A 144179-nucleotide genomic window follows, 5' to 3' on the forward strand; every position below is an offset into this window, starting at 1 on the left:
AGAACCTCTGTTTTCTTGATGTTAATTGTCAGGACAAAATTAGCATACGTGACAGAAAATAAACTCATATTCTGTTGTATCTCAGACTTAGAAATTGTATTAAGTGCATGATCATCTTTGAACAGAAATTTAAGCACCAATTCTCTCTGCACTGTAGTCTTAGCTAGAAGTAGTGGTAGTAGTAGTTGGAGGAGGAGCAGCAGTAGCAGCAGCAGTGGTAATAGAAAAAGTAGTAGTATTAATAGTAGTAGCAAAAGTAGAGGGAGTGGTGGTTAGTGATAGTAAAAGCAGTAGAATAAATTGGCATCTTATATGGACTTTAAAGCAAAGTACTCCAAATATTATCTTAAATTGTCATTTAAAAAAAAGATGTTGAATAAAGGAAAAAATAGCTCCCTCCCACTATAACTCTGATCAGGCTCTAACTTCCTACCCATCGAATATCCCATCCCCTAGTGGTAGAGATAAAAGTTGAACTTTTGATCCCAGAGAACAAGAACAGAGAAGTGAAGACTTCTAAGGGTAAAGGATGGTAGATGTTCGGGAATGCTTTGCATCCAATCTAGTGGATGAAGTAAAAAGCACCAAGAAGAGATCCCAGACCATCTGTTTCTTCTTCTGATTATGAGGATCCCCCCATACATATCTCCAGTGTCAATATGTATAACACAGTAAAAACTGAGTTGTGTGTGTGTGTGTGTGTGTGTGTGGAGAGAGAAAGAGAAAGAGAAGAGAGAACTGAAGGCATGGGACTCACGGGAACCTGAAGTAAATGATGTAAAAAGTTTATATATAATTGGTATACTTATTTATAATGTATTCGTTCAAGTCAGAAGTCATCTGTTGTGTCTACTGCATGAAGACAACTGTAAGGAATGCAAATATATATTGTTTTTTCACATTTTAATATGAGTGTTCCCCGGGCATTCATTTCAAATTTAACAAGCCCAAAACAGAATTCATTTTCTTTACCCTTAAACCTATCCTATCCCACAACTTTCCACTATCTAGGTTTGCCCTATTGGTTTCCCACTTTGATGTTTTGCCTTACTTTCTGTGCTGCCCCCCCCCCATAACCAATTGATTGCAAGTCTTTTTAATACTAACTTTCAAATGTCTTTGAGGTCTCTTCACACTCATGTGGCCACCATTCTAGTTTAGGTCCTTATTACCCAGACTCTTGCAACAATCTCTTAATTTCTTAATTGGACTCCTGGTTTCCATTCTCTCCCCTTGCTGATTTACCATCATTACAAATGCTAAAATAATCATCCTGAATCATGGTGATGATCAAATAACTTGGCTGCTCCAGAAGCCTAGTGACCCCTTTTAATTCTAGGATAAAATACAAACTTCTTATCTTGTCATTTTAAGCCCTTTATAATCTAGTCTTCATTAACTAGAATGGAGGAAAGCCTCAGTTCCGTGCTATATGAGATCAGTTGAAGGACCCAGGGATGTCATTTTGTAGAAAAGAGTACTCAGAAATGACAAGAGAACTGTGTGAGAATATTTGAAATGTCATTATAAGGAAAATAACTAGACTTGTTCTGTTTAAGCATGAGAGTACAAACAAGAGCAAGGTGTAGCAAGCACACAAACAAAAAATTAAACTTTGTGTGAAGCAGATTCTTAATCTGGAAGGGGTTAAGCCATGGGCAGTTTTGAGGAGGTCCCTGTGCTTAAATGAGGAAAAAATACATCTTTATTTCAATGTAATTGGTTTCCTTTGAAATCCTATGAATTTTATTTTATCCCTTTAAAATCATTATTCTAAGAAAGAGTTCCTAGCCTTTAACAGGCTGCCAAAGGATCCACAACACACACACAAAAAGATTACAATCCTGAAAAACAATTTTTGAACAATTTGAGCTTTCTAAAATTTAAGTAGGCTGCCTCAGAAGGTAGTAGAAGGCTTCAGACAGAGGCTAGAATATCTTCATCAATACATTATAGTTCAGATCCTCTAGCAATTCGTAAATCTGTGAAATCATTCTAGATTTTTTTTTCATAATATTCCTTTTCAGAGACTTTATGTTCTAGGCAAAAAATGTCATTTACAATTAATATGCCATCTCTTCCTTTGCAGAGATAATTCTGAAATCAACCCAATGATTAATAAACATTTATTTAACATCTCATCTATGTCAGACCTATATACCTAGAATGAACTTTCTCTCCCATAGAATATCTCAATACTTGGGATACATAGGGAGAGAGAGAGAGAGAGAGAGAGAGAGAGAGAGAGAGAGAGAGAGAGAGAGATGCGTATAAACATATATATATATATATATATATACATACACAACAGCTACATGCTTTATATAGAACATTATATATACATATATGTGTATAGGCTTTAAATGTGGAAAGGATTGTCTTTGTGTGTATCAAAGGGAGTCAGAATAGACATCTCTAGCCTCTTCTTCCTGCCACCCTTGTAGACTTTAATTCCTGATAGGAAAGGAAACAGGAAGTTGGGGCTAGAGACCACTCTTGTCTCCTCAGAGAGAGGAGGTACCAGGCTTGAATTTTATCTATCTTTCCCTCTAAATATTATTTACCTAAAGGATAATCAGATTCAATCTTACTTCTGATTTCTTTATTATTATTTACATTTGCTATTATTATTGGAGGAAAAGAGAAACCCAAGTTCTATAGCCCAAAACTGACCCCTTTTGAAGTCAATACCATTTCCACAATGAACACACATAGCAAATAGTAAAGAAATATATTTATTCAAACTGTAGAAAAATTTAGAAATCAGAAAAGGTATATATTGGAGAAAATATACTGGACAAAACATAATGAAGGAATTCTCCACTTAACCACTCAAGAGGAAACTCCCCAAAACCTGGGAATAGGAGCTCCTCTCATATCGTCTAATAATCTTTTCCTTCAGCAACCTTAAGTAAATTGGACATTTTTACCTCTTTTTTCTTGAAGACAGAAGTTAAAATATCTGACATAACTTAAAACTTGAAGAATCTAAAACTGGAGAAGACTGGAACTCTTCCATCTTTACTAACTCAGCCAAGGCAAGACTTTTACCTACACCAATAAGAAGAGAATCCCATATTCATGAATGTTTGATGTTTTGCTCATCAAGAAATGTATAAACATATGTGATTAGATATACATATGTATCCATACACATATGTGTATATGGCTGAATATATGTATACACACATCTCTTTATGTATGTGTTTAGGTATATAGATGTGCATGTATTTAGTTGCTTTGGTGATCAAGGAAGACAGAGATTTCAGTTATCCCTGAATGCAAATTCAAAAGAATCAGAAATGAATTCCCTTCATCCTAACAGAGCTTTCCTCTCTACCAGCTCATTTCCCTCATTTTCAGATTTACCATGAGCTATGCTGTTGGTTTCCAAGAAACACAGGAAAAGACTGCTTCTGCTTGGCTTCTGTGGCTTAATGGTGCAAGTTTCATGAGATTATTCTATCCCTAGAAATAAACAAACAAAAAAGCAAAAGGGCAGATCTTGTCCTTATTAAATTAGAGAGCTTTGCTGGTAAATCAGGTATAGAAGAAAAGGAACAGATTTCATAGATGTGTAAAAGAGAAAACATTTTTCTCTCTTTCCTGTTAGTTGTTGTTGGACACATTTGGTTGATGAAAGAGAGGTTGAAACTCCTTTTTTACTGCTCCTTTTTTTTTTTACTACTTTTTACTTACTTTTTTACTACTGGAGAAGAGGATAGATTTCAATATCATCTTCTGATGAGGAGGAGGAAGGGAAAAGAAGAAGAAGAAGAAGAAGAAGAAGAAGAAGAAGAAGAAGAAGAAGAAGAAGAAGAAGAAGAAGAAGAAGAAGAAGAAGAAGAAGAAGAAGAAGAAGAAGAAGAAGAAGAAGAAGAAGAAGAAGAAGAAGAAGAAGAAGAAGAAGAAGAAGAAGAAGAAGAGAGAGAGAGAGAGAGAGAGAGAGAGAGAGAGAGAGAGAGAGAGAGAGAGAGAGAGAGAGAGAAGAAAAAGAATGAGAAGGACAAGGAGAGAGAGAAGACAAGAGGAAACAAGACAAGACCAAAGACATTTCTCTCCCTTGCTACTTGTTGCTACAGTAGACAGATAGATAGATATAGTGTATTATATATCTCTCCCTTGCTACTTATTACTAATATATATATATATATGGAATTGATGGAAGAGTGTGATTGAGGTACAGGGATGCAATGACATATAAACACTGTTTGCTTTGCATTTTCAATTAATCTATTATTAAGACTAATTAGGTATATTACTTAATTTTTTCATAGTAGAATAGTAGAGAGACCAATAAACCAGTGGGGACTCATGAACTGTATATATATATATATATATATATATATATATATGAAGTAACTACCAAAAGAGTAAAATTCTAGAGGTTATTGACAAATTTACCCTTAAGGACTTGCTGAGAGAACATAACAGTCCTTAACTTGAAGATATCAGCTTAGCTGAACACTGAGAGTGGCAGACACTGTTGAAGACTGTAAGTCCAACTGAGAAGAGGATTGACATATAAAGTGGAGCATCCTCAAAACAGTCCAGCAGATCAACCCACTGAGAGGTCCTACATAGTGAAGTATTAATACTATATAAAATGGACCAGTCAAACTTCATCATGGTGGAATCTGTTCATCAGAGAAGTTACAAAATTCTGTTTAATGAATAGATCCTGAAATGGGTAAAGGACACGGAAGTCTGAAGTTCTCAAGTTTTAGTAGCTATCCCTGGTCATATGCATTCCTTATTGAACAGGGACATTAAGTATGTGCTTAGTCTCCCAATAAGTACATTGATGGAAGAGCATGACAGAGGTATAAGGTGAAATGATATGTAAATACTATGTTTGCATTGCATTTTTAGTTAATGTTTTATTAAGGCTAATTGAATATTCACTGTTTTATTCATAGGAGATAGACCAGTGAGGTGTCAGGAACTAAAGTGTTTAAATAGTTGCCCACATGAATTAGCCCTGTGGAATGATTTGTAACTGCCACTATCATGCTGAGAAAACCACAAGCTATCAGTGTGGAGACAGGTTGTTGTGAAGCAAGTCAGAAGGAAAGAGCCAATATCCCTGAGTTGGAAAGGCCATGAGATGTAGGTGCTACATAATGAAAAATCATAAGAGGTTAAGTGGCTTGTCCAAGGTCACATAAGCATATTCTCTTATCTGTATCTCTGCTAGTTAGATCTCTAGGGAAGAGAAACAAAGGTAGGATTAGAACTTCTTGGGGAAGACCTGAATTATACAGATAAGCCTTTCCCAAACCCTACAGCTTCTCCTGTGTCTTATTCTCATTGCGCCCTATTCAGACTATGTGAAAGGACAATTCAGTTAGCCTGTTACTGACAGCAGTCATTCTCCTTTTTAAAAATATCTTGGCTAATACTAACCCCACAAAGTTTTGTGAAGATATCCCAAGACAGTCCTGGTGCTCAAATTCTGTTGCATTCCCAAATCTTGATGATGTTAGAGCCAGTTGTTCTAACTAGCCATGGTGCTGCACATATATCTGATAACAACACCATGGAACATCAAGGAAAGTTGAGGAAGATGTTCTGCTTTAGCTGGCCTTTAAAGGAGAATTTCAACTGGTAGAAATGTAGCCATTCAGGTAGAAAGGATAGCTTGGAGGCTAGCCAAAGAAATGGGAAAGAATAGGGGTGAGTTCTGATAACACTGAGTCATAGTAGGGTTGAGGCAAAAAGAATCTGAAAAGAAATTATTAGATGAGGCTAGAAATCTGGGTTAGAACCATGTTGTGAAGGGCTGCAAACACTCAACTACAGTTTATGGACTTTTTTCACAGATAATGGAAAATTGCTTAAATTTTTTGAATAATTGTGGTTAGAGGTATATAGCCGAAAGCAAAATTAATATGACTAAGGAGTGTTTTATTTATGAAAAAAACCAGAATGATAAGAAATATAGTGGTAGAGACAGCTAGGTGGATCAGTGGATTGAGTGCCAGACCCAGAGATGGGAGGTCCTTGGTTCAAATCTGTCTTTAGATACTTCCTAAATGTAGGACCTTGGGCAAGTCACTTGAACCCCATTGCCTAGCCACTACAATCCTTTCTACCTTGAACCAATAAACATTATTGACTCTAAAATGAAAGATAAGGATTTTTTTTTAATAAGAAGTGCAATGATATCCATAAAATTGAGTAAGGAGCAGGAGCAATTGTTGCTCACATACTTCAGTACCTGTAGGGTCAAAATGAACAAATATACTTTAAGAGAGGACCAGAAATTCAAAGCTTCTAATCTTTTCCTCAAACTAGTTTCATAATTCTTTTGACACAAAATGATCTAGTCATTAGGGAGAAAAAAAAAGAATAATTTTCAGGGTGAGACAGTATGGCCATGATAATTCGGAGCTCACAAGTAATCTATCTTCTGTGTGTATATTTTCTTTTTCTATACTTTCCATGCAGGGAAAGAAACCAAGAGAATGTATCTCATGGGTGTTCTGACAAAAAGAACAGGGAATCCATCAAAGACGATATGAATACAAAAGTTTCTGTGATTGCTGTTTCTCTTAAGTGATTCTCCAAAACCAATCCCCTTCCTTTGGGGCATGTCTTCAAATCAGATCAGATACCTTATCATTGAGACAGATTAGAGGAGAAAGAAAGTGGAGGTGAGGACACTGGTGATAAAGCTATTGGAACAGTCAAGAAGATTCAGCTCTTCTTGCCACCCAAAAAAATTTTTGTCCATTCCCAACTCCAGGATGTTGCTCACGCCTTTACACAACCAGGCTTTCCTTTGCAGAAATCCAGTGTCTACCAGATGGAATTCAGTCTCCACACACGTTAGCCTAATTTTCTCATTTCCTTCTGGAGACTTCTCTATCACTTATTATCTTCACCATTTTATATATCATCCTCAGGAAACATTTAGTGAGCACTTGGAAAGAGCACTGATTCTAGTGTCAAAAGACAAGTTCAAATCCTGTCTCTGATGTTTACTCTCTGTATGATCTTGGGAAAGTCATCACCTAGATGGATTGAATTTCCTTATTTGTAAAATTGGAGAATAAACTAGGTGGCTTCTCAGGTCGGTGCCAGATTGAGCTATGATCCCTTGATACATCTATTAAATATAGAACATTATATACTTGGTGTTGAGCATAGAGAGAGCTGTAAAGCATGGTACCTGCTCTCAAACTAGACCTTCTCCTGCTATCATCTGTTTCACATGCATATGCTATGCACATATAATATAAAAGGCAACCTGGTGAAATGAGGAAGATGTGAGTTCAAATTTTACCTTTGATATTTACCTTCTATGTGACCATAGCTAAGATACCTCACATTCTGTGACACAAAATTATCATCTGTAAAATGAGGATAATAATTGTAGTAGCTATCTCAGAAAGATTTCTGAGGCTCCAATAAGATAATATATGCAAAGTACTTGGCAAATGCTTTTTTTATTCATTCATTCATTCGTTACCTAAATAAATTTCCATTATAAAATAAAAATTCTCCAGGCCAAAAATTTAAAAACCTAAAATTTACCTCTTCAATTAATTCTTGTAATTTTGTTGGCCCATGAGCATGTTCATGTGCACTTGATGAATAATCTGGGGTAGGCAGATGACCTTAAAGAAATTTAATAAATTCCATACTTCATTCCTATTTTTCAGCTGCTAAACTTTCAAGGAAATTTGCATTTTGAGAATTCAGTTTATTTGACATTTATTAAACATCTATTATGATTCAGTGGAAAGTGGGACAGAGTTGGAATTAGAAGACTTGGTTTCATATTTTGGCTGTGACCTTCATTACCTTTGGCAAGTTATTTAACCTCTCTTGGCCTCCATTTCCTCATGAGTAAAATGAAAGGTTTGAACTAAATGACCTCAAAGGCCTCCTCTCTGCTCTAATATCTAAATCTATGATTTTCTGATCTTTATTCAGCACTATGGGAAGATAGAAATAAAATTTAGATAAAACAGAATGCCTGTCCTCATGAAGCATTTCAATCCAGGTTAGGGCTATGACACATGAGATCCAAGTGCTTTTTCCATTATGGTTTAGGGTCATACTGATAAATGATTCTATCATCTGCTTGACTGATGAATGTATAATTTGGAAAGTCATTTTGTTAGACTTTTAGGACTGTGCCTGGCTTTTACAACTTATTGAATCTAAAAACGGAGGCAGTGGGGTGGCACAAAGTGTTGGATTTGGAGGCAGGAAAACCTGAGGTTGAATATTGCTGGAGGTACTTTTGTAGCTTGGTGATTCTGAGCAAGTCACTTAACTCGTGTTATCCACAGTATCCTCATCTGTAAAAGGGGTATTACCAAATGGAAAGCCCTTGTCAAACATTTAAGCTGACGGTTTTCAAAGAGCGTGTTGTCGCCACAAAATCCTTAGTCTATTACCAAACATAAAAGGCAAAAATAACATTCTCATATAAAGGTCAGGAAAGGAAAATAGGAATAAAGAAATCATTTCCAACAATGAGAGGCAGTTGGTCTAGGAGTAGTGATAAAGGTTCTGGCCCAAAGTTTATAAGAACTGGAATTTTAAAAACTAATTCATTAATTTAGAATATTTTTCCATGGTTACACAATTCATATTCTTTCCATCCTCTCTTCCCTTCCCCTTCCCTGAGATGATGAACAATTCCACTAGTTTATACATGTGTCATTGTTCGAAACCTATGTCCCTGTTATTCATATTTGTGGTAGAATGATCATTTAAAGACAAAATCTCCAATCATATCCCCATCAAACAGTGTGATCAATCATGTTTTGTTTTGTTTTGTTTTGCTGTAAAGAACTGGATTTTTTAATATTAGCACCACCATTTTATAGCCACATGACCAAGGGAAAGTCATTTAGTCTCTAAGAAAGGCTTTAGGGAGCCTCAGTTTCCTCATCTGTAAAAAAAAAATAGTACGTGTACTATCTACCACACGTGGTTATTACAAAGGAAAATCTTTGTAAGTTGTGAAATGCTTTTAAATCTAAATTCACATTAACACTTGGGAGGCAAAGTGATGTAATAGGTAAAAATCTGGCCACAGCCAGGAAGACCTGGGTTCAGGTTCTGCCTCTGGTCCATATTGGCTATCTGCTTCTAGACAAGTCACTTATAATCTCTGTGTCTCCGGTCTCAATTACTTATTTGCACTGATGGAGGGAATAATGTATACTTAAGAAATCATATGTCTAGACCAAAAAAAAATCCCAAATAAAATATTTTTCCAAATCTCAAACTGCAACAAATTACATATCATGTAGCAATTTGATTTTTAAAATATTGCTGATTTGACATTAGAAGTAAAACATAGGTCTGGGTCAGTGGATAGAATGCCAGACCTGGAAATAAGAGTCCTGGGTTCAAAATGATCCTCAGACACTTTCTAGCTGTGTGACCCTGGGCAAGTCAATTAACCCCAAATGCCTAGCCCTTGCCCCTCTTCTGCCTTAAGAGCAATAGTATTGATTCTAAGAGAGAAGATAAAGGTTGTTTGTTTGTTTTTTAAAGGAAGTAAATCTTAAATCTTTTCATGAATTTTCTCTTCCATTAGACTGTAGTTTTCATCAGAAAAGGTGCCCTAGTGACCAAAGCCCAGAATTCCTTTGAAATAAAGCTGCCTTTTGCATGGAAGCCCCTGAATGCAACATATATGTAAGGAAGTGGGAATCTTGGGGGAAAAGTGATGTCAAATGGAGATGAATCACCATCTGTTTGGAGAAAACAACTTCATATTATAATCAAGAGCAAAATGAGAGATTTCTTACAAATTCAGCGTATGGACAAAAAAAAAAAGGACGGCTGTCCAGAGGGAAAAATGGGGTCCTGATAAAAAGCCTTCGCAAGAAGAGTGTTTTGCTCTTTAAAATAAGGTAAAATGAACAAGGAATTTTACAATGTGGTGGTCCTAACTAATTAACAGGGTAATTCACAATGTGAGGGGAAAGGAGGTGACTAAGGAGAAAAAAAAATAAAAGCTAGTTTCCTAGCAACCATAGTTCCTATGGAGTTAACCAGATTTTGAATACTGATGATAAACTTTATGCATTGAGCTGGGAGAGCTTATGAAGCCAGCACACAGACATTCTGCCTTCTTGAACAGGTTTGCCTTTCTTTAAAAAAATTAAAAACAAAAACCACCTTTACATTCTGTCTCCATTTGGTTTCTAAGATAGAGTTTCAAGTGCTACACAGCTGGAGTTAAGTGATTTCCCAGAATCATACAACCAAGAAGTGTTCCAGGTCAAATTTGAACCCACGTCTCCAGACTTCAGGCCAGGCACTTTAACCTCTGTGTTACCTAGCTGCGCTGAGGGAGGACTTCTTTTCTAAAGGGATAGACTATAATTTGAGGGTTTTCAATCTATCCAAAGATTTTTAACCATGATTGCTCCCTTGGGGTATCCTCTTTTCTCTACTGGCCTTAGATATAATTGCCAAATCCTATCCTTCATTCTTCCCAATTTTAATTTTTACTGTTGTTATTGTCTTATTTTTTTTTAATTAAAAATTTTGTAGTTCAAACCCAATGCAAAGATGGCCATTTTTCCTATAACTCCCTGTTTTTTGCAGTCTCTTGTAGTTTGCTTCAAATATGCACTCCTTCTGCCAGGCCTCCTTTTTCTTATCCACTTACTTTTATTCTTTGTGTTTATCATCTCATATTCTCATGAGAAAAATTCAGACTCATGCCCAACTTAAAAAGAATCCCTATGGAATACATTTGAGGAAAAAGCAAACCACTCAGTGCTGGACTATCATGATCTCAAACTATGTACATTTATTTCAAAAGAAATCTATCCTCCAAACTTCAAGCTAGAAAACTACAATGTATATAAAATGAGCATGAGTGAATTTAGGTAACTTCTGGCTGCTTTATTTATTTTTAATGAGGGTCTCTCAAGGTCATGTGGTCTACTGGCTGTTCTAATTATGCCTTTACATAACCAAATAAATGGTAGAGTGGATTCAACACAGGGGTCCAGAGTTGGGAAGATCCAAGTTCAAATCTAGCCTGGGACATTTAATAGCGATGTGACCTTTGAAAAATCAATTAACCTTTGCCTCAGTTTCCTCATCTAATAATAATGGCACCTATAGAGATTACTATAAAGATTAAATGAGATAATAGTAATAATGCACTTTACAAATTTTAAAAGTGCTATATAAATGCTTGGTATTATTATTATAGAAAGTCACTTTTTATTATTATACCAAAATAATACTACTTGTTCATTATATATGGAATAATTTTCCTTCTCACTTTTGTCTCTTGACTCAATTCCCCCGAAGTATGAGTACATCTCTTTTATTACATGATCTCAAAGTGATGTCCTAACATTTAGGAGTCTGATCTCCCTCAAATGTATTCCTAGGAAGCCTTTTTAAATTGGACATGACTGATTTTATTCTCATTGGGATATGAGATGGTAAGCAGAAAGAATAAAAGTAAACGCATAGGGAAATGGGACACGGGCTCCTCAGAAGGGTTTAAATAGTAGTTAACAAAGATTTTGTGATTGTAAATCAGATTTATCTAGGAATAAGGATATATAGACTGTTGAAAGGAGAAGAAGAATTTAGAAGACTGAGAAAATGCATGTGGGCTTATTGTTCGGTGTTCTGAAAGTCATTTATCTCATGAAACAATGGAAAGAAATTATTTTTCATATTCTAATCTTTGTCTCTTTATTACTTATTCTTTCTGCCCTGCCTTCTAAAAGAGTTGATGTTTCTTTGCTGTTGTTAAATTTTATTATGGTTGGATCAAATATTTAATTTGTGTTTGGACTGAATAATTAATTGGTGGTCGCCAGGGATTTAATTTCTAAATCCCAAAATGAATTACTAAAATAGAATGGAATTTATGGTAGTTTATTTACGATGGATGGAAGATATTAAGGAAGAGAGAAAAGTGTGGGGGGGGGAGAGAGAAAGCTCTGGCTTCCTCTGATCCAGGTAGAATTCTCAGGCCCCACCCTGGGGAAAGGAATCTCATGACTCCTATGTTCATACCTCCAAAAAGGCAAGGAAACTAAGTCAGCCTTTCACTCAACACAGTGATATGATCATCTAAAAGGAAAGCAGTCTGAGATCTCCTGCATGAGCTCCTCCAGGGGTCCAGTTCCATAGCCAAGTGTCTTCACTCCAAGTCTGAGTGTCTTCCAGTCCAACTCAAGTGTCTCTCTTCACTCCAACTCCCAGTGATCTGTCTCCCATTCAACCCTGAATGACTAAATATCTTCTCTTTTCTCTCTTATGTCTTTGTTTCCTCTATTTAAAGATCTTTTTCGCTTGTGTCACCTCCCCTAAATTTTACATATACCAATCACAGCAGACACTCCTCTCCAGGACTGCCCACTCAATGTATGAAATGGGTATTCACACCTTTTGTAATTAGTTAACACCTTTTTTGGTTACTTAACACCTTTTTGTAGTTAAAATGGGTAGATCTACTTTAAATACTGAGTTAACACTTTGGGGATTAAAATCTAAAAATAGTCAGGGGATTACAATTTAATCTTCACAATAAAGGAACAGCTAAGTACCTTCATTGTTACAATCAGGGGAGAGCCAAATCCAATCTTCACACTGGCAATGTGTGAAAGTGTTAAGATGTATACAGTTGTAGTCTCAAGTCCTTCTCTCTACCCACCAGGAATAAATCTGGGGAGAAGAAACAGTACAAATGTAAAAGTGGGGATCTTTTTCCAAGAGCTATGATCATTAAATTTACTGATTGTCATTCTTGTTCGTACAGTAAAAATTGAAGAAGAAAAATGGAGTCAAGCAGAAGTTAGAGAAAAGATTATATTAATAGAAAAAACAGATATTTCTTTATCATTTAAAATTTTCAAAAATGGTTTCCTGCAATAATACTGTAAAGTACAGGTATTTTTCAAAAGAAAATTTATAAGGAAACTGAAGGACCTAGAAACAAAGTGACCTTCCTGAGAATACTCATTTATTAAAAGACACTATTCACTTAATCACTCTGTCTTATTTTTCTTAGAGTTAAAGCAAGAGGGCTGGTTCTGATGGTCTTTGAAAGTCTCTTCAAACTCCTAATTCTATGCGATGTCCCACAGTTCTATCACTTTAAAGGAAATGATTTGAATTCTCCAGAAGTCAGCTTTTTTTTTTTTAATGACTCAATCTCAAGCCCATTCCATTTTGGTCACATAAAACGTCCTATTCTTATTCTGGACAACTGAAACAAGTAACTACTTTGGAATTTTTACCTCTAAGTATCCTTATTTTTCTTCAAAGATCAGTTCAATCATTATTTTCTACATGAAGCCTTTTTTTTTTGATCCACACAGCTGCTAGTCTCTTCCCCTTCAAATAAAATCCCTTATCTATAGATATATATCTAGATATCATTATGTGTGTATATACATTTATATATCATATGTGATGTATACACATTATTCTATGTATGCATATTATTCACCCATTTATAATTTCCTTCTCTAATAGGATCATAGTTCTGGGTTAGAAAGGACATCTGAGGCTACTACTAAGAGTAACTCTCTGATTTTACAATGAAAGAAATTGAGATCTAAAAAGAGTAATTAAGATTACATAGCTCAGAGTAGCTAGGTAGTTGAATGGATAGAGTACTGTGCCTGGAGTCAGAAGATTCATCTTCCTAAATTCAAATCGGGTCTCAGACACTTACTAGCTGTATGTCTCTGGGCAAGTCACTGAATCCTGTTTGCCTCAGTTTCCAAATCTATAAAATGAGCTGGAGAAGGAAGTGGCCAACCACTCCAATATCTTTGCCAAGAAAACCCCAAATAGTGTCATGGAGAGTCAGATATGACTGAAACAACTGAACAATATCAGAGCTATAAAAAGTCTCAAACACAATTTATACTCAAATCTCCCTGATTCTAAATCCAGAAACTTCTCCAACTAACTTCCTAGAATATGAGCTCCTTGAGGACTCATGTCTGTCTTTATTTTCCAATGTATCTCTCAATCATTAGCACAGTGATTGGCACTTGGTAGGGACATAATAAATACGCTTTGAATGTTCCTGACAGGACTTTATAAAATTGGACCTTGTCAGTTAATATCTTCAGACATTTTCTCTCCTTGAAACCCATTGTTAGTCTGAGCACTTAGCACTTACCAATTTCTGACTATAATAAAAATATTAATTTGGCTCACTTGAAGATTTTTCCAAGTTTGGAAAATATCATGCCTAGTAGAGTAAGCTTGGTAAATCTGCCTCAATAGCTTTATATCATGGAAAGAGTAGATGACCTGGGTCCTAAATGTTGGTTCTGCCACTTTCTAATATGAATTTGCATTTTCTTATCCCATCTCTAAACCCCACTTCATCAATTTCTAAATTAAAGGGTCAGGATAGATCATCTCTAATCTGTTCATGATCTAAGATTCACTGACATAAAAGATGGAAAAAAATAGTCCGCAACACTGAAAACATCTGAAATCTGGCATTGCCAGTAAAAAAAAATGATCAAACATCAGCAGATATTTGCTATGATCCTGCCATGGTAAAATATATCAAATATGCTAAAAGTTTACTTCCCAGTTTTTGTGTTTCTATAGGATTTCATAATCTTATAGGCATACTCTCCTCCCAAAAGTGAAGCAGTGGCAATATAAAAGTAACTTATCATCTTAATATAGTAATAAAGAAGAGGAAACGAGCAGAACCTAAAGGGGGAGATAGGAGATTGTTAAAAGGGTACAGAATAAACATTTTTGAGGAGGACTTGCTAAGAGCTTTTGAAAGCCATAGGCAAACTAAACTATGAGTTACTGAGAAGAAAATGAGTAAAGGAAGAATTCAGCAAAAAATCTTATAATTTACCAAGTCAGGTGAACTTGTAAAGGTCACCGCATTCAAAATATCAGAAATAAGACAAACAAGATAAAATAAGTCATTGCAAAGATTAAGGAGTCAATTTCTGAATGCTGGGAAAATAGAAATGGCCACTAGAATTCTCCCAGCAATTATACCATACAAGATGTCCAATAGTGCATCAAATATATATCCGTTTATGATTCAGAATTTTAAGGAACATTAACTTAACATGCCTAAGTACAAGTCATAAAAAATAATTGGTTATTTCCTGTATCCCAACTCAAGGTTGTATTCTGGTTTCTTTCTCTTTGGAAGGAGGAAGTAATGGAAAGCACAACTTTCAAGATGATATACTTTGCTACATGTCAGAAATCCATAAATCCTTTAATAAATGAGGCATTTATAAAAAGCAGAATAGTCATTTAGATAATCGGCTTGATTAAAACTTGGTTTGTTTACAATTAGTATGCATCAGGACAGAAAATCAATTATTTAGTCAGTATGTCCTTTGATTTGTACTTCAACACAGCATCATTCCTTTTTCATCAATTTGCTTTGTACCGTAAGGATGTCTCTTTCAAAGGAATGGGGAAAAAATCATTTGTGGATCTGCTGTGTAATAAGCATAGCTTCTGAGTGCAGGGATGGCAATCTATGCCTGCACCAAAGCTAGTTTTTTAAAAGTGTGCCATCCTTTACTTCTTTACTTTGCTCCCTATGTGAATTATGAGGCAACATTCAAAGCCAACAGGACAACAAAGTCGCAAAATTATATGGAAGGAGGAAATTTCAACTGTATCTCTGAATTCATGAAATTGCATAGTTTTGTAGGTCTCTTTTGAAAATGTCAGGGAGTGCCAACAAGAAGCTTTCCCCTGGTCTATGAATGCAACAGATTAACCCCTTTATTCATAAAATGACAGGCATCCTGATGGTTAATTAGAAGCTTTGCCATTTTTAAGGTAAGTCACTATTTCTTCGGTATTTATCAAACTTATCTCTCACAACACAGGGGGGAAGACGGAAGAAAGGATTTTAGAAATTTCATTTAAAACACTTTAAAGTTTGAAATCTTTTCTATTATAAACTCTCTTTTTAGAATTTCATTATTTTTGTTCAGTCACCTTGGTCTTTGTGTCCCCATTTGAGGTTTTCTTGGCAAAAATATAGGAGTGATTTGTCATTTCCCTCTCCAGCTCATTTTCACAGAAGAGAAAACTGAGACAAACAGGTTAAGTGACTTGCCCATGGTCACACAGCTAGTAAGTATCTAATTTCAGGTTTTTCCTCACTCCAGGTCTGGCACTCTATCCGCTATACTTCTTAGCCAATAATATAGCATTATATAAAGTGGTCATTGTATAAAAGGAAAAAGGAATTTAAAGAGAGAGATTGGCTAATCCCTAGGAAAGTAAATATTCTTAAATGATCAAATTTGCAACTGTTTGCTAGGCTAGAACTTTTATGTAGAGCCAATGTGATACACTAGAAAGGATTGATCAATAATTCACCAAGAGAATTTATAAAGTTCTTACTATGTGCCGGGTACTACACTAGCTAATAGGCACCAAAAGACAAAAAATTAAACAGTCCTTTCTCTTAGAGACTTTATAATGGTTATGTATATAATATACAAAGTACACAAATACAACATATATGGAATGCTGGATCTTAAATAATTCAAAATGAAGTATATTATTATTTTATTTTATTATGCCCAGAATATGGCAATCAAAGGCAACTGGGTGGTCCAGTGGATAGTGTATCAGACTTGAAGTCAGGAAGACTCATCTTCCTGGGCTGAAATTCAAGCTCAGATGTTTACTAATTGTGTGACCCTGGGCAAGTCACTTAACATCATTTTCTTCAATTTCATCATTTGTAAAATGAGCTGGAGAAGGAAACTGCAAATTATTCCAGTATCTTTGCCAAGAAAAGTCCAGATGTGGTCATGAAGAGTCAGGCATGATTGAAACAAGTAAACAATCACAAATATCAATCACTCTATTGGGTCTGAGACAAAATGAAGTATTACCTTCCCTCAAGACAAGGGAAACAACTTGCACATATTTGCAAAATAGTAGGAGTCACCAGCAGCAGGTGAATCAAGAAAATCTTTAATTAGATGAAAGCTTGAACTAAGTTTGGAGGAAACAAGGAATTTTAAGAGGTAGATGTGAGAAAAAGAGTCCATTTTCCAAACATGAAGTATTGCCAGACAGGAAAAGTGGGGCTTGAATATGAAGAACAGCAAGGTGGCCAGCTCTATTAGACTGCAGAGTTCAAGAAGAGCAATAATATATAACAAGGCTGAAAATGTAAGAAAGTAAAAATGCAATCAGAGAATCTGGGTTTGAATTTCTATTCTACTATGCATTCTCTGTGACCTAGGGCAAATCACATCATCTCTTTGAGATTCAATTTTTTCATCTATTAAAGGAGAAGACTTGATGAGATGATTCACATGGTCCCATTGATCTGGAAGATTTTAATATTTCTATAGTTTCACTCCCCTAAATTCTGTGATGAACTTTGCCATGGAAATAACTGGGCAAGATAATGTAAAATACTTATTATAAATAAAATTGCTTTAAGACAAAATTTTCTTTTTTCAAATACTTAAGGAGTTATTTTTAAAGGACCTAAAAGATTATTTTCCTCAATTTTCCAACCAAATGTGTGCATACAGATAATTTATGATCATTCTATCTGCTTAGCTTTTTCTTTCATTTCCTGACTATTCCTTCTTTGTGTTTGTGGCTAGGGAAGAGGGGTTGATTCAATTTCAATTTTTCTATATAAAGAATATTGGATAGCCCCCGTATACTCAAGTAATATTTTCCTTCCATGGAAGTTTTAAGAAGTGACTTCATGATTCTGAAGAAGAATTTGAAAATTAAGTATTCAGGATTTACAGTGATCCTAACATGTCTCAAAATTGGGGATTTTCCTTTTTTGAGACCTTCCCTTTTTAATAAATGCTGGTAAAATCAGAACAAACATAGGAAGACTCAAGAATTATTCATCAAAACTGGAGAGCACAATTGACTTTCTCCTAGCTATTTTCTCACCCTTCTAAGTATGTATAGACATTGTACAATTTTCTAAAACTCCCGGTCCCACCATTTCATCCTATACATCCAGTCAAGAATTTATTGCCTGATCTCATCTCAAAAATGCTATCAAGTGAATAGCTCTGCTCCCCCAAAAAATTCTTTATAGCAATGCAGTGCTGACTTTAATATATAAACTTTTTATAGTTGTCTCTGATGCTTCACAAGTAGGAAGGATAGATATCTATGGAACAAACATACATTGGTAACAAGAAGAAACATCTAAAAACTATCCAAAATGATATTAAGAACAGACAAATATCCATTGATGTTATCAGTCCCTTCTTAGATACACAAAGCAATACATTCATCATTCTATACATTAAAAAATATTAACTTCTTATTCATTCAAAAAATTATCCTTCAAGACTATTTCATTATCCTTGCCTAAATGTCAGGGTCCTTGTTTTTTTGCCCTGAGATTCCAATCAGGAGCATTTTTTTATTTGTCCATTCATTCAGTTGTTTGGTTGTGTGGGTGTGTGCCCACAATTCTGCCTTGTATAGATAGATCTATACAAGGTACTAGCGGTTGCAGTAGGAATAGTCAATCAACAACAATCTACGTGGTTTCTACATACCAAATATACTTGACATTGTATAATACAGAGCTACAACTAGAACTTCTGATATTGGAGAAAGTGGCATGAAAGACACCTAAATTACCTTTAAATTAAAAAATAATCAAATCGGTTGGGTGGGTAGGAATAAGCTTTCATGGTGAATACTTAGACCTTGAGACACAAAGCATGCTTTGAGTAGAGATCCAAAAGACATTATTTCCCTGTTCAAAGGTAATAGGAACCCTGGGGCACCACTTTTTTGGGAGAAGAGAGGAAGGAAGTGGAAGAGTGGTCGTTTTCAGTCTGACTAGGGATTCTACTGCTACATGATGGAAGAGAATAGTATCAGATTTGGGACCTGATATCTTTTAGTTTACTATCTCAATTAATTATTCTTGCTAACTAGATATTACGATGGAAGGAATATGTGCCCTTTAAATGTTGATGCCATGGGCCCCATTGGATCCAAAGTCCCATTTGTCCTACCCTAGTTAAGTCTCTGGTATTAGGTACAATGGGAGAAATAAAGAAGTATAAAAGAAAACTATAACCACTGCCCTCAGAAAGTTTAAAACAAGGAAGCAAGATATATTTTTTTTCCATTTTTGTAGTTTTGAACTGGATCTATAATAAAACTATGGCTATTTTTTTTTTTTATCAAGGGAAGAGACACTAAAGAAGATATGTTTTGCTTTGAGGACTACAGGGCCTTTCAAGCTTAATCTATTTTCCAGCTATAAATTTTCCTTATTAAAATTTAAACTTCTTGAAAGGAGGGACTGAGTTACTTTTCTATATGTTTTCTTATCGTTTAGAACAGTGCCTAGTAGTTAATAAAAATTCTTGATTGATTGATCAGTCTGGGTAAATAATTTTCTTGAACTTCATTCAGAAAAAAAAAAAAAACTATAGTGACATCAGGTGAAAGGTATGATAGGGACACTCTTTTTTTATTCACCTCATAATTAGAACCATCATTAAGACCTGGTGACCCATGCAAGCCATAAGACCAGGATTGAGGGAGAAAATCCCAGGGGGAGAAAACAAAAACTGGTAACTTTGCCATACTTCCCACTAGCAATTTAAATCCCTGTTTTCCCACATGCTTTTCCTCTACAAATTAATTTAATAAAGTTGAATTAATGCAAAATAATTCAGCGGGGTAGAGGGCAGCAAGCATTACCAATTTCTCCAACTGCAATTTGATTAGGAAATAGCCTCCTTATATTTTCCAGGGCTTCAGTGTAAAGAATCAAATAACTTCTCTCTAATTAGCTGTTCGCTAACTGGAGAAAAAATTAATGAAGAAAATTCTGCCCAAGCACATTCTTGTTAAATATTAAAGAACATTATTTGGTTTAATTCAAGTTAAAGATAACATTTATTCCTCAGATACAATGAAAAGCTGTTTTTCAAAATGTGTACTAAGGAGACTGAAATAGTCACTCCTATCTGTTGTATATTTATACATAAAGAGAAAAGAATGTGGCCATCAATCTATCAGTGAGATTCCATACAAAACTAAAATCTCAATGTTCAATATAAGAAATCTCACGTCATACCTGAAAAGAAATACAATCTATAAGTGTGTCATATGGCTTCCACTTGAAGATCCAACAGGGAGAATCCACTTTTTCCAAAGACAGCACATTCTATTTTTGACTGTACCTATTAGAAATATTGCCTTATACTAAATTGATATTTGTCTCTCTGAAATTTCTTCCCTTGTCTCTCCTAGTTTTACTCTTTTTACCCTAATTGCTTTTTACCTGAAGTCAATCAAACCTTCCTCCTCCCTTCACAATCTTGGGAAAGGAAGGGAAGGGAAGGGAAGGGAAGGGAAAGGAAAGGAAGGGAAGGGAAGATAGTCAGTGTCACTGGATGGCAGGAAATAAAGTATAAGAAGATTAGAAACTTAAAAAAGGTCCGGGTTAAGAAAGGCTTTAAAAGCTCAAGAGTGGATTTTGTATTTGATCTAGAAGTAATTGGAAGCCAATGGAATAAAGGGAATAATGATCAGTTCTGGGCTTTAGGAAAACCATTGTCAACTGAGTTTGAGAATGGATTGGAATGGGGAAAGATGGAGGCAGAAAGAAAGAAAAAGGAGAGAAAGGCAGAGGAGGGAAGAATTCATAAATGAAGGGCTTTAGACCTGAAAAGACCACCTCACTTAGCATTGAAATGCGATTACTAAAGTGAAAACACAGGGCTTAGAATCAATTTGAGTTTGAGATGCACTTAAAGGATCTGACACTAGCTGAATGACCTTGGGCAAATAACCCCAGGAGCCTCAATTTCCTCATTTTTAAAATATAAGTAACATTACTAAAATTACTTCCTTCCTAGTTTAGTTGTAAAGAAATTGCTTTGTAGGTCTTAAAGTTTTATGAAAGCCTTGTGAAGTTGGAATGCAGCCCTTTCTGGAAAGTCACGTTCCCAGGGCAAGACTACTGGGCTACAGGGGCAGCAAGGTGACTCAGTGGATAGAAAGCCTGATATAGAGATGGGAAGTCCTAGGTTCAAATCTGGCCTCAGATACATCCTAGTTGTATTACTGGGGACAAATAACTTAATCCCAATTGCTCAGTCCTTACTATGCTTTTACATTGGAACCAATACAAGTATTGTTTCTAAAATGGAAGATAAGAGGTTAAAAAAAATGAAAGACTTCTGGGTTACATCTATCCACTCTGGTTCTAAGGATAACCCTGGGAGAATTGGGGAGTTTTTCTAAAGCTATCAGTTTGAGTACCTATCCCAATATGTTCTCCCTGATATTAATTAATGCTCCAGTTATTTAACTAATGGACATTAATTAGTTTTTCCAAAGGAATGTTTACTGAGAACACATTAACATGAAAAGGAAGTATGAGCATTCCACCCCTTATGCCCTGGGGTATACTCTTCTTGTACTATCTCAGTCCCTAGGAAAAATGAGCTCAAATTTAAATCAAGTATTATAAAATATTTGTCATACTAAATTCATTTGTGAATCTGAAATAGCAAAAAACGAAGTAACTCCCTCTTGTAGGATCCAGGGTCAATCCACTGGCTAGGTTGGGTACCTGTTGCTCCTTGGGGCTTCTAGTAGAGTTGGCTAAGCTATATGAAAACTGTAATGTGGTATAGCTCTGGTGGACTCACTCAACTTTTTGAAGCTACCAAAGTCACAGTCTAGTCCATTCCATCTCCAACACTCCTTTATTTAATGCAGGAATAATACACACAATTGGGGCAGAAGCAACAAGCAGAGTTTGGGGCTTTTTGAGGAAGTCAGGAAAATGTTGCTGATGCGACCTCCATTTGTAACCATGAGGCCATGCTCAAGTGGTTTTATTCCTAAGATCCATTCCTGAACCCATAGGCAACTTGTACTTTTGGGGGACACCAGGAAAGGCAGGAGAACTGAATTGCCTCTTCAGGAGTCTTTTGTATGCCTTCCCATTTGTGATTCAGCAGACAGTCAAAGAACTGTTTCTTTATCACTTAGAAGACAGTCATGCCTAAGCATACCCTGCATGGAGAAAAGGGTCCTTCAATAAATTTCATCACAGGCATCCAGAAACATGCTTATTGAGTCTTCCCACATGAATGGGAGCAGGCAGAACAGTTCCAATATGCTACAAAGATTGTTATGTTAATTCCATTAGACAATCCCCAATTTGTTGTATTTTTTTTCTTTTTTTTAATTTGGTTTTAATTTTTCCTCAATTACATGTAAAAAATAATTTCCAACATTTTTCAAAGAATGGTGAGTCTTAAATTCTCTCCAATCCCCAACCCCAAGTGAAATGGTAAGCAATCTCATATAGATTTTACATGCACAATCATGTAAAACTTTTTTGATATTAATCCTTTTGTAGATGGAAACTGAAATAAAAAATAAAATAAGAAAGAAAAAGAAAAATGTTTTGGACTGGACTCAGATTCAGTTCTTTTTTTTTCTGGAAGTAGATGGCATTTCTTCCATCATGGGACTTTGACTCATATCGCTAAGAATAGCTGTTATTCAGTTATTCATTATAAAATATTCATGTTACTATACAATTTTCTTCTATCCTTCCTGTTTCTTTCTGCTTCAGTTTGTGTAAGTCTTTCTAGGTTTTTCAGAGCTCCTCCATCTCATCATTTTTTATAGCATAATAGTATTCCATTATGATCATATCCTAAAACTTAGCCATTCTCCAAATGATGGATATCCCCTCACTTTTCGAGTCTTTGCTCCCCATAAAAAAGAGTTGCTTTAAATATTTTTGAACATATAGGTCCTCCCTCCTGTGTTAAATGGATACCTGCCCTGCCTTTTTTAAAATCTCTTTCATTTACAAATCTACTAATGGTATTGCTGGGTCAAAGGGTGTATAGTGCTTTATATTATGTTCTTTTGGACAAAGATCCAAATTGCTCTCCTGAATGACTAAATCACTTCATAACTTCCCCAACAATGCATTCATGTCATTTTCCTTTTCTGTCATGATAGGCATTCTGGTAGGTGTGGAGTGGTATCTCAGAGATGTTTTAACTTGAATTTCTTTAAATAATAATGATTTTGAGCATTTTTACATTAGTATAGACAGCTTTAATTACTCTGTCACAGAACTCCCTGTTCATATCTTGTGGCCATTTATCAATTGGAGAATGACTTTTATTTTTGTCTATTCAACTCATCTCTCTATGTATTTGAGAAAGAAGACCTTTATTAGAGATGCTTGAAATTTTTTTATATTATTATGATTACTGCATATTACTCTTCATCCCATTATCCTCTGTAGTTTCTAGCCTGTACCTCCCCCAATTTGACTTCTTTTCTATCAATCCTACCCTGCTTCTCTTATACCTCTCACCTCCAATTTTCCTATAGGGCAAGAAAGCTTTCTGTACCCATTTGATTGTGTATGTTCTTCCCTTATTAAGCCAATACTGATGAGAATTAAAGTTCACATGCAATCTCCCCACCTCCTCCATCTTCCCCTCCACTGTGAATACTATTGCATGTCTTTTTTACATGCAATAATTTGCCCCATAATGTTTTTTCTTTTATCTTCTTCCAATGCATTTCTCTTTCTCTTAATATAATTTTTTACGTCATCCCATCATATTCAACTCAAATATAAAGTTCTTTGGCATTACACGAATCATTTCCCCATTTATGGATTTATGCAGTTTAACTTCATTGAATGTATTTTGATTTCTCATTACTGTTTACCTATTTATGAATCTCTTTAGTATTACTTTCGAGAGTAAAATTTTCCATTCAGCTCTTATCTATTCATTAGGAATCTGAAAGTCCTCTATTTCAATTTTGTTCTCTGGTCATATATCTGAGCAGTTTTCCTTGAGGATTTCTTAAAAGATTATGTCTAAGCTCTTTTTTTAATCATGTCTTTCAGATAATAAAATAATTCTTAAATTGTCTCTCAGATATTTCATATTTTCTTTTATTTTTTATACTTATAAATTTTTATTTATTTTTCATTTGGATTTTTTATTTTAATAGAAAATTTCCACAAAAATTTTTGAAGTTTTATGACCCATATTATCTCCTTTCCTTATTTCATCTCACCTCCCAGAGATGGCAAGCAATTCAATCTTAGTTATACATATATTATCACAGAAAACATTTTTCCATAGTATTCATTTTTGTAAGTGAATACTCTTACAAAACCAACCCCCCAAAACATATGCCCAAATAACCAAGAGATAAATCATATGTTTTCATCTGCATTTATATCTCAACAGTTCTTTCTCTAGAAAGGGATAGAATTTTTTTCATAAGTCCCTCAAAATTATACTGGATCATTGAATATAGCAAAGTCTATCACATTTAATCATTCCACAATATTACAGTTACTTTGTACAATGTTCTCCTGGTCCTGCTATTTCACTCTGCACCAGTTTATGAAGGTCTTTCCAGCTTTTTCTAACCATTCCTTATAGCACAATAGTATTCCATCACCATCATATACCACAATTTATTCAACCATTCCCCAATTGAGGGGCATCCTTTTGTTTCCAATTTTTTGTCACTACCAAGAGAGCGCCTATAAATATTTTCGTACAAAAATGTCCTTTCCCATTTTTTTCTCTTTGGAGCTAAATTTGGTAGTGGTATTATTGGATCAAAAAGTATGCATTTTTTTATAGTTCTTTGGGTATAATTCCAAATTGCCTTCCAGAATGGTTGGAGAAGTTCACAACTCCACCAACAATGCATTAGTGTCCCAGTTTTGCTACATTCTCTCCAACATTTACCATTTTATTTACTATCATATTAGTCAATCTGATAAGAGTGATATGGTACCTCAGAGCTATTTTAATTTTATTTCTCTAATGAAAAGGGATTTAGAATATTTTATATGATTATTGATAGCTTTGATTTCTTTATTCATATTCTTTGACCATTTATCAATTAGGGAATGACTTGGATTCTTATAAATTTGACTTAGTTCTGTATACTTTGAGAAATGAGACCTTTATCACATAAATTTGTTATAAAACTTTTTTCTAAGTTGACTGTTTCCCTTCTAATCTTGGTTGCTTTAGTTTTGTTTCTACAAGATCTTTTTAATTTAATATAATCAAAATTATTTATATTATATCTCATAATGTTCTCTATTTCTTGTTTGATCATAAATTCTTCCTTCTCCATAGGTCTGACAGGTAAACTATTCTATGTTTCCATTTGGCAAATTCTTCTTTTTAGAAGGTTTTTCTCTGCTTTGGATCTCATTGCCTCTTTTGCCAAATGGCCTATTCTGTTTTTGTTTGTTTGTTTGTTTGTTTTAGAGTTTTTTGAATTAATTTAGTCAATTTAGAATGTTATTCCTTGGTTACAAGAATTAATATATATATATATATTAATATAATATATATATATATATATATAATATATATCCCTCCCCTCCACCCACCCTTCCCTTGTCCTTAATCAGAACCTATTTCCATGTTGTTGGTGTTTGCATTAGGATGTTCATTTAAAGTCTACATCCTCACTCATATTCCCTCGACCCATGTATTCAAGCTGTTGTTTTTCTTCTATGTTTCTACTCCCACAGTTTTTCCTCTGAATGTGGATAGTGTTCTTTCTCGTAGATTCCTACAAGTTGTTCAGGATCACTGCATTGCCACTAATGGAGAATCCATTACATTCGATTGTACCACAGTGTATCAGTCTCTGTGTACAATGTTCTCCTGGTTTTGCTCCTCTCACTCTGCATCAATTCCTGGAGGTTGTTCCAGACTCCATGGAATTCCTCCACTTTATTATTCCTTTTTGCACAATAGTATTCTGTCACCAACATATACCACAATTTGTTCAGCCATTCCCCAATTGAAGGGCATCCTCTCATTTTCCAAATTTTTGCCACCACAAAAAGTGCAGCTATGAATATTTTTGTAACTATTCTATTTTTTAAGAAATTAATTTCTTCAATATCTTTTTGTACTTCCTTTACCAAGCTGCTGTTGGCTCTTTTTTTTTTCATGATTTTACTGTATCACTCTCGTTTCTTTTTCCAATCTTTTTTCTACATCTCTTATTTGATTTTTTAAATTCTTTTTGAGATCCTCCATTAGTTCTTTTTTGGGCTTGAGAGCAATTTATATTTTTCTTTGAAGATTTGGATGTGGCAGTATCAACTTTGTTGTCTTCTGAGTTTGAGTTTGTCCTGTTGCAAACAGAACTTTCCATGCTGAGCTTTTTTTCTGTTGTTGTTTGCTTATTTGACTGTCTTTTTTCTTTTCTTTTAGTTTAAAAAACAGTTAAAATTGGGCTCTTAAACTGTGGTGACAGGAAAACCATTCCAAGTTTTAGGTTCTTTGTGCAGCTGCCTTGAGAGTAGGCAATGGGGATCTATCTACTATTAGTTTTTATGTGGTTGAACCTGAATATTAAATTTTTGGTTGACAGGGATTTAATTTCCAAATCCCAATATATATATATATATTGATACTGAATTTTTAATTTTTTTTCTCTCAAAGTTTAATTATTTCTTCCATTTATTTTTTCTTCAATCTTGTTATTGGGTTTTCATTTGATAATTGACTCATATGCCCATAACTCAACCACTTTGAATTGATCTGGGTGTTGATAAACACCCTCTTCAGGGGGATTATATTGTATTTTTATAATTTTAAAAATCCAAGATTTAAAATTTTGTTTAAGAATTTCAGGAAAAGAAGTTTGCTAACTCTTTGAATCTAAAGAATGAACTCTTCGAAGAAAGATGCTTGCAGAAACCTACGATGCAGCAAGAAGTTCCAGAATGAACTTTTAGGTGCAATCAATTGAACAAAATTGAAATAGAAAAGAGAGAAAGCAAAACCAATGTTTTGCTAGGCACATTGACAAAAAGCCAAATTAGGGGGAAATTCCCTTTGGCACAAAAGTGTACATTTAAAATAAATATTCAATCCCCTTTTCTGAATTAAAAATATAAATTCATAACAGGTCCTTGTATTAGAGTCTAATTAAAGTAATTTTTATCCCACAAGTCTGTGGGGGGAGGGAATCCAGTAATATTTTATTTACCCATAATAAGTTAGGAACAGGAAGTTGGCATATCTTAAGAGAGAAAAAAGGACTAGATTTTTATGTAAAAGGGAAGTTTCATTTCTGGTCTGATATTTCATCAATTCTTAGGGACAGGGGAGCCAGACTAGCAAGTTGTTAGGTACTTTAATAGAAAGTATTTTACAAGGAATGTGGTTCAAGGAGTCCTGTGTCTTAACATATGTCAAAGGCCACAACCTTGAGTCTTACACTAGGTTCAGGTCCTTTCATATTGGCATATAAGTTCATCAATCCCACATGGATTGGTTTCTTTTTTGACCTGTGTGCTCTTTTGGAACTTTTTCAGGTTAAATCTGTGCTTGTATGGAATTATGTAGATAAAATCTGTGCTCCTTTTTTTTACCTCCTTTCCTAGAATCAGACACAATCATTAATAATAGTCCTATAACATTTATCAATAAATGGAAGGTTTCCATAGTCTAAAGCTTTGGGGTATGCATTTATATGCTAGTCAAATGGATATGTTAGCTTATTACAAAAATCAAAAATAGTTAAAAGGAAATCTTTTCAATACAATTACATGTGTTTCAAATGCAAAAAAAAATGAGAGAAAGAAAAAAATACTGTATGGCACAAATAAAGTGCAATAAAATAGTACAGATCCATCAATAGGGAAGTCTTATCATAATTAATAGTTAAATACTATCAATATAGTCAATTATTCATTATCAACAGAGGGTGCTCATTTTACATGGCTACAATGAATCCATAAGTCCCTCTCTCCAATTTTAATAGCTGTCAGTGTAGTTAATAGGACTTGGAATGGTCCATCATAAGCAGGTTCAGTCAACCCAGTACATTTGAAATTCTTTATATACACACTATCCCTGGGGTTTAAATCATGTAGCGAGAAATTTGTAGAGCCTTCTTCTTCCATAGTCATGGAGTTCTCGCAATTTTGTTTGTAATTGTCTGAGATATGTAGTAATGGTTGTATCCCCTCCTAACAATCAGGTATACATGGGGGCAAATGGTTGTGCCTGAATAGGTGCATGTCTAAGTAGCATCTCAAATGAGGAGATGTGTAAATCAACTCTGGGTCTGCTTCTGAGATAAAATAGGGCTGGAGGTAGAATTTCAGGCCATTTCAAATGAGTCTCCATGCATAATTTTCCAATTATAGTTTTAAGTTCTTTATTAATTTGTTCACCTTGGCTGGAGCTCTGGGGATGATATGGTGTATGAATTTTAGGAATTATCCCAAACATGAATAAATATATGATAAGACTGAATCAGTAAAATGAATTCCTCTGTCTGAGTCAATACATGCTGGTAGGCCAAAGTGGGGAAGAATTTCTTTTAAAAGGACTTTGGCAACAAAAGCAGATGTGGCCCGAGCAGTAGGGAATGCTTCAGTCCACCTGGTCAGCTGATCAACTATGACTAGACAAAATTTATACTGTCCAGCTTTTGGCATAGAGATAAAATCAATTTATAAATGTTCAAATGTTATGTAAGAGAGAGGACGTCCACCAAAGGCTTTCCTTTTTGTGGTTAGTTCACACCTTTTTGTAGTTAGTTCATGCCATTTTGTTGTTAAAAATGGATAGATCTACTTTAAATACTGGGTTTACACTTTGGGGATTAAATCTAAAAATAGACATGGGATTAAAATTTAATCTTCATAATAAAGGAAGAGCTAAGTACCTTCATTGTTACAATCAGGGGAGAGCTAAATTCAATCTTCACACTACTTTCAGTTCTTTCAAGGTGGTATGATATAAGAAAAGGTGTGTAATACTCTTTTAGCCTAAACTCTAGTCTATGGGAAACCCCAAGTATTCTTTTACCCCTTGCAACTGTGAGTAGGATCCCTTGCTCCCCTGTGGCTGCAACTGCCCCAGAGCCCATTGTAACTGCCCATTGTATGGGCAATGCAACTACAATCTTGCATCTAGAACTAGCAAAAGGACCTCTATAATCTCCTTCTGAACAGTGGTCTGACCTCCCCTTTCCATCTGTGACTGAGAGTTCCAGAAGACTTGGCTGCTGCTTTCGCTATACCCATAGCCTGTTGCCTTGGTGGAGCCTGCCCTGGAGGTTCCACCTCAACCCTGGTATACTAGATCTCTCATGCCAGGCTTCTACTTTGTTTTGGGCTGAAAATTTACTTCACCTTGTCTTTTTGTAGGTTATGCTACTCCAGGATTCATTTTGAGACATTATATCATTGCTTTTTGGAAAGCAATTTAGAAAAAATCAGATGAGTCCATGTATTTTCACTGCCATCTTGACTCTGCTCCTTGTTATGAAAAATTATATTTGTTTATTACATTAAAGTACCCAGGCATTCCCTACCCTCCTTACCCTCCCCACACTAGAGAATGTTGAGTCATTTTTCAGTTGTGTCTCATTCTTCATGATCTCCTTTGGGGTTTTCTTAGTAAATGTATTAGAGTGATTTGCCATTTCCTTCTCCAGCTCATTTTATGGATGAAGACCTCAGGGAAACAGGGCTAAGTTATATGCCTAGGGTCACACAGCTAGCAAGGGTCTGAGGTCAGATTTTGGAACCCAGAAAAAGGAGTCTTCCTGACTCCAGGTCTGGCATTATCCACTGTACCATCTAATTGCTCTGCTCAGTGCCCATTACATCTATATAAATAAATGTGGGAGGAAAAACAGAACAATTCAAGTAATGTAAGTCTCCATATTCTCTTGCTTCAGTAGATATTCTTTGACTAGATTTACAGATTGAAAGGCAAATTTGCTTTAAGGGTAAATTATCACTGTAGAATCAAACATCTATTGAACTAAAAGCTTTCTGCATTTGGTATGGTTAATCAGAAGGTTAAGGAATGGTTGTTCATAGTTTTGTTTAAATGACCTCCTGTATATTGGAAGAGCCTCATCTCTTTCATCCTCTTATTTTGATATGTCATCAAAGGGAACATCTCAATGCAGGGAATAGATCTTAAGGATCTGACTCAATTCCATCAGGGAAATGAAAATCAGAGTGAATGTCATCTATCAGAGTAAAAGATAATTTATTCTTTCCTCATATGCTAATGCTTCTTCTTGTTCATATTCCTCGAGTTGGAGGGTAGCATTCAAGCTTATGTAACGTGGGCTAGGGCTGTAACCAGAAGCAACATGAGTTAGAGATGAAGTGACAAGCCCTAAAATGGATCTGGCTTTTCTGAGTTGAAAAGAGAACTGTCAGATTGGTAGAAAGTCAAAAGAGAGAACATTTATACAAAAAGCAATTTCCTTCAATAATCATCTTCTATATTGCCTTTACTATTATCCTAAATTCCTTGGATTTAAATCAGAGTATATTCCCTCATAACCTGGATTTTTCTTCTACTGGATAGCAAAGTCATCATGAAATAAGTATTTTGAGAGCCAATGAAACTCATTCAGGAATTACTAATTTTTCTATCCAGGGCAAATGCCAAAAATTTAGGACATGCTTAGGACAAAGCAATTCTCTAGTTAGAGTTGGGCAGGGTGAGGGAAGGTCATAGAGGATGAGTTCAACCTAACCTAGCAACCCATAATTTCGTATATTAACTAATTATCATGGCAATTAGATCCTTAATTGTTGTTTCTATGGTGCGAAATGACTGTAAGTGATTTCAGGACTATTTAATTGTGTTGAGTTATGACTCTGATTCCTATTCATTAATGAACATGGATTACATTCTGTGCTTTGAGAGGAAAGTTCCTGGTAGCTTTCCTTCATTATTAGGATGCTTAATCTGAGATTCATAGCTGCCTTCATCACACTTTTTCTGCTGTTGTTGTTGAATTCCTCCTCTTCATTTTGAGGAGGAGCCTAGACCAGTCAATTTTGTATTCTTAGGACTTCAACACCACATCCCTATATTGTTATCTTTCTACCAGATACCCATATTTGTCCTCTCCTCTTTCCAGCTTCCTTTTATGTTTCGTATCTTTCCCTAGTAGAATGTAATCTCTTTGAGGAGATTTTGCTTGTATTCCAGGCACTTAGAATAATGATTTGCACATAATAAATGCTTGTTTATTTAATGATGTTTCAGTATTATTGGCTCCCTTTTTAATCATTTGTATTTTGCTTTATGCATTTAAAGACCTATTCTGAAAAGCTGTCTTCAAGTTTCAGCACCATGTCAAAAGTGCTCATAACAAAAACAAGAACAAAAAATTTAAAGTCTTTCATTAGAATGTATAGAAAAATGGACATGCTATTCTATTACGGGAGAGCGCTGTCAGAGAGAGGAAGGGAGTTTTATTACCTATTACCAAAAAATAAATAAATAAACAAAAACAAGAACAAACTCAACAACAACAACAAAAAAAAAACACTAACTGGCTTTCTTTTAAAAATAATCAGCCCTTAAGTTCCCCTACAATCACCATGGCAAAGCAAGTCAGATTCTCCATCTTGCTTCTCCATTCTTCACACAACTTTTATATTGTATATGACTGATTTATAAATTGTCCACTACTACAAAGTAGCCCTTGATGTCCGTTTTAACCTGTCATCTGCATATAAATTTCATTTGAAGGGTATAAAAGGAAAGGATTGATCATAATGAATTCCAAAGTCTGTGAATACTCTTCAGGGATTCTTAAGCTTTTTTTGTGCCATGAACACTTTTGCAGTATAACAGATGAAAGTTCCTAGAGCCAAAGTTCCAAACATAAAAATCAATTTATTAATTAACCATCAAATAATAAAATTAAGGATCTAAGCTTTCTCTTGGCCATCAGATCCATCCAAGGTTTTGAATCATTTAAATATAATTCTGAAAGTTCATTATTTGGTCCTTCCCTAGACAGCTCAGGACATCTCCAATTAGTGGTTACCTAATGAAGAGGCAGTCTAATATTTTGCAGGCTCTCCCTGATCCCCTCATGAAGGTAAGTGGGAATAACACAACTGACCACAGGATTCCATTGTCCTCTCTGACAAGATGGAGAAATGAAGTTAGGTCTGTTTAGGATTGACTTCCATCCTTCATCTTAATCAGGGGAAGCAAGGATACAACCATGCCTCCCATTCCCCTATGTAAATTTAAAAATTAATATATAAGAACTCCAAGTATTATATATTATAAACTTTATTATCTAACAAAATGGAACAATGTGACAAAGTTTTTCTACCTGCTCAAAAAGACTGTGTCCACAGGAAGAGCACCACAGGAAGAGAAGAGAGCTAGACCAGGAACCCCACTCAATTTATCTCCTGTCTATGTCAGCATGTAAAAACAGGAAGTCAGTGGGCTCCTGGGAATCATAGTTTTTAGGGTAACAGATTTCTAATTACACACCTACCACGACTATTGGACATGTTTTACCGAAACCAGTTTTGATTACTACAGTTTTGTTTACTAAAAATTTTGTTAAATTATGGATGTAGCTTAAATTCTCAGTCTCAATTATCCCACTTTTAGAAGCAGCTTTGGAGCAAGAAATGCAAAGTATATGCATTCCTAGGTCCACATCTATCAGGTCAAAGGAATGAGGAAAAGGCTTGATCTTAAATGCAATATTACAGAACAATATTCGAAACAAAAATGATATAAGCATTGAGAATAAATCTCAATATTCTGGTAAAACCTATGGACTTCTCAGAATAATGTTTTCTAAATGCATTGAATACACAGGATTACAAAAGAAACACTTCATACTGAAAAAGAGTTAACAAACAAAAATAAAAGTTTAGGGTTTCTGACTAACAAACCCTTTATAATGAAGACTTTTATGATTCAGATTGCCATTCCTCCAGATATATGGCTTCATTGGGATTACTCAAGCTACTTTTCAGTATCTTACTGTAGTCACTTCAATTTTGATGTTTTGTAGTTTTGTGGTTCTCTCTTGGAAATTTGAAGAAAACCATCTTGAAAGTATATAAAACAGTTCATAAGAAGAAATGGCTTAAATTTTGTTATGTTCGATAAAATGCAAAAGTAAATTTCTATATTTGTGGATTTTTTGAACATTAAAATTATTAATGTCAGTTAATAGGCACTGTGCTAAGCACAGAGAATACAACGATAAAAGTAGCTGATTCTCTGGAGTAATTTACAATCTAATGTGGAGAGAATGAAAGAATGAAAAATCCGCCCCCCCCCCAAAGTTCCTAATCTATACTTCTATGATGTAAAGGTAGGGTTTCATGGGATTCTGAACTCTCCCCCATGCTTTGATGAGTTTTGTCCTCTTCTTGCCTCCTGTGGATAGTTCTTCTTCAGTATAATTAGATCAAAGATTTTTAATAATCTGAAAGATTATCTAATACCTTATTTTGGAGATGAGGTAACTAAGTCTTAGAGAGGTCAACTGACTTAATTGTTGTCACTGTTGTCTCTTAGATAATAAATGGGGAGTAAAGATTCAAACCCAGGACTTTTGATTCTGGGTCCACTGTAGTCCCTCTCCTTTCCCCACCTTCATTTGATTCTATGATCTGTGTCTCCAATTAGGCAAATGTAACTATTAAGGCCTTTCTCTTCACAGATTTGTAGAAGACTGAAATATAAAATGCTTTGCCAAAGCATTAGAAACAAAACTTTTTCTCAAATGTCCATTTCCTTAGGTATTTAACAGCTTTTTAATGAAGAGGTAGAGTTCTAAGTTATGAGTATGCAGCAGTCAATACTGATAACTAGATGGACATTTGTAGGTATTGCAGACTCATTGAATTTCAGAAGTAGGATCTCGGAAGTCATCTAATCAAGTCAGTTTTTAATGAGGCAGAGATGGATAGTGAAGAGTCAAGAATGATGCTGAGGTTGTAAAGATGGTTACTGAAAGATTGGTGATTAAACAGAATTAGAAACATTTAGAGGGGGGCATTTGGGGGAAAATGATCCCTCTTTTCATTGGATATGTTGAATTTTAGCTGTCTATGGGACTTAAATGTGGAGATATCCCATTGTTGAAAAAGTGAGTCTGGGTCTCACTTTTCTGTATCCTATAGGAGAGGGGTTCTAACCAATCACTCATTCAATACAATGCAATATGATACAATAGCACCTACAAAGTGCCAAGCACTAAGTTCTTGAGATATAAATAAGAAAAGGAAAGATAGTGCCTGAGCAGAAGGAATTTGCAATCTAACAGAGAGAGGCAACACACAAAAGAAAGATGAAAGGATGGCAGTACCAAAGGCTAACCATAGAAGACTTCCTTGGAATTGAAACCAAAAGAAATACAGAAAGAAAATGGAAAGTTATTTGAATCTGATATGCCACCCTAACAACTACAGATTATAAGGAGTATAAAATAATCCACAGGGTCACTCTTGGGGATTGTTTAGGCTAATTAAAGAAGCCCATACCCCTAACTAACTGATATCTATCGCTTGGGAAAAGGTAGTTAGAAAGGTTCTTCTGATTTATCTCTCACTTCTATTCACTTATAATTATCTTTCTTTTTCAAAAATGTATTACATACTTTGCTTTTTAAATTTTAAGTTCCAAATTCTCTCTCCTTCCACTCTTATCTCACCCACTGAGATAAGCAAGATATCAATTATATATGTTAAATTAGGTAAAAACACATTTTCTTATTAGTTACATCACCAAAAAAGTGTGAAAAAATATATACTTCAATTTGTATTCAGCATTCAACAATTCTCTCTTTGTAGGTGCAGAGCATTTTTTTTTCATTATGAGTTCTTTGGAATTATCTTGGATCATTGTATTTATCAGAGTAGCCAAGTCTTTCACAATCATCATCCATACAACGTTATTGTTACTGTACACAGTGATCTCCTAGTTCTCACTTAACTTTGAAAATTTTCATTTTGTCTTGCCATGTTTTTTTCCCCATGGAATCAACATCCCATTGTCATTTCTTATATCACAATAGTATTATATCACAACAGCACGGCACAACGTTTTCAGGCATTTTCCATTTGATGAGCATGTCCTAAATTTCCAATTCTTTACCAGTATAAAAAGGACAGCTATAAATATTTTTGTACATAGAGGTACTATTCTTTTTCCTTTGATCTCTTTGGGGTACAGACTTAGTAGTACTATTGCTTATTTAAAAGTATTCATAGCTTTATAGCCTTTTTGGCATGGTTTCAAATTATTTTCCAGACCACTTCACAACTACACCAACTATTTATTATTTTATCTATTTTCCTCTCACCCTCCATTTTGTCATTTCTGATAGATATGAGTTGGTAATTCAGCATTATTTTAATTTGCATTTCTCTAAAAAATAATGATTTAAACCATTTTTTCTAGACTATAGATGGCATTCATTTTTTTCTTCTGAAAACTACCTGTTTATATTCTTTTGCCATTTATCAATAAGGAAATAGCACTTATATGACTCAGTTCCCTATATATTTGAGAAATGAAGACTTTACTGGAAAAAATAAAATTTTCGAATATTTCTTCATTGTCTATGGTATTTCTTAGAAAAATGAATTTTCCCTGATTATCTCTTTTATCCTGATCTATTTTGCTTTTGCTTTGCCTGAAAACATGATTGTTATTACCTCTCCTTATTTTACTTCAATTTATACATAAAAGATCCTGCTTTAGCCTTAAATTTAATTAGGAGTTTAACTTTCTGTTTCAAGAATATCGCTTTATTCAAAATGTTTATGGAGCTATCTATCAATCTGTCTATTTATATATCTTCCTATTTATCTTTTTCCTTTTTTAAATTGATTCTGATGAAAGTAAGGTTCAAGCATTACTTGCCAACCTTCATTGATTTCCCATCCACTATAAAAGCTCTTCCTTTTGGACCTTCTTTGTGTGAGAAAATTTGCCCCATTTTACCTGTCCTCCATCTTCTTACAGTGAATAACTCTTTCTCAAACCTTAATTTTACTTTTGTGGTTATTATTCCAACATAATCAATTCACACTCATGTCTTTTGCCTATTTAGACTCTTTCTCATTGCCCTTATAATGAGAAAGTTTATATGATTTACATATATAATCTTCCCATATAAGAATATAAATAACTTAAATCCATTGAATCCTGTAAGGAGGAGAAGAGTGTCTTTTTTTTTTATAAAAGGTTGGACTGGATTATTTAAGAGTAGGGTTGCCATGAATTTAATTAATTCCAAGAGATTTATTTATAAAATTTATTTACAATTTATAGTAAGAGTGAAGTAGGAAATCAGAGAGAGGATAGGGTAAGATATCTAGCCTAAGCTCTAAGTATTTTGCTCCAACCCCTTACTCAACCCAGGCAGAGTAGAGTTAGTCCTTAGCAGGAGGGGCCTTAGCCCTTGTAGCTGAAGACATGGGGATACAGGTAGCCTCTCTCAAGAGAATAGGTCTCTCCTGAGGTTAGTCTCTTCAGAAAATCCAGGAAAGGAGTCAGTCTTTTTCACTCACTACGTGTCAGTAAAAAGGGAGAGATTTAAGAACAGTCACACCAAGTTCAAGATCTCAGGTCCAGTAAGCAGATTCTTCATCAGTCTCCAACATGAACTCAGAACTCCAGAAGAATGTGAGCAGTCAGAAGTCCCAAACAGGAAGAACTCAGGAACTCTCCGAAGAAACAGTCTCTCTGAAGATCACAGATGAATCCCAGACAAATCTCCCATGAATCTCAGATGATTCTCTCTCCATAGGAAGTTGTAACTCCCTTTTAAAGACACTTTCTTTTGCATCACTTCCTATTCCTTCCTCCAATTTTTTACATCTACCAATTACTGTTGAAACTTTGCTTTATGACTGCCCAGGGCACATTCAGTTTGATTCTGATTTGTCACCCACTATTGCACACGTGGGTCACAGACCTTCCCACTCAACTGTAAGTAGGGTGTTTACACTTTTGATGATTAAATCTAAAATTGGGCAGGGGAGTGAATTTAATCTTCACAATCAGGGGAGAGATTTAATTTAATCTTCACAATCAGGGAAGAGTTAAATATAATCTTTATAATCCTTCATGATTAGTTTTTTTAACCCTTACCTTCTGTCTTAGAATCAATACTATGCATTGGTTCCAAGACAGAAGAGTGATAAGGGCTAGGTAATGGGGCTTAAGTGATCTGCCCATGGTCACACAGATAGAAAGTGTCCGAGGCCAGATTTGAACCTAGAACCTCCCATCTCTAGGTCCGACTCTCAATGTTAACTTTTTTTAGGAGGTAATTGGTGTATTTTTTATCTTCTGGATCTAAATTATCAGGGCAGTTTTCCTCAATAATTTCTTAAAAAATAATGTCTAGGTTCTTAAATTCTCTCCTCAATCTATTTTTCAGGTTAGTTGTTTTTCTGAGATATTTCACATTTTCCTCCATGTTTTCATTCTTTTTACTTTTATTGTTTCTTGATGTCAAATGGTATCATTAGCTTCCATTGACCAAATTCTAATTTTTCAGTTCTTTTCTTCAGTAATTTTTGAGCCTTTTTTTTTTTGCCACCAGGCCAATTCTGTTTTGTTTGTTTGCTTGTTTTTCAGATATTATTTTCTGCACCATTTTTGTGCCTCTTTTACCAAGTGTTTCCTTTTTCCACAACGTTCTTGCATCACTCTCATTTGTTTTCCCATTTTTTTTATCTCTATCACTCATCTCTTTCTTTAATTCTTCCATGAATTCTTCTTTGGCTTAGGTCCAATTTGCATTTTTCTTTGAGGTTTTGGCTACAGTTATTTTTACAGTGTTGTCTTCCTCTAAGTTTGTGTCTTAGTCTTCACTTTCACTGTATTAACTTTTTGTGATCAAGTTATTATGTAGTTGTTTGCTCATTTTCCCAGACTATTTATTGACCTTGAATTTTATGTTAATGTTGAACTCTACTCACCAGGGGAGGAGAAAGCACTGTTCTAAGCTTCAGGATTTTTGGTGCTTCTTTTTTCCAGAGCCAGTTCTGTTGGGGTTCTGCAATTTTTTGGTGTTTCCAAGATACTGTGCCTCAGGGAGAGTTGTGGTCACTGCTCACCTGTTCTGAGCTCTAGTTTTTAGCTAGGAAGCACACCTGATCCTCTGTAGCCACAAACACTATATCTTTTGACTCTGAACTCTGACAAATTCTCTCAGTTGTTTTTTTTTTTTAACTTTGATAAGGATCCCAGCTTTCTTATGGCTGTCCTTAAGGGTTACTCTCAACCCTGTAACTATGCCCCAAAACTACATGTGAGCAATAGAATTGACAATCCATGCTAACAAACAGTCTTGTAATGTCTAACTAATTGTACAAAACCTTTAACACCTCTCTTAGCTGAAAGCTCTTGGAACTATTGCTCCTGATGCACTCAGGACCAGGTCCCAACTTAGTTTCATAGACTACTCTTGCCAACCTTCAAACTTGCCTTTATCTGGGAAAAACTGTCTCATTCTGACCTTTTGCTGCCTTTGTCACTCAAAAATTGATCTAATTAGCTATTTTAAAGTTATTTGGAAGAGAATGTTTGCATAGTTCAGTTAGGCTGCTTACTATTCTCTACCATCTTCCTAGGGCTACTGATTTTTGATAATAACTTTTTATAATGATACTGGATATAAGTGGCAACATTCTATAATTCAAACTTCCTATCAGTTATATTAGCTTTAATGATAGATATTTGGTTATGTATAAAAGGAAATGTTATATTTCTACCCTCTCTATTGTAAGGATAATTTAGGGTTGTGACCTAATCTAAGTTTGATTTTTGGTCGCCAGCAGATATCCCAAATAAAATACCCAAGTCAGTTTGGAAATCTATGGTGGTTTAATCAATATGTAGGAAAGAAATCAAGGAGAAGAGAGAGGGAAAGGTATAGGATTTCTTCCGCTCGGCCTGAGCCAGGCGAGTTCAAAGTCCTCTGTCACGAGATCTTTGAAGATTAGAGGCTTTCTCTAAGAGGATAGTGTTTGGAAGGTAAAAGAGGAAAATTGGCTTAAAACATGAGAGAGCTCAGAGAAGAGCCTCACCTGAACTAGGTTACTAGGCTTCCTCCAGTATGGTATCAAGGAAAAATCACCGCTAAACCCAGACAATAGCAGCTGCCACACCAAGATGCCGACACACTCAGCAAGCTGCTGCCAGCCACCTCTCTGCCATCAAAGAGCCCAGAGAGAGGAAGAGATGTGAAATATATAGATAGCTTTATATCACTTTCCTGCATCTCACATGTACCAATGATATCTTAGGCTTGAATTAGGACAGCCCAGGGGTCTGTCAGCTGTTTCTGATTTGTCATTTGCTAGCACATGTCTGTCATAGGCCATCCTCCTAAATACTTAATCCTTAAGTATGGGTGTAGACATTCCTGATTTTGTTAGACTAAATAGGGTGGAGTAATGTAAAGTTCACAATTTTCTGATTTTTGTTAGACTAAGTAGGGTGGAGAAATCTAAAGTTCATACTATCCATATCCACTGGTACTATTTCTTACTGTGAAGAAAAATAATAGTACTTTATATTTATACAACATAGGCAGTAATGACATAGTATAGAGAACCTCTCTCAGGGGTAGGGGGAAATCTGGGTTCAAATTCTATTTTCCTATGACTATGGGTAACTCATTTAAACTCTCTGATCCATACAACTTCCAGAGATTAAGTTGTTGGGAAGGAACTAATTTGGCAGAAGAAATTTCTCATTGTTTGTATCTTCTTGAATTGATGAAATCATGAGATCAGTTACATAAATGAATGAATCAAGGAAAGGAAGAAGAATATGTATATGTATGTGTATATACATATGTACATAAATGTTAAAATTTATTAAATATTTTCATATAGATTATCTCTCTTCAATGTATCATAACAATTCAATGACTAAGAAGGGCAGGAATTATTACACTCTTACCTTGTGCCTTAATGATGAGGAAACTGAGGCATATCTGGTGTCATGATGAGGTTATAGGAGAGGATTTGAATCTTCTGACCCCAAAAAGACCTCATTAGATACTACCTGAATATCCCTACACAATAAAGAAGATCACATGCAGTTGTTATTAGGAGATATATGATATCAGCAAGTGATCTTTCTCAACTTCTTCCAGGAAAATGATAAAAATAAGGACATGTACTTTGTGGTGTTTATAGCTCATTTGGAAAAAAGAAGGAAAGTTATCTTATGATGAGACATTATTCTGTCAGTATTTTTCTTTCTTCCTCTATTCTCTGAAACTTCATGTTTGAAAAGTCCCAATTATCTAATGAAATCATTTGGAAGTTATCATTTGAAATTAGTTGGTTTGCCCAAATGTTCTAGTTATTCCTCTCATATAATCTATTCAACATCCAGATTTAATGTGCATTCGATGAAAACCTCTAGAGAGAATTCTTTTCCCTTTGGGCAATCTTTTATAGTGGAGGGCAGTGTTGTTGGAATGTAAATGATGGTCCACTTGAGACTGAGGGTAATAAGCAAGCTGTACAAGACATGCATTACTTTCATTTTTTTTTTCTTGAGCATAATAAAGGCTTTTTTCTTCTTATTTTATGGTATTACTCTCATAGTCTAAGTCTGAATTATGAATGTTATATTTATTTCACTGTCAGAAAAGCAAGGTCTTGATTGGGAAGGAAGAAGAATTGAAAATATAATAAAATGAGATCCATGTGTAAAAGTTGTTCACCTTCCAGAGAAACCAAACAAATTTGCTTGACAACACATTATTCATTTTAAAAAATGCTTCCACTGTCTATACCTCTGGATGCCTCCTTTGGATTCTGAATTAACCTATTAACCCTACTGTCAAAATAAAGCTTCCAAGTGAATGCCCAATTACCCAGTCAAGGGACCTTCTCAAATCATTCAGGCAAAGGTCTGTGTAAACAGCCCAGCATGAAGGGTAATTGTGGAGCTGGACTGACCCAAGAAAGGCAACTGAATTCAAAGCACTCTGGTTCCAATTTCCCCAGCCTTCCAACCACAGGACTTATAAGTGGCAGTTAGTAGCTAGCTCATTTTAACTGCAAGAATAAAATACAGAGAATGAAAAAATCATCAGGCTTCACCATTTCCAGGATTTGAATAGACAAAAACCAAATCATTGACAGATTCGAAAAGCAAGGAAATTATCTGCTTAAAGATGGTCTAATGCAGACTCCTATAGAATCTGGCCCATTCATTGCCAGTTAAATTTCTTGGTAGTTGGGTGTGAGTGGAGTAAAGTGAGAGAAAAAAGCCTGTAGTATCACTGACAATATTTAGAACTGAGACAAGTCTCTATATCTGTATATGTGCATGTACGTGTGTGTGTGTGTGTGTGTGTTAATGACATTTAGTGGAATACATTTAAGGATTTTCTACTTTAAAGATCATCAAACTGGAGACTACTCATACAGAGACTGGCAAGAAAAGGGAGCTATCATAGCCTCCCATTTCTATAAAAATAAAGAGAGAGATTTCTTGGCTCAACCATCTTCTAAGTCCTATGAAGACCCTTAGACCAATTAAAATTTTAATGAGGTGAACAGAAATCATCCCCTTGGTTTCCCTGATTCACTTCCATTCTATTTTGGATTGAACCTCAACATGATTGCTGCCATCTGTATTTCATACTCACTAAGTAACTGAGTAAAAATATGATGACTGTACTAAGGATCAATTGAACACAAGATATCCCTCACTCACAGTTTTTATTATGGACCTCTAAAGTTAGCTCAAGTTCTCCTTAAGTTAGCAATTCATATTTCCTCTGATAAATCATTAAAACAGCAATTTAACTTAGCAGCATTCACTTAATCCACATGATGTGCAAGACAATATTATATTTATTAGATAGATACAAAGAAAAAAATGAAACAATCTCTATGTTCAAGAAACTTTCATTCTATTAGGTAAGAGAAGGGAGACATGACATCACATTTATACAAACATAAATATGATAATTTTTAGAATGAAACATGCTTCCTCATACACAGACCACTGAATGATGTCACTAACATTGCAACTAAAGAGAGTTAAGATATTCCTTTCTCACAATGCTTCTAGAGCAAATCTCTATTGACACATACCCTGAAGTAGAGGAAACCAATCAACTCCCACCTACCTGACTCATTGAGCCAGCTCCTTCCAATTTTCTTATCATTTTATTGTGACCAAAATATTTTAATGCTGCAGGTAGATTTTAGTATTAAGAAATGTCAACTTATAGCATCCTACTGAGCACTTTGATTCTATCTTCATTCTTAGTAAGCATGGATACAAAAACTCCTGTTTGAAGATTTTAAAAATGCTTTCAAAAATCCTTATCTATTTAGTATTCCGTTCCTTTAAAAATGATATCATATCTATGAGTTTTTTGGCATAGTAACTCTTTAATCCCTACATTTAAAAAATAAGGGAGTCTGAATTTGTAACTTAAATCGAATAGTGAACTCCTACATAAGGAAATTCCCTTTAGCAATGCTGGTTAGTAACCATTTTTCAATTTGTGAGCCTTAAACATATGTCTGGGGCATTGAGAGATTTAGTGAGTCCCCTAAATTCACACCGACAATACGCATCAGAAATAAGACTTAAAATCACATTATTTCCACTTTAAAACTTGCTCCGTAGTCACTAAGCTAAACTGCCTCATTTTAAAATATTTGAAATACAATTAAAATGTTTTATTAAATGTTGTGTTGGTGTCTTCAGTGCATCATGGCTTGCATAATTGAACATGGGTCAAGTGAGATAGGGAGACTTTATTAGAGTGATGGATCACTCAGTCAATCATCTAATCATCTTTATATATATAGTCAATCATCTTTAATCATCTTAATGATTAAATTAATGACCAACTTGATAAGTTTCAGATATCTCAGTCATTGGGAGTGAAAAAAAGTGAGGAATTGATCAGAAGATTCTGGGGACATAAATTAGATTTTGTCAAGGCAACAATATACCCCAAATTCTGAGGATGTTGCTTTGGGGAATCTGGAATGATTGAGGTAGAATGAGGAAGCTGATCAGTAGCATCTTCTTCTGTCTTTCACAGGAAGATGCCGTTCAGACAACAGGGTCACAGAAAGTAGTGGCAATAATAATAATGATAATAATTCTTCACAAGGTTGTCATGAAAACAACTAATAGTGATTATAATAATTATTATTACACATTTTTTATCTTCACAACAACACTGTGAAGTAGATTATTATCAACCCTTTTGATTCTTGAGTTATTTTAATTTTAATTTTACATAGTATAATACATTAAATAGCAATGTAAGACTTATGATTTGTTATAAATGTTATAAATTATAATAAATATGCTTATCCAAGAGAGAAACAAATTCTCAGATTTTCCATTTCCAAAAAACTTTATCTCATTTTTCCTCTTTCCTTTCAGCACTCCCCTCTCCCCAAGAAAGATAAGCTGTACATATATTATCATATAACATACATTTTCCTGTTTATGTTCATGCCCCACCCCATGTTCATCATATTGTGAAATGAGATACATCAGCTTTTTATGAGATAAGAAAGCTGAGGATGAAAGAAGTTAAGTGAAATGCCTAGAGTTATACAGATATTAAGCATCTGAGTCAGGACTTGAACTCAGTTCTTCCTGACTCCAAATCCAGCACTTAATCTACTATACCATCTAGCTATTCATCTAATTTAATACCCCTCATTTTGCATGTGAAGTAGGTGAAGCTCAGAGAGGTCAAGTAAATTGGTCAAAATTAGACAGGTCGAAAGTTATAAAGCTGGATTTGAACTTAGCTCCTTTGTCTTCAAAAACAGGGTTTTTGCTAATATACTATACCATACCATTGCCACCAAAAGCAAAATCTTGAATCTATTTATAGATACCAGAGTTAATCAAAAGGGGTGAGAATGTTAAATGAAAGAGTTAGGACAGATAAAGGTAGGTTACCCTTACAGCAATTATGTTGCTCAAATAGAATTAATAAGGTCTGGGTATTAATACTGTTACTGTTCTTTTGATTTGAAGAGGATCAATAATATCATAGAGTGATTTTTTTCTTTTTTTATTTTATTTAAAATTTTTTTTTTAATTTAGAATATTTTCCATGGTTACATGATTTATGATTTTTCCCACCCTTCTACTCTCCCCCATCCAGAGCTGACAAGCAGTTCCATTGGGGTATGCATGTGCCACTGTTCAAAATTTATTTCCATGTTATTCATATTTGTAGCAAAGTAATCTTTAACATTTAAACCCCAATCATATCCCCCATTGAACTATGTGATTGATTACATATTTTTCTTCTGCATTTCTGCTCCCACAGTTCTTGTTATGGATGTGGATAGCTTTCTTTCTTATAAGTTCAGCCATTCCCCAATAGATGGACACCCCCTCATTTTCCAATTTTTTTGCCACCACAAAGCTATGCTATTAATATTTTTGCACAAGTTTTTTTTTCCTTATCTTTTTGGGATACAAACCCAGCAGTGCTATGGCTAGATCAAAGAGTAGGAATTCTTTTGATGCCCTTTGGGCATAATTCCAAATTGCCCTCCAGAATGGTTGGATTAATTCATAACTCCACCTGCAGTGTCACAGAGTGATTTCTTAACTGGAACGTGAATTGGATTTGAGTGAGGTAGAATTGCATAGTCATCAGCCTCACTGTCTCTTCCAGTCATCAAAGCCCAGTGGCAAAAGTGAGGAAGACTGGCAATGGCTCAGGATGCAGTGGATGACTTTGGCATCTTCCAAGTCTGTCCAGACTCTAGGCACTCCATAGCTCCTGCTTCAACAACCTTCATAGCCTTTGGAGCATTGTTCGCAAATGCCCATTCCATCAGGGGAAGATTTCCCATGCTTGGGAGACATCCCCCTAATGCACCTTTGAGAACTGTCAGTTATCCTCAACCTGATTTGACCTGACAGCTGAGATGATTTTAAATACTAGCTGAAAAGATAGTCTAACATATACTATTTTAACATGATCCTGAAACTCTCCCGCTGGTAAATGGCTTGCTTGAGGGGAAATAAAAATACATTTGTTTAAACAAATTTTCTGATTTCCCCTGCAATTGCTAGCGTGTTCCTTCCTAAATTATCTTATATTGAAGTACTTTGTACATATTTCTATTTGTTTGTTTTATATTTGTGCCATATGTGTTTTTATGTTTCGCCCATTAAAATGTAAACTCATTATGAGTAGAGATTCTATCATTCTCTCAGTTGCTTCATCTGTCCAATGAAGATAATAATAGCACCTCTCTCCTAGTATTGTGAGAATCAAATGAGATGAGATTTGCAAAGGGCTGAGCATGGTGCCAGACACAGAAGGCACTATGTAAATACTAGCTTTCATCATCATCATTCTTTGTACTTGTATCTTTAGCACCTACTAGAGTGCCTCACACATAGTAGGTATTATAGAAATATTATCAGCAGCAGTGATAGATAGCATTTTTTTTACCTGTATCTTTGGTGCCTAAGGCAGTACCTGGGGCTGCTAGATGGCACAGTGGATAAAGCAATGAATGGGATTGGCTTCAGGAAGATTCACTTCTCTGAGTTCAAATCCAGCCTCAGACACTTATTAGCTCTGTGACCCTGGGCAAGTCACTTAACTGTTTGCCTCAGTTTCCTTGTCTTTTAGATGACCTGGGGAAGAAAATGGCAAACCTCTCCAGGATCTTTGCCAAGAGAATCTCAAAAAGAATTGGAAAAAGTCAGACATGACTGAAAATGGCTAAACAAATAAACAAAAAATTATCTAGAGCCTACTAAGAACTCTATAAATGGATGGTTATTTTTATTTTAGTCTTAAATTTTTTTATTTAATTAATTTAGAACATTTTTCCATGGTTACTAAATGGATGGTTATTGACAGATAATTGAATGCATTCATTTAGATGTGTAGAGTGGGATACAGGAAGGTGGTGAGAATAGTTTTGTTTTGTTTTTTCTTTCCAAATGAGTCTTTTCAATGTGGATATTTACACAGGACCATTTTCATGGACTACAACTCAACCAGTCAGCATGTGGAATACATTTGGGGAGGTCAGACACAAGGTTGAAGTGCTTATGACAATAAGATGTTTTGATCATTTATAAACGAATTTCTCTTCAGACCTTGGATGAAGGTGCTCTTTAAATTAGAAGCAAGGATTGAGTAGGGGGCGGGGAAGGAAAGCAGTTGAGGAATACACAGCAACTAGTACATTGTTACCATTCAGTAACTATTTAAAATACTGTAAGACTTGCAATAATAACATTTTTTTTGGGGGGGGATCCGTTTATAATTTTTTAGCTTAATCAGCCTGAAGAGCTGTATTTTTTCACTTCCTTCTCTCAATCAACTCTAAAGACAGCATTTGGCATCTCATCAGCACATGCACATATTTAGAAGAGAAAAGAGAAAAATGTAATTTTCCTTTTTTTAAAAAAGCTGCTGTAAATGTAGCTGAATTTAATAGATATTTTATATTTAGTATTTCATTATTAAGCCTAGTGCAGTAAAGATGCCCATTTTCAATTATATGAATACATGAAGTGAATGGTACGACATGTCATTTGCATTTATATAGCACCTTTTAAAGGCTCAGGATCTCCAAGCAAAGCATAAGCACTTATGTAACTTTACAATTAAGGATTCACTTCTAATCACTCCTACTTAAATGTGCCTTCTCTTTTCAATCATAACATTTTTACACCTGCAGATAATTGCTCTGACTCTCCGTTAGCCTCATCTTTCAGCATACATATTTCATAACTGGAGATGGGAATGAAGGCGAAATTTGGCAGGAACACTTTGTCATTGCCTCGCATAAAATGGTTAACAGCCTTGATCACATGACTGCCATCATGCTCACCTGACTGACATCTGCCCACATGTACATCAAAGGAAAAATATGTCTACATATGAAACACACTCAAAGTCCAGACTCAAAAACACTCTCGGTGTCTTTCTCTAAAGAAAGGAGCCGCACAAATCCTGAAGACCGTATTGGAAGCTTGGGCTTCTCGGAGGTTTAACATATTTTTGTTGCTACTAGGATGCCATTGCTAACACGTGTGAGATTTAGTTTTCTGGTATAATCAGGGGACTAATAAATAAGAAGGTATTAGAGAATTTTATTTCCTGCTCTTGATGGGAAGAAAGAATTCTGTTGTAACATATGGTTCTCAAAAGTGGCCCTGCTCTTGAATAGAGCTGGGGAATGAATGGCAAGCAGACAAAGATTGGATAGCTAAAGAGGAGAGTGCTGGTGACAGCCATCTGCATAACTGACTGCTATAAAGCAGGAGGCTCCATTTTCCAAAGCTGATTAGAAGGAAGATTTATTAAGACCCCATGGTGAGCTTCAGGCTGTAAAGGAAATAGAAAAGATGCAGTTCTTGTTCTTTGAAAGATTATCTGAGACAAGGAGGATCTGGTAGTCCCAAAAGAAAAGAGTTTGCAAAAAAAATGCAGACAATATGGTGAACAAGGAAAGACAGTTATAAGCTGTTTGAACAGTTTTTCTATGAAAAAATTAAGAAATATAAGCAAAATAAATTTTATAAAGCATTTTATTCTTTTGTCATTTTTCATTTGTGTTGGACCTTTGTGATTCCATTTGGAATTTTCTTGGCAAAGATCCTGGAGAGGTTTGCCATTTCCTTCTCCAGCTCATTTTACAGATGGGAAAACTGAGTCAAACAGTGTTGTTACTTGCCTAGGGTTGTACAACTAGTAAATATCTTAAGCCAGATTTGAACTCAGTAAGGTGAGATTCCTTGATTCCAACATTCTATCTGCTGTGGCCACCTAGTTGCTTATAAACTCAGCATCTGAGAATATCCAAGGCACCTAACCTATGAAAACTAAAGTATAGTGTGACCCCGGAGATTTATTGTAACCTGTGATTATATATCAATCAATATTTTAAAGAATTTGTTATGCCCCAGGAATTCTAAGTGCTAGGAATACAAAAGGAAGCAAAAAAGGAGTCCCTGCCCTCAAATTGCTTGCAATTTAATGTTAGAAAATCTAATTGTATAAAGATAGACTGTTAATCATCATAGTAATCCCTGCGTAAATCCTTACACCTTGGCCAGTACAAAGCAGGTGTCTCGTGATGTCTTGAGTTAAATTTAATCCTTGAAGAAAGGCTTAAAAAACATTTTATCCCTTAAAATAATTTGGACTCTGAATTTGGCATTCTGGTTGTGGCAAATCTTAACATGGCAATTCCTGTGCTTCATTACTCTCCTTCCTTCCTATAGGTATTTAATATTTTAATTCAATGGTAAAGCTTCCATTGTACAGCAGATAGAAGGTTTGAGCTCTACACACACACACACACACACACACACACACACACACTATGTCCAATTTTAATTTGTGTGTCCTTAATCCTTTTTATCCTCTTCTCCATTCCCCTTCATTCCATAAAGTTACAAGTTACATACACACACAAAGAAGACAGAGGGATACAGAGACATTGTGTGTGTATATGTGCATGTGCATGCACACGTATGTGCATGGGTACATGAGGGCATGGGGTTAGAGGACAAGAGAACCAGATACCCCCTACCCCTCCAGTAGGGAGGGGGCACAGCCTCAAACATGGGACTTCCAGGTAGAGGTGAGAAAGGATCCAGTGATCACTTTGGGGAAAAGGCAGGCACCTATCCCTAGAACTTATGCTAAGGCACCCTGTACATACTAGGGGTTAGAGGGGAGAAAAAAAATCAAGATAATAGGGACAAACAGAAAGAAAAGTCAGTAAATTTACTATGGGAGAGGGAGATTGAAGAGGTGAGGGGAGAAGTAAAAGCAGTAAAGAGGGCAGTGAAATCTCTCCCTAAGGCTCCCTAAGCTTGATGGGGCCAACTCAACCTCTATTTAATATTAAATTGAGAGGAAGGGAGTTATTCCATGGGGGGATTCCTCTGCCCCTCACAGCCTGTACGTAGAGGGTGGAAGGAGAAAGTTTGTCCTTAATCCTAATTTTAACCTGATTTTATCTGTATAAAATTTTTTGATGTTGAAATGGCTGCTTGAAGGCATTCTTTTTGAATGGGACAGCTCTGGGCTTACCTCCCTTGATAAAGTGTCACTGTTTGAAGCCTAAATGTAATTGAAAAGTAATATAGAACCAGAAAGAACATTTATCCTTAATGCATTTGACTCTGGAAGAAAGAAAGATTTAAGTGGTTATAAAGATAGCCAACTGAAGCATTGCACTTCCTCTGTGATAATGAGTGTGGGTGGATGGGGGAAGGAATCTTATTCTCCAACTTTCTCCATATTTGTAACCAAAAGGAAACCTTAGAAGTAGATAGTTAGAAAAGAGAGAAGTGACTAGCAAGAGGGTCAATGATTTCATTTCTCCAAACCATTTCAATGGTCATACCCTCTCGAGAAAAAAAATGGTGTGCCAGACATTATAGATATCATGTCTAGGGGCAGCTAGGTGGCTCCATTAATTGGGAGCTAGGTCTGAAGCCAGGAGGTTCTTGGTTCAAATCTGACCTCAGACACTCCCTACCTGTGTGCCCCTGGGCAAGCCACTTAATTCCCATTGCCTAGCCGGTAGAGTGCTTCTGCCTTAGAACCAATACACAGTACTCATCCTAAGATGGAAGGTAAGAGCTTTAAAAAATCATATCTGAATACACAGGAGAAAGAAGATAATGCCCAAACGAGAATAAAACCCTTAAGAATTAGCAGTGGATACCACTAACCTTGAAAATGTTCACTTAGTCCCTATCATCCCTATCATCTTTCACATGTGTATTACAGGAGCACAAACTACCTTTCAGATTTGTGTGTGACCCTATTTGGGGATTTCTCCCATTATTGGAGAATTTCTACCAGTATGTTCTCTATTTTTCTTCTGCTCTTCAAAGAGACATAGATATTGAGTCTGCCCAGGGCTTGATAGCTGAAGTGGAAGAAGAAAATAGAAGGGGAAGCTAAAACTGTGCTGCCTTTTACTTTGGCTTAGCTCTAGGTTATAGATCCTTAAATTGAAGAAATTTTCCCAAGACCCTCCCTATATGGCCTCCATTCAGTGGCAGGTGCTGATCTATCCCAGATGTTTGTTAGGAAGAGATGATGAGAATAAAAGGAAGCTATGAAGCAGTGCTAATAAATGTTACTCACTGTTCCTAAAGGAAAAGGAATGGATGCCACACTGGAGCCAATCCTGTCTGGCCAGGAGTATCTTCAGTTCCATGAAATATATTCTTTTAATACATGAAGGCTGTGGCAGCATGGTAGCCCAGTTTGGGGATGTATCCACCAACAAAAAGAGAGGTGCTAGAATACAAATAATTTTTGACATTTGGTCATTCAGTTCCAACTGATTCTTTATGACACTGTGGACCAGACTGTCCATGGATTTTTCTGGGCAAAGATGCTGGAGTGATTTTTTTTTTAATTTTCTCATTCAGCGAATTAAAGCAAACAGATTAAGTGACTTTCCCAAGGTCACATGGCTACTAAGTGTCTGTGTATTTGAATTCAGATTTTCCTAACTACCCCCAGTGCTCTACCCACTGAGACATCTAGCTGCCCATAAGTGAGGAATTGGGGAAGGAGAGTTTAATAAAAAGACTGAAATACCAAAATCTTCAAGAAAAAAATTCTTCATATAAGTATGAACATAAAGTGAAATCAAAGAAAGGGTTCTAAAACCAAAAAGACAGATGAATAGCAAACTGTAATAGAATAGGTAAGCTGACTAGAAACTACTACTGATTGAAATAGTGAGGTAAACTGTGGGGAACCTGTTTCTTCAGCAATGACTGTTGTTCTTTGGCTGGCTGTGACTTGAGAGAGCTGCTATAGGGACCTGAGGCTGCTTATTGGTAATGGAGGTAAAACAAAGAAATGCTGGGGGATGCCACTACACAGGGATGCTGGTACATAGGGGACTACTTATAAAGGAATACCCTGGGGTTTACTCTGGGGTTTGTCCTAGGGTTTGCCTGCTGATTTCTACTGATGGCTGATTCTTCAATCTATTTTCTAAACTCCTTCTTCCCTCACTCCCTCCCTTAACCAACCTCTCCCTTTTACCTCCCTCACCTCCCAAATCTTCTTGAAGCCTTTGCTTCTTCCCTCCCTCTTGAGTAAACTATAAAGATACTCCAGTTGCTTTCTCAGTCAAGGAGTTTATTGGGTTAACAGGATGGGAAACTGAGGTAAAAGGGGTGAGGGTAATTTTAGAAAGGTTTGAGGAAGTATTCCAGTTACAAACTGACTCTGAGATAGTTAGGGAGATGGAGGACAACTGTTTGAATCTTTTTTTTCTTCTTCACCAAGAAAATCTCTTCTTCAGTGTCAACTTCAACTGCTCAGAACCAGAGAAACCAAAAAAACCACCAACAAAAAAAAAAAAAGCCAGGTTCAAACCTCCAGGGAGAGAGAGTGTGACTTCCAGTCAGAGACAAAGTCCAAAAACCCTCTTTCTCTTCTCAGAGTGTGGCCAGCAAACCCCCCCAACTGCCCTTCCTGGGAACATTCCATTGGAATCTTCTCTTGACTGACATCTAGAGCTAGATCTCCAGCCCTGTATCTTGGTCCACAAGTCCTGCAAATCCTCTCTCTCTTCATGTCTCTATCACAAAACTTTAATGTAAATACAAAATTCTTTTAATAAATATAACAATGTGAGAGAGAAATTGATGAATATTTGATGAAATATAACAATTTCTTTAAGAAATTACACTTTTTAAGCAGTAAGGAGAAAAACCTTCAACTATAAATGTAAAGAAACTTTTATTGCACAGAAATTTGTAATCTACTAGAAATCATAGAAAATTCACAAAAGCAAGACTCAAAATACAACCCTAAAAACAAAAGACTAATTATCATTTAAAAAAGGATAAATATAATCATAAAGAGAGGCACTATAGGTATTCTTGAAAACATTTTAAAAGGCATGATCAGAATATCCAACTTCAAAACAGCACAGACAATAGAAAAACATAAAAGAAAGAACATGTAATAGATAAGTCAACAAAATTCCACAATGTTTCAATAAGAAGCAAATAGAAAAAAAAAATTTAAAAATAGATTCAAAATGAGAAGCTATGACAAAATTTGCAATATATTAAGTAAATATTAAAAAGCAGGAGTTAAAATCATTTTATCAGAAGATATTATAAATAAAAATTTATAATGCCAATAGAGATAAATACTTAAAGCAATATAGACAATGAATCAATATTAATACTAAACATTTTCTTGATGTCATTACATCTGAATTTAACAATAAAAATTAATTAAAATAGAAAAAAGATATAGATTGTAACCTAATAATAATAGAGATTTTAATATTTTTCCCTGAGAAGTTAGAAAAAAATTAAGAGAAAGACTAGAATATAGAACTGAAAGCTTTAGGAGTCCTCTGAATAGAAATATTAAAGAATATATACATTTCTCATCATCACATGAGACATTTATACAATTAGACTACATGCCAGATAAAAAAGAAATGACAAATTAGGATGCAGAGTCAAGATGGCGGCGTAGAGGCAGCAAAAGTTCAGACCTCTGAAAACCCTTCCTTACTGATTACAAACTAAATGCTCTTAGGGGACTGAAAATCAAACCTAACAAGACAGAGCCAAGGAACCCTCCTGCTGGACTCAACTTAAAAGCTATTCCCCCAAAAGCCAGGATTCGAGAACACTCTGGTTTAAGGAGAAGGAAGAAGGAAGGTCCTGGGACCCCTCCCCCACCCAGAGCACTAAGCCTTCAGTAGCAGCTGGAAACTCTGTGCAGGCAAAGGCATTGGTCTGGAGGGAGTACCTTGCAGGCAAAGCTATGCCAGGCTCAGAGCGTCCAACACAGGCAGTGGGGAAGCAGTTAAAAAAGAAATTCAGAGCACAGAGTAGACAGCCATTGCAGCAGTGGAGACACTCCATATTCTCCCCATCTTCCCAAGGTTTTGTCCTCAGGACACATCGAGAAACCCAATTGGACTTAATTCCATCAAAGCCTCCAGAGGGCAGGGAAACTCTAGCTCCAACAACCCTCCCCCACAGACTGCACTGAGAGATTTACTGACAAACTCCAAGGGTGAAGGCAGAAAGAAAAGCCCAAAACCACCAAAAAAAAAAATGAGAGGAGCAAGAGCTAAGACAACAGCAGGGAGTAAATAATGGGTAAATGTGAGCAAACAACAGAAAAAGAAAAAAGAAATTAAAATTGACAACTTCTATACAGGCAATGAACAAAGAGCAAATGGAACAGAGAAGGATGAGGGAACTCCAAGCAAAAAAAAAAAAAAAACAAAACAAAAAAACAGAAACCCCAGCAAACTGGCTACAGGCTCTGGGAGAACTAAAAGTACAATTGAAAACAAAATTAAGAGAACCTGAAGACAACTGGGAAAAGAACTTAAAACTAAGATAAGTCATCTGGAAACAGAGGCACTTGAACTAAAACAGGAAAATAGTGTCTTGAAATCCAAAATCAACCAGCTAGAAAATGAGGCAAAGGAGATAAAAGATGAGGCAAAGAAGATGAAAGATGACCTCCAAAGAAAATCAGACCAGAAGGAGAAGGATGGCCAAAAAGCCAGTGATGAAATCCAATCTTTAAGAACCAGAATACAAGAACTAGAAACAAGCAATTTTATAATGCAGCAGGACACCATGAAACAAAATCAAAAGAATGAAAAAATTGAGGAAAATATGAAGCACCTCATTCACAAAACAGAAGATTTAGAAAATCGTTTCAGGAGAAACAACTTAAGAATCATTGGTCTACCAGAAGACCATGACAAAAGAAAAAGCCTGGACATCATACTACAGGAAATTATGCAAGAAAACTGCCTCAATATTCTAGAACAAGAGGGAAAAGTGGAGATTGAAAGAATCCACAGATGACCTCCTGTACTGTAAAGGGTGAAACTGACAACACCTAGGAATGTTATAGTCAAATTCAAGAACTATCAGACCAAGGAAAAAATATTACAAACTACTAAGAAGTCATTCAGATACCATGGAACCACAGTGAGGATAACACAGGATCTGGCTGCAACTACACTGAAGGACCAAAAGGAATGGAATATGATATTCCAAAAAGCAAGGAAACTAGGTCTACAACCAAAAAGTAATTACCCAGCAAAACTGAGTATATTCTTACAGAGGAAAGTCTGGTCATTTAACAAAATAGAAGAATTGCAAGCATTTGTAAAGGAAAGACCAGACCTGAAAAGAAAATTTGATGCCTAAGCACAGAACTCAAGAGAATCATCAAAAAGTAATTAAGAAAGAGGGAAAAAAGAAAAAAAATACTTTTTTTAAGAGACACAATAAGTTAAAATGATATGTATCCCTATAATAAAAGAGGTCATTGGTAACTCTTAAAAAACTATTATCACCTGGGAAGATGGGAGAATTACACTTAGAGGGAACCATGAAAAACTGTATAGGATGAAATGCCAAGACATAAATATGTATATAGATATATGTATGTATAAATACATATATATATATATATTTATGAAGAGCTAAAAAAAGAGATTAATACTAAAATAAATAGGAAAAGAAATAAAAGGGGGTAAATTTATATGTCACAAAGAAGTTCATGGTGGGAGGTTAGAGAATATCAATGCACTGGAAGAATAAAGAGGTTGGAGACAGGACATACTCAACCTTTATGTGCATTGAAATTGACTCAAAGAGGGAAGAACAATCCAATCCATTGGGGCAGAGAATTAATTTGTGCCCTATAGGGACATAGAAGGGTAACAAACGGACTGGTAGGGAGGGAAGCAGTACAAGGGAGGGAGAGGGTGGGGGGTATTTTAAAACACAGTAAAGAAAATAAGGGGGGAATAAGGAGGAAGGGGGTAGAAAGAAAAGTAAAATAAGGGTGGGAATTAGGGGGACTGATTAAAAAAAAATTGGCCTAGAAGGAAATAGTGAAAGAAGAAAAAGCAGGACTAGGAGTAGAAATCAAAATGCTGGGAAATACACAACTGGTAATCATAACTCTGAATGTGAATGGAATTAACTCACCCATAAAATGCAAGCAAATAGCAGAGTGGATTAGACTCCAAAACTCTACCATATGCTATTTACAAGAAACAGACATGAGGAAGGTAGACACGCATAGGGTAAAAGTAAGAGGATGGAGCCAAATCTATTGGGCATCAACTAATAAAAAGAAGACAAGAGTTACAATCATGATATCTGACAAATCCAAAGTAAAAATAAACCTAGTTAAAAGAGATAGGGAAGGCAATTACATTCTAATAAAAGGCAGTATAGACAATGAGGAAATATCAGTACTCAACATGTATGCACCAAATGGCATAGTATTCAAATTTCTAAAGGAGAAACTAGTGGAGCTCAAGGAGGAAACAGATAGAAAAACTATACTAGTAGGAGACCTGAACCTTCCTCTATTTCAACTAGATAAATCAAACCAAAGAATAAGTAAGAAAGAGGTAAGAGAAGTGATTGAAATCTTAGAAAAATCAAAGTTAGTAGATGTGTAGAGAAAAATAAACAGGGACAAAAAGGAATACACCTTCTTTTCAGGAGCACATGGTATATTCACAAAGATTGACCATGTATTAGGGCATAAAAACATTGCAAACAAGTGCAAAAGAGCAGAAATATTAAATGCAACCTTCTCAGATAACAATGCAATGAAAATAATAACTAGTAAGGGTACATGGAGAGGCAAATCAAAAATTAATTGGAAATTAAACAAAACAATTCTCCAAAATCAGTTAACTAAAGAACAACTTATAGAAACAATTAATAACTTCAAAGAAGAAAATGACAATGATGAGACATGCTTTCAAAATCTATGGGATGCAGCCAAAGCAGTACTCAGGGGGAAATTCATATCCTTGAATTCATATATTAACAAATTAGAGAGGGCAGAAGTCAATGAATTGGGCATGCAAATTAAAAAACTAGAAAGTGAACAAAATAAAAATTCTCAGATGAAGACTAAACTAGAGATCCTAAAAATCAAAGGAGAAATTAATAAAATCGAAGATCAAAGAACTATTGATTTAATAAATAAGACTAGAAGCTGGTACTTTGAAAAAGAAATGACAAATTTGAAAAATTAGAGAGAACCCACATTCTTTACAAGCTATCATACAATCTTTAAAGTAATGTAAGAAGTACAACCAAAAGACATAGGCCCAAGTGGAGATTTAATAATCACATCTTGAAAAAAGATGTCCTTTAAAAAATATTCCTCCTCCAGAATCATATTAACTCTGAAACTCATACTTTAAAATATTGGAGAATGCCAGGTTGTGAAGAATTTTAAAAGCTAAACTGATTTTATATTTTATCCAAGAGTTAATACCAAGTCACTGGAACTTATTATAGTAAAGTCACAGTCAGGTCAAAATTTATGGAAAATCACTGACAGCAGTGTGGAAGATGAAGGAAGATGGGGATTGTTAAGAAATGAGATAGGGAGATCAATTGGAAGGCTGATATACATTCTAGGTGAGAGGTGAGGAGGGTCTGAAATAAAATAGTAGCTATATAAATAAAGAGATGGCAGATGTAAATAATACTGTGTAGGGTGTTACAGAATTTTCTTTTTAGCCAAGCAAGAGGAAACCACAAGTCCCTTAGAGGAAGGAAGGAAGGAGATTTATTATTACACATGCAGACCCAGATGGGATCTTTCCTCAAAGTTCTGGGCTCCAAGGGAAGGGGATCTCAATTCAAGAGGATTTCCATAGGTTACATGACACATAAACAAGAGTTTCAATGGGTTACATGATACCTACACAATCAGTGTTTCTATGGTTTCCATTGGCTATGAATACAAACATGACTGGCAAGTATGGGCATCAGAACATAGGTAAGGACAGCCATCAAGGGATCAGGCAGACTTGTATAATCCTTAGTATGGAACAGACAGTACATCAATCCATTATGCATTTGTCAGGTCACATCATAGGATGTACCAGTGCCCTATGAAGTGGAACTACTTGCTTTGTTCTGGAGTTTCAGCAGATGCAGGAGAAGGAGAGGCTATTGATCAGCCGGTCTGTAGCAAGCTTCTGGGTGTCTCAGCCTCACAAAGACAGTCCTTAGAGTATAATGGGGTCCCTACAGGGGAGATCTGAGGATTTTCCACTATAGGTAAAAATAATAAGATTTATTAACAGAATATATGGGACAGAGAAGGATAAAGAACTGAAGATAATGTTGTCTATGGACCTGGGAAAGTGGAAAAGTGGAAATGAGTTAAAGGAATAGGGAAATTTGGAAAGGGAATAGGTTGAAGGGGGCTAGCTAAGAAACTCAGTGGATTAAAAGCCAGGCCCAGAGATGGGAGGTCTTGGGTTCAAATCTGACCTCAGACACTCCCACATCCTCTTCATCCTTTTCTCAGTGCTTCAATTAAATTCTTCCAAAACTATGCTGTTAAAGGAACAGAGAAAAGAGCTTCCAGTTTGGTTTCTGATCCTTGAGATTCCTAGTATACTAAAAGGGTTTCTCCAAGGAAGATTTGAGGCTTAAAGGCATGATGATTTGTTTTCCACTGTTGTTTGGATGATATTATGATGAAGAATGAGAGTTAGAAGAGGTCTAATATGTTATCTAATTCAATCCCCTCATTTGATACTTGAGAGAACTGAGGTCCCCAAAAGGGAAGAGACTTGTATAAGGTCACTTATATAATGAGTGGCTGATGTGAAGATTGAATTTAGCTATTTCCTGATTGTAACAATGAAGATACTTAGTTTAACAAAATCAGGAATGTCTTGGGAACTCTAGATTATTCCACCCTACTTAGACTGTACTTTAGGGGAAAATAAAGTTGTAATCTCCTGATTGAACAATGCAGGAACTTAACTCTTTCCTTATAGTAAAGCTAGAACTTTAAGTTAAGTCTATTTTGAGATCTTAATACAAAAAAGATGTTAAGTAACTATAAAGGTTAAATTAATCACAAAAAGTTTAAGTAACTCACAAAAGGTGAACTTAAAGAAGTGTTAAGTAACTCTAAAGATATAATCTAATCAAAGAAGATGAGAACTCTAAAAGAGTGAAAAGTCTATATATTTGACTCACTTCCTCTCTCAGGCACCTTTCTGGCAAAGGAGAGTTGGCTGGTTGCAGCATGCTGGGCCTTTTGGCATCTTAGCATGGCTACAAGCTATTGTCCAGTTTGGTGGTGAGTTTCTGACTGATTTTTCCTCCTCTAATCTTCTTCAGAGACCTAGAGGCAGGGATTTTAAACTCCCCCTGGCACAGGCCAGGTAGGAGAAATCCTAAATCCTCTTCTCTCCTCCTTAAATTCCTTCCCTCTATATTAATTAAATTACCATAATATTCCAGACTGATGTGGGTATTTTATATGAGATTTCCCTTGGTGACCAATTAAATCTAGATTTTAAGTCACAACCCTAAACTTATTTTTACAAAGATTTTGAACAAATAATTGAAGCCAGGTCCAATAACTTCAAATCAAATTCTCTTCTCACAGATTGTTATGACAAGAAAAAATATATTAAGGAATACTAGTTAGTATGTGGAATGCAAGACAGATGGGCCTCTTTAAAAGGTTGGATAATTCACTAAGATGATAAAATGACAAAAAGATGGGACCCTAACAGCAAATGGATTCTCAAGCACTTCCTTTTTTATGGAGATAGATTGGAAATCTTTTGGGCAATTATTTCACCTCTGACTGACTTATTGGCAGGTTAAAAAATTAAGATGTCTGTACTATTGAATATTTCTAAGGTTAACAAATGGGTATACCTCATAACTGTAACTTACTATGTTTGATGCTCCTGGCAATAAAATATACTGGATTCAGGAAACATGGCACCCTTTGGCTTTTGGTTTCTGTAGCTCCAGTTTCCACTGTAAATTTGGAAGTAATGAACAAGAAGGAAAAAGACCAAATTTTGACAGAAAATCATATTCAATATTTTTGATGCTGATAGTTTGAAATTCTCAGTTGTGCAACAATATTTTATTTTCCTTTATTTTGTTTGGACTTTTATTGCAAACTTCAAAGCAAAACTAAAGATAGAAGTAAAAATTTTCAACCTTAAAACTTCTCCTTAGATTAGTTTTCTTAATCAACTGACATATTTGTGGCTGAGATAGACAATCCTTTGTATTCACTCACTGGCAACTGCTCTCTACATGCCCAGAGAATTCTCTTACTGACTTGGGAACATATATAGCTTCTTCTTGTTGTTTTTAAAGGATTCCAGATCACCTGGGGATAAAAATGACTGAAAGTTGGAAAAATATATCATAAAGCTACATTTCAGCAGCTACAAAGCAAGGTCCATATCATAGACCATGTTGAAATCAATCCTGAGAACCCTGAGTAGGCCATTATACCATAGGTCTACTGCCAGTTTTTGTTTTTGTTTTAGATAAAAGCACATAAAATCTTAAGGGATTGTGCCTTTTATACAATAAAAGTCAATTTTGATTAGCTTAGCAGCAGTAACTCTGGGCTTTCTTGTCATAAAAGCTACCAAATTCTGCCTGCCACCTACCAGTCACTGGCTGGCAGAAGCATTTGCTTTCTAGAATCGATGTTGACAATTAGAGAAGTCAAAGGTAAGAGGAAATATGTTAGTCCCATTTATTCAAGGCACTGCTCAACACACAAGAAAGAGTACATTATTAAAATCTAGTTCCAACCCATTCAAAACCATATCATAGCCCTTCAGAAACAAATTTTTTTGATTTGTTGTTGAAAGAAAAAGAATTTAATTAACATATTTAGGGGCAGTTTGTGATTATAAACAGAGGCAATATAGCACAATGAACAAAATCTGGCCCAGGAATCAGGAGGGTACAAGTTCAAGCCCTCTGCCTGGCATATACTTTCTCTGTGACTTTAAATAATTTCCTCAACTCCTCAGTACTCTATACCAGTGAGGTCTAACATATCCAGACCAGATTAAAATGTGTTCCTACCTAATATTTAATGTATTAATAAAATAGAAAGAAATTAATATGTGATCTGCAAGTCAAAAGAAGAGACTGTAGGTATAGTTCAGTGGCCTCTACTTCTATCTGAGTTTGACACTACTTCTCTAGGCAACTCACTAAAATACAGGGAAGGAGATGCCAGTCATTGGCAGAGGAGGCTTCCCCATCTGGGAGTTCATCATATTAATAAAATCATGGCTCCTATCTGTATGCCTATAATTGTGTAATACTTTACAACCTGTGTTTATCCTTTAATTTCAAAGAAGACCAATGTCATCCCAATGAGTGATGTTTTGAATTGCCCAAGAATTGGATTTCAGCGAGGCAGAGTTGTGCAAATTCATCCAATGACAAGATTGAAGTCAGGACTTCCAGCCATGACCTGGGATGTGATGCATGACTTTGGTGTCTTTAATATCTGACAGACTCTAAGCCTTCCACAATGCTTGCTTCAGCTGCATTCATGATCATGGAATAAACTGTTCTCATCTGCCCTTTCCACTGAGAAAGGTCTTCACATGTTTGGGGAAGACATCCCCCTAGATGACCAACAGTTTTAAAGGCTGTCAGTGACCCCGTAAGTCTCTCTCATTTGATCCCCATAAGAACACCAAGAAGTAGTTAATATAAGAATTTTAACCTGATTCAAATGAATACTTTTCAATTGATTTTTAAAATTGTTTTATCCATGTCTTTTTTTATATCAGAATCTATAGCTAGAGACCCCATTCCCTCACCAGTCCTCTAAACTTGAATCCTCTTTCATTAACAAAGAAAAGATGTTAAACAAGGTCTACCAATAACAATAGATCTGTGAACATTTATAAAAGACATTTTATTGCCAGCTCTTGTACAAGGTGCTAGTGATACAGAGAGAAAAACAAAAATGCTTGCTTTCCAAGATTACATTCTATCAGGGGAGACATGTATATAAAAATATTTACTAAATTTACATGGGATCATTTCAAGGGGAAGATAGGAATGGCTGGAGATTCAGGAAAACCCTCATGTAGGTGATGAGGGTTGAACTAACTCATGAAACAAACTATAGATATCAGTACAGTCACTGCTTCTGACAAAGGACTCTATAGTTACCCAGGTTTGTGCCCAGAGGAATCTGTTCTCTGGCTCTAGTATACACTTTTTTGTAGTTATTCAGAGTTTGACTTCCTTTTAGTGTTCTTTTCATTTGCATTACTCTTAGTCATCCACAGAGCTATGTGCATGGAGTCAGGAAAACCTGATTTCAAATCTAACTTCAGACACATCCTAGCTGTGTGACCCTGGCCAAGTCACTTATGCCTGCTTGCCTCATGTTCTCATCCAAAAAATGATCAAGAGAAGGAAAGAGCATACAACTTTAGTAACTTCCAAGAAAACGCCAAATGGGGTCATGAAGAGTTGGATAGCACTGAAAAAAAGACTTTGAAATTAAGAAAACTAGCATGGATTAGCATAGACAGGAATAAAAGAAACACTCCTCCAGCCTTTGAGGCCTGGCCTCAGCTAAAAAGCTGAGAGAGACTCAAATCCAATCTGGGGAAAAGTATAGGGAACCCCTCTTCCGTCTACCCTAATACCACCCCTATCCAAACTTGTTATTAAATTCATCTTTATTTAAACAACCTGCAGTCAGATAAGAGGAAGACTATCATTTTAGGGGAACATGGAGGGAGCAGAACCTAGGGACAGCCATTCAACTATAAAGGGTCCTTAACGAACTCCTGCTGGGTGACCTTGGTCTAGGGGAGGATTGTCCCTCAGGAGTGTCCATGCTTACCTGCTCTGGAGTATCTTCAACATCAATCAATAGAGAAGATGTCCACTGAGGCTTTCATAGTTTGCCCATTTCTCAGAAACCCCATTTTTCAAAGAGAGCTTCTCAGCAGGGCCATCTCTCTCCTTTTACCTCACTGGCAGCCTTTTCCCTCTATCCCTTCAACTCCTCCATTCCCTGTTACAAAACATTCCTTATCCCCTATACCTCTTCAATCCTTGACAATCCCTATAAAAATTACACTATTATGAATATTTTTTATATATGTGGGACCTACCTGTCTGTCTTTGACCTCCAAAGAAGTATATGTTTATTGTGGAATTACAAAGTCAAAGAATGGAAGCAGATTAATGACTTTTTAAAAATAATTTCAAACTCTCCCCAGAATGATTAGACTGATTCAGAGCTCTACCAGTACCATATTCCTGTGCTTCTCCTCCTAAAGTCCCTAACACTAATTCTGTCTTTTGTCATTTCAGACAATTTACTCAGTGTGAAGTGAAACCTGCTTTCATTTGCACTTTTCTTGTAATTGTTTTATTTTTAAATCTCCATTTTTTTTTCAGCAAGGAAACCAAGATTCCGAGGGATTTAATGACTTGCCTAAGGTTATATGGCAAATGGTGAAGCCAAGAAGTGAACCTAGATCTTCTGATTTTAAGTATAATGGATTTTTTCCCATATTATATAATACATTCTCTCCAGGTCTTAACCGGTACTTATAGGGTGATAGTTATTCTGGCAAACATAATTATTTAAAAAGTGCCAACATTGTTTAAATGTAGGAAAGTGTCTTATTTGTCTAGGCTAAGTCCATAGATATGACTACAACTGGGGAACAGAGGAAGAATAGTCTTTTGACTCATATCAGTATAGATTAGACCAAGTCCTACAAATTAAATTAAATGCTTGGGATAGATAGTCCCTAGATCACCAACAGTTTTAAAGCCTGTCATTTACCCTTTACATCTATTATCTCAATCAATCCTTGCACTGTGAAGTAGTTAATAAAAGAATGTTCATCCCAGTTAAAATAAATACATCTTGATTGATTTAAAAAAAAAAGTTTTATTGATGAATTTTTGTATCAAAGACATTTATATTTATAGACCCCCTCCCATTCACTTACCATACTTTGAACTTGGAAACAAAGAAAAAGAAAAGGAAACAAGCATTTATAGCACCTACTACTACATGCCAGGCACCATAAAAGCACTTTTAAAAATAGTATCTCATTTGATTTTCATGGCAACAATGTGAGGTAAAGTGTTTTTTTTTTCCCATTTTACATTTGGGGAAATTGATTTTTCAGAATTTATGTGCCTTGCCCTGAGCCACATAGCCAGTGATTGTCTAAGGTTGGATTTGAACTCAAGATTTCTTAACTCTAGGACTAGCACTCCAAGCACTGTGCCACCTATCCAAATGTTGAGTGGAGCTCAGAGAAGACCAAAGCTGGACTAGAGATAGTGCAGGAAAGTATAGTCAGGGCTGACTGGAGATTTGCACCTAGTTCAGGATTGCATTATAAAGAGCTGAAGTGATGACACAGGATAAGTGCCTGGACAAAGATCAGAAAGATTGTTCCAATATTGGGTAAATTATGAGAGATGAAGGAGAATCAGCATGTTGCAGACTGAGTCATAGAATCATATAATTTAAGAGGACAGATTATCTAAGAAGACAAATCCTCAGTGGCCACCTTCTTTGAATATAACCTTCTGCACTGTTCTCTATAAGAGCTCATCTTTGTAAGTGCTCAAGATCTGCTTCAAAACCTTCAATAAGGTGGATCCCTTTCATTCCTGAAGTAGCTCATTACATCCTGGTTTAGAACTACTTATTAGAAGGGTTTTTTTTCCCCCCATAACAGTGGATAGTCTGATCCTTTGAAACTTCTACCCCCCTGGGGACATAAAAATTAATTTGATCACTTTTCAACACGACAGCCTTCCAAAGACTTAAAAACTATCATATCCCCCTTGCATCTTGTCTTCACCAGACTAGGTAAAGCCAGTCCCTCCACCGGTTCTCCTATGTTCCATTTTCCAGTCTTTTCTCTCTTCTAATTAACTTCTTCTGGACCCAACACAGCTCATCGATAGTTCCTTCCTAAAATGTGGCACTGAGAACCAGATTGGCCATGAAGCCTGAACAGGGAAGGATGCATAGAATTATTACCTTGCTCGTTCCATGCTCTATACTTCCCTGAATGCAGCCTAGGAGAAAATTGTAATTTTTTCCTGTCATGTCACCCTGATAATATTGATCTTGCAGTTCACTTACAGTCCCTATGTTTTCCATAGGAACTATGGTCCAGCCGTACCTCTCTCAGCCCTTACTTTTGAAAACAATTCAAAAAATTTCTCTTAATTCCAGGAAGATTCCACCTTGTTCATTTTAGCTCATCATTCTAATCTGCAGATATTTTTGCTTTCCAACTATGCCATCTAATGTGTTAGCTATCCTTCGTAGCTTTGTATCATCTGTGGAGCTGACAAGCATAGCTAAAAAATAAAATCATGGAAACCCTTGGGGTTACCTCATCACCTCATTCATTTTACAGTTGAAGGACCTTGACCAAAGCCACACAGTTGGCAAGTAGCAATCAGGATTTGAACTAAGAAATTCTGACTCCAAAACCAATCTTCTTTTGACTGCACTTGCGATGGAGGCAGGATCAGAAGCAAGTGTCTCTAAACACAGCTTCTCTAAATCTAATATCAGTGCTTCTGCACTATACCACTACCTCTCACAGGTAGCAGAGCTCAGGGCCAAACACAAAACTTGGTGTTTTAGAGATCACTGTCCAAGATGATTCTACCACTCTTTAAAGACTAGTTGTTCAGTCATTTCCAAGTCCACGTTACGTTATCATCTATTCCATATTTCTCTGCTTTATCCAGAAGTAGAGTATTGAAAACTGAGACAGCTAGGTGGTACAGTGAATAGAATACTGAGCCTGGAGAACGGAAAACCTGAGTTTGATTCTAACCTCAGATACTCACTAGCTCTGTGACGTCGGGCAGTCATTTAACCTTTGTCTGCCTCAGTTTCCTTATATTTAAAAGGCCAAGTAATAATAGTATCATTCCAGGGTTGTGAGGATCAAATGAGAAAGCATTTATAAAATGCTTAGCATGGTGCTTGACATAGTGGAAATTATATAAACTCTGGTCAGTAATATTATTAGAATTTGTTAAATCTTTTGCTGATATCAAAGTACATTATGTCTATAACATTCCCACGATTTACCAGTTCAGTTGCTTGTTTGTGTGCTTGTTTGTTTTGGGTCTGGAATTGGAAGAGAGAACTTTCAGTAAGAAAACTCTAATTCAAATTGGTAACTTTTTCGAAAATGAAATGGATTTTAGTTATAGTTGACAGGACCTTTTTCTTGTTGAAGGCATGTCGATTCTGGATGATCACAGGTTCCTTTTATAAATGCTTATTAACCATTCTTTTACTAATATATTTTGCACTTTTTTCTAAGAATTAAAAATTAACTTCTATGGCCTTTTGTTTGTGGCTACAACCTTTCTCTTTTTGAAAAATTGGTAAACCGTTGCTCTTTTACCACTTCAGTGATTCTCCAAGATCTTTCAGAGATCATTGCTAGTTGCTCAGCAAACAAATTTGCCAGTTCTATTAGTACTCTACAATGTAATTTTTCTAGCCCTGGTTATTTTAATGCACTGAGGAAAGTCAAATGCTGCCTTGCTAGTTCTCTGCATGTCTCATGTTTCTATTCTTCCCAATTCAAAAATAATGCTCCTTGAAAAAGAAAACTGAGTTGAGTATGTGAGTGTTTTCACTATAATCTAATGGCTTCATTCTATACAACTCAAGCAGTAGACTTTTCCTTGCTTTGATCTTCCTCTTACCCTCAGAATGACATAAAAATGAAACAAAATTCTTTTTCTTCCTTCTTCCAACTTTCTATCTTTCTTTTTCTTCCTTCCTTCCTTTTTTCTCTATTTTCTTTCTTTCTTTCTTTAATTCTTCCTTTCTTCTTGGATTGTTTTTGTTCTTAAGAGTTCAATAATAACCTGAGGTAATTCTGAGCTTTAATTCTCTTGCCAAAGTTCTTATAAACTTGTACTACTCTCTACATTACTTACCTTTCTATCTTCAACAGATAGGTATAGAGGCTATATCTGTAATTACATTCATTTAACAAACTCCTGAGGCAGGAAAACTTGCTCTGATGATGCAGTTAGGAATATTATTATCATTTAGTCATTTTAGTCATGTCCAACTCTTTGTGAACTCATTGGAGGTTTTTTTGGAAGTAGTGGTTTGCCATTTCCTTTTCTAGATTGTCTTACAGGTGAGGAAACTGAAGCAGAGTTAAGTGACTTGCTCAGGATCACACAGCTAGTATGTGTCTGAGGCTTGATTTCAACTTGAATCTTCCTTAGTATAGATCTGGCACTTATCCACTATAAGAAGGGAACTTCACTTCAACTTAACAATCTTAGAGAGCTATCTAGAGCACTGAATGATTAATGACTTTCCCATAGACAAATGTTAGAAGCAGGACTTTTATCATGGTTTTCCTGACTTTGAGTCTCTCTCTCTTTCTATGAGACTTTGCTCCCTATGTCTTTTGAAAATCTGTGAATTAAGTTATAAGGGATGGAGCTAAGATGGTGGGGAAGGTATAGAAACTCACCTGATCTCTAACAAATGACCCTTCAAAAAACTATGCCTCAAAATGAATTCTGGAGCAGCATAAACTACAAAATGATGGAGTAAAATAATTTTTCAGACCAGAAGAACTTAGAAGGTCAGGACAAAAGATGTAGTACACCAAGGTGGAAGTGGAGCACAGATATACCAAGGCAGGTCACACTCAGTTTCATCCTCGGGGGTGACTAAATCAGCAACAAAGATTTCTGGAGCTCTCAACCAGACACATAGTAAGGGGGGAGTCAGACAACTTCTCAGAAGTAAATTACAGGGGTTTCTTTACTGACTGTGGATGCAAGACTCTTATTGCATTAGCCAAATGGACATCCAGGTAGCTGTCCTGGGGTATGGTCTTAGGGTGAGGATGAGCTCTTGTGGCCACAGTGGAACAGGAGTTCTTGGTCACTGTTCCAAGACAAAAAAGTGTAGTTGTGATCACTCAGAGACCAGAACACAGGCTAGCAGAATATTTACTAATCATGGCTGTTCTTCCTCATACTACATTGGAAGAACCAAAAGCAGATAGATCCCCAGAGCCAGCTCTGAAGGCAGATGCATAAAGAACCTGAAGCCTAAAACAATGCTCTTTTTACCACTGGTACAAACTTTAACTGTTTTTTAAGTTCAAATTTTTAAAAGAGCTGGCAAATGATTAAACAACAAAAAAAGAAATTCAACATCTAAAGGCAGGGAAGATCAAAATGTAAACTCAGAAGAAGACAACAAAGTCTCAAAGAAAAATACTAATTGTTCTCAAGCCCCAAAAATAATTAATAGAGGAGCTCTAAAAAATTCAAAAATTAAAATAATTGAAGTAGAAGAAAAATTGAGAAAAGAAATGAATGCTACAAGAAAATCATGAAAATAAGAATCAACTGCTTTGTGAAAGAGGCATAAAAATTACTGAAGAGATTAATGTCTTAAAAAACAGAATAGGCCAATTGGTAAAGGAGATCCCAAAATCCAAAGAATAGAACTCCTTAAAAAGTAGAATTGACCCAATGGAGAAAAAGATATTTAAAAAAGCAATAGAAAGAAAAATTTATGAAAAGGCAGATTTGACCCTATGGAAAAAGTACAAAAATTCATTTATGAAAGAACTCTTTACAGCAAAGAGTTCTTCATAGAGTAGAATTGGTTAAATAGAAAAGTTACAAAAGGTCACTAAAAAAATCATGCCTTAATGATTAGAATTGGGCAAGTGGAAGCTGATGACTTCATGACATGACCAAAAAAAGGTCAAAAGAAAAAAAGTAAAATATTTCACTGGAAAACAACTGACCTGGAAAATAAACATAGAAGGGATAATCCAAGAATTATTGGACTACCTGAAAGCTATGATAAAAAAAAAGAACTTAAATCTCATCTTTCAAGAAATTCTCAAGGAGTTTGTAGCTCAAAGAGATAATAAAGAAAAATGTACAAAAATATTCATAGCTGTACTCTTTGTGGTGGCAAAAAAAAAATTAGAAAATGGGGGAGTATCCCTTGATTGGGGAAAGGCTGAACAAATTGTGGTATCTGATGGTGATGGAATATTATTGTGCTATAAGGAGTGATGAATTGGAAGATTTCTATATGAACTGGAAAGAACTTTAAGAACTGATGTAGAATGAAAAGAGCAGAACCAAGAGAACACTGTATACTGAAAGTGAAACATTGTGGAACTATCCAATGTAATGGACTTTACTACTAGTAGCAATACAACAATCCAGGACATTACTGAAGGCCTTATGAGAAAGAACTAAGGGAACAGAAACACAAAAGAAAAACTTATGACTTATGACTTATCACTTGCTTATATGGATATATGATTCGTGGTTTCAGTTCTATGGCAAAAATAAATCATAAGGAAATGGGTATAAAGTGATAACATTTGTCCAACCTAGTGAAATTGCTTATTAGTTCTGGGGGGGGGGGGAAGGAGAAGAGAGGGCAAGAAAATGAGCCATGTAAACATGGTAAAATATTTAAAAAACATGTATCATCAAAGAAAATTGTACTCATTCTGAAAACAAAATAGATATTTAAAGGATCCACTGATCCCAGGGATATCATAGTCAAATTCTATAACAGTCAGATGAAAGAGAAAATATTGCACTCAGCTAGAAAGAAACAATTCAAACATCATGCAGTCATAGTCAGGATAACACAATATTTAATAGCTTTTCCATTAAAGGATCAGAGGGGCTAAAATATGATATTCTAGAGAGCAAAGGTCGTAGGACATAAATCATGAATCACACAGAAAAAACATCACAATTATTCAGGAGAAAAAATGAATCTTCAATGAAATAGAGGGGATTTTCAAACATTCTTGATGAAAAGACCAAAGCTGAATATAAACTTTGACTCCCAAATACAAGACTCAAGAAAATCATAAAAAGATTAACAGGAAAAAGAAATCAAAAGACATTCAATTATGGACATCCCTTTATGGGAAGTTGATTCTTGTAATGTCTAAGAACTTTATCATTATTAAGGAAGTTAGAAGGAATATACATAGACAGAGGGCGAGGGTATGATTTGAATGTGATGAGATGATATTAAGAAAGGAGGAATGTATCAGGAGAAAGAGGAAAGGGAAAATATAATAGGGCAAATTACCTCACATAAAATAGACATGAAAGAACTTTTACAGTGGAAGGGGGGAAGTGGCCTCAGGAGCATATGAACCTTATACTCATCAGAACTAGCTCAATGAGGGAAGAACATACACAATCAATAGGATATAGAAATCTATCTTATAGGAACATAGGAGGGGAATGGGAATGGGACTAATAGAAAAGAGGGCAAATTTGGAGAGGTGGTGGTTAGAAACTAAACAGAGAAATAGTATGGAGAGTAATACACAGCAATCAAAAAGGTGCAAAATATTTTTACAAGTCTCTGATAAAGCCCTCATTTCTCAAATATATAGATAAATGAGTTAAATATATAAGAATATAAGTAATTCTCCAACTAACAAATGGTTAAAATATTTGAAGAGGCAATTCTCATACAAAGTAATTAAAACTATCATCATGCAAAAAAAAAGATACTCTAAGTCATTATTAATTAAAGAAATGTAAATTAAACAGCTCTGAACTACCACCCCACACCTATCAGATTATGACAGAAAAGGAAAATGAAAAAACTTGGAGGGAAGGTGCAAAAATTTAGACATGAATACACTATTGGGGGCATTGTAAACTGATTCAATCATTCTACAGAACAATTTGGATCTATGCCCAAAGGGCTACAGAACATTACATATCCTTTGACCCAGCAGAGCTTTAATTAAGTTTGTATCCCAAAGAGATGGGGGAAAAAGGTGGGGGAGGGGGGTACTTATATGTACAAAAATATTCAAAGCAGCTCTTTTTGTATGAGTGAAGAATTGGAAAGTGAGGGGATACCCATCAATTGGGGAACAGCTAAGTTAGAATATATGGTTATAATAGAGCACTATAAGAAATGGAAACCAGGAGAAGCTCAGAAATAACCAGTAGGACTTATATGAACAGAAGCAGAGTGAAATAAGCAGGACAAAGAGAACGTTGTACAAACATCAGGAATGCTGGACAATGCACAATGGTGAATAAGTTGGCTATTCTCGGTAATAAAATGATCCAAAATTATTCCACAAGACTCATGATAAAGTAGGCTATTTGCTTCCAGAGAAAAAGAACCAATACTCTGAATGCAGACCAAAGCAAACTTTTTTTCACTTTCTTATTTTTTTATTGAAATTCCTTTCTACAAAAGAATTAATATGGAGACTTCCCGGTAATCATGTCTGCAATCTAGATGGCACACGCTTCCTCTCCCCGACACCGAACGAAATAGACTACATCAAAGGAGCATAAAAATCACCTTTGGAGGAACAGAAGGACTCCCCAGTACTCCCCAGTACCCCACAGAGGCAAAGGTACATGGGGTTTGAACATTTCCACACTATAATAAGAAGGAGGAAAAGCTTGCACAGAAACGTGAACTGAGCCGCCATTCCCCCCCCCACCTCCCACACCAAACCAAAGTAAGCTACCAGAGTGCTCACTGGGACAGCGAGTGAGTGGGGAATATCTCTGTCTGGGGGGGCACTCTAGGGTCCTTCAGATCTGGGGACTGCCAGGAAAAAACACAGGAGAATCCTGCACCTAGCAAAGGGGATCTGCAGAGCTGTACTCAGGATGGTTGCACTGAGCATCTGCGCATAGCTAAACACCAGGAGCTGACCACAAGCTGATTATCTGGGTGGAGCTGAACACCTGGGCAGTGTGGCTGTGATCAGGGGCCCAGCCCTCTAAGAAACCTCTGAGGCTGGGAAGAACTAGGCTGAGGCAACCTAAATTCACAGAAAACCCCCCCCCCCATATCACCCAGACCCCAGACCAAAAAGGAAAGGGGAATAAAACCACCAAAGGGATGGCTCACATGGCCCAAAATCAAGCCTCCAGGAAGAAAGGGAAAAAGGTGACTATTGAAAACTTTTATGATGCAAGTACCCAAGGAAAAGAGGAGAATGAGGATGAAATCCAAAAAAAATAAGAACATGCCTCCCAAAATGGAAACTATCAACAAGCTCTGGAAGATCTCAAACTGGAACTTACCCAAAAGATGGAAACGTGGAAAGAAAAATGGGAGAAAGAGATCAGCAGTCTGACAGATAAGACTGCTCAATTGGAAAAAGAGCTCGAAACATCCAATAGAAGGGAAGACAAAGCTGAAAAGCAAAACCAGTCCCTAATGACCAGAATTAAGCAACTCGAAGAAAGTGAGATCATAAAACAGCAAGAATCAATAAAGCAAAGCCAAAAAATTAACAAATTAGAAGAAAACATAAAATATCTCACTGAAAAGGTCACAGACTTGGAAAACAGAGGAAGAAGAGACAACCTCCAAATTATCGGTCTCCCAGAAAAACCAGAGATAAACAATAAACTCGATATTATTCTACAGGAGATTATAAAAGAAAATTGCCCACACGTTCTGGAGCAAAGGGGCAAAATAGAAATAGAAAGGGTTCATAGAACACCCTCTATACTAAATACCCAAAAGACAACCCCTAGGAATGTAATTGCCAAATTCAAGAGCTTCCAAGAAAAGGAGAAAATCCTACAAGAAGCCAAGAAGAGGAGCTTCAGATATAGGGGGGCTCCCATAAGGATCACACATGACTTAGTGGCTAACACACTAAGAGACCACAAAGCATGGAACACGATAGTTAGAAAGGCAAAAGAGCTGGGTCTCCAACCAAGAATCAACTACCCAGCAAAACTGACTATATACTTCCAGGGGAAAGTATAGGCATTCAACAAAATAGAAGATTTCCAAGCATTTGCTAAGAACAGACCAGAGCTCTGTGGAAAGTTCGATATCCAAGCACAGAAAGCAAGAGAAACATGAAAAGGTAAATATGAAAGAAAGGGAAAAGGAGATAAATCTTATGTTTTTCTTTAAGTCAAACTCTCTTCTATAAGGACTACATTTACATCAAATTATATATATTAATATGTGGGGAAAATGTTTTGTGTAACTCTCAAAAATTGTATGCATCATAAGAGTAGTTAGAAGAAACATGCAAAGGGAAAGATTGGAGCATTAAGAAGATATGGGGAAAGTGGGGGGAAAGAAAGGAAAAGGGAGGGGGGGAATGGTTGATAACACTAAGACTTACTTCAGGAAATAGGGGGGGGACTTAATAGAATAATCTTTTCCATATAAAGATACACATGGGAAGGGGAGGGGAAGAACTCTCATATGAGAAGGAGAGGAAGAGAGCGTGAAGTGGAATTAATTAAACCTTACTCTCAGTGAAATCAAATCTGAGAGGGAAGAACATCTAGATCCAGTGGGATCCTGAATTCTATCTTATCCAATAGGGCAAGAAAGAAAGGAAAATTAAGGAGGGGGAGGGGGGATGGAGTATAAAAAGGGATGGAAGGAGAGGGGGGAGGGGAAGGGAGCATAGAAAGGGAGGGGAAAGAAAGGGAAGCATCTCAAGGGAGGGGACTAGGGGGACTGACCTAAAGTAAATCAGTGGTTCAAAAAGCGATAGCTAAAGAAGAAAGGTCAGAACTAATGGAAGATATCAAAATGCCAGCGAATCCACAAATGACAATCATAACTTTGAACGTGAATGGGATGAACTCACCCATAAAATGTAGACAAATAGCAGATTGGATTAGAACCCAAAACCCTACCATTTGTTGTCTTCAAGAAACACATATGAGGCGGGTTGACACTCACAAGGTTAGAATTAAAAGTTGGAGTAAGACCTTTTGGGCCTCAACTGATAGAAAGAAGGCAGGAGTTGCAATCATGATATCTGACAAAGCCAAAGCAAAAATAGACCTGATCAAAAGGGATAGGGAAGGTAAATATATTCTTCTAAAAGGGAGTATAGACAATGATGAAATATCACTAATCAACATGTATGCACCAAATGGTATAGCATCCAAATTTTTAATAGAGAAATTAGGAGAATTGAAGGAGGATATAGACAGTAAAACCATATTATTGGGAGACTTGAACCAACCACTATCAAATTTAGATAACTCAAACCAAAAAATAAACAAGAAAGAGGTAAAATAGGTGAATGAAATCTTAGAAAAGTTAGAGTTAATAGACATATGGAGAAAAATAAATAGGGACAAAAAGGAATACACCTTCTTTTCAGGACCACATGGCACATTCACAAAAACAGATCATACACTAGGTCACAGAAACATGGCACTCAAAAGCAGAAAAGCAGAAATAATAAATGCAGCCTTTTCAGAACACAAGGCAATAAAAATATTGATCGGTAAGGGTACATGGAGAGCCAAATCAAAAATTAATTGGAAATTAAATAATATGATACTCCAAAATCTGTTAGTTACAGAAGAAATCATAGAAACAATTAATAATTTCATTGAGGAAAATGACAACGGTGAGACATCCTTTCAAACCTTATGGGATGCAGCCAAGGCAGTACTTAGAGGAAAATTCTTATCCCTGAGTGCATATATTAACAAATTAGGGAGGACAGAGATCAAGGAATTGAAAATAAAATCAAAATCTTGAGAATGAACAAATTAAAAACCCCCAGCAGAAAACCAAACTAGAGATCCTAAAAATTAAGGGAGAAATTAATAAAATAGAAAGTGACAGAACTAGTGAGCTAATAAACAAGACTAGAAGCTGGTACTTTGAAAAAACAGACAAAATAGACAAAGTAGTGGTCAATCTAATTAAGAAAAAGGAAAGAAGAAAGGCAAATTAGCAGCATCAAGGATGAAAAGGGGGATCTCACCTCCAATGAAGAGGAAATTAAGGCAATCATTAAAAACTACTTTGCCCAACTATATGGCAATAAATATACCAACCTAGGTGATATGGATGAATATTTATAAAAATATAAATTGCCTAGACTAACAGAAGAAGAAATAGATTCCTTAAATAATCCCATATCAGAAAATGAAATCCAACAAGTCATCAAAGAACTTCCTAAGAAAAAATCCCCAGGGCCTGACAGATTCACCAGTGAATTCTATCAAACATTCAAAGAACAGCTAACTCCAATACTATACAAACTATTTGACATAATAAGCAAAGAGGGAGTTCTACCAAACTCCTTTTATGACACAAACATGGTACTAATTCCAAAGCCAGGCAGGCCAAAAACAGAGAAAGAAAATTATAGACCAATCTCCCTAATGAATATAGATGCAAAAATCTTAAATATGATACTAGCAAAAAGACTCCAGCAAGTGATCAGAAGGGTCATCTACCATGATCAAGTAGGATTTATACCTGGGTTCAATATTAGGAAAACCATCCACATAACTGACTACATCAACAAGCAAACCAACAAGAACCACATGATTATCTCAATAGATGCAGAAAAAGCCTTTGATAAAATACAACACCCATTCCTACTAAAAACACTAGAAAGCATAGGAATAGAAGGGTCATTCCTAAAAATAATAACCAGTATATATCTAAAACCATCAACTAATATCATCTGTAATGGGGATAAACTAAATCCATTCCCATTAAGATCAGGAGTGAAACAAGGATGCCCATTATCACCTCTATTATTTGACATTGTATTAGAAACACTAGCAGTAGCAATTAGAGAGGAAAAAGAAATTGAAGGCATTAAAATAGGCAAGGAGGAGACCAAATTATCGCTCTTTGCAGATGACATGATGGTCTACTTAAAGAATCCTAGAGATTCAACCAAAAAGTTGAAATAATCAACAACTTTAGCAAAGTTGCAGGATACAAAATAAACCCACATAAGTCATCAGCATTTCTATATAATTCCAACACAGCTCAGCAGCAAAAACTAGAAAGAGAAATCCCATTCAAAATTACCTTAGACGAAATAAAATACTTAGGAATCTATCTCCAGAGACAAACACAGGAACTATATGAACACAACTACAAAACACTTTCCACACAACTAAAACTAGACTTGAACAATTGGAAGAACATTAACTGCTCATGGGTAGGACAAGCCAATATAATAAAAATGACCATCCTACCCAAACTCATCTATCTGTTTAGTGCCATACCCATGGAATTTCCAAAAAATTTTATTTACTGATTTAGAAAAAACCATAACAAAGTTCATTTGGAAGAACAAAAGATCAAGGATATCCAGGGAAATAATGAAAAAAAATACAAAGGAAAGGGGCCTTGCAGTCCCAGATCTCAGACTATATTATAAAGCAGCGGTCATCAAAACAATCTGGTACTGGCTAAGAGACAGAAAGGAGGATCAGTGGAATAGACTGATGGCAAGCGATCTCAGCAAGACAGTATATGACAAACCCAAAGATCCCAGCTTTTGGGACAAAAACCCACTATTTCATAAAAACTGCTCGGAAAATTGGAGGACTGTGTGGGAAAGATTAGGTTTAGATCAACACCTCACACCCTACACCAAGATAAATTCAAAATGGGTTAATGACCTGAATATAAAGAAGGAAACTATAAATAAATTAGGTGAACACAGAATAATATACATGTCAGACCTTTGAGAAGGGAAAGTCTTTCTAACCAAGCAAGATATAGAGTCACAAAATGCAAAATAAATAATCTGGAATACATCAAATTAAAAAGTTTTTGTACAAACAAAACCAATGTAACCAAAATCAGAAGGGTAGCAACAAATTGGGAAACAATCTTCATAACAAAAACCTCTGACAAAGGTCTAATTACTCAAATTTATAAAGACCTAAAGCAATTGTACAAAAAAAATCAAGCCATTCTCCAATTGATAAATGGGCAAGGGACATGAACAGGCAGTTTTCAGCCAAAGAAATCAAAACTATTAACAAGCACATGAAGAAGTGTTCTAAATCTCTCATAATCAGAGAGATGCAAATCAAAACAATTCTGAGATATCACCTGACACCTAGCAGATTGGCTAACATGACAGCAAAGGAAAGTAATGAATGTTGGAGGGGATGTGGCAAAGTGGGGACATTAATTCATTGCTGGTGGAGTTGTGAACTGATCCAACCATTCTGTAGGGCAGTTTGGAACTATGCCCAAAGGGTGATAAAAGACTGTCTGCCCTTTGATCCAGCCATAGCACTGCTGGGTCTATACTCCAAAGAGATAATAAGGAAAAAGACTTGTACAAGAATATTCACAGCTGTGCTCTTTGTGGTAGTAAAAAATTGGAAAATGAGGGGATGACCTCCAATTGGGGAATAGCTGAACAAATTGTGGTATATGTTGGTGATGGAATACTGTTGTGCTCAAAGGAATAATAAAGTGGAGGAATTCCATGGAGACTGGAACAACCTCCAGGAAGTGATGCAGAGCGAGAGGAGCAGAACCAGGAGAACATTGTACACAGAGACTAATACACTGTGGTATAATCGAATGTAATGGACTTCTCCATTGGTGGTGGTGTAATGTCCCTGAACAATCTGCAGGGATCATGGAGAAAAAAACACTATCCATAAGCAGAGGACAAACTGTGGGAGTAAAAACACTGAGGAAAAGCAACTGCATGACTACAGGGGTTGAGGGGATGTGATTGAGGAGAGACTCTAAATGAACACCCTAATGCAAATACCAACGACATGGAAATGGGTTCGAATCAAGGACACATGCAATACCCAGTGGAATCCCGCATCAGCTATGGGATGGGAGGGGTGGTGGGAGGGGGGGGAGGAAAAGAAAATGATCTTTTTTTTTTCCAATCAGTAATGTTTGAAAATGACCAAATAAAATAATGTTTAAAAGGAAAAAAAAAGAAATGGGAGTCTTGAGCAGAAAATTGACAGTTGACTGATGTTTTTTTTTGTTTTTTTTTTCATCATCACTATAAGAGGAGGTATTTTAGAAGACAAAGGTAGAAGTGTTAGAGAACAGGACTTTAATTTTTGGACAATGGATTAACTTTAAAGAATTATTGGTTCTTAGCCTGGTATGGAGTACATTGAATGAGGTTCAGGATGAAAATATTTTCCTAGGAAATAGAATCAAAAATATTCTTTAAATTGAAAATTGAGTATGAAAGAGAAAACTGCCCATCTAATATCTTTAAGCATGGTACCACCAAATAACAGGTATTATAAAGAAGAAAATAATGGGGATATGATCAGTAAGTTACAGGAAACAATATTTGCCCTCATAAATCTATATATAAATACACAGGGTGTGGATAATAAACAAGGTGAAGCAGAGATCTTAGTGCAAGGAAATAAATTTGCTTTCATATATTAAGTGGAGATTTGATAGGATGTGACTAGAATACCATAATGGAAGGATATGCTTTGTTCTAAAGGAATAGATTAGATAAAAGTGTAGGTAGAATAGCAGTATATATCAAGCAGATTTATTCCAGTGTGTAAATCCACAAACCTTAAAGGAAAGCAGAGAGATAAACATTTGGATAAGGAGGGAGAAGAAAGAATAATTTTCACAGAAGTATATTATAAATGGGCTGGACAGAAGCAGATCACAGATATGACATGGAGGCAGGATCAGGTAGTATTAGAAAATTATCCACATGATTCAATTGTCCAAAAAACTTTTGGATTTCTCTTTCTACAAAAAGCACTTTAGCTGAGAAATTGATATTTTGCCTTTGTAATCATTTCAATCTTTAGAAGATTGAAGCAGCAACAAAGAAAGGAATAATATTGGAATGAAAAAAAATCACAGTTGGAGTCATATGACTTCAATTCAAACTGTAGTCACTGTGTAATATTAAGGTCGTCAATTACTTTCTCTGAGACTTGGTTTCCTCATTGTAAAATGAGAGAATTGATCAAAATGATTTTAAAGTCCTATCCTAGTTCTAACTCTATGATCCTTTCTGAATTGCTAAACTTGGTCTGACTTCCAGAAGTAAACATTTCTTAGCCTGAGAAAGCAGTAAATCTTGCCATCTTAAACAAGAGGAATTTGAGTTTTGCCTGTGTAGGTTTTTAGACTACCACCCCCCACTCTTTCCCTCCCTTGTACTGCTTCCCTCCCCACCAGTCCATTTGTTACCCTTCTACTCCCCTATAGGCGTAAATCAATTCTCTGCCCCAATGGATTGGATTGTTCTTCCCTCTTTGAGTCAATTTCAATGCATGTAAGAGTTGAGTATTTCCTGTCTCCAACCTCTTTACCCTTCCAGTGTATTAATGTCCCCCCCCACCATGAGCTTCTTTGTGACATATAAATTTACTCCCTTTTGTTTCTTTTCCCATTTCTTTTAGTATTAACCTCTTTTTTAGCTCTAGTTGTGTATATATGTATACATATATATGTATTTATGCATACATATATCTATATACATATTTATGTCTTGACATTTCATCCTATACAGTGTTCCCTCTAAGTGTACTTCTTCTAGCTTCCCAGGTGATAAAAACAATTTTTAAGAGTTACCAATGACCTTTTTTCTTATAGGGATACATATCATTTTGCTTATCGGGTCTCTTAAAAAAAGTGTGTTTTTTTGGTTTAGTTTTTCTTTTTTCCCTCTTTTCTAATTACCTTTTGATGATTCTCTTGAGTTCTGTGCTTGGGCATCAAATTTTCTGTTCAGGTCTGGTCTTTTCTTTACAAATACTTGGAGGGTTCCTTGGCTCTGTCTTGTTATTAGGTTTGGTTTTCAGTCCCCTAGGAGCATTTAGTTTGTAATCCTTAAGGAAGGATTTTTAGAGGTCTGAACTTTCACTGCCTCTGCCATCTTGACTCCACCTAGCTATTTTGTTTCTTATATCACCATAAAATTGCCTTCCCCTGACCTGAGACCCATTCCATATGATAAACATTTTTCAAGGAAAAAACAACTAGCACAACTGATTGATATAGTGAGAAAGTTTGAGATTGTGTGCAGTGTGTAACATGTGTGGACCTCCCACCTCCAACAAGGTTGGTTATCTTCTCATATCTATTCTTTGGCATCCCACTTGTTCTTTAAATTCTATTATATTTACTTATATTTGTGCATGTATGTCATTGTTATTTTTATTTACATTGTTACTCTGCATCAACTAATTTAGATCTTTCCATGCTTAGTTTTCATCAAACACATCATTTCTAACAGTACAGTAATATTCTGTTATAATTATGTACCATAATTTGTTTAACCATCCCCAGTTGATGGGCATCTTCTTTGTTTCCATTTCTTAGCTTACAATAGCTTACTATTGCTCAGTAATGGAGTCTCTATTTCAGAACATGGACATTTTAGTCACTTTGAACAATTCTGAATTGCTTTCCAAAATGCTTATGTCATACTACAATACTGCCAACAGTATCTTATTGTGCCTAACTTCCTACAACCCCTCCACCATTGACTATTACCATTTTTGTCATATTTTTGTGTATATATGAGGCACAAAGTGAAAGCAGAAGTAACTTTTTATCAAACTTGATATTATTTTGTTTACTTCAATACAAAGCTATTCTAGACCTTGCCTCTCACAACTTGCCTTGACCTGTAGGATACTTCTTTTAACCTGGCTTCTTTATGTGTTTTGCTTATCATAGACAAAAAGACAGATAGAGGTAGAGAGAGCAACACAGAGGCAGAGACAGACACAGACATAGAGAAAGAAATAAAATATTTATTTACATGTACCAGGTATTTTGTTAAGTGCTGGGTATTGTGAATTTTAAAACTATTCCACCCTACTCAGGCCTCAGGCCATACTTTAGAAGATCTGATTTAGCTATTTCCTGATTAGTAACAATGGAGATACTTGGTTTAACAGAATCAAGTCTTGGGAACTATACATTTCTCCACCCTACTTAGGTTAACAAGGTCAGGATGCCTGTACCCTACTCAATGATTTAATTATCTGAGGAAATGGCCTTCAACAGACATGTGCAGAAAAAGCAAACAGACCCCTGGGCTGTCCTAAGTCAAGCTAAGCTATCATTGTTATAGATGAGATGCAGGAAAGTGATGTAAAACCATTTATATAAGGCACATCACTTGCTCTCTCTCCCTCTTTCCCCGGAGAGGTGACTGGCTAGCAGCATGCTAAGCATTCCAACATCTTGACATGGTGGCAGCTATTGTCTGGGTTTAGTGGTGAGTTTGCCTTTGAGCTGATTCAGGTCCAGGCATCTTGGCTGAGCCCTTTGGAGTTCAGGCTGATTCCTTCCTCCTTACTTTTCAAAAAACCTTATCTTCCTAGAGCCTCTGGTCTTCCTCCTGGCACTATCCAGGAGGGAGGAATCCTACACCCTTTTCCTTTTTCCTTCTTCTTAATTTCTTTCTACTACATCAATTAAATCACCATAAATTTCCAGCTGACTTGATTTTTTTTTATATATTTGGGATATCCATGGTAACCAAATAATTAACATAGTTTAGGTCACAACACTAAATTATCTTTTATAGTATACAAATAAAAACAAATAAGCCAATATGTACCTTAAAGGAACTTACATTCTAATGGGAGAAGATGCCAACTAAAGATAAACTGAAAAAGCTAAATGTCAGGGTGCGATAGGTAGGTCTGGAATTTAGCAAGATGTGGACAAGGCTGACTTATTAAAGCCCAAGCTTCTAGCACTTTGGTTTCAAGACCTATCTACCCAGTTCATAGTTTTGGCCCATCTACTCCTCTCCAGTTTTCCAAACTGGAAAGCATCTATGGTAGCATGGAATTCATTCAGTTGCAGTATATCAAATCCAAGAAGTAGGCAAGAGAGAGGTTCATTATAACCTGATGTTAATTTTATACTCTGGGAAAGGAAATTTCAAGAGAAAGAAGAATTCCTTTTCAAAAGAGAAGTTATAGCTAGGATTTCATTTTCCTCAAATGAAGTTGACTAGAAGGAAAGAATGCTTTGAAAACCCAAATCCCAATGGCTCCATCTTTTAGCAGCTCTACTTACTTCACAGTTTTATTTACGTTCCAGACAAGGCTTTTCCAGATTCTTTCATTACTAGTGCCTTTTCACCAAAATATACTTTGCATTTACTTTTTAAAAACTGATTTTATTGATATATTTTTTCATATCATCTACATTACCTCTCTTCCTTCCTCATCTTCTTTTCTGAGAGCCAAGCCATATTAAAAAAAAAAAAAGATTTTCTTAAAAAAAGTATAAAAAAAAAATCAACAAATATAATCAAAATGTTAAAAAATCAGAAAAAATATTTTAAAGCTGTGGACCCCCATATCATTTTGCATTTACATTTTGTATTTCTTTATATATTTTTCTCCTGCTTCTGCCCCAAAGAATGTAAATTTATTGAGGGCAGTAATTACTTCACTCTTGTATTTATTTCCTTCCTTCTAGCAGTTTATGACATAGTAGACACTTGGTAATTGTCAAAGGAATGAACTGTGGCTTTCAATGAAGACTAACAACATTTTTTTTAAATCAGTTATTTCAGAGGTAAGATGAAAACCAGAGGAAGAACAGGATTGATTGGGAGTAGATCTAATGATGTGCACAATGACCAGAAGGGAAAAAAAAACAAAACTATCCCAACTCCTACTTTGCTTCCATTTTTACTACCTAGGCCAATGTTCTTTTGGTAGAGAACAGAATAAAAGTGACTAAAAGGAAGCAAGAGGGTAGAAGTAAAATATCTACCTCCTCTGAATAATTTTAATTCACCAAACTAAATGTGTACCAGCATTTTGAAAGAATTTAAGAAGGTTCCTGTTTCAGGTGATCTTTAAAAAATCTTGGCAATCAGAACATATATTCTTGATAAAAGTGGGACAATATGGTCCCCCTTTTCAGAAAATAGAAGGTAGATTCTTCAAACAAGTAACTTGGCTTTGACAACTAAAAAGCAACCTAGAATACATTATTGAAAAATGGTTTGTAAGCACTTAAAAATGGTCATAAAGATAAGAAATGAGTTCAAGAAAAACATTATGCTAGTCTAAACTAATTTCTTTCAGGAATTTTTACTGTTATTAAACTAGTAGATTAAAGAAATCTAAATATTATTTGTATTTTTTTACATCATTTACACTATTATTTAATGCAAAGAAGGGAAAAGAAAAAAAAAGAGCACAGAAAAGCTGTATCACTTTGAAAGCTTCAGGTTGGATTTATTATATTTAAAAAAGAAAAACAAGCTGTACATAATAGTAATCTGCAATTTTACATATAATCCTATTCTTTCTTATGTCTGCCATGGAACATACCAATTTTATTTGGTGTTTGTTTTGAGACTTCTTTATGTGACTCAAAGAAAGTAAAATGAAACAATACTTGGAATCGTGGGTATTGATATTTTTTTAAGGAAGTATCATGGTTAGATTTCTGTTTTATAAATAGTAACTTTTGTGGAGATAGGCAAAGCAGAAAATTAAATATTTACTATATTTCTGACATTGTGCTGAATTTGTGGGCTACAAATAGAAACAAAAAGAAAAATAGTCCTTGCTCTCAAGGAGCTTACGTTGGAGGGAAATGACATAAAAAGGAAGTGAAAAGGACAGTAGAGGAGTAAGAAAAGAAGGCACCCTTTTCAGAGTACAGTAGCAAAGTCTGGAAAGAGTCAGAAGCACATCCAGGAGGAGAATGAAGCATGATTGACTTGAGCTTTGTAATAAGGGACTATTTTGATTGGTAATTGATAACTAACAGATCAGGCTGTTATCTACTCTCTTCATCCCTTCCTCCCTTCTTTCAACTTCCCTTCTCCCCTCCCCCTTCCTTCTTCTTCCCTCTTCTTCTTTTAAATCAACTCAAGGTGAGTCTTATGATATCTCAAATGAAATACTCTTTCTCTTCTTTATCTTATGTAAGGGGTTTATTTAGGGAAGACAGGGAAGGATAAGAAATTGAGGTAAAAGGGTGGGGGATTTCTCTAATACTACAATGAGTCTCAGGTTGGAAGGTGACAGAATATTTCAATTGGGAGAAATGGCTGATAGGTCTGGAAGTTCAGTTACTATCACGACAGAGCAAATCAGAGAGAGTGAGAGAGAGCTGGACTTTTGTCCTTCTTTCTTATGTCCTCAAAGTCAAAGACCATCTTCCTTTCTTCAGTCTCCAAAACCAAGACAACAGACTTCAGCCTCCAAAACAAGAGAACACAGCCTTCTTCCCTTCTTCAAGGCAGAAAAAGATTCAGACATCAGTTGGTCTGCCCCCAATTGCTTCTCCTGGTCAGGTTCCAAAAAGAATACTCTTGTTTGAATGACAGGTCATCAGTCTCAGCTGCTCCAAACTCCTGCCACAAAATCATTCTCAATTTCTCACTTCCACAGCTTCTCCCCAAAATAGAGATACTTGGAAGGAACTTTTCAATAAGAGGAGGGAGACAGCATTGCTGAGAAATATTTCAGGGTGAGACTAGAAGGTAAAGTAACTAGTAAAAAAGGGAGATAAATGGACATTATTGTCCTCTTAAATTCTGTGTGAATTCCTCTGGTCAGCTGATTCCTCTGGTTAACTGCCAGCAACCTTTCCTTTGGGAACCCATTGGTTTAATAGGCTAGATGGAGATAGACATACCATATTAGTGGCAAAAGAAAAATTACTTATAATGGATCATATAACTTAAGGAACAATTTAAAAAGTGATTAATTTTCAGCTCCGTGTTGGTATTTGCATAATATCTTGTCAGATATTAAATATATCCACAGATAGCAAATTATACTCAGTTGTCAAAAAGTGTCTATTGTCATTAAGTTTGTTACAAATGTGGAAAAGATTATGTATATGGGAGTTGATATCTGTTATGTAGTTGAGTTACAGTGACACATGAAGTAATATTTCATGGAAAGTATGTGATAATTCTCTTGGAAGTAATGATAAAAGCCAATATAAGGTAGAAAGGAAAGAATTAGACCATGAACTGGAATTGGAACCCCTAGTTCTGATGTATAAATTTTAATTATATTGATTGAATTGAAGTAGATTTAAGCTTTAGCTATACAGAGAGACATAACAACTCTGAATTTACTCTATGTTCTCTCATGAGTATCATTCTTAAAATGATCTCTTTCTAGGGGCAGCTAGGTGAGTCAGTAGATTGACAGCACGACCTAGAGATGGGAGGTCCTGGGAAAAAATCTGACTTCAGACACTTCCTAACTGTGTGATCCCAGCAAGTCGCTTAACCCCTATTGCTTAGCCCTGGCCACTCTTCTTCCTTGGAACCAATACACAGTATTTATTCTTAGACAGAAGGTAAGGGTTTAAAAATTTGTCTCTTTCAGATTAATTTTGATGGAGTCTACTTTGGTAATCCCCTAAAATGCTTTGTTACTTATGTTCTTATTTTCTTTTTCTCTTTTTATCTCTTCATATATTTCTCTTATTTTCTTTATTTTTCCAACATTTCTCATTTCTAATAATATAATACTGTCTATCACAGAGCTAGTAAGTGTCTTAGGCTGGATTTGAACTCAGGAAGATGAATCTTCCTGACTTTCAAGTCTGGCACTCTATCAACTATACTACCTAGCTGTCTATAGGATGTTCTGGTAGCAGATAGACTAAATCAATTAACTAATCATGAAATAACTTACTAGTAGTCCAGATTATAAGCATTGTTTGTCCAAATTTTTCTGCATGTATCATTAGGTGACTCTTTTGAGAGACTTTGTATCCTGCTAAGACCTTGTACTACTTTGATTCTCTCTTCAGTTAGTACAATGTTATTTACAATCTATTGTTTGGTACTTCTGGAAGAATTCATTATCCTTTCAATGAAGGATACCTTTCATGACAGGGACAACCAATACCCTAAACTAAATTCTTAATATCCAACTGACATAATTGAACAAAATAATACTTTAGAATGACTTTTAAGCTAGGTAATGCTGATGAGTCTAGAACAAAATTTTGATAAGATTTAAATTATTGTGCTATCTGCAACAAATTCACTTACTTATTGCCTTTTTGTTCTATATTCCTTGGTGATTTTTCAGAACTTTTCTTAAATGCCACCTCTTATAAGAAGTCTATCCTGAATTATGAGAAATCATTTTCTATGTACTTTGTATATTTTTCTATTTCCTCCCTCCACTATCTGGGTGAATTGGGAGGGCTCATAGGCAGCTGTAAGGTGCAGTTTGGGCACATGATCTCTAAAAGGTTCACCAACACTGCCTTAGATGATTAATAAATGGGTCTTGAATTGGATACCTGGTGAATTTAAGGGTAAGAGACAATCTAGAGATTAAAGAAGGTGTAAAAGACTCTACTTATGACCAATTCATAATTTATACATTTTAAAAATATGGCTGAATGGCATTTATGGGAGGAAGATACTGTCCAATTAACTCTAGTAGGGTCCTTTATGTGAAACTCAGAGTCTAAAAGAGCCACATTTCTACAAAATTCATTTCTTTTCTGTTCTTAAGTCAATTTGAATCTAAATACTATTCTATAATTAATCACCTGGCATAGTAACTACATTTTCTCAAGTTTACTAAATGTTGAATTATTGTATTATAGATACCTTCCACTGAGGAGCCTATAGAAGCCCCAATGTGGAAATTAAAGACAGTCTTAGAAGGAACCTCAGAGGTAATAATAGTAACAATAATGATCCTAGAATAATAATAATAATAATAATAACAAGGACAATCTATCAACTATGTCATAGAATTTCATATAAGGGATTTTACCAAATTAATTACCTGCCCTATGAATCATTCAACTATACTTTGAAGACTAATACATTATAAATTGATTATAGAAGATTGGCTAACATGAAAGCAAAGGAAAGTAATGAATGCTGGAGGGGATATGGCAAAGTCGGGATATTAATGCATTGCTGGTGGAGTTGTGAATTGATCGAACCATTCTGGAGGGCAATTTGGAACTATGCCCAAAGGGCAATAAAAGACTGTCTGCCCTTTGATCCAGCCATAGCACTGCTGGGTTTGTACCCCAAAGAGATAATAAGGAAAAAGACTTGTGTACAAGAATATTCATAGCTGCTCTCTTTGTGGTGGCCAAAAATTGGAAAATGAGGGGATGCCCTTCAATTGGGGAATGGCTGAACAAATTGTGGTCTATGTTGGTGATGGAATACTATTGTGCAAAGAAATAATAAACTGAAGGAAGTCCATGGGAACTGGAATGACCTCCAGGAATTGATGCAGAGTGAAAGGAGCAGGAGCAGGAGTACATTGTATAGAGAGACTGATACACTGTGGTACAATAGACTTCTCCATTAGTGGCAATGCAGTGATCCTGAACAACTTGGAGGAATCTATGAGAAAAAAACACTATCCACATTCAGAGGAAAGACTGTGGGAGTAGAAACAGAGAAGAAAAACAACTGCTTGAATACATGGGTCAAGGGGATACAACTGGGGATGTAGACTCTAAATTAACATCCTAGTGCAAACACCTACAACATGGAATTGAGTTCTGATCAAGAACACATGTAATATCCAATGAAATTGCACATCAGCTATGGGAAGGGTAGGTGGAGGGGAGGGGAGGGAGGAAAATAATATAATTCTTGTAACCAAGGAATAATGTTCTAAATTGACTAAATAAATTAATTTAAATTTAAAAATTGATTACAGAGACTATGATCTTCCATTGATATCTATGATGCTTATTGACATTAAATTCAATAAACCAATTTCTTGGAATGAAAAAAATGGCAAAATAAAGCTTTCAAGAATGATGTATGGCCTTTTTGCATACCAGGTTTCTATCAAGATGAGGCATGAATCTGGAAACATTGGACAGTTTGTCTGTGGAAATGTCACTGATTGACTTTGGTCAGTGTGATACAATTGTTCTTATAAATCTATGAATTGGACTAAGTAGCAAAGGGGTGCAGGCTAGCACCATATGGAACTCATCAGAACTAATATAAAATTCCAGCACCCCATTTGATGGAAATGCTTTGTTGTACTTGGTGCTAATCTCTACAGTGGGCAAATTATGGACTTGTATGAAATAGACTAAAGATGTAAATTCTTTTATGCTCCAGTAATATATCATAATAAAACTGGAGATATTTTACCAGTTACATTCAAGGGCCTCACACTATTTTTTTTTGTCTGCAATATCTTTAGCTCCAACTCATAGGATAATATTATTCCTAAACACAAATTAGGTGAAATAAGAGTGGAAGTAGAAGGCTTAAATCTTAAGAAGGAAAAAATAAAGAATTCCAAAACATGGAAAAACCTGCACTTAATGCTATAAGCAATACCAAGAGAATATTGTACATAGTTGCAGCAATATTGTACCATGCTTAACCATGAATGACTTAGTTACTCTCAGCAAGTCAATGATACCAGACAATTCTGAAGTATGACGATTAAAAATGCCTTCTAAAATAATTGATGAAGTTTGAATACAGATTGAAGCATACATTTTTTACTTCATTATTCCTTTTGGGAGGATTTTATCTGTGTTTTCTTTTGTAACCTGATTAATATGGAAATATATTTTACGTGACTGAACATGTATATCTATATCAAATCGCTTGCATTTTCAAAGGGGGGGAAAATGGTGAGAGGAAGGGAATATGGAACTTAATTACTTACAAGTAATTCAGAAGAAATTTTAAAAGAATATAAATGTAAAAAAAGGGAAAAATCTATACTTTAGAAAAATTCTAGAAAGGAAACCAAATAGTGAAACACATGACAAAATAGAGCAGTAACATCTCAACTACATTAGAAAAAGAGATAGACACACTTAGAGGGGAATTTTGAAAAGAACTCTTTAAATTTGATGAAACAAATTCAATGTGTAAACCCAATATCATCTTTTCTTTACAAAATAAAAAAAGATGAATAGTTAAGAATAAATATCTGTTAAAGTTATTATGAGGGAATAATCTCCCGCTCTCTTTAGCAGAGAATGTAAATTTTATAAGGATCTCTGTGACAGTATATTGCCATTGTAAGAAACGGAGAAAAAAGGGTAAATTTATGTAGGAATACTAATTATTATCATCATCAAATGTCTCTACAACAGAAGCAATTAAGAGCTATTAAAAACCCATGGAAAGGCATGGGAGGATTAAAAGCAACAATTTTTAAAAAGCAAGAGGAATGGATTTCAGAAATAAAAATAAATTCAATATTCTCTGTGCCCTAGCACAGTCATTTTTAAAAAGGAAAACAAAAGAGTAAGGTAATATATGAAGCTGAAGCAGCACAAATAATAACATACATAATTCAATATCAATCAAATTATAACTTAAAGCCCTGAGAGGCAAAGAAAATCAGAACATAGAGATAACTCCCCCCAAATGTATCTAAATTAGTGAAGTTGAATTCAAATAGAAATGAGGTACATTAAATCATTCTGTATCTACATATTGACTCAAAAAACCACTTATTAGCATTATGAATATTTTATGCTATATATCTATTGTTTTAATTTATTTTATTAAATACTTCTTAATTTTATCTTGATCTGGTTTGGACTGCACTTAGGAGTATCACAACTCTTGGGTTTCATATTTGACACATCTATTATAAATATCTGAAAGAAGTCCTAAACAATAAAAGTATTCATTAAAATCAATTTGTCTACTCTTAAATATGATATATAAATGATTTCATCAAGGAAATACTTAACATTCTATATTCTCAACAGATCTAGAATCAGAAAAATACTTAAGAAATATAATTATTAGTTTGAAAGTTTCATAGTGATTTATAAATTATTAACAAAGTTCTCTTCATAATACAAACCTGATATCATCTTTCTTACTGGATGGCATCACATATTTTTTTTAACAGAAGATAAGAATACCTGTAGCCCACCAAATTTAAATCAACTATGCTTTTGTGAATTTTAGACAAAGCATTCACAGATTGCATAGTGTGAAGAGTGAATCAAACTCTCTTTGTCTATCAGTCAGCAACTTTTAATTTAATCAATAAAAAAATGTAAGTATCCCTACTTAGTACCTTACCAGTCACTAAGTATGAGAGTTCACAAGTCACTTGCTAGAGTGGGTGATAACTCCAGAGGCCAATGCCTCTCCAACCCCTGCCAACCCCAGGCAGTGCTAGGCAAATTGAAAGACTGGGATTGGTTCCCATAAAGTGGGGAAGGGATAGGAAGTGGTGTGGGAAAAGGACTATGAAAATTCCTGAACTTCCTGTCCAAGGGACTTCTCCTTTGAACTTTTTCTCCTTTGGAGTTTATCTTTGGACTCTGAGTTGGTGAGCAGAACTGGAGAAGGAGACTTGCCTTAGATCCTGAGGTGGTGAGTGGAGTGATTCCTTCATTGGTTCTTCGTTCATGGTTCTTTGGTGAGGAGACCCTCTGTGCATTTCAGTGGGACACTCCCTTCAGTGTGAGTTCTGGTAATATTCTTGGCAGTCTTAGCCTCAAATGCAATTAAAGGTTCTCTGTGGATTGTTCAGTGTCTACTGGCTCTTCAGATTTCGGTTTCCTAAGTAGCACTTTGGATTCTGATGAGATTTGCTTTCAGATTTGCATTTGCAGTCTGGAGACATTAGGATTAAACTCCAGGTATTGGCAGCTAGGCAGTACTTTCTGTCTCTTTATCTACATTTTTCCACTTTCACTCTTTCTACCTCTTTGTAAATAAAACTGCTAAAAGTCATTTTGACTTAAGCTGTAATATTTTTAAATCAGCAAGCACAATATTACTTTAGAATTCTCATATTTAGGATAAAACCTAAATTTAAATTCTTATATTAATTGGTGACCCACAAAGATTTGAAAAGCACCCTCAATCTCCTTATAATTTCCTTCACCTTCTACTATCTCTAAACATGCCCTGTGGTTTGGGGAGATCCAATTGATTCTGTGATATACTTCTAGAATATATTAAAATGAAACCAGATGTCAACTTGGTCAATTGCTGACCAGCATCCTCAGCCTACACTGAGAGAGAAAGAAAACAGAAAAAGGAGGAAAAAAAAAACCTTTTTCAAAACTGATTGACAGAGGAAGTCACTATGCAGACCCAGAGAGCAGTTAAATTCTATAAGTGACAGCTCAGAGCATCCAAATGACCAATGTATCCCTAGTTTGATGTTCTAAAGCTCATAAAAATGACATAATGAGAACAAAGTTGTCTTAATAATTTTTATAAGGCCATTGGACTTATGAAGTGCTCACCACAACAAGCCTAGCTACATCTTATGAAATATGCCCATTCTCTGAAAGCTTGGAGACATCCCAAGAATAGGCCTTGTAATATGGGGCTTATCCAGAGCCATCGAAGTAAGCTCTATGAGCTAAAGTGTATCAAGCACAAATATAAATCTGTTTTTCTAATTATTCCTGTCAAGTTTACTCTGGCGTTTCACAATCTCTCCCATTTTCAAGGTAGGCATCTAACTAGAGGAAAAGAAAGACTTCTTAACCTACTTATTGCAAGCAAAGCTAGAGGGAAAATGAGAACTAAACAGTCATTCCTTTTTTCATGCTGGATTAGGAACAGTCAGATATTTTGGTTTTTCCTTGCCTTTTCTTGTTTTAGGATGATTGCCAGTAGAAAGGAATTATGCTTTTCCCCATGACAGGCACTTTAGCACATTTTAACAGTTTAGAGAATATTATTTTCCTTTTGTAAGGGGGAAAATAAGAAACCAAGGTTTTGCAATTTTGCAAATTTAGCAAGAGGCAGGGGTTTGCAAAAGAAGGGCTGGCACATGCATGGAACTAAACGGGAGATTCCACAGAGTGTGAGAAATGTAAAGGAGGAGACTCCCAGAGGCAGTTAGTGGGAGTGTGTTCTGGTCTCTTCAACAGTTTGGAGAAAACACTTCCTACCATTGATTACCTAAATTTCTTTGGGGAACCATTTGTCATGTTCCTGTGAATCATTCTGTCTTTGAGAGAGAGATCCTCTCCACTCTGATTTCAACTGTTTCCATCAACTGGGTTCCTGAGATCCAGTGTTTAAGTGTTGTGATAGCTAAGAAGAATCATACCAGAGCCAGTGTCTTGTCTGTGTGAGAGAAAGACTGGCGCCATTTTTGGCTCAGGCTCAAGGAAGTCCACTCTAAGACCAAATCCTATCAAATTCTAATGAACTATAAACTCATATACCATCAAAGTTTGGAAGGCCAGTAGATTAGGAAGCTAGATAGGGTTGGGGTTTCAAGACAGAGAGTATAGGAGAAGTAGCAAGAAGACAAGAAGAGGATTTCATGAGAAATCCATAGACTGGTGGGAGGAGAATTAGAGGAAATAGATTAGGAAAACCATTCCCTGGTCCTCCTTCCCTTTGCTGTGTTGAAAGAAGTTAATAAATCATAATACTGTTTTATTATCATTGGGTAAGCAGCCAGAAAGCATTAAACCCTTCAACATCTGCAGGTGAGGTCTACCATATTGACCTATGCCCTGTTATCAGCTAAACAGAGTACAGTACTGGACAAACCTTTACCATCTGTTTAGGTCCAAGTAATTACCTTTTTTCACTTTAAAACAGTTCCTTTTTTAATATGACAAAGAACTACCCACAGACATAAAATTCCTTTTTTCTCAAAATGCTATAGCTTTTTGTTTTTATTTTTTAGTTCCATATTGTTCATTTTTGTAAGAGAAAATCATATAAACCTAAAACTCCAAAATAAAAACACAAATAAGGAGAAAAATTATATTATTGGGTCTGTATTCCTACTCCAACAGTTCTTTCTCTGGAGGTGGACAGTATTTTTTTGTCATAAATCCCTCAGAATTATCCTGGATCTTTATATTGATGAGAGTAGCAAAGTCTATCACAGTTGATCATTTTACAATATTCCAGTTACTATGTACAGTGTTTTCTTGGTTCTGCTCATTTCAATCTGTATCAATTGATGTAGGTCTTGCCAGGTCTTTCCAAAATCACCCTGCTCATTACTTCTTATCCATCATCATCATATACCACAACTTTTTCAACCATTCTCTAACTGATGGACATCCCTTCAGTTTCCCATTCTTTGCTATCACAAAAAGAGCAGCTATAAATATTTTGTACAAGTAAGTCCTTTCACTTTTAAAAAAAAATTTCTTTGGGATACAAACCTAGTAATGGTATTACGGGATCAAAGAGTATGCACACTTTTATAGCCCTTTGGGCTTAGTTCCAAATTGCCCTCTAAAATGTTTGGATCAGTTCATAACTCCAACAATAATGCATGAATGTTCTAATTTTGCCACATTCCCTCCAACATTTATCACTTTATTATTGTACTGATCAATCTCACAGATGTGACATGCTACTTCAGAGTTGTTTAAATTTGTATTTCTCTAGTCAAAAGTGTGTTAGAACATTTTTTCATATGATTATTTATAGTTTTGTTTTTTTATGTGAAAATAGCTTGTTCATGTCTAACCATTTATCAATCGAGGAATGACTTGTTATGAATTTGACTTAATTCTCTACATATTGAGATGAGACTTTTATCATAAAAATATGTTATAAAAATTTTCCCAGTTTGTTATTTTCCTTCTGATCTTGGTTGCATTGGTTTTGTTTGTACAAAACTTTTAATTTCAATTGGTTATGTAGAATGAAAGAATTTCTATATATATAGTACTTCTAAGACAATGTCTCATTTTTATCCCCCCCTTCAATAACTAGAATGGTTTTGGGTAGAGGTATTAAACATGAGTGTCCACATTATTAAGATATTGCCAAATGAAAAGCTATTCTAAAGCCTTGAGGGAAGAGAGGAAGAGTAGTAAGGATATGTTTTAAAGAATTTACTCTCATTTCATCCTTTTCCTCCCCTCCCATTAATAACAATTTCTTCTTCTTCTTCTTCTTCTTCTTCTTCTTCTTCTTCTTCTTCTTCTTCTTCTTCTTCTTCTTCTTCTTCTTCTTCTTCTTCTTCTTCTTCTTCTTCTTCTTCTTCTTCTTCTTCTTCTTCTTCTTCTTCTTCTTCTTCTTCTTCTTCTTCTTCTTCTTCTTCTTCTTCTTCTTCTTCTTCTTCTTCTTCTTCTTCTTCTTCTTCTTCTTCTTCTTCTTCTTCTTCTTCTTCTTCTTCTTCTTCTTCTTCTTCTTCTTCTTCTTCTTCTTCTTCTTCTTCTACTTCTTCTTCTTCTTCCTTCTTTTGTTTTCTCTTCCCCCCAAAAGCTAAGACAGGTTTGAATTTACACTTATTAAAATCTTAGAGTAGAAGAATGAATGATTATGAGTACTACTACCTCAGAAAACAGTGAGAATCAGTGCCATGAAAATAATTATATGAGAAGCTTGATATGAGATGCACTTAATCCAAATTATTTTGAGAACACTTTAGTATAAAAATTAAAGGACAATAGAAAGTCATACAACAGGGATAATTTAAAACAAAAACCAAGATCTGTGAAGGGAAGTCTGTGGTTTTAATTCTATCTTCAAAACCACAAAAGGTAGATACACAAGCTATCTTCTTCTTTTCCTCCTTTGCATGGATGGCTATCTTAATGGATCTGAAGGGATTAACATGACAATCCAAGCATTCCTAATAAAGAAGACAAGGGTGACCACACTGCAGTTGACCAAACTATTTTGCTTTGTATAAATCAGCATCATGATCTTGTCAATATCCCTAGTTATTCCACATTTAAGTAATTAAAAAAAACAATAAAGAGTAAGTTATTTATATACAGTGACATTCTCTTCCCCTTCTAGGCTAAATATATTTAAATGCATGCTGAAATGTTAACTATATGGAAATGAAAGGAGTTGCTTAGAAAAAATATTACTCTTTAAATTTGTCTCAAGGTTTTTTAGAAGACTACACACTTTGTTCAGAGTAAGTATTTAGCCTTTACTATTATTAATTTGGATGAATACAATCTCCTTATTTATTTTGGTTACATGTATTACCTATGTTATTTTGCTATGCATTGATAACTCCATTTTTAAATAAAGTGTTTCTGGAACTTAAAAAAAGGCATACCATAGAAAATATTTGTCAATAATTCCATAACAAATTTTTGTCTTTATCATTGACACAGAAACTACCAATTACTTTTTTTCTAATATCACAGTCTCTGGTATCCTATAAAAGGAAATGGAAAGAACACTAAAGTAAAAAAAAGATGGGGAGAAAAATCTAGACCAGAGAAAATATATACAAAGAAGAGGTACCTGTTGGAGGCAATATATCATGAGGGTCTTGAAGAATAAATTCCTGAGCTATTTGAAAATGAAGAAGAAAATCATGAGAGGAAAAAAAGTATAATGAAAAAGGGACTGATAACTACTGACCTATTTTCTCTTTTCTATTAAATTTTTCTGAAAGTAATTTACATGCACATTGACAACATCTTCAAAGAAAATATAAGAAAAGAATAAGCAATATTCCAAAGACTTTCCCTAGTAGATCATATTTTATGTTCAACATATTAACTCCAAAGTTTAGAAATTACAATATCTTGCTATGCTTATTCTTTATTAGTAAAGGTAAGAAGATAATAAATTTGTAATTCTATGAAGTAAAATTTAGACTTTAAAGGCTCTCCCACAGCAAGTTGTCTTCCCTGTGTATTTCAAGATCATATAAGATTCCTTGATAATTAGGCGAACACAGAATAGTATACATGTCAGACCTTTGGGAAGGGAAAGATTTTAAAACCAAGCAAGACTTAGAAAGAGTCACAAAATGCAAAATAAATAATTTGGAATACATCAAATTAAAAAGTTTTTGTACAAACAAAACCAATGTAACTAAAATCAGAAGGAAAGCAACAAATTGGGAAGCAATCTTCATAAAAACCTCTGACAAAGGTTTAATTACTCAAATTCACAACAAGCTAAATCAATTGTACAAAAAATCAAGCCATTCTCCAATTGATAAATGGGCAAAGGACATGAACAGGCAGTTCTTAGCCAAAGAAATCAAAATTTTAATAAGCACATGAAAAAGTGCTCTATATCTCTTATAATCAGAGAGATGCAAATCAAAACAACTCTGAGGTATCACCTCACACCTAGCAGATTGGCTAACATGACAGCAAAGGAAAGTAATGAATGCTGGAGGGGATGTGGCAAAGTAGGGACACTAATTCATTGCTGGTGGAGTTGTGAATTGATCCAACCATTCTGGAGGGCAATTTGGAACTATGCCCAAAGGGCGATAAAAGACTGTCTGCCCTTTGATCCAGCCATAGAACTGCTGGGTTTGTACCCCAAAGAGGTAATAAGGAAAAAAAAAAAAACTTGTACATGAATATTCATAGCTGCACTCTTTGTGGTGGCCAAAAATTGGAAAATGAGAGGATGCCCTTCAATTGGGGAAAGGCTGAACAAATTGTGGTATATGTTGGTGATGGAATACTATTGTGCTGAAAGGAATAATAAAGTGGAGGGATTCCATGGAGTCTGGAACAACCTCCAGGAAGTGATGCAGAGTGAAAGGAACAGAACCAGGAAATCATTATACACAGAGACTGATACACTGTGGTACAATCGAAGGTAATGGACTTCTCCATTAGTGTCAATGCAATGTCCCTGAACAATCTGCAGGGATCTAAAAAACACTATCCACAAGCAGAGGATAAATAGTGAGAGTAAAAACACCGAAGAAAAGCAACTGTTTGACTAGAGGGGAGGAGGGGATATGACTGAGGAGAGACTCTAAATGAACACTCTAATGCAAATACCAACAACAGGGAAATGGGTTCAAGTCAAGAACACATGTGATACCCAGTGGAATCATGCGCCAGCTATGGGAGAGGTGGGGGGTGGGCTAGGAAAAGAAAATGATTTTTGTTTCCAATGAATAATGTTTGGAAATGACCAAATAAAATAATGTTTAAAAAAAAGATTCCTTAATAGTCTTGACAACAGAGTTAATTTTGTGTAGCAATGCTCTTATTAACATAAAGCAGAACATAAAATAAGGATATATAATTACCAGTGATCTTTGTCACTATCATGTAGGATATCCATCAGAGAAACCATATTTAAAGAAGAATTCTAGATGGTAAAGATTTCCAGATATTCTTGGTTACAAGTAATATTTTCTGAATTTTATCAAACCTTAGAACATTTCAGAACCTTAAAAATATAATGGAAAATCTCTCAAAAATGTTACATAATCACCCATACAGGAAAATCAAGTGGATTAAGAATACTTACTGTTGAGGCTCTGCTAAGAGATTATATGGGCCACTTTAAAATTAGTCAATCAGTTTATATTTCTTAAATTATTTTTTTGATAATGAGCTTAGCACAGAATTGAAATAGGAGGAAAAGAACAGGCTATATTGCACTTAGAATATTACTTATTGCTTACAAGATTCTCCCTGAAGCAAAATCGCATCTTTAAAAATATACATTTTCAAAGAATTTATGCAAGTATGCAGTCCCCTGAAATACATTTTCAAAGAGATGATAAGAAAATTAGATGGATCAGTCATGTGGTGAGATTTAATGATAATGTATGGGAAGTATGTATGATGTACTGATACCAACATGATGTGAAGAGGTCTAAAGAGTACACTGAGTAAATATTCTAGGTAAGATTTATTTGCAGATACGGACAACAGTTATACAAGTTGAGAAGGTATAAATGGATTGTGATCTGCACCACTGGAAAGAAGACACCTGCACATACACTAATCAATTAACAAGTACCTTAAAAAAGTGTCTACTATGTAGGTCCTGGGGATACTGTTCAAATGAATGTAACAATACTTACCCAGAATAAGCTTACATTTGTAAATCTCAAAATTTCTTAGACTTATAAATGTTGGAAATTTCACCATTGGGAAATTTCATACTTGAAAAAATTTCCTATTGATAGTAGGTCTTGACTATTGGAATGTGAACCCCATTGGCATGGGAGGTTCCTTCTCTTCCCTTCTTAAGATTACTTTAGGACAGAAACCCTTTGCTGAACAATGGAAAGGACTTTGACCTATGCTTAAGCATAGAACAGGAATTTCTTTGAGTCATGATTGATTTTAGAATTGATACAATGGAGATACTTGGAATCAATCTCCACCCTATTCAGTCCTAACAGGATTGAGTAAGGGCTGCAGCCTAGATCAAAATTTAATTATTCCAATCTCTACCCTACTCAGGTTAACAGGCTTTAGAAAGGGCTGTAGCAAAGGAGCAAAGATTTAATCATTTGAAAATATGACCTTCAACAGACATGTGCAAAGCCTCTGGGCGGTCCTGGGTTAAGCTAGAGCCTCCATTGGCACAGGGAAATTGATGGACAGTGATTGGTAGATGGGAGAACTGAGGGGAGGCAACTTGGATGGTTTCCTTAAAGATCAGGGGGGTCTGAGGACTCGGGGAGGGTTGAGAAGTTGGTCGGTGTGGTTCGTGTGGGCTCTGAGAAGCTTGCTCTGAAGGAAGCTGAAGGTGGGGGCCTCTGAGACTGTTTCTCCATTTTGGTCACGTGAGTAATAGGGACTGATCTCTTTTCTTTGCCCCAGCTATCTAAGGGCTTGGGCCTTTTGGCCCAGCCTAAACAGAAGGGGTATTTAAGCCCTATTCCCTTCTCTCCCTTTTTCTCTCTCTCTATCTCTAATTCCTTTCTTACTCCTATTGTAATTAAACTCCATAAAAGATTTACTGCTGACTTGAGTTTTCATTTAGGAATTACATAGGTGAATTCCTTGGCGACCTTAAATTAATATATATCAGTCTTTTAAAGTGATTCCCTTCTCACACATTCAAATGGAGGAGAAAAGTGTGTGGGTGGGTGTCTATGTGTGTGTGTGGGGGGGATGAAAAGAAAAAAAAACCACAAATATAGAGTTAATAAACACAAATACAATTATATACAAAATACCTATTGAAAGAACTACTCACAAGCCAAAACATAAACATGGCCTCACAAGTCACTCTTGCTATGAGTTTGGACATTACGGGAAGATAGTGAATAGATCCACTAATCATCCACCTCTTTCAATAGATCCCTTTCTAATCAATGAAAGTATGCCAGGATTCATTGCTCAGTGGTTAGTATACCCCTACTCCTTCATGCTTTCCTCATACTCATGATTCTGAAACCCTGTTCACCCATGTATAAATCCTGTTTCCCATTCCCAATTGCTCATTCCCTCAGTACTATCCTTCTCAGTCCTATCCTTCCAATGTCACACTTCATATTTGTCCTCTCTGGAATTCTTGTCTTTTTTCTGTCTAGCACCTCCCATCTTTTGCTACCCACTGAGTAATGGCTCTGAAGGGGACTCATACTGGGTGTGACAGCTAGAATAGGGTAAAGCAATCCCCCTCATCACTCCCTTTTCTTTTTTTTTTCTTTCTCTTTTCTGCCCACCTGCTACATAGAACAGGTCAGGAAGTACTAGGTTAGAACAATCACACACACCCCATTACTCCCCCCCCCCCCTGCCACATAAGTTAAATATACCTGGCAATTTGGCTTGAGTTATATACAAAACTGATTGGAATTTGAGAGGTTATGCATGAGCATGGAAGAGGGTCAGGATTGGGTTGAGGAAGGTAATCAAGAGTCAGGAGAAGGACAGGATTGGATGTTAGATTGTGAGCCCCTCCAATACACAAGGAAAACTCCACCTTGAAACTATATGTAAATACCTGCCTCAAGTTCAGCAGGTACCTGCCAACTGAGTACATCTCTGTTGAGGATGCTCTCTTCCAGAAAAGAAATAAAACCAGCTTGCTGCTTTGTAATCTCAGAGTCTTGTTTTTGGAGGGTTTTTTTTGAGTCAATGGGCTCATGTCCCATAGAGCTCCCTCCTGATGACACTGCATCACTGGCCTGTCTTCCTAGGACTAAATGATTTTTTTTATTTATACCTTCAATTTATAAGAGAGTTAGAATACTACTTGCTCCCTATTGTCATTTCCAAATTCTCTTACCAGCTTCTCTTTGCTCTTCATTTGAAGTTTAAGCTATACAAATATTTTGGCCAATTCTAATCCTTGATGGTCAGTATAATAATCCTCCTTCTCTCAATGAATTTGGTGCCTAGTTCTCAGATGTTCTCTCCCCATCCCCTCCCCTTTACTACCAGGCTTCAGCATACTTGGTGCTCTTCAGCAAGACAATAATGATAATCTGTGGCTTTCTAAGTTAATATGTAGCTACTTGGGTTTGATGCCACTACTGCATACTATTTTAGCTATTGTAAAGATTAAAATTTAGGGGAGATGGGGAGACTGAGGCAGGTAGAAATTAGTTTCTCTCAGCAAGAAGTATTATATTTTTTAGAGGTTTATTAAAGGTTAAAGATTAAAGAATATACAAGTAAGAAACATGTGCCTAGGCCAGAGGCCTAGACAAAATAACCTCACATCATGCAAGAGCGAGCCAAGACCCTTTCAAAAGCCTTTGAATCAGCTTAAATACCTTCTCGATCTCGGCCCAGGTGAGATTACAAGGCATTCTGGGGAAGTGGAGCAAAGGCTCATGGGGATTGTAGTCCTGTATTCGAGTCTATTTTTTACACTATATATAAAGAGGATCATTACCTCATCTACTATTGTTCCACTTCCATGTCCACATACTTTGAATTTCCTTTATCTGATCATATTCTTTTTCCAGTTGATCTTTCTCTAGGCTTTATGACCTCTAACCCTTTTCTTTGTCTTCATCATGACCTCCATTTCCTTTATTCTTCTGTTCTTTAATAGGTCATCATCCCTGCATTAGCTATACTTTTCTCCCTTTTCTATCTTAAACCTTAGGTGAATTAGTTGAAATTTACACTATTCTCTTGCCCTTGTCCTATCATTGATTATATTCCTTGTGAAACCCAGACCTTGGAAAATTCACACCATCTGCTTCTTTTGCTCCTATTTACATGCTGCTAAACAGAGTTAGAGGAAATCACAGAACCATGATGATTTGTTTGACTACAAATTATGCTACATAATCTTACATGGACCCTCAGTGCAGCAAGACAACCTTTTTTATCTGTCAAATTGATATCACTGTCTTATGCACCATAGCAGTTATTCTAAACCTTTTCATCTCACCTCAGGTATCCCATGGAACTGATCTCTAGCTTTCTCAATTGAGAATTTCCCTTCATAATTCACTGAAAAAATTGAGTTCATTCACTGAGAGCTCACTCTTCTCTTTTCGTCTTTCTCTGACAACCCAAAGACATCTATTCTCTAACAATCTCTTGCTTCATTTCCTGTCTCACAGGAAGAAGTAATCCTACTCCTTATTAAGGCAAGTCCCTCCAGATACACTCTTGATCCCATACTCTTCTATCTTTTCTAACACAATGCCCCTAGATCCTTCACAAATTTTCTCTCTCATCTTCAATCTTTTCCTATCTTCTATACCTTTCCTTTCTATTGACAAATATAATTTTGTCCTCTCATTCTTTAAAAAAATCAAGAAAACAAAAAACCTCCTTACTGGATCAACCACTTCCATTAGGCACCTTTTTATTTTTCTCATCCTCTTCATGGCTAAACTCCTTGAAAAATCATACATATTAGATGTCTTTATTTTTTTTCCTTTTGACATTTCTTTTTTAAATCTTATTTAATTAATTAATTTAGAATATTTTTCTATGGTTATGTGATTTATGCTTCTTCCCTCTTTTCCTCCCATCCCCCTCCTGTTGCTGACACACAATTCCACTGGGTTTTACATGTATCACTGATCAAGAGCTATTTCCATATTATTTATATTTGCACTAGGGTGATCATTTAGAGTCTATATCCCCAATCATATCCCCATCAACCCATGTGATCAAGCAGTTGTTTTCTTCTGTGTTTCTATTCCCACAGTTCTTCCTCTGAATATGGATAGAAATCTTTCTCATAAATTCCTCTGGATTGAGATGGATCATTGCATTGCTGCTAGTAGAGAGGTCCATTATATTCAATTTTATCACAGAGTATCAGTGTATAATGTTCTGGTTCTGCTCCTTTCACTCTGCATCAGTTCCTGGAGGTCATTCCAGTTCCCATGGAATTCCTCCAGTTCATTATTCCTTTGAGCACAATAGTATTCCATCACCAACAGATTGTTCAGCCATTTCCCCAATAGAAGCATCCCCTCATTTTCCAATTTTTTTGCCACCACAAAGAGTATGACTATGAATATTTTTTTTTCCTCTGGACTTATTTCTAAATCCTCTGCAACTTGGCTTCTGATCTGATCATTCATTTGGAATTTCTTTTGCTAAAAAAATCAACAGTAATCATATTTGCCAGATTTAATGTTCCTTTATTGTTTCTCTTCTTTCTTTTTCTCTTTGCAGCCTTTGACTCTGTTGATCACTTCCTTCTGGATTCTCTCCCTTTTTTAAGTCTTTATGGCAGTGCTGTGTAAAGTGAAAATTTAAGGGGATCTTGAAAATATCAAAGTACACCCACCTTAATCACTATTTTTCTTAAATGGGGAAAACTGTCTTTAAAATGGAATGTATTTATTGAAAGAAAAGTGGGGTACTGTCTCAAGTCATTGACCTAAGGTGAATGCCCCAAAATCTTGCAGAGAAAACAATATGACCAGGCCTGCCTTGGAATCACTAGTGAATGATTAAAGATAGACTAGAGACAGACTGAGCCTGATACCTTGTTCCAGATACAAAATGTCCCCAGGTTTACAGAGACACTCCCAACTGATAGGAAAATACAATAGACTTAATTTGTACATTCAAGAAAATTAACATTTCAAGAAGTTGGAGACAGAACATTAAATAGCTTTAGAATGGATACATTCAAGCAAATAAATATCTAGAAACTGGAGGATAGCTTTACAGTATATTCAAGCAAATTAACATTTCTTTAAAGAAATAGGCAAGGATTAGAGACAAAGGTTTTGATCCAGAAAGGACAGGAATATTATAAAAAGAGAGGAGTTCATGACTGGATTATCTGGGAGGGGCTAATGTGAGGATCAGTTGAGCCATTGGGTTTGACTTTGTGGAAAAAGCTTCTGATACAATTGGAGCAACTTCTAAGACAAAAAGGGTACTTAGAATTTGATACTTAAGATTTGATCAGATCAGTCTGAGATACCTACAGGGAGAAGGGTGGAGTAACCTTGTAAAAGAAATGGATGGGGATGAGGATGGGGAACCAACTTTTTGATATTAATAACTCCTAAGAACTTGAAAATAACACGCTAATTTCTCATTCCACAGACTGCTCTTTCTTGGTTCTATTGCAATTCTTTGACTGTTCTCTTTAATTCTCCTTTGATGGATCTTTAAACAGAATCTGTTCATGTATTAGGATGCACTTCTATTCTTCCTCCCTTCCATCACCCTCACCTCTCTCTCTCTCTCTCTCTCTCCCTCTCTCTCTCTTCCTCTCCTTTCAGCTTCCATACACTTCTCCTAATTTTGCTCTTTGGGGAAAAGCAAAACAAATCCAAACCATCTACCATATAACAATTCTTCAAATATTTGAAGAGAACTTTCCTACTTCTCCTAAGTCTTCTCTTCTCTTGATTAAATATGATTAGTCTCAGCTCCTTCAACAAACTTGTTGCCATCATGTCCTTTTATTATTTAGCTTCCAGCTTCATTTCTTAATTGCAGTCCCCTTGACTCAACACATGTAATAGATGATATTTTGAGGGTATATTTTGATGGATACTACATTACTAATGGATCAAGTAGTTATCATCTTTTTGCCTAACCTCGTCCCTTTTTTACCTCCCTCTTCAGAAGCCTTTCAGCCTTCCCTCCCCCTTTCTTCAGTCTCCCTCAAGTCACTCAGTGTGAGGTGTGAGGTTTCAGAGGAAATATTCTTTTCTCTTCTTTATCTCCAGTAAGGGTTTATTGGGGAAAACAGGACAAGGGTGGAGGATAAAGTAAGAGGGTTAGGGGGTTTCCCTATTGTTTACAGTGAGTGTTAGTTTGGAAGATATTGAGAGAAATGGCAATTCAATCACTAGCATGAAACAGAGCCAGTCAGAGAGAGATATAAGGACTATTGTCCTTTTCTTCTTCCTTCAAATCAGCCAGGTCACCTCCAACTTAATTATCCCAAATCCCAGAGATTAAACCAGCTTCTTGCTTCAGTCATCACCATCAGCCAAAGACCAAAGACCTCCAATCCAGTACCATTGGCTTGGTTCCAAACTGCTTTTCCCAGTAACATTCCAAATGGAATCTTCGTTTGACTAACAGATAACCCATCTCTAGCTTCTATCCTTTGCATGCATTTTCTTATAATTTCTCTTTTATCCACAAACAGGACTGACTTCTGATGTCATCTTTTCATAATCTAGGGTTCAGAAGGAGTGAACTGGATATCCCTTTCAATGCAAATTCACATTATATTATCTTACTGTTCTCTTGCCACCTTACCATATCTATGACTGTTGTTTGTGATCCACTAAAGTCTTCATATCTTTTGTATATCTATGCTTATCTCCAACTTAAAAAAGCAAAATTGATTTGTTAAGGACTTTATAAATATCCTAATTAAATTTGATCTTATCACTGTTTGAACTTTTCAAAATCTTTTTTGAATCTACACTCAGATTAAAGCTTTTAGTCCAGTATTTTCTTACCTGTTGTTTTTTCCCCAACAATCTTTTTATTTTAAAATAAGGGATGTCTTTCTGGGAGGGGAGGAAGAGTACATGTATTGGGAGACATATATATAAAACCCATATAGAAAAGATGTGTAAACCTCAAATTTCCTTAGACTTATAAATGTTGGAAATTTCACCATTGGGATATTTCATACTTGGAAAATTTCTTACTGATAGTCTATTGGAATGGGAACCCCATTGGCATGGGAGGTTCCTTCTCTTCCCTTCTTAAGATTACTTTAGGACAGAAACCCTTTGCTGAACAATGGAAAGGACTTTGACCTATGCTTAAGCATAGAACAGGAATTTCTTTGAGTCTTGATTGATTTTAGAATTGATACAATGGAGATACTTGGAATAAATCTCCACCCTATTCAGTCCTAACAGGATTGAGTAAGGGCTGCAGCCTAGATCAAAATTTAATTATTCCAATCTCTACCCTACTCAGGTTAACAGGATTTAGAAAGGGCTGTAGCAAAGGAGTAAAGATTTGATCATTTGAAAATATGACCTTCAACAGACATGTGCAAAAGCCAGAAACCTCTGGGCGGTCCTGGGTTAAGCTAGAGCCTCCATTGGCACAGGGAAATTGATGAACAGTGATTGGTAGATGGGAGAACTGAGGGGAGGAACTTGGAGGGTTTTCCTTAAAGATAGGGGGTCTGAAGACTCGAGGGAGGTGGAGAGTTGGTCGGTGTGGTTCGTGTGGGCTCTGAGAAGGCTTGCTCTGAAGGAAGCTGAAGGTGGGGGCCTCTGAGACTGTTTCTCCATTTTGGACACGTGAGTAATAGGGACTGATCTCTTTTCTTTGCCCCAGCTATCTAAGGGCTTGGGCCTTTTGGCCCAGCCTAAACAGAAGGGGTATTTAAGCCCTATTCCCTTCTCTCCCTTTTTCTCTCTCTCTATCTCTAATTCCTTTCTTACTCCTATTGTAATTAAACTCCAAAAAAGGCTGACGGCTGACTTGAGTTTTTCATTTAGGAATTACATAGCTGATTCCTTGGCGACCTTAAATTAATATATATCAGTCTTTTAAAGTGATTCCCTTGTTACAGATGTCAGGACAGCTGGGTATCTCGGTGGATTGAGAGTCAGGCCTAAATACGGGAGTTTCTAGGTTCAAATCTGGCCACAGACATTTCCCAGATGTGTGACCCTGGGCAATTCACTTAACCCCCATTTCCTAGCCCTTACCACTTTTCTGCCTTGTAACCAATAGACAGTATTGATTCCAAGATGGAAGGTAAGGGATTAAAAAAAAAAAAAAGATGTTAATCAAGATGTATTTTAAAAAGATGTTATTTAACCACTTGTCAAACACAAAGAAGAATGTAAGCAGTTTTTCATGTAAATCTGTGTCATAAATCAAGATCTAGGTGCAACCTAACTAATATCCATTTAGTCCACCTCATTTTACAGATGAACAAACTGATTCCTGCTTGGTTAAGAAACTTGCCCAAGTAACACAGGTAATAAATTACAGAGGCAGAACTTGCACCCATATCGTCTATCTCCAGCTCCAACTGTTCTTTCAAAATCCTTAGTTTCTTATTGTTATCCTCTTTAGCACAAATGTACTTTGGTAATTTTAGATTAAAATAAACTGAAAGGACAAAATACATAAATAGACTGTATCCACTAGAACATCTGATTATCTTTTCACCACAGGAAAAAGAGACCTTTATTATTCACTCATGCCCATGCATCATGATTTATGTGATATTTTCTCTCTTAAAAAAAAAAGTTTCATTAATGCTATTTTCAACCACAATCATTTCCAATAACTACCCTCTATCACCTCAATTCCTCCTTTATATTTCATTTTTTCTCATGAAATAACAGTGCTCATCTTTCATTGGTAAAAAACAAACAAACAAACAAAAAACCTATGCAAGCAGGATTTTTAAAAAACTGTCCTTCACTGTATAGTGTTATTAAGGGTCTAGTTGAACAAGAAATTTTGTCCAAGGGCTGGATTTCTTCATAGAAGATAGGATTTGGATGCCCAAAATGTTAAGTACTTAGAATCTGGAATTCTGTCTGATTGATGTTTTCAGATCTGGATTGGATCACAGGAGTTTCTATGCTGAACATTTACTAAACAGCTATTTTTCTGTTCAGTGGTGTTACTGAGATGATAGAGGAATAGCCTTGGAATGAAAAAGATCTAGATTTAAGTTCTGTCACTAATAAATAAAAATTAGCCATATGATCATGGCCCATATTACTTAACCTCTTAAGGTCCTATCTAATAGTATAAATTACAGACTTGTATCTCCTACACAATCCTTGCCCTCCTTACTCTCTTTGCCTCTGATTAGGAGGGCCAGAGGTCAGAGCAAAGAGTTCTTCCTAAAAATTCTGCTTAAAGAAAGAACCAAGGGCAGCCATTTTTTTCCCAGCAGCAGTCCTTTGTATTGGCCTCCATTATGGTCTGAGGAACCTCATCATCAGGAAATTTCTCATCGTGTGAGATCAGCCTCATACATCAGTTTCACATATCATCAGTAGTCCAAGGTACCTTCTCTTCCTATCCTCTCCTTTCAGCTTCCTTTATGTGGGCTGTCTTCTCACATTAGATTGTAAGTTCCTCAAGAGTAAGAGCTATCTTTTACATATTTCTACTCCCAGAAATTAACATAGTGCCTAGCATGAAGTAAACGTTTAATAAATGTTTATTAACTGACATTTTCAGATTTGAATTGGATCAAGGGAGTTTAAACATTGAATGTTCTCTCACCAGATAAGGTAACAAATACAAATCATATCCCTCCTCCCTCAAACCATCCAGCAGGGGAATGGCAATGTATATTCTTAGCTTATTTGATTGCACTTTAAATTATAAAGATTAAAATTAATATTCAATACTCCAAGTATTAATTTAATATTTATTAAAATCAACTTAGAGCAAAGGGCAAGTGATGACAGAGAAAGAAAAGACTACTCCCTTCCTCCACACTGGTCTAAGTGGGGGAGAGAGAGAGAGAGAGAGAGAGAAATAAAGAGAGAGAGAGAGAGAGAGAGAGAGAGAGAGAGAGAGAGAGAGAGAGAGAGAGAGAGAGAGAGAGAGAGAAAATGTGTGGGCAGAAATGACATAAGAATGCACAACCAGGAAAGGGAAAAGGGAATTGGGGGATTGTAGTCACCAGGGTTCAGGATTCTAATCAATACATTCCTCATGCGATCCTTTGGAAACCAATCTCCCCAATGGATCATAAAAACATAACTAACTTATAACTTGAACTAGAGATATATACAAATATTATAGTTTTTAGGAAATTACAATAATTTGGGGATAAGAGGAAAATAAAAGAGTCAAGGAACAAAGTCAATAATAGGTTCATTATCAAAAAAGCCCATTAGGGGGAAATCCCCTTTGGCATAAGAGTGTACATTCAAAACAAAAGTATTCCAACCCTCCCAAAGTTCAAATTCATCATATCTCAAAGTTCAATCTGGATCTTCTGCTGCAGCATGTGGTCCCCGTAGGCATCTTCACAGAGCCTTCTAGATTCTGGGAGGTACTCTCTTGTTCCAAATTAGGCTCAAATTCAAGTACAAAGTTCAAAACAAAAACATAGTCCTCCCCTGAGGAAAATAATACTACATTCCCCCCTGAGGAGGATACAGGGATACATGTAGGAATTATACAGGGATACCTGGTAAATAAGGCATAGGAATCAAGTATCAAAAACATCAGAGAAGTCAAAGAAATTAAAAAGTAACCTCTGAGTGAAATATAAAATATTAAAGGAAAACCTGAAAAAATTCTGGTAAGAAGGAAAAAAAAAGAAAGAAAAACTTCACAACTCACACCAGGTTTTTGTAGTGATCCATGTCCCATAAGCTTGCAAAAACAATCACTCACTAACCTACATTTAGCAGTCTGGACTACAGTAAGTTGTCACATCATGAGAGAAAATAGAAAAAAGAGATTAGATCTAGAGACAAAAGGTAAATAGAATTCCCCAATTCAACCTTTGTCTTCACTTTTTCATACAATGGAGCCAGAACAATCAATGTTACATGCTTGATATAGGTTGTGGTAGAAGGAAGTCCTGCATTTAACATGTTAAACAGCCACAACCTTGGGGTTCACACATGATGAAGTCATTGTGCTTTTTGTGCATAATGTTATCAATCCCCAATGGACTGGATTGGTTCTTTGACCTTTTTGTGCTTCTTTCACACATTGGAGGTCAAGTTCTATATTCCTTTGTGGTCTGTCCTTGGATTAGACATAGTCATCAACCAAAAGACTCAGAATATTTAAATAACTAGTGTCAGGTTGCCATAGTCCAAAGCTTTTTTGGGTATGCTTTTATATGTTAGGTAAACGGATGTCTTTGGTTATTCTATTGCAAAAAGTAAAAATAGTTAAAAAAATATTTTCAATACTATTTTTAAATCTTTTCAATACTAGTGACATATGTTTCAAAGGCAAAAAAAGTGAGAAAAGAAGGGGAAAAAATCAAATAATATAAGACACTTGTAGGAAGAAAACAAAATATTAAAATGTGTATATTTCACAATTAGAGAGGTATAGACTAGTTTTCAAAAAATAAGATTCATTTCCTCTTTGACTTACCATGATCCTCAGTGTAAGTACAAATAAGATAGATAAAACCATGTGAGTGCAAATGAGGTAGATAAAGCAATAATACATTCAAGTAAATACAAAAAAAATTAGAAAACGCACAAAATATTACAAAAGGCACATCAGGTCAATATAGGTCACTAACTCAGACTTTCTTCTTTGAGGTAATATATGTTTTGCGCTACAAGGCAATTTGTGCAAATACAAGGATCAACCAAATAAAGTGCAACAAAATAGTGCAGATCTATCAAAAATGTCTAATCAAAATCAATAGTCAAATACAATCAGTGCAAGTAATTATTCAACATCAAAAGAAGGTACTCGTTTTACATAGCCACAATGAATCCATGAGTCCCTCTCTCCAATTTTTATTGCTGTTGGTATAGTTAGTAGGATCTGGAATGGTCCATCATAAGCAGGCTCAGTCAACCCAATACTTTTGAAATTCTTTATGTACACACTCTTCCTGGTTTTAAATCATGAAGTGAGAAATCTATTGGGCTTGCTTTAACAGCAGCTCCAGAGTTGTGGAGTTCTCTCAATTTTTCTTTGTAATTCTCTGATATATATATATATAGCAATGCTTGTATCCCCTCCTAATAATGAGGGGTAGGCAGGGGTAAATGGTTGTGCTTGAATAGGTGGATATCCAAATAGCATCTCAAATGGATAGAGGTGCAAATCACTTCTGGTTCTGCTTCTAAAATAAAATACAACCAGAGGTAGAATTTCAGGCCACTTTAAATCAGTCTCTGTGCACAATTTGCCAATCATAGTTTTAAGTTCTATTCATTTGTTTAACTTGGCCCAAGCTCTGGGGATAATATGGTATATAAATTTAGTAGTTATCCCCAAGCATGAATAAATTTGAGATAAGACCAAATCAGTAAAATGAGTTCCTCTATCTGAATCAATACATGTTGGCAGGCCAAAACAAGGAATAATTTCTTTCAAAAAGACTTTAGCAACAAAAACAAAAACTGAGAAAAGACTACTCCCTTCCTCCACACTGGTCTAAGTGAAAGAGAGAGAGAGAGAGAGAGAGAGAGAGAGAGAGAGAGAGAGAGAGAGAGAGAGAGAGAGAGAGAGAGAGAGCAGATTAGGTCATTCAAGGAGAACAGACACACTCAGAAGACAAACTGTTGGTCCATAGAATCTTCCCAGATCCTCAGGCTCAGGCTCCCATGTCACCTTGGTCACATGCCACTGTCAATCATTCCTAAGGTTTGCATTTCTCAGTTTTTTGCAACAGTTTTGCAAATTGCAAACCTTTACATCCTTTATCACAGTGGAAACAATGTAATAATGCACATCCAGGAAAGGAAAAAGGGAATTGTGGGATTGTAGTCCCCAGGGTTCAAGATTCAAATCAAATGTTGTATGTGCATGTAGGTATCATATGATGAGTATCAACAACTAGTTGGTAAAGTGGATAGAATGTTGGAGTTAAATCAGGAAGAACTGAGTTCAAATCATGGCTTAGATACTTTCTACCTATATGACCTAGGCAATTCCTCTAAACTCATTTTCTGTCTTTTCACTCATTAAATGGGAATAATAACAGTACTTACCTTCTATTCAAACAGCAAGTATTTTATTACAAGCACTGTACTAAGAACTGCAGATACAAAGGCAAAAAAAAAGTAATTCTTGTCTCGAAGGACTTCCTAACCTAGTCCGACAGTTTGTTGTGAAGATAGCATGAGAAAATATTTGTAAAAGCACTTTACTAAACAAAAATGTTAGTTCTTATCATATTCAATAATTCCATAAAACTTGGCATGTCCACCACAATGCATCAATTAACACTGAAGAGGTCCACTGACTTTTAAAAATTCTAAAACTTCTTTTGTCTTTCTCATTTACCTTATCCTTTTCCTTAGTCTATAAGATTTTGAACTCCAGTAAAGAATGGTAGATTGATCAGCAATATTCTTTCTTCAAGGGGCAGATAAATAGCTCAGTGAATAGAATACCAAGTCTGAAGTCAGGAAACAACTTCCCAAATTCGAATTTGGCCTCAAACATGTATTAGGTGGATGCCCCTAGGCAAATACCTTAAATTTGTTTGCCTCAGTTTCTACATTTTTAAATTGAGTTGTAGAAGGAAATGGCAGACCAAGCTTCTTCCAAGTCACAAAGAGTTGGACACAACTGAAAAATGGCTGAACAACAAAAAGATTTTTGCTCACCAAGTACTTATCATTAAAGAGTAGACAAAAATAGGAACATCTGTGCACCTTTGTTCTTCCATTTGTAAAACATGATAACTAATGTTTATAAGCACAAATAACCAAAAGGTTGCTATTATATAAAATGGACAATAACAAAAAATTTCATGGAATTATTATAAGAATCAAGTGGGACAATATATATATATGGGAGAATCTTATCTCTTATTTTATGTAAGACAATTACTTTTATCTATTTTTTTCTAAATCTTCATTTGAAATATATTTTATTAATCTACTTTTACCATATGCACTTCTGTTATTATGGCTTTAATGAATAAAGCTTCAGACAATAGCACCTAAAGCCTACCTACAGCATCATATCAAATTGGTTTGAAACAAATTTACTCTTGCTTCTTCCTATTACCTTGTCTAACATTAAGATTGAGGATCCATTAATCATTTATGGAGTCCTCAGGATGTACCAAATATTATGCTATGTGTTGTGAGACATTCTCCCCAACTATCATTTGCTGAATTGAAATGAAGGCACAATTTTTCTAAGACTAGTTTATTTTGCTTCCGCTGTGAAGCTTTTCACAAATCCCTTAAGCTTGGTGTGCATTTCCTTCTTACATTACCTTGTTTTTAAATTGTAATGCCTGTGTGCATGAAGCATCTTGGTATGGCACATAAACCCCTGTTTATAGAGGTAAAACAGTAGTGTCCTGGTAAATATTTAACAATTGACTCTCCAAAACAACAACAAAAAAACACATATTTAAGTTTAATCTACATTATTTTTTTCTTTATCACTTTCCTTAGCCATCTAGAATAAGAAAATAAATTAATCAAGCCCCCTGTATGTAGCTTTACTCATTTCTAAAGTATTAATGTATTTATATGGAAATCTTAACAATCTGCTCTCAGATCTGAGTCAGGAAGATCTGGTTTTTAATGTTTCTGACACTTTCTCATCAGGTGACTCTGGGCAAGTTAATTAACATAACTGAATTTCAGTTTCCTTAAGTTAAGGGGGATGGACTCATTGACCTATATGAGGTCCCTTCCAGCTCTCAGTCTGATAGTTATTCTGTATTCCCTCAATAAAGGAAGGGAATAAACATTTATATAAAAGCATACTATGTGTCAAACACAATGATAAATGTTTCTGGCAAATATTATCTCATTGATTCTCAGAGCAATCCTAAGAGTCAGATGCTATTATTAATCCCCATTCTACATTGGGAGAACTGAGCCAAGTAGAGGTTAAATGATTTGTCTAGGATCACATACTTTATAAGTGTCTGAGGCTAGATTAGAACTTAAGTCTTCCTGATTCACCTGGCCCCAGCACTCTATCCACTGTGCAACACAAGGGAAGTACACACAGGCTATTATCAGTTATGCTGCCACTTTTGGGGAAAGGCATTGCTAAGCTGGAGGATATTTAGAAGGCATAGATCATTTGTTCATTCAATAAATATTTTTCTAGTGCAAACTATAGGTCAGGCATGTACTATACAGTGATGATTTGCAGAAACTAAGAACATTGAGGTTGGCAATAGATAACTTGGAAGGAAAGGAAATGATAGCTGTCTTAATGTTTGAAGAGCTATCTAGTAAAAGAGAGACTAATCTTGCTCTGCTTGGCTTCAAAAGGAAGAAAATGGGTAGCATTGTCCAAATTCAGATCTAATCTGAACTTAAGAAAAAGTTTACTAAAATTAGAACTGTCTACAATTATAATAGTGTTGCCTCAGAGAGGATACTAGACAGACTGTCACTTGGAGGGACACCATTTGCTGGAGCTTTTTGTTGAGAGGATTCTGGTGTGAGCACAAGATAGACTAGATAAAAGGCCTACAAAGTCCCTTCCAATTTGGGGATTCTGGAGTTCTGGGAAATCACATGTATCTTTGGGGAAGTGGGTAGTGCACTGACCCTGGAGTCAGAAAGACTCGAGTTCAAATATGGCCTTGGACACTTTTGTTGTTGTTGTCATCTGACTTTTCATGACCTTGTGGATCACATTGAATACTGGATTTTCTTGCCAAAGATATTGGAGTAGTTTGTCACTTCCTTCTTCAGTGGATTAAGACAAATAAAGCTTAAGTGAGTTGCCCAGGGTCATAAAACTAGTAAGTCTTTGATACTAGCTCATATACTTACTGGCAGAGTAACATTGGGTGAGTTATTTAACCCCTTTTTGCCTCATTTTCCTCATCTGTAAAATGAGGATAATAATAGTACCTATGTCCTATGGCCGTTGTGAAGATCAAAAGACATAATAACTGGAAAGGGCTCAGAACAGTGCCTGGAATATAATTAACACTATATAAATGTTAGCCATCATCGTTATCTGAGTAAGACAAGAAAAGTTTATAGAGTTGATGAAATTCTAGATGAGCTTTGAGGGATCAATTGGGCTTTGATAAGGGACATGGGAAGAAGGGACATTCCAGGCTATTAAAAAAACAGAGACACAGTGTGAGAAGCTATGTTGGGGCAGTGAATTGAGCATTGAACTTATAGTTGGGAAGAGCTAAATTCAAATCCTTCCTCAGACACTTATCAAGAATATATTCTTGAACAACTCACTTATTTTCTCTGGACTCTGCTTTCCTTATTTATAAATAGTGATAATCACAGCATCCTACCTTACAGATTTTTTGTGAGGATCAGATGAGACAGTGTGTATAAAGTGCTTGGTATATTTTAAAGAGCTATAGAAATGCCAAGTATTATTTTAATAGTGAGAAACCAATGCAAAAGTGTATAAAGTACTGCGCATGGAGAGTAGTGAATGGCAGTCTTTATTTGATAGGCACTTGATGAGTCACTGAAAATTGTAGTTCTATAGGATAAATGTGGTAGTAGCATGCAGAATGGACAGGAGGGAGAAGAGGTAGGAAGAAATGAGAGGAGCTAGAAAAATACAATAGTGTAGGAAAGAGAGAAAGAAGACTGATCTGGGGCTACAGAAACATAAATGAACCAGAGGAAATATACCAGATCAATCCTATAGAGAAAAATTTAACAGGGCTTGATGACTGATCGGAAGTGGGAGATGAAGAAAACAATGATATATATTTTAAAGTTTTCAACTTGGTTTACTGGGAAGATGGTAAAGTTATCAACAAAACTAGGAAATTCAGGGAGAAAAGTTAATTTGCAGTGGGAAAATTGTGACCAGTTTGGTTTCAGACATTTTGATTTTAAGTCCATAAATTGTTCATGACAGAATACAATAGGATAATCCAATGTTCTGCTTTTCTCTGATTAATTTCCTTAATGCTTCTTACATCTGCAAAAGGGGACAGATGTGTTGCATTAAGCTTTTCTCTAATGAAATATGAAGGGAACTCATGCCCAAATGAAGGCTGAAGTACATAAAAGAGACAGCAGAGGCTTCAATAGAACAGACCATGGATACATGGGAAATCCATCAGACTTATTGTCGAATTCAATTGAAAGAGTGAGCCAAGGACCTATTCTGAAAGCCTTTCTCAAAATCTGAGGTGAGTTGGAAATTGGCAAGCTTGTGTGGTTGAATGTTGATAAGCTTAAAAGAGAGATAAGCTGGCCAATCATCCAACAGATTCCAAAGAGAAATGAGAAATCCAAGTCATAAAGCATGTCTCTCATGGGAGAGATGTGCAGAAAAGAAGTACAAAGTGGGTGAATTTGGAAGGTCAAAATAATTTATTTCCTGATTGGCATAGCTTCCCACAACCTCAAATTGTGCAACTATTATTCATTTCAGGTTTCTACCACATCCTATGAAACCAGCTTGTCAGTTTTACACACATAACTCTTCTTTCCTCCTAAACTATATCAGTTAGTTTGATGGAAAATCTTCATGATTTCCCATTGGGTGAAGCATCAAAGTTGTAAATAATCAGCAATTAATTTTTCTTAATTACTTGCCACTTCCTCTTCCTCCTTAGGGACCATGGAAATTAATTAGATGATGTTTATAAAGAACTTTGAGATCCCCGGAAAGACATAGTATTATCAAAGTTTTATCTTTTGGGATGGACTAATTTCAGGTAAAAAAAATCGATTAGATCCCTCTGGATACTGGGCAGAAATTTGTATATGCAATAAATTTAAACCACAGCTAAATAAAAGAAAATATCCTTCTTTCTTCTGAAAACAGGAAAAGAAGAAAAACAAAATGTTTACATTATTACAACAGTCACTAATAAAAATCAGAGGATAGTTTCTAGAGCACAAATGAAAAATCACTGACCTCAAATCTGTCACTTGACAAGACTTCTTTTAAAAACCATTTAGAACTTAGCTCTAGATCGCTAATTACATTGGGACTCTTAACCTCAATAAAATGTATTATTTTATAGGTAAACATGATCAGTATCATGGTCTTCCCACAGTGCAAATAAGTTATTGGCTAGTTGGTACATTTCCTGGCTAATGACACAGAATTAAATTAAAATACATTATGTAAATGATATTAACAAACTCTGTGATTGAATCACTTAAGAAAAATGATAATGTTAATTAAAGCTGTGCACTTCTTGGCTCATCAGAAGATGCCCAAGCTAACTTGAGAGGTCTGAGAAATCATTTTCCCCCTCTTCTAACTGCATTATTAGTGAAGTGGCAATGTGCAAAGACAAAACAATCTAGAAAACAAGTCCTCCAACAGTGTGCAAACCTTCCATTCCACCAGAGTATAATGAAGATCAGAACTACAAGCTTTAATAAGTATTCTGATCTTCTTTTGGCTCTTTAGTTCTTATGTATTCCTTACTTAAGGCTTTTTGTCTTGCACTTATTGTTCCCAAGCTTCTCCCTGAAAGAAAAGCCCATCTCCTTAGCTCTAATTTTCTGTTGATTTTGTATGGCTATGAGTTATGCATGGAACTGAAATTAAATGTGACCCAGAGGGCAATGGAGAAGCTGTGTATATGAGGTGTCTTTTTTCCCCTTACACTATCACCACTTTCACCAACCATACTCTATATACTTTGTGATCCAGGGACACTGGCCTCTTTGCTGTTTCTGAAACAAGAAAACTCTTATCTCCTTACGCTGGGCATTTTCACTTACTATTCCATTTTCCTGCAATTATCTTCCTCCTCATCTGTGTCCTCCAGCTTTCTTCAAGTCCAAGCTAAAATCTCAACTACAGAAAGCCTTTTTTTTTTAATCTACCTTAAATTTAATGACTTCTGTAAAAAATAGACTCGAATACAGGACTACAATCCCCATGAGCCTTTGCTCCACTTCCCCAGAATGCCTTGTAATCTCACCTGGACCAAGATCGAGAAGGTATTTAAGCTGATTCAAAGGCTTTTGAGGGTCTCTCTCTTGGCTCTTTTTGGACTTCCGTTTTGGAGCAGGTGGTCTCTTGCATGATGTGAGGTTATTTTGTCTAGGTCTCTGGCCTAGGCACATGTTTCTTACTTGTATATTCTTTAATCTTTAACCTTTAATAAACCTCTAAAAAATATAATACTCCTTGCATAGAGAAACTAATTTCTACCTGCCTCAGTCTCCCCATCTCCCCTCATTTTTAATCTTTACACTTCCCTCAGTTATTTCTACTTTGTAGGGTTTTTTTTTTAACATACTTATTTGTAGGTTGTCTCCACTATTAGACCATGGACACCATGAAAGCAAGGACCACCTAATACAAACAATCCCTATCCCGGTTTTTCTTTGAGTTGCTTCATTTGGAAAATGATAACCTAGACTAGTTACCATTAGTTTTTTAAGCATGATACTAGTGAAGCCTAAAGGGAGGGTAAGTTCAATACCTAGTCAAGGCATCTGGAAAAATCCCTACCCATCAATTGGTTTCCAAATCTCCATCAGGGTTCCCACAAAAATGTCTTCCTGTTGGGTCACAAAGAGAACTTTATTAGTATGAGTAAAGAGCCACTTTAAGGAAAAGTTATGAAACAAGTAATTGGTGTTTTAGGACTTCTAGTTTTCTATGTTAGTTCCATTCTCCCTGCTATTAATATTCTATCCTCTTCTGACAAAACCATCCTCCATTCCATTTCCATAAGTTCTTCCTCTGAGCTAGTTATCAAATAGTATCACTGGCTATTAGAACAGATCACCTCATCCAATTCCATTGTTTTATAGATATGGAAACCCAAACCCAGGAAGGCTATTTTTTCAGTCAGTCCATAAACAAGCCTTTATTAAGAATTTATGATGTCATAGGTATTGTGCTAAACAAATGGCCATGAAAATTTAAGAAAAAAAAAGATAGTCTTTTCCTTTAAGGAACTTAATCTATTGTGATGGATTACTATTGTGCCATAAAAAATAATGAGCAGGTTAATTTTTTTTTAACTTTTACCTTCTGTCTTAGAATTACTCTGGGTATTGGTTCTAAGGCAAATGAGCAGTAAGGGCTAGGCAATGGGGGTTAAGTGACTTGCCCAGGGTCACATAACTAGGAAGTATCTGAAGCCAGATATGAACCCAGGACCCCCCATCTCTAGACCTAGCTCTCAATCCACTGAGTCACCTAGCTGTCCCCAGAGCAGGTTAATATTACAAAAAACATGGAAAGACCTACATGAATTTATGAAGAGTGAAATGAGCAGAACCAAAAGGACATCAAATACAACAACAGAAATATTGCTTGAATAATGACTTGCCTATGTCTACCTCCCGAGAAATAAGTGATGAAATAGTTAGGGATGGGATGAGAGTGGTAGCTATGTGCCTTGGGGGTATCATGAGGAATTCTATATTTCTGTTTGTACAGAAACTTAGAGATGCCTTTCTTTAATGGAAGTTGTGGGAAGCGGCAACCAGAGTAAGAGTCCATAGGAAAGGAGGGCATTTCTAAGGTGTGAGTTCTAAGGTTGAAGAGATCTTCTAGGATGAAGTAGTTTCTAGGTATGATGAAGTCCAGAGGAGCGGAACTTAGTGGGAAATGAAGAGATGGTTGCCCAATTACTCTTCTTAAAAAGTGATTCTAGGAGAAGTCTTCTACCCTTTAATGAAAGAAGAAGGTACTTCTGAAGTGTGATTTCTGTGGATAAAGTGGTTTTCCAAAATGAAGAGGTTTCTGGGGCATGTTACAGAAGTTCAGAAGAATGCAAACTGTTTTTTTTTGTGTGTTTTTTTTAATATAACTTGAGTGACCTCTTAAGTGAAGGACCTAACAAAAGCCCTAAAATAAGAGAAAAGGATCCAAAACTACACAAGAGTTTCAGAGATGGGATTCAACTCTAGGTCTCTTTACTCCAAAACTAGCCTTTCTCCCACTCACATTCCCTAAAACCTTACATGATGACTAATCAATCAATAAACAATTATTGACTATCCACCACCATAGAACGAACTGAGAGAATCTGAATGAAGATTAAAGCAAACCATTCTTTATTTTATTTCCTCCATGAATTTTTCTCTAGTGTAAAAACTATGTCTTATTTCACAACATGATGAACATGGAAATATCTATAATATGACTTTCTTTTATGTGGGAAGAGAGGGAGCCAAGAAGAGGGAGAGGTGAGAAGGAAGAAGAGAACATGGATAACATGGATCACAAAATGTCAGAAAAGTATTATAAAAATTGTATCGGCATGTAATCTGGAAAAAATAAGAAATATTTTTAAAAAATCAAGTTATTAAGCACATAGTATATGCCAGCCACTCTGCTAAGCACTGGTGATACAAAAAGAAGCAAAAGACAGTTCCTTTATTCAAGGAGTTTGCAATCTACTGGAAGAGACAACATATAAACAAATGCATAGAAAGCAAGTTATAAATAGGAAATAATTAATATAGGGAAAGCATTAGAATTAAAAGAGTTAGAGAAAGACTTCCTGTAAAAGAAAAGGGTTTTAGTTGGACTTTAAAGGAAACTAGAGAAATTAGTAGGCAGAGTTGAGGAAGGAGAGCATTAAAGGCATGAGAGATAGTAAGAAAAAATCCCCACAGCTAAGAGATGGAATGTTTTGTTTGTGGAACAGTCAGGAGGCCAGTGTCACTGGATCAAAGAAAATATAGCCGAGTATGGTATAAGAAGACTGGAAAGGGAGTCATTAGAATGTATTGAGTAAGGGGATAATATGGTTGGACATGTGCTTTAGGATATTCATTTTAGTGATCGAATAGAGGGTAGATTGGAATGGGGGAAATACTTGAGGCATGCAGACATACCAGCAGGATATTATAATAACCAAAGTCTGAGGTAACAAGGGGCAGCACTAGAGTGGTGGCAATGTCAGATGAGAAGAGAGAATATTCAAAAGATGTTAGAGGCTTCATCATTGATACCCCTTGGCAACAGATTGGAACAAGACAACCCTAAAATTGTCAGAGTGAAGGACCAGAAGGAAAGTATTGCCCTCTGCATAAATAAAGGTTAGGAGAAGGGGGAGTTTTGGAGGAAAGATAATGAGTTCTCTTTTGGCTGTGTTTAGTTTAATATGTCTTCTGGACATTCAGTACAAGTTATCTGAAAGGGAGATGAAGAGTCAAGATTAGAGGTCAGCAGAGAGGTTAGGGCAAGAAACAGATTTGAAAGTCATCATCATAGTAATTAAATTCATAGAAATTGGTAAAATCATCAAGTGAGGTAATTTAAAGGGAGAAGAAAAGGAATCCCAGGACAAAAGCCCAAGGGAGTAATATGGATGAGGATCCAGGAAAGGATATGAAGAAGGAGCTGTCAGCTAGGAGAAATGGGGCAAAAAGAAAAATAGTGTCCCAAAAATCTAGAGAGAAGAAAGTATGAAGGAAGAGAGAATGATCAATATTTTCAGAAAAGTCAAGGAACATGAGGGCTGAGAAAAGGCCAAAGGATTTGGCAACTAAGAGATCATTGGTAATTATGGAGGATGATAAACCCTTATAATGAGTTAAGAAAAGAGTAGGCAGAAAGAAAATGAATATATCTATTGTAGACAGCCTTTTTGAATGGTTTAGCTACAAAAGGCTGAAGTGATGTGGGTCATTAGTTAGGAGGGATGGAAGTAATGTGGGCTGAAATGTCTCACAAGCCCTGCCAAGCAGTTGTAAACAATCAAAAGAATCCAGAAACAATAACTAGTTCATTAGTATAGAGCTGCCTGTCAGATAAGACATATGACTTGCTTAGATTCACAATTATGAGAAAACAACTCACATCGATCTTTAAACATAACCTAGGTCCTTGTTTGGGGGTCTCAAGTGCAGGTGGTTCAGTTTTCCAGTAACTCATGGCTAGGTTCAGAAAATGCTCAATTTCCACACTCACTGTTTTCCTTAGAGTCTATACAAAAAAGAGCAACATTTAACCTAAAGTTGCTTCAGGGTATTTAATATATCATTAGCATATATTTGCATTGCAGTTTGCTCTCTCCTCAACCCAAGTGGACAAACAGAGTGAACCATGGGTAAAGCCAGGCAGACCAAACATAAGACAATAACTGTCCAAATGACCGTTGACATGTGCTTGAAATATAAAAAGGAGAGAAAAAATTAAATAAAAAACAAATAGTATATTGCACATGCAAAAAAAAAACATAATAATAAAAGAGCTTTAAAAAATTCAAAAATATAGCTTATAATCATTGACACTCTGTGTCAGCTAAGAAAATTTAAAATGCTAGGTTTTCTCACCAAAAATGAGATCCATTTCCTCTTAGAAGGCAAATGAATTGAACAAGGTAACAATTTTTCATTTTTAAAATACAGTAGTACAAATATGTACGTATCGAAATCCCCAAAATTCTCAATAGCCCAATTAATTACAATAGCAAACAAACACACTGGCATTTTAAACCTATGAATTGATGGATATTTGTCACAAGTTTTACAATCATAGCAAATCTTTCAACCTTGGTATTTAAACATATTTTTTAAAACAAAGTAAAACTCATTTTGGGTTTAGAACATAATCAAGAAATCTATATATCATTCTGGTGCAAATAAAGTAGTGAGCTGAAGAGTATAAATAAAGGGGTGCTCCTTTTGGAGGCTTTTTAAGGGTACAAATGCCCTGAAATTAACAGCCCAACTTCCATTCACATGTGGGAAGGTTGGGGTTTATAAAATACAGTTCACTTCAGCTACTAGAATGGGCCTTACCTCGTGGTAGGGGCAGGCAAAATAACCAGAGATTGTTAAAAAAAAAAATTCCAAAAATCATATTTAAAAAACCCTTAAAATCATTTGAGGTATGGGGAATGGCTGAACAAACTGTGGTATATGTTGGTGATGGAATACTATTGTGCTCAAAGGAATAATAAAGTGGAGAAGTTCCATGGAGACTGGAACAACCTCCAGGAAGTGATGCAGAGCGAGAGGAGCAGAACCAGGAGAACATTGTACACAGAGACTAATACACTGTGGTATAATCGAACGTAATGGACTTCTCCATTAGGGGCGGTGTAATGTCCCTGAACAACTTTCAGGGATCCAGGAGAAAAAAAAAACACCATTCATAAGCAAAGGATAAACTATGGGAGTGGAAACACCGAGAAAAAGCAACTGCCTGAATACAGAGGTTGAGGGGACATGACAGAGGATAGACTTTAAATGAACACTCTAATGCAAATACTATCAACAAAGCAATGGGTTCAAATCAAGAAAACATCTAATGCCCAGTGGACTTACGCGTCGGCTATGGGGGGTGGGGGGGAGGAAAAGAAAATGATCTATGTCTTTAACGAATAATGCTTGGAAATGATCAAATAAAATATATTAATAAAAAAAAAATAAAAAAAAAATCATTTGAGGTATTTAGCACATTAAATTTTTCTAAGGTTGTTATACAATTATAACCAGTCCTGAAGTCCATCTATATGATAATTTACAAAGTCAAAATAAAAAGGCTATTTTTTTTTCATATGGGCTTAATTACAATAATATTTGTTCAGCACAGTTATAGGGGAAAAACAACAGAATTTCAAAACTCAGTACATTCAAAATAAATTCAATCAACCTTCAGTGTAAGAGAATATTGAATCCAGTAATATATGAACTTAAAATCACAAAGTTAAACCATAACAAAAAATGCAATAGAATACAGAGATTTTTATAAACCATTGGAGTCTGAAATGCCTTAGAATATAGCCTTTAGTCTCTTCAAAGTTCCTTGGGGGTTTATCCATTTAAATGTCTATTGTCAGAAGGCAGAGTGGTAAGGGCTAAGCAATGGGGTCTAAGGGGTCTGCTCAGGGCCCCACAGCTAGGAAGTATCTGAGGCCAGATTTTAACCCAGGACTGCATGTCCAGCTGGGTGATTTGGTGGAATGAGAGCCAGGTCCAGAGACCAGAGGTCTTAGATTGAAATCTGGCCTCAGACACTCCCTAGCTGGGTGACCCTGGGAAAGTCACTTCTTAACTCTCATTGCCTACCCTTATCACTCTTCTGTCTTGATTCAAAGGTGGAAGGTAAGGGTTTAAATATAAAAATGGAAAAAAATACAAAGAAGAGAAAAACAAGGCTGAACACATCAACAAAGCTGGTGTAGCTGTCAAAGAAAGACAGAAATCAGGTCCCCATAGATGGCTGAATCAACATAGAACATCTTTTAAAATCATTTATTTAGCACTGTGGCTTTTAACAGTTAAATCTGTATTGGCCCAAGGCAATGCTTTCATTTATCAAACAAAATTAGAACTTTGTCTGGCCAGCATTATGAAACTTGGGAGCTATGTAAACCCTCCTCAAAAGGAAGGCAAGACTATTAGGAAATTGTGTGGGCTTTCTTTATTTCTTCCTTTCTAATTTCTAATGCCAGCTCTGCTTCTCAGTGATGTGGGGGAATTATGAAACCTCAGTGAATCCTGTGTCTGATGAATATTGGCCATTCTCCCAGATCCCGATGTCCTTCACCCCTCGTCATACCTTTCATAGTTTATTACTGAGCATGTGAGGTGATGCTGTGAGCTATTGCCCCAGGAGACAGAGCACTATTTGTAATGCAGGTATTTGAACTTGAGCTCTGATGAGCACAGGAAAACTTGTCCGAAGTTTAGAAATGTAGGCAAGATTGGTCTCATGCCAAACCTGTCAAGCTCCGGGCCTCAACGATAACAAATGGGCCTAAGGGAGCAGAAGAATTTCACAAATTTCCATTTTTTCCCCTAGACTTAAAGCTCTTGATTCAGTGATTGCTAGAGATGGGCAGACAAAAACCCAGCAGCTTTCTCCAGATCCTAATAGTAACAAAGAAGAAGACCAAAATGTTATGCAGTGGTGCTGAAAATTAAATGCTGTTTTTGCAAACAGACACCAAGAGGTGCTGAGTAGAAATAATCATGCACCAAGATAATGACATAAGTGGTATATAGATAAAGAACGGGAAATAATCTACCCTTTAGCTGCCTCTCCTCCTCCTCCCTGTTACTTTCTTTTCCCTCCTTCCTACTTGTTTGATACAAGAAAAGAACAGAAATGGATCTGAAGCAAAATTATTGCTTTCCCTCTCAAAGTTTTAAGGCTAGCAAAGGCATGAATATAGTTAAAGGCAACAGATAGGATGTTAGCCTTAGTTCAAATCCTGGTTCTGGCATTATTAATCTCAAAAGCACTATATCATCTCTAGGATTTAATCCTCAAGAAACACCTTGGGATTCATGAACCATGACATAGAGGGGTTGGTACCTGCATGAATAGAGAGAGTGCCCACACTAGAAGTTCTTCCATTTAGATCCTTCCAATATTTCCATATATTTAAGAATATAATTTCAACAGAAGCAAAAAAAAGGAAAATTATAGAATGTTATCCTTTAAGATGTTAACTTAATGAAAATGAAGTACCCAAAGACCTCTTGAGAGACTCAGGATAACCATGAATCTCTATCATTTCTTGTTAAAGTAGCAAAGATAGATAAATAGATAGATAGATAGGTAGGTAGATAGATAGATAGATAGATAGATAGATAGATAGATAGATAGATAGATAGATAGATAGATAGATAGATAGATAGATAGGTAGGTAGGTAGGTAGATAGGTAGATAGATAGGTAGATAGATAGGTAGGTAGGTAGGTAGGTAGGTAGGTAGATAGGTAGGTAGGTAGGTAGGTAGGTAGGTAGGTAGGTAGGTAGATTTAAAGAGAGATAGATAGATTTAAAGACAGAAACATAGATTCTTAGAGTTAGAAGAACTTAGTCCAACAGCATTGGAAATAAAAGTACTGTACCAAAAAATAGAGTGACTTCAAAAGGACCATGCCAAGATTCCAATAGTAATCAACTGGAGGATGGGAAAATGAATAACAATCCACACTTCCTACAACTGCCAGTAACAGGACTTGTCTTGACCACAACTCATTCACTTCACCCATTATTATAAACAATGGATAATCTATTGTCCTTGAAACTAGGTAAGATCTCATCCTCTCCCTTTAAGCTTCAAGTATTTCCTCCTTGGCAGGGGATGGGGATAAAGGGTTATCATAATCCTGAATAATTCCCTCCACCCACCACTTGACTACATCCTGCCACCCAGATCAATCTTGGCTATGAGAGTTGTTGCCCTTCACAGACAATGGCCAGGGATGTAAAAGCCTTCCCTCTTCCTGAATTTGATTTTTATAGAACAAAATGAGTCACTCAGGGTGACCTGGTAGGGAAGGACTGGTTTGAAAGGTTTTTTAAGTCTTCTTTTCTCATTGCATTCTCTTTTCCCCAAAATCCATCCATCTTTTGAATTCCATATTTCAGCTAAGGACACCACTCTCTAAATTAATCATCTTTTCACAATCTCAGTTTTATCCTCAACTCTTCTAACTAATTCACTCCACATATCCAATCCGTTGACAAGTCTTGCTGAATCTACCTTGACAATATCTCTGAAATTCATTCCCTCCTCTTTATGTTCATGGCCATTAACCTTATTTAGGCTCACATTGCTTTTGAAGTGGACTAGTGCAATGCTATCTTAACTGATATCCTTGTCTCAAGTCAATCCTCACTAATCTATATCCTCCGCACAGCTGCCAAATTGATATTTCTAAAATGCTGATCTGAACATGTAATTCCCCTATTCAATAAATGCTATGGGGTCCCTGTGGGCTCTGGCTTCCAAAATAATTTCATCTTTTCCCTATCCTTTTATCCAATTTCTATTTTTGTATAAGCTTTGTAACATTATAGTTATTAGCACATGTGCATAATTTATTTTAAAAAGAAAATATACACATGTGAGAGCATGCTCAAAAAAATCTTATTGCTAGGGGTATACAATAATAAAAGATTAAAATCCACTTATCTGGCTGCAGCTGGGCAACTCAGTAGATTAAAAACCAGGCCTAAAGGTGGGAGGTCCTAGGTTCAAATCTGGCCTCAGACACTTCCTAGATGTGTGACCCTGGGCAAGTCATTTTACCCCCACTGACTAGTCCTTACCACTTTTCTGCCTTGGAACCAATACACAGTATTGAATCTAATAAGGAAGGTAAAGGTTTAAAAACAGATAAACAAAAACACTAATCAAGAACAGCCTCTTACTCATTGCAAAAACTCTAATAAAACTGCTAATAAAGAGTCTCCTAAGTACTCGTTAAATAAGACCAGCAGTAAAGGGGAGATTACTTCTCAAAGCAACCCATCCTTCTTTATTTTAATAAATCCAATTAATTAATAGAATCTTTCACCTTATCTTGATATGAAACCTGCATCTCTGTAGCTCCCATCCATTGCTATTCTTCCTTGTTTCCCATGATAGGATTTCAGATAATTGAAGATGGCAACAAAATAGCCCTCAAGTATTCTTTTCTCCTAGTTAAACATCCTCAATGCTTTCAACAGATCCTCCCGTGCCCTAAAGGACTTAGTGTCAACCCAATCAAGTCACCATACCAATAAAGCTAGATGGCATAGCAGTTAGAGTGTAGGACTTGGAATTATAAAGAGCTGAGTTTGAATCTTTCCTCAAACACTTAACTCTTAGTCTATAGTAGACACTTAACCTCTCAGCTTAAGTTTCCTGATCTGTAAAATGTGAATAATTATAGTTTCTACCTTAAAAGTTTGTTGTGAGGATCAAATGACTTCACACATACAAAAGCATTTGGCAAGCCTTAAGGTACTATATAAAGTCAGTTATTTTTATTTTGAGAGCACTGTGATTTAATGTTCCCTCTTAAAATTATCTCTGGGATAATTATTTGTATCTGTATATAGAGACACATACCTCTATCTACATATCAATACATACATAAATACATAGATCTGCATATATTCAAATACATACATACACACATGCATATGGCAGTGATGATCATTAATTATGACGTGGACGTTTTCTGTTACATTCATATTCTATAATTTGTTCATTTCTTCAAATGGTGAGTGCTTATTCATGTTTCCTAGGACACTCTAGTTCTTGTTACCATTTATATATGTACAAAACATATAGATATATATGTACATATATACACACTCATACACATGCACACATACATATGTAATGAGTAATGAATGTGCTGACAAATTTTTAATAATTGATAATCCTCTCCCCCAAATGTACACACAATATATATTTAAACTGAATTATAAACATTTTTACATCATTTTCTCAATTATAAACAATCAACAAAACAATATATCAAGCTTTAATTTGTAGCATTTATCTACTGAGGAATAAATTCTCACACTGAAAATTTAACAATCCAGTCTCATGAGCTGGTTTGCATGGTCTCTACCTCACTCCTGCATATACTTACAAATCACCGTATACTGTTTTGAAAGATTTTTTAAGCCAAACAATATAAGATTTTTTTTAAGTTTTGACATAATGAATTTTTAAAAGTATTGAATCTGCCTATATCTACCAATCAAATTTTTTAAATTAATTTTTTTTTAATTTTATTTAGTCATTTTAGAACATTTTCTTCTGGTTACAAGAATCATGTTCCTTCTCTCCCCTCCCCCAACTCCCTCCCATAACCAACATGCAATTCCACTGGGTTTTACATGTGTCCTTGATCAAAACCTATTTCCATGTTATGTTTGCACTGGGATGATCATTCAGAGTCTACATCCCCAATCATATGCCCCTCGACCCATGTAATCAAACAGTTCTTTTTCTTCTGTGTTTCTACTCCCACAATTCTTCCTCTTGATGTCGATAGTGTTCTTTCTCATAAGTCCCTCAGAGTTGTCCTAAATCATTGCCTTGCTTCTAGTAGAGAAGTCCATTACTCTGGATTGTACCACAATGTATCAGTCTCTGTGTACAACGTTCTCCTGGATCTGCTCCTCTTGCTCTGCATCACTTCCTGGAGGTTGTTCCAGTCTCCATGGAATTCCTCCACTTTATTATTCCTTTGAGCACAATAATATTCCATCACCAACGTATACCACAATTTGTTCAGCCATTCCCCAACTGATGGGCATCCTCTCGTTTTCCAATGTTTGGCCACCACAAAGAGTGCAGCTATGAATATTCTTGTACAAGTCTTTTTCCTAATTAACTCTTTGGGGTACAAACCCAGCAGTGCTATAGCTGGGTCAATCTACCAATCAAGTTAAATGGACCTCCATGTGCCATTTCCAAGCCACACTAGCCCTATTTTAAACCATTAAGATTTACTTCTCACTCTGCTGGGTGAATTGTCAGTAGTTTTCATAGTTCTTTAATTTTTAATTTATCTGTGGGAGTGCCAACAAACCAACGTATGGTACTTATTATCACACTAATTATATATTGAGGAATCTGGACAGTTCTTCATGAACAACTAGGATTATAAGTGCCATTTCATACAAACTAATTAACAGATCTGAATACAGAATGGTTTAAAATTTCTAACTATATAAAGTAGATTTAACACAGCAGTCAAAAAAGTTTACATTAAAAAACTCGTTCTTGGCCTGGTCATTATATTTTCTAATCCCTTAATTCTGTCCTAAGACCTCTCAGAGAACATTATGTTATGGTATTCAGGTAACCAGGGTGTAAGTGAAGAATATAAGCATTTAAATAGCACCTACTATGTGTCAGGCACCATGCTGAGGACTTTACAATATTATCTCATTTAATCTTCCTAACAACCCCACAAGGGAGGTGTTATTATAATTCCTATTTTGTAGCTGAGGATATTAAGGCAAATAGAGATTAAATGATTTGCCCAAAGTCAAACAGCTGGTAGGATTTACATTGTGGTTTTTATGACTGAAGACCCAGATCTCTATCCACTGGGCCACTTTACTGCCTAATCAGTTGTTATTGACAAATCCACTGAAACCTCCATGCTTTGAAATCAAGACAGGATCAAATAATAAAATGTTCATTATCTCATTGAATTAATATCGATTCACATTATACTTTTCTCATTACTTAAACGATGTTCAATGGATTGTCAGAGATTTACACTTGTCAAAATGTGAGAGTTTACTTTTTTTTGATAAGTAAAAAGAAAGTTGGTTGAGGAAGGGAAGAAGTCAAAAAGCTGGCTTGAATTTCACAGATGTGATCTTATATGTACACTACAAAAATCTGGATTTATGTCCAAAATCAGTTCTATTTGATAGAATCCTGAATGCACAATAGAAATAAGTTCCAAGGAATTAACACCCAAACAATTATTTTCTAAGAGTATAATCTGTTGAATTGGCATTTGAGCTCAAGAAACAATTTCATACAAGCTGAAAGCAGCTTTCATACAATTTCATGCTCGGTGAAAAATCCATTTGAAAACCAAACTGTGACGTTTGTTACCAACCATGCGTTTCTATGCACATCCGTCTTCTCTCTCATCTTTCATCAACTGCTGCCTAACATATTTCTGGGAGGGACAAAAAGCCAACCTTCACTTCTGAAACCAGCAGCTCGTGTGAGTTGTTGTCATTATTCTGTCTCCAGTAATTCAGCATTCAGGTTTGGAAACCTGAAACATCCTTGCAAAACACCTGTTTGACAATGAAAGAGTAATTCAAAAGCAAAATGGTAAAGACCTCATTTGAGGAACTGGGCTTCCATGAACATAGTCCTTTGGCTATTCACGTGTACAGAGAAGAGAAATCATGCTGAGTGACATTTTACAGGCAGAATAACACGGATTCTGAATTACTTGATAAGTAGGCAAAAATGACATTTATAGCAAAAATTAGTTGGATATCAAAGGACTTTAGTTTCCCTTGAAGCTAACTTGGGAAGAAAACCAGAATGATTTGCATTTAATTCTTGATTTTATGGTTAATAAATAGTAAAATTTCTGACACGTTAATTATATTTCTAATGAAAATTATTTCCAAGTAGCACATCTGCAACTATTGTATGTTAGTTTGTGCTTTGAGTCGATGGGATTTAGCAAGCTTTCACTGTGCTGGCTGCAATGGAGTATATTATGGCTGGCTAACTAGAACATAGGGTTAATGAAATTCCTCCCAGATCCTGGATTTCATTCCTATAGAGGCCAGTTAATATACACTATTAAAGCCAGCACTCTAATTCATGAAAAATGACCTACTAATGCATGCTACTAGGTGGAAGATTACTGAATAAGTGTGTTTAGATAGGGGAATATCCATTGTTAGGGAAAATACTCAAACATGTTACACTACTGAAATAGGGCATATATAAGAAGGCATTTTTATTGTACCAAAGGAAACACGGGGATGGAATGATTTGTCTTTTTCTTTAATTTCAGAAGTCTATTATCTCATAAATGTGTCTCCACCCTCTGGTATGTAGAAGGTGCAGTCTGGTATGCAGATTGCAACCAAGCATAGATGCCTATTCTCTAAGAAACTTGTTTAAATCCCTCAACAAAATTCAATTAGGGATATGCTAGACATACTTTAAGACATACTTTAAAGCTTAAAATCTGATAAGGCAGACTAATTGCCTATGAAACTACATAAAATTTAAAAAAAACATTAGCACTAGTAATAATGATAACTGTTTACACTTCCATAATTGACTGAGTTTTACAAAGCATCTTACAGGCATTCTTTCATTTATGAGAGTCTCACAACAACCCTGTGAGGGAGATGCTATCATTATCTACATTTCCAGGGCTTCAGAGATGTTAAGCTGGTCCAGCAAAAGAAATTATCTGCCAATGGTTTCAAACATGTAGTCTACATGTTGCACGAGACCCTCAACACTCATAAGTGTAGTTAAACCAGATTAAAATGGGAGGAAATATTTAACAAAATAAATAAAAATAAAATAAAATATGGATAATGTTAGCTTATGGTTTTCTTTGTTAATATGTGACCAATAGAGATCCTTACATATGGCATAGTGGCTCCCATTTCTATTTGATTTTGATACTCCCTGATCAACAAGGCCAGTTGTAATAGTACCATTATATGATTTTCTTTCAATTCTGTGAAAAAGATTGGGGAGACCATAGTAAGATGCAATTCAAGAATGGTAAATTACATGGTAATTAGTCTTTTTTGACTAGAATAGATCTAGGTTCGTCATAGTATTGTGTACTACTAGGTACTAGTACTAGGTAGTACTACTATGTATTGCATGTAGGATGTAGAGGATGTACACTTAGAAGTGGGGGAGAGACTTGCTGAGTAGCTCTGAAATCTGAGATTAGGAAGCTTGAATTTGGTAGGCAAATAAGAGTTCTTGTACACTTCAAAGGAAAAGTCATTCCATTTATTTTTAAAGTTATAATGATGATGCTATTATATGAAGTGATTGAATTATTGATCATTAGATTTGCCCTGAAATTTCTCTATAATGAAAGAAAGATGATTTAATTAAAGTATAAGTAGATATACAACATTCATATTTAATTCACTGTTTTGTTATATTTCTTCATTAGACAATGCCCGAGGAATATTCTTTCAGCTCTGGTCTGTCTGAGAGGAAGCTAGAACACTAAAATAATTTTTCCCATCACCAAAGAGCTCAATATAGTTTCCTACCCACTTGGATTAACTGACCTATTGGTATTTTGTTCTGATGCTTGAAATTCTGAACTCCGTATATTTTCCTTCTGTTGTCAGGTTTCTTGGTAAGGTATTTAGAGATTTTGGTTTATTATTATTATTATCGAAGGGATTAAGGTCACATTATAGTGGAATTACTTTCTGGCTCATATACTTATCTCTGAAAGAAGTTCAAGATAAGTTCAAATTTTCTCTTTTTCCTCACATGTCATTGTAGATGATGACAGTTTCCACAATGTTCTGGAAAAATATGAATAGATTCAACAGCATTTAGAAACATTTTTATAAGTAATAAATAGAATAGTAACTTGTGGTGTTTTGTACACATTTTTTCATGTAGGTTTTTTTTTAACTTTATAATGTTTGAACAGACACATGATGCATTGGATACAGCAATTAGATTTTAGAATCAGAAAAATCATCTTCACGAATTCAAATATGGCCTCTGTAAGGGTGATATTAGAAAATAAGTAATGCTTTATTAGTTTAGGGATAAGAAATAAAGTAGCTGCTTGAGAAAGAACTAGAGTTTGAAGCAGAGCTGAGAGAGCATGTTCATTTCACATGTGACAGTTATAATCATTGTTCTATGTCAATTACTCTCTGGCAGTTGTCAGAGACACAGTTTCAGAGACTCTCTCTTAGGGCTGGAGGAGGTAACATTTTTGCCTCTCTCTCTGTCTGAGGGAAAGACCCGAAGGACCTCAGTGTTTTCCTTTCCCAACTTGGGAAACACTATTGACTATCTATTGTGGTTTTTATATCTGGATTTAACTCTGAAAAGACCAAAGAAAAACCTGGTCTTTGGTTGGGACTCTGAGTCTGTTGGAACTCTAAGACTCAGAGTCCTAACTTGATTCTTGTTGAGACTCAACCAGCTAGCCTTTGTTATTTTATAATTTGAAGGCAAAGTTAAGATTTATAAGGATAATAGCAATAGTTTTATTTAGATAGTATAAATTTGGGTTAGTCAGATCAGGGAGGATTAGTGTAGCCTGTGAAACAGAGGAGAAATGTTTCCTTGCAAAACCTGGGAGTTTATTTGGGTGGATTTAGAATTCCTTAGAATTAGAAATCCTTTATTTATCCTTATATATTTCAATAAATATTTTATGTTTATAATAAGAGTCTCTTTAGTGTCCTTGCGCCTAGCCCTGAAGGGAAGTTCACATTTGAGCTTCACTTCATCACTGAGGATACTTCTGATGGCCTCTATCAAAGGTATCCAAACAGTTTTTGAACAGTTTTTCTATCTATATTTTGTGTAGCTTGCCATTAACATTTTTATTTATTTTTACACCTCAGACACTTCCTAACTATATGACCCTGGGCAAATAACTTAACTCTGTTTGCCTCAGTTCTTCATTGGCAAACTACTACATTATTCTTGCCAAAAAATATACAAAATAGAGTCACAAAGGGTTGAACAGGACTGAAATAACCAGATAACAAGAACATCATTTAGAAGCAAACTGTAATTCAGCAACTTTTGTAAAACTTGGTATGTTCAGAGTGATGGGTGCCCAGAACAATCTAGATATCTGAAAATCTGAATATTAACCATCTGAATAATAATCTAAAAGAATGGACTGTGACACCATGACACCAACTAAGAGAGGAGCAAATGTAAATATATGTATGAATCACTTTGTAAACCACATATTTTGTTAATATAAGCCACTACTACTACTACTACTACCACAATACTACAATATAGGGCTATAAAAAGCAAAAGTAATGAGAAAAATAATTAAGATGATTAAAGAGGAGGCAAAGATTTCTCTGGAATGAGAAAAATGAGAGAAAAAGATTCCAATGACATATACAGGACCCCCTGAGAATGAAGAAAGAAGGTGGTAGAGAAGTAAGAAAACACGCTGCACCAGCTACTAGATATCATGGTTGGTCTAGGATAGATCGTTACTGTCCACTTTTGAATCCAAGGAAAATGTACAATTTAGCTCTGCAACTAGGATTGCTGTCTTATTGCCCCCTTTAATTTTATCCATGGTATCTCTTCCCTGCCACAGTCTTTAATTGATTATAATCTTCCTGAAGGCAGAGATGGCCTTAGTAATCTTTTTAATCCCCTTAACACCTAGTACAGTGCCTTGAACAAAGAAGAAATTCCATAAATATTTACTGAATCAAATTGGAAATAGGAGGGAGGTTTCTATTATCCTGAGATCTAGATTTACATTTTTATGATTTGACAAATTAAATTCTATTTCTTTAATTATAATATCATCCTATCTGTTTTGAAAGCTATCATGATGATATTATTACATTCAATGATTAAGTTATTGATTACTGGGTTTACTCTAGAATTTCTTCTTAATGAAAGAAAGACCTTTTAATTAAGAATTTCCAATTGATACACTATCCATTTTAATTCATCACTATATGCCACTTCTCTAATACAATTTATTCTTCACTGAACTTGTAATATGCATCATATTAAATTACTCTTGGTGTAATTTAGTATTAGTCAATCTACTGTTAAATGATGCTTGCTAATAGCTGAAATTTCGGTTTGGAAGGGTAAGCTGTCATCTCATACCCTGGATATGAACAAACAGATCACATGCTGAGGGGAGTCATGTTTGCATATCAAAACAAAATAATCACTCTTAAAAGAATTTTGCTTGGCTATATTTTAACTTGATGATGATTGACCTTTTACTGAAAACCCTGCTTTCCATAATGTTGCCCAACATGGTATATTTTTAGCAGGTATAATTATTCAGGATGCTTTCTGTGAAATGTTTTGATGTAGTAATCATTTTTTTAATTTCTGGAAAAACCATAAGAACTTATCAACTATTTTTTTCTAAGTAAGAAAGAAGCAAAAATGTTTATATTAATTAGATGACTTTAGTTTTAGTGCATCAGTGAGATCCTGTTTGTTTCTATGGTAAGCCAAAATAATCTTCTTTACCTTTTGGAAACATTTAAAACTTAATAGATATATAAGGAATAGATGCAAATAGAGGGAAAAATATACTTATTTTTTTTTACAACTGATATTTTAATTTTTTTTTTGTTTTCTGTTTATGTGACTTTAATAGCCACTTCCTACTTGCCTACTGTAGCAAAATTTAACAGTTGGAATGAAACAAATGCATCATTATTTTTCAGCTGAGAAAATGACTTTCATTTCTAATGAGACCAAATGAAGAATGATGATTTTCTGGAAAATTTAAAAGACTAAGTACCCACATAGAAAAAAATGTAAAACATCAAAAGTAGAAAGTAGCTGTTATGATTTATGACATATTTCCTAAAACACAGGAGACTTAGGATGAGGAAAGTTAACAAACTTAAAAGTTAAGAAACGTATAGTCAAGTGACTGACTTGAATAGATAGAAGAGAAATGCCAAGGAATCTTACAAAAATGGTTCGTTAAGATTACTCAAGGCAGTGATCTTTTTAGATATGGATGACAGCCTTGAATGAAAAATAAATAAAATAATTCTGACAGGCCTCAAATGAAATAGTAAAATCATGAGAAATTAAATCATATCTAGGCATATTAAATCTTGACTGAGGTAGATTTAATTTTCCAGTTCTAGTGAAAAGTAGACAATAGAGAGTCAAGTTGGAATTGCTACTAAATTTATTTTTCATTTCTATTCCAAGAAATAGTTAATGGGTCCAAAAAACACAATATTTTCAATTATTTTTATTTATTTATTTATCTACATTTTCACATATTGAGACTTTCTCACCTAAGCTGGAAATACAGCAATTACTCATAGTTTCAATTATGTTTTTGATTAGCATGGCAACCTTGACATGCTCTATTTATGATCTAGATTGTTTGGCCCTCCCTAAGCAAGGGTGTTTGCTGCTCCTTGCTCCCATGATCTTACCATATTAATAGCTGATAATATGGACTGTCAATCATCTTTAACTCTATTGTGACTCAGAACTCCCATGCTCAAGTGATCCACCAGCCTCAGTCTCTCTGGTAGCAGAGATTATATGCATTTGCCACCACACCCAGGAAAGAACAACTATTTTGTGCTTGAAAGATGCTTGATCAAAGCCTTAAGACAAAAAAGGAATATGGACAAACTATTTTTAAAGGCTTTCAAAATTTAAATTTTCGGTCCTAGGGTCATAAAATAGACACAGTGAAGAAAGATTGGAACAAATACAGTAAAATCTCTTCTGGTGAATGTAGCATTGGTTAGAATCATTGTAGCAGAGTAGATAGAATGCTAAATTAGTTGTCAGAAAGTCCAAGGTTCAAATTGTGCTTCTGATACTAGCTATGTTGACCATGGATACAAGTGTCTTGTGAGAAATGTCTAGTCCAATTTGTTGGCCAAGAAAAGTTTCTGTATATATTGGGTAACTCTCTTAGCCTCAAGCAGATCTCTAACACTATAATTTATAGATTAATTGAGATCTACCTCTGTACCTCATTCATACGGTATAGTTTATTGTAGAATGTGACACTCCTCCTTCTTAGATATTCTCTGTTTTCTAGGCTCATTCCACCAATTACAGCTGTTTCCCAATTCTAAGACCATGTATTAAGCAGCTACAATGAGCCAAGATTTATGCTTAGCACTGGGCATACAAAGAAAAAGAAAAACAACAATGAGGAGGAAAGAAAGAAAGAAAGAAAGAAAGAAAGAAAGAAAGAAAGAAAGAAAGAAAGAAAGAAAGAAAGAAAGAAAGAAAGAAAGAAAGAAAGAAAGAAAGAAAGAAAGAAAGAAAGAAAGAAAGAAAGAAAGAAAGAAAGAAAGAAAGAAAGAAAGAAAGAAAGAAAGAAAGAAAGAAAGAAAGAAAGAAAGAAAGAAAGAAAGAAAGAAAGAAAGAAAGAAAGAAAGAAAGAAAGAAAGAAAGAAAGAAAGAAAGAAAGAAAGAAAGAAAGAAAGAAAGAAAGAAAGAAAGAAAGAAAGAAAGAAAGAAAGAAAGAAAGAAAGAAAGAAAGAAAGAAAGAAAGAAAGAAAGAAAGGAGGGAGGGAGGGAGGGAGGGAGGAGGAGGAGGAGGAGGAGGAGAAGGAGGAGGAGGAGAAGAAGAAAGAAGAAGAAGAAGAAGAAGAAGAAGAAGAAGAAGAAGAAGAAGAAGAAGAAGAAGAAGAAGAAGAAGAAGAAGAAGAAGAAGAAGAAGAAGAAGAAGAAGAAGAAGAGAAGAAGAAGAAGAAGAAGAAGAAGAAGAAGAAGGAGAAGAAGGAGAAGAAGGAGAAGAAGGAGAAGAAGGAGAAGGAGAAGAAGGAGAAGAAGGAGAAGGAGAAGGAGGAGAAGGAGGAGAAGGAGAAGAAGGTGAAGAAGAAGAAGAAGAAGAAGAAGAAGAAGAAGAAGAAGAAGAAGAAGAAGAAGAAGAAGAAGAAGAAGAAGAAGAAGAAGAAGAAGAAGAAGAAGAAGAAGAAGAAGAAGAAGAAGAAGAAGAAGAAGAAGAAGAAGAAGAAGAAGAAGAAGAAGAAGAAGAAATTACACTGGATTGTACAAATGTTATCAATTGATACCTATTTCCATATTATTCATTTTTGCTACATAGTGATCTTTTAAAGACTAAAACCCCCAAACCACAAACCCATATACCCATATATAGTGTAATAAGTGATAGCATGTTTTTCTTTTGCAATTCTACTTCTGTGGTTCTTTCTCTCATTGTGGATAGCATTCTTTCACATAAGATCTTCAGGAATGTCCTCGCTTATTGTGTTGCTACTAGTAGCAAAGTCCATTACATTAGATTGTTCCACAATGTTTTACCTTCTGTGTACAATGTTCTCCTGGTTCTGCTCATTTCACTCTGCATCAGTACTCTGAGGTTCTCCCAGTTCATATGGAAATTCTCAAGATCATTATTTCTTACAGCACAATAGTTTTCTATCACCATCATATACCACAATTTGTTCAGCCATTCCCCAGTTGGGGGACAACTCTTCATTTTCCAATTTTTTGCCACCAAAAAGAGTGAGGCTATGAATATTTTTGTACAAATATTTTCCTTAATATTTCTTTGGGGTACAACCTAGTAGTGGTATTGCTGGATCAAAGGGTATGTAATCTTTTTTTTTTTTTAATTTGAAAATTTTAATTTAATTAATTGATTTAGAATATTTTTCCATGGTTACATGATTCATGTTCTTTCACTCCCCAACCTCGCACCTCCCTCCCATAGCCAATGGGCAATTCCACTGGGTTTTACATGTGTAATTGATAAAGACCAATTTCCATATTATTTGCACTAGGGTGATTGTTTAGAGTCTATATCCCCAATCATGTCCCCATCGACCCATGTAATCAAGAAGTTGTTTTTTCTTCTGTGTTTCTACTCCCACAGTTCTTTCTCTGGATGTTGATAGCATTCTTTCTCATAGGTCCCTCAGAATTGTCCTGGATTATTGCACTGCTGCCAGCAGAGAAGTTCATTACATTTGATTGGGTCACAGTGTACCTGTCTCTGTGTATAATTCTGTTCCTTTCACTCTGCATCAATTCCTGGAGGTGGTTCCAGTTCACATGGAATTCCTCCAGTTCATTATTTCTTTGAGCACAATAGTATTCCATCACCAATATATACCACAATTTGTTCAGCCATTCCCCAATAGAAGGGCTTCCCTTCATTTTCCAATTTTTTGCCACCACAAAGAGCATGGCTATAAATATTTTGGCATGTAATCTTTTAGAGCCCTTTGGGCATAATTCCAAATAGCAGAAGATAATATTTTATCTGGAACCTGAATGAAGTCAGAAGAAAAGGACAAATGGAACAACCAGTGAAAATATGTGTAATATTCTAAGTTCTTTCTGCTCTCTTGGAAGCCTTAATAAACTTTCATGGATTTAATGATAGTCTCTATGCAGATACTCACAGATATATATTTTTCATCAGCAATTCTGCTTTGTTTCAACTCCATGAACATCACTCATCCCCTAAGATGAGCTTATCACTTGAAATCTCATAGCCATGTAGATTGATTTGCCTTTTGTTACTTAACGCCCTCAGATATCTCTTTCTTCTGACTGGAGGGCTAGAGAGTGAAGCAAAAACCTCCTCTCAAAGCCTTCTTACAGGATGGATTCCAAACTTTGCACATAATTCTTCATTGTACTTCAGTGGCTCTCCTTGTTTTCAACTCTAATAATATCATTCCCCTGTGCCAGGTAACCCCTTTTGTGACATATATATCCTTTCCCCTTTTCAGCTTCCTTTGATGTATTGTCTTCCCCTATTAAACTGTATTATTTCTTGAGGGTTAGCACTGTTTTACCCATCTTATTTATCTCCAGTGCTTAGACTTGTGCCTGATATACATAATAAATGCTTAATAAATGTTTATTAAATTGAATATACACATGTGTGTATGTTTGTGTGAGATAGATAGATACCTTTTATAGGTCAAATTATCTACAGGACATTTACTTTTTAATCCCTTATATTAGTATCAACTCTAAGACAGAAGGGCAAAGGTCAGACTTGAACCCAAGTGCCTCTGACTCCAGGCCTGGTGCTCTACACTGTGTAAATTAGCTGCTTCATTTACTAGCTATTTCAAAATACATATCCTCGATACATAAACCTAATATGTCCAATGTTATATTCATTATCATTTGTTCAAAGCCTCAATTCCCTTTCAAATCTATTTATTTCTGTTAATAGAACTACTATTTTTCCAATCTCAGAGGTTTACAATCTTGGCATTTTTCTCAATTTCTCTTTCTCCTTCAAGTAGTCAAAGGATCTTTTCATTTCTATTCTTGCAGATGATGTCTTAATTCTGAACTTCATCATCTCTTGTCTTTATTTTGCAATTGCATGCTTGCTTATTTGTCTCTGAGTCTCAAGTAATTTCCATTCAACCCATTCTCCACATAGCTACTACATGGTTCCCCTGAAGGACCTGTTAATGCACTATGCTACAAACTCTAGCATTCCCCTATCATGTCTAGGATCAAATTCAAATTCCTCTATTGGTAAATATAGCTCTTCACAAGCTGGTTCTAATACATTTTCTTTCTTTTTTAAAAAAGATTTTATTTTACAAATTACATATAATAACAATTTTCCAAATAAGTTTATATAAGTTATAAGATCCAAATTGTGTATTTCCTTCTCTTCCCTTCCCCTTCCCAGAGGTGGTAAGCAATTTGATCTGTTATACATGCATTATCATATTTATATATTGTTCATTGTTATAAGATAATACTCATATAAAATCAAAACCCTAAAGTAAAAACCCAAATAACCAAAGAGAAAACTAGTATGCTCTCATCTGCAGTAGCTCTTTCTGCCATTGAGGTGGATTTTCTGCCATTGAGGTAGAACAGACAGCAGTTGGAATGTTAGAGTGAAGATTGATGGGCAGCAAGGACAGTTGGTGAGGGGAAGGGTGACTTGGAGAGTGACAGTTGCTCTCAAGGTCTTTTTCTCTGGCCCTCAGACTGGAAGGAGCACTCTCTCCATGTCTCTGGATAGAAATACCTCTATTCCTGGACTTTTTAGAACTGTATGCTCTACCTGGATCCCTGTGATTGTGTTATCAAACAAAAGGGTTTAAGAGGAGGAGTTTGAACTGTAATGCTGGTCTTTAGGGCATCAGCCTGCAGAAACAGGCCCAACCAGTTCTGAAAGTCAGAACCCTTTTTTCTTCTTACTGTCTTCTGCCAAGACTTTGAACTTAAGAAAGCTAGCATAGATTAGCATAGACAAGAATAAAAGAAACCCTCCACCAGCCTTTGAGGCCTGGCCTCAGCTAAAAAGCTGAGAGAGACTCAAACCCAATCTGGGGATGAGTATAGGGCAATCCCTCTTCCTTCTACCCTGGTACCTTCCCAATCTAAACTTGTTAATAAATTCATCTGAGTTAAATAACCTCTAGACAGATAAGAGGAGGACTATCATTTCAGGGGGATATAGAGGGAGCAGAACATAAGGACAGTCATTCAACCATAAATGGTCCTAATCTGACCCCTGCTGGGCAATCTTGGTGGGGGGAGGTTTGTCCCTCAGGAGTGTCCATGCTTACCTGCTCTGGGGTATCTTCATCATCAATCAATAGAGAAGACATCCCCTCAGGCTATCAGAGTTGGCCCATTTCTTGGGAACCCCATTTTTCAAAGCCAGCCTGTCAGCAGGGGGTATCTCTCTCCTTTTACCACACCAGTATTCATATTTCCTGTATCCCTTCAACTCTTCCATTCCCTGTTACAAAACCTTCCTTATCCCCTGTATATCCTCTTCAATTCTCAACAATTCCTTTTAAATTACAGAATTGTCCTGAATCAGAGAAATTTGTTATAAATTTTCCCAGTTTGTTGTTTCCCTTTTAATCTTGGTTACATTGGTTTTGTTTGTAAAAAACAACAACCACAAAACAACTGTAATTTAATATAGCCAAAATTATTAATTTGACATCGTATAATGTTTTCCCCTTCTCCATAGATATAAAAGATAAACTAGTCTATGTTCCCCTAATTTACCTATGGTATCACCCTTTATGTCTAAGTCATATACCCATTTTGACCTTATCTTACTATAGGGTTTGAGATATTGCTCTTTATGTAGTTTCTGCCATATTGTACCATTTTCTGTTTTTTTTTCCAGCATTTTTTATCAAATAGTGAGTTCTTATCCCAAAAGCTGGGATCTTTAAATTTATCAAACACTAGATTTCAAAGGCCATTTACCCTTAATCTATTCCATTCATCCACCATTCTATTTCTTAGACAATACCAGATTGTTCTGATGATTACTATTTTACAGTACAATTTGATATTTGCTAGGCCACCTTCCTTCACATTTTTCACTAATTTCCTCAATAAATATTTGATTTCTTGGTTTTGCAGATGAATTTTGTTTTTAATAAGTAAATTAATTTAGGTAGAATTATCTTTTTAATAATAATTCATCCTACCCATGAGCAATTAATATTTTTCCAATTGTTTAGATCTTACTTTTTATGAAAAGTTTTTGTAATTGTCTTCTAATATAGCTTTCTGACCTTATTATATCTTTCTTCCCTGGGTACTTCCAGTCAATATATCTCATATATGACATTCTATATTATATCTATATTCTTGCCCCATGTCTGAAGTTTACTTCCTCATGTTGACCTAGCAAGAGTGAGTAGTAGTAATAAGAGCAGGAGAAGGAAGACTAACAGCAAAAGCAATGGTGGTAGTGGTGGTGCTGGTGGTGCTGTTGGTAGTAGTAGCAGGAGGTGTAGTAGGATAGATATAGTTCAGCTGAAGTCCATGGTTTTTGAAGGCACATTACTATTGCAGTTCCAAGAATGAAGGTGAGGAGAGGCATGGAAAGGGATACCAGTATTGAATTTCTTTGTTTTTTTATTTTTATTTATTTATTTTTAAAATATGTTTACATGATTCATTTTCTCTCTCTTTCCTTTTCCCTCCCCTCTCCCAGAGCTAACAAGAAATTCTACTGTTTGTACAAATGTTATCACTTGATATTTATTTCCACATCATTCATTTTTGCAATAGGGCAATCTTTTAAAGTCAACCCCTGAAATCACATACCCATATATACAAGTGATAAGTGATAAATTGTAAGTTTTTCTTTTGTGTTTCTACATCCATAGTTCTTTCTCTCAATGTGGATAACATTCTTTTCTGTGTCCTGAATTGCAACTGGTGGCAAAGTCCGTTACACTGGATCATTCCACAATGCTTTACTTGCTGTGTACATTGTTCTGTTTCTGCTCATTTCACTCAGCTTCAGTTCATTGAGGAATTCCTCCAGATCATCATTCCTTTTAGCACAGTAATATTCCATCACCATCAGATACCACAATTTGTTCAGTCATTTCCCAATTGATGGAAATCCCTTCATCTTCCATTTCTTTTGTTTTTTTGTCCCCACAAAGAGCATGGCTATGAATATTTTTGCCATGTACTGAATTTCTAAAGAGAGAAGGAAAGGTGGCTTAAAGCCACAAAGTTATAGACAGTCGTATATAGGCAGCTGGAGTATGCCCCTTCTGACCTAGTACACACATGGGAGCATGAGGAGTTGACCCCTGCTCTTTGCTGCTCATCATTTGCTGTTTAAGAATCTTAGCTATCATTCGTGATATGTGACCAAAGGAAGGCAACTTGACTTGTACATCACAGGTTAGGTTGGGAAGCTGTCAGTTAGAAATACCATCTGTTAATATGACCGTTAAGGAAATGAATTTTATTTTTACAGGGTATGGCCCTCCTTATTCTCTGTGGTAGTTGGACAGCTGCCAAATTTGCCTCTTGAAACTAACTTGACTTGGGTAAGACCAAAAGGGAATAAAAAATGGAACCAAATGACTTTATTTTCACCCTTGCTCTTCCAAGGAGAACTACCCTTTCAAATGAACAAAACAGGCTTGGGAGAAATCATGACTTGTTGCTCAATGATTCTTGAGGGCGGTGTTCTAAATTCTGTAGGCCTGTCTCTGCAGAAGCAAATGAAGGAAACCTTTGGTGATTTCAATCAAATCCACTGTAGCAATTCCAAGGAAGCCCCACTGAGTCCATGGCCCCAGTCAGAGATATTGAATTTAAGTCTGAAAGAAACTCAAAAGTAGTTTTCATTTGTTATTCCCCATGAAAAAAGGAATAGGCAACTTACAGCCACTAGTAAAGCAGATGATTTGTAGTTAGAAGATGTGAATGTGCTACATAAACCTTTCCTTTTTGATAATAACAAAACATCTAATTTTTAAAGTGCATTTCTCATTAACATTTGGGAATATTCATCAATAGTTTTCATTTACTAAAAAAAATGGATTCATCAGGGAACCTTTGGAATTTCCCATCAGGGGGAAAAATTAATCAAAATTGAAGGAAACAATGGAAGATGAGAGATAGACAAAACCTATAGCATAGGGGTGAATGGGGGGAAAATAGCATTTATATAGCACTTATTTTATACCAGGCACTGTGGCAGTTTTTTTTACATGTATTAACTCATTTGATCCTTACAACAACTTATTTTATAGTTGAGGAAAATGAAACAAATAGAAACTACATGGCTTGTCCAGGGTTACACAACTACTAAGTGTCTGAGACTAGATTTGAACTCATATCTTCCTTCCTTCAGACCAAAGACTCTCTACACTATATCATCTACTTGCCATGTATCATGGATCAAGATTAGAGTTCATGAATTCATTGGTGAATGGAACTCTGAGTAGGAAATTCTTAGAGTTGCTAAGAATACAGCAAAGTTGTCAGTGGCTCAGAGTCCCCTGGCTAATAGATGCAGAGGCAACACTTGAACTCATGTTCTTTTCAATTTTGTTATTCAGTTATTTCAGTTGTGTCCAACTCTCCATGACCCCATTTGGGGTTTTCTTGCCAAAAATACTAGAATGGTCTGCCATTTCCTCTTCCAGCTCATTTTATAGATGGGGAAACTGAGACAACCAGGATGAAGTGACTTGCTTGGGGTCACACAGGCAGTAAATATCTGAGTCCAGATTTGAACTCAGGAAGATAAATCTCCCTCACTATAAACCCAGGTGCTCTTTCTGTTGAGCTTCATAGCAATAAGGCCAAGTCACTCTCCACTATATCATGCTACTTCTGTGTCTGTAACTCATGATTTTGTATATAAAAATCCATACCTTAAAGTAGCCACCAATACAGTGATCCATTTATCATCTTGAGCAACTCGTTACTTCTTCTATATGGACCTCCATTTTTTCATCTAAGAAGCACGATTGCAGATGATCTCCAGGGCCCCTGAAAGTTCTCAGACTTAATAAAACACCTATAAGGAGAAATTCTTTAGTCTGGCATTCAAGGCTCACCAAAATCTAGCCTCATTTTACCTTTTCAGTTTTTCACTTACACACAAAACTAGTTGCCATCTCCATGACTTTGTTCATGCTTTTCATCCTCTTTAGTAATGCCTGATCCATTCTCTTCACTTATTCATAACCTACTCAGCCTTCAATGTCCTGTTCAGAGACCTCTTTCTTTACCTATGAAACTTAAACAATGTTGGGAGTCCATATCTGACTTGTAGCTGAAACTCTCGGTATGTATTATGTCTTTCCTGGAATTTGAGCTCCTTGAGAACAAAGACTTTCTTATTTTTTCTCTGTATCCCCAACAATAAACTTAATGTTTTGTAAAGAGTAAATACTTAAAAATCTGACATATTTTATGAAAAATTTAATTGATGCAAAACAATCAGCAAAATAAGATAGGCAAAAAAAAGCCCAGAAATCATTTCAGGGAGTAAAAACTCAGTCTTCTTGCCCACTATAAAGAAATGACAGCAAAAGGCAACATCATATTGGAATCCAGGTTTATTTGTGAAATGATTTATACATAGGATGACAAAAAAAGTATAAATATCTGCTCATAAATTTTTTAAAAGTTGAATATTTTTTTAAAAGTCTACATAGAATATAGTATAAAACTCAGCTAAGCTAGTATATCTATAGGGGGGAAATGGAAGAGAAATAATCAGACATTTAAGAGAACAATTCTTCTAGCATTTTTACAGTGATACATTTTCAAGGGATAGAATACTCTGTCTGGAGTAAGGAAGACTTATCTTTCTGAGCTTAAATCTGGCCTCAGATAGTTACCAGATTTGTGATCTTGGGCATGTCACTTAGCTATGTTGGCCCCAGTTTAATCATCTGTAAACTGAACTGGAGAAGGAAATGACAGAACCACTACAGTATCTTTATTGAGAAAACTCCAAATGGTGTCATGAGGAATTTGGCACAACTGAAAAACAGCTAAACAAGAACAAATTCTCTCCAGAAATAATAGTATAACAACCTGTTCTGTACTATATCACCTATAACCAATCAATGGTCATGTGATGCAATATTTATAGTATTTGAGAAAATATTTTTTGGATGAATGGTTACATTTGTCCAAATAAAGGCAGAAAGAATCCCTACAGGAAGCATCAAAAATTTAGAGGTACTCAAGGTATAGTTTTCAAGATACTTCAAAGAAGGGAAAATTCCAAAAGAATAGAAAATGTAACAGATTTTTTAATCAAATAAACAATAAAAAACAAATGTTAGCATCACTAGGAAAACACCAGAAACCATTAAGCCATATGTCTGATTTTCTCACATTTATAAAATCCATATATTCCTTGTGAGTAAAGATTTTTTTTTATTCTTTGTGGTTGCATCTTCAGTGCTTTACACAGTACCCGACACTTAGTAGACATTTTAATAAATATTTGTTAATTAGTTAGTAATAATGAGTTGTGTATTAATTGAGGCTTTCTTAGATGGGAGCACAGAAAATGAGCTGAAAAACTTTCCTAATTGGTCCTCCATAACAGACCACAAGTCCACAGTCATGTAATTTTCCAAGAACCGCCATGTCTGTTGTTTGTTGGTGTGTTTTTAAAAGCATGTTATTTGGTTGGAGAACATATGGCCTTAACAACTCTCTTTAACAAGCTGTCTCTT

Source organism: Monodelphis domestica, chromosome 4 (genome assembly GCF_027887165.1).
Source record: "Monodelphis domestica isolate mMonDom1 chromosome 4, mMonDom1.pri, whole genome shotgun sequence".
NCBI lineage: Eukaryota > Metazoa > Chordata > Mammalia > Didelphimorphia > Didelphidae > Monodelphis > Monodelphis domestica.